At 52.8% G+C, this 138,604-nt stretch overlaps 1 protein-coding gene across 2 annotated transcripts; it reads left to right on the forward strand.

Moving 5' to 3' along the window:
- The first annotated feature begins 22,264 nt into the window (after nucleotides 1-22,264).
- Nucleotides 22,265-117,510, forward strand: CLMN (calmin). 2 transcript variants are annotated; one of them, XM_054567067.1, is made up of 14 exons: nucleotides 22,265-22,377; nucleotides 84,921-84,982; nucleotides 90,247-90,342; nucleotides 91,962-92,045; nucleotides 96,493-96,585; nucleotides 98,371-98,561; nucleotides 100,667-100,860; nucleotides 101,672-101,754; nucleotides 105,505-107,145; nucleotides 110,890-111,086; nucleotides 113,864-113,924; nucleotides 114,537-114,607; nucleotides 114,995-115,091; nucleotides 116,551-117,510. In XM_054567067.1, the coding sequence occupies exons 1-14, from the start codon at nucleotides 22,296-22,298 to the stop codon at nucleotides 116,713-116,715; spliced, it is 3,117 nt and encodes a 1,038-aa protein (XP_054423042.1). In that variant the 5' UTR covers nucleotides 22,265-22,295; the 3' UTR covers nucleotides 116,716-117,510. The 2 variants fall into 2 exon arrangements, with proteins under 2 accessions (XP_054423042.1, XP_054423043.1); XM_054567068.1 differs by lacking the exon at nucleotides 114,995-115,091 and having other exon boundaries at nucleotides 116,547-117,510.
- Nucleotides 117,511-138,604: the final 21,094 nt, after the last annotated feature.

The raw sequence follows: 138,604 nt of genomic DNA on the forward strand, positions 1-138,604 counted from the left end.
GCAAACACTCACAGAAGGAGAGGGAGGAATAGACAAATCCACAGTCATAGCTGGAGCTCTTTAGCAATCGCTCTATTGATCAGTGACAGAACCAGGCCCAGGAATGGGGTGAGGGAAGTGAGACACTGGGTGCGAAATGTAAGGGACACCAAGAAACTCCATCATCAAGATAAATAATATTTAAAGCGATGTTTTTAAAAATCAAAATTAATGCAAAAAAAAATCCATCTGGAACAAAACGTCAACATTTCCCACCAAGACAAGATCAGTATTCCTGATTTTTCCTTCTGCCTCAGGCTACAATAGGGATGGAGAGAACCCCATGACCCACCCTTTTTAACATTTTATATTTTCTTTAGCGCTTCTACCCATGAGTAATTACCAAAAAAGCACAAGGGGAATTAGAATATATTTTAAACTGAACGATAATGAATATATAACATAGTACCATATGTGGGATACAGCTAAAACAGTTATTTGAGAAAATGTATACCTTACAATATTATATTACTTTCAAAAATAACACTTTAAATCAATGATCTCAGCTTTCATGCTAAAAAGTGAAGAGAAAAAGACTTTCACTAACACAAAGTAAGTTGTAAAAATGAATAGAAATCAGTGAAATAGAAAGCAAACAAACAATAGCAAAAATTAGCAAGGTCAAGAGCTGTTTCTTTGAGAAGATTAATGAAATGTATAAATCCCCGTTAGGCTGAGGGAGAAAAGAGTGAGAGGAAAAAAAACGCAGGGAGCGTTGCTAGGGAGGCTGCCAGCACTAAACGGATAATAATGAAGAACTCCATGCCGACACGTGTGACAGTTTAGATGACTTGGACCAACGGCTTGAAACGCACAACCTGCTGAAACTGCCTCGAGAGGAAATAACACACCTGCAGTGGGCTAGTCCTGCTCTTGCACGCAGCTCCCTGCCCCCTGGCTCCAGCCCCGCACCGCTTGTATCTCAGGGTTCCCTGGCACCCCACCCCTCTCCAGGGAGATCTAGGAACAAATGCTTTCATTGATTGCTGTATTTTGTTGTATAGACTTATGTCACCTAGTACAGGTTTTTCCCCTCATTAATTCGGCAAAGGTTTATTGAGCATCTATCTACTAGGTATCAGACACTGTGTTAGATATGAGAGCTATAACAGCTCATTACATTAATTAATGTGTAATTAAATTCGATCACTTATGTTTATTCTTATTAATAATTGGGCCTTGGGTTCTTGATGAAGGACATAGTCTGTGATTATGACATTGCTTCTATGGAGAACTCAGATTTGGTTGCTGTTGTTTCTTATGCAGCACCTTTGCATTGGAAATCAAGTTTATTATGAACTGGAGTGTTGTCTGTATTCTATTTAGGCAGTAGAGAGATGTGTGATATAATTTAGAAAGTATTTTAACCAAAAAGACTTAAAAGGTGGTCAGGGTTTTAAAAGAACTGGCAGTTCCCTGACCGGTGCGGCTCAGTGGGCCAGGCGTCATCCTGCAAAGTGGAAGGGCGTGGGTGTGACCCCTGGTCAGGGCACACGCCTGGGTGTGGATTCAGTCCCCGGCTGGGGTACCTGTGAGAGGCAATCGGCTGATGTTTCTCGCATCAAGGTTTCTCTCCCCCTCTTTCTGCCTCCCTTCTCCTCTCTCTAAAAATAAATAAAAACCTTAAAATAAATAAAGAAGCTGATTCAGTTGTCCACTCTGGTCGGGGAGGCTGAGGTGCAAGATTGTAGCCACTGGAGGTTTAGGTGTGGCTCCCTTGCCATTTAATGGACATTTGTAAATAGACCTGGAGCCAGGCGGGGCCAATAAAATGTTAAACAAATAAGGACTACCTTTCTGATATGTCCTTTCGACAGGTCATTTCCTGGAGTCCAGGCCAAGCAGGGGAGACGTCGGGAAGGAGCCCATGGCAGTCCTGGGAGAGGCGAGTTTAGGGACCCGCCTCTGGCTTCCTCTCCAAACCCGTGTAAACATCTGGAGGGTGGCCAAAGGCTAAGGTGTGTTTCCCAGGGTGACACAGCGAGACAAAGGAGGAGCTGGGAGGCAAACGTGCACCACGAGAAGGGGATGCTGAGCAACCTTTGTGGGCCGGGGTGTTCCCACTGTGCGCTGTCTCCCTCGGCTCCTGCCCCTGCTCCCCAGGCTGGCCACGCAGATGACAAAGGCGCCCAGGCTGCACTTCCCAGATGCCTTATCCCCACTGTGTTTCTCTGGGGGTTCCTGACACACGGGTGTTTGGCTTGTGCTCCCCCATTTAGCTTTGCATGAAGTTAAAGCAAGCATGAGACTTGCTTCCTTTCTGAAGCCATAGCCGAAACCCGGGTTTCTTCTTACAATCTCCTTTCCCCAGCCCAGCTCTGGGGTGTATTTCTGACCTTTTGTTTCTCCTGAATTCCTGTTAGCACCTCCATCCCAAGCACAAGGTCTAAGTACTCAGACTGCCCCCCTGCCCAGGACTGCCGCACAGCCTCAGGTCTTACTGGAGGTTGCCCGCGGCCCCCTCACAACGAGGGTCAGATGAGAGAAAAGCACTTCCCACCGCCCTCTGATTGGAGGAGGGGCTGGGAACGGGGCGTGGGGAGGAGCTCAGCCCGCAGGGACTGCACCCTTCAGTCCCCCGGCCTCTTCTTGGTGTCCTGGCAGATGAGCAGACAGAGCTCACAACATCAGTTGTCAGCCACCTCCTTTGCAAGTTCCATCTGGCGGCCTGGTATCCTCTCCAGGATGTGGGAGCCTATTCTCGACTGTGAAACAGAGAGTAAAATAGTGCTGCATAAGTACTACAGGACGTAATGTTCTCTTCATTTGAAAGAGCCCAGCACACAGCAGCCGTGCAATCAATGTCGGTATTCATGGACGAACCTTAGCCAGTGCTGATGTCATTACTACTAAGTACTGTCGATTCTGTCCAGGCTCAGCTCTTGAAGGTCTGCTCTCCATTTATGGTTGAAACTCTCCAAATGCTGTTCCTGCCTTTGTCCGTGCTGTTTTGTCTGCCTGGACACTTTCCCTTCCCAGTCTAAAGAATTTCGCCAGTTCCTTCAAGCCCCACCAACCAAGCCACGGCCACAGCGGCAGGCTGCCCCAGATGAAGCTGACCCCTCTCTTACTGTGATGCCCGCGCAGCTTCCAATCCACTAACCCACCAACTGCACAGCCTCACCTGCTGTCACGATGCCAAGTTCAACCTTGAACTTGGTCTTATACTTTTACATAGCCCTAGCATGCCTGTATTCAGCAAAAAAGGTTGAATGAATAACTGACGAATGAACGTGTGAATGGATGCAACAGGAAATAAAAAAATTGATCAATTAATTAAACACTGTGCTAGAAAAAGAAGTGAAATCCTTCTCAGTGAATCTTGCCTCAAGTTACCACCACAGCTGAGCATTTCAATGAGGCTTCAATGGCTAAAATACAGCACAGGGAATATAGTCAAAAATACTATAGGGTATATGGTATCAGATGGGCACAAGACTTATTGGGGTGATCACTTCGTAAGTTATATAAATGTCTAATTATTGTGTTGTACACCTGAAACTAATATAATATTGTATGTCAATTATAATTGAAAAATTTTTTAAAAAACCCTCACCAACAAAAGTAAAGGGATAAAATAAAATTAATCTCAAGATCTTCTCTGCATAAAAAAATGTATCTGGATTTTTCTACCCATTCACCTGAAAATATAAACTGGTGAGTGCTAGTAAGAGTGTGGGTCACCTCAGGTCTTCACAGCAAAGCATCCAAGAGCCCTGTCTCTCCAGACCCCAAAGTCATGAGGTCACTATCACCCGGACTTTGAGTGACGATGGTTGTTTCTTCGCTTTTTACTAGATTCGCCATTCCCCTGAGCATTAGTACAAAGAACATAAACTATGAAGAAAAAGATTGATAAATTGAATTACATTAAAATCAAGAATGTCCGTTTACCCAAAGACACTCTTAAGAGAGTCAAAAGACAAGCCATGAAGTGGGAGAAGAAGATAGTTATTTATATGTATGTCCAACACTCACATTTTTTGGGCCATCTCTACTAAAGCTGACTCTACATATATCTTACGAACATGCGCGTACACGCTCCTAGGTATGCACCTAACAGAAACGCTCACATAGGTGTGAGGGAAAAACACGAACAAGACTATTACTTAGCACGGTTATTATTAATAACCCCAACCTGGAAATGACCCAAATGGCTATCAACAATAAAACAGATGAATAAATAAAAGTATAGTCATATAATGGTTATCGGAAGGAAAAAATCCGAAGCAAAGAAGCTGCAAGACCCTGTCACAGCAGCTCCTAGGAAAACAGTTGCGTCGTGACGGTGCTCGAGTGTGAGCCAGTGTGTGCCCATAAAAGCACACATTCCCAGCCTGTCCCCTCCCGAGTCCTTCCTGGGTCTCGCTGCAGAGAACATGCCCCAGGCAGCAACCCTGGGGCTGCTGAGCTGTGGATGTGCCAACCACCGCCCCCACACCTGAGCTCTCCAGAAACTCACCAGGGTGTACAATGGCTCTGGTTGGCCCTTTGTGGGCTTTATGACGTCAATCCTCCCCAGACCTTGCCAGGTAAACACCATCATCACCATCACCACTATTTACCGAGGAAACTGTAGCCTGGGTGGTTAAAGAGCCCTAAGAAACTTGCTGAAGGCAACTGGCAGAGCGGGATGTGAACCCCTGATGGGTCCTGCCCATGCAGAAGCCCACATGGTTTCTGCCTAGAGCAGGAGGCTGCTCATAGAGCTGGGGAGCCACACGGCCAGCTCCGAGCCCCCACGGCCTGAGAGTTGGCACTTCCGTTCTCATTGGACATTCCTGGGGCTGAAATGCGATTTGGGGAAAGCGTCACATTGAAGCTGACCTGCTCGCTGTGAATTATTTGCGAGGTCCTAGGTGGATAAACAGGCAATTCTCACTTGCAGCTTCAGATTCCAGCCTCTCCTGAAATGCTTAAATAAAGGCAGAGAATAGCACCCCACGTACAACTATAAATATAGGTGTAGACCTAGTTGTAAAGCTATATAATTGTAAAAAAGGAAAGGAGGAAGTGGTCATAGACCTATTTGGAGGGAATTGACAGAAAAGGGAGGGAGACCATAAAAATCACCTTGGCCGCTAGCACAGCAGTGACAGAGTTACGTGTACAGAAGCCTCTGGCAAGAGGAAAAGAAAGATGCAAAAGTTTTTCGTTAAAGAGCTTTCTCAACTGCAGTGCAAAGGTTTCTTCTGGGTGTGTGCCCAGTGCCCCTCGGCCGGGAGGGAGGGGAGCAGCCAGCAGGGAGGGGTGGGTGGCAGGTCACACGGTCAGGAACAGGCAGTTCAGGTCGGTGCTCACCGGCCTGGAAGAAGAGAGGCGGTGGATCCTCACTCAACCCTGAAACTGGAAATCCACACCTGGTCTCTTTGTAGCTCTGCAAGCCTTCCAGGTGCTGGCTAAGAGCAGGCTCTTTGATGGCAGGCTTGGTTCAAATCCTGGCTTTGCCCTTAACTGGCTGTGACCCTGAGTAAGTGGCTTTGCCTCCCTGGGTCTGGAAGACACAGAGGATAGTATCTACTATGCAGGAGGAAGAAGTGGGATAATCCATGGGACCTAGGGCTTAAAAAGCGGGGGGATGGGTGGACCTGAATGGATGCCTGGCAATTTGGACTGTTGTGGTTGAATGTGGACCTTCCTCAGCCCAAGCTAATATTAAAATCATTTGCATGTTGAGGTGGCACCCGTGGGCGAGGAAGAAGCTGGCATAGGTGTTTCCTACTGCAGACTAAATGGTGACAGTCCCCTGGCGCTCCCGGAGGGCCTTCTCTTCGACACAGCTGTTCATTGTCTGCCCCGCTGCAATATACGCTTCAGAACGGAGCGAGTGAGGAGGCGGGGTCCTGGGCTGTGTCCCAAGAACCTGCCTTGAGTGCGCTCACAGGAGGAGCACAGGAAAGGTCAGGCGGCGTGAACAGGTGCCCACCCAGAAGCCGGTCCGCGGCGGGATCGGCCCCCCCTGGGTGGACACGCTTGCCGGCCTGCAGCCCCTCAGGCCCTGCCGTTCACAAGCCTCAAGCCCCTGACAGCACAGGAGATAAAGTCGGGGTTCAAAGCTTAGCACCAACAACACCTCCTCCTGGAAGCCTTCCCATCCCCCTGCCCTGTGCTTCACGGCCCATGATACCAGCCTGGATCATCCCTTCCCTGACGGTGGCAGTCCCCTTTTGCAGATGCCAGGCGCGGCGTCAGTGACCTCAGCGGCTCTCCCCGTGGGGGAGCGAGGAGCCACAGGACGGTTGCAGCAGAAAGACAATGACATCTGAATTAAGTATTAACAGAGTCCGTCCAGCCGCGGTTCTGGGCCTAGGCTGCAGCCGGGAACGAGGACAGACGCAGGGAGGCCGGTCAGGAAGCAACGGCAATAATCTCGGCCAGAGACGAGAGTGGCGGTGAAGGTGGGAGAAATAGGTGGATAACAGAATTTCTTTATTTTTAGGTAAAATGGACAGGATGTCCTGGGCAAGGACAGAGTGCCCACATACTCAGATCTGGAAGGCTGGCGGCGGGGGAGGGGAGTGTGACAGAGGAAGGAAGACCAAGGAGCTAGTGCCTGGGGCTGGGCGACACAGGGGCTGAGTGCACGCACTGCGCCCAGCTCTGTGCCCGGAGCGGGGGGGGAGGGTGCGTCCTCAGGCGGCTCAGAGCCTGAGCTCACCCCCGGATCCTAGGAGCTGGGCAATGACGGGGGACTCTGATCTCGAGCCAGGCAAAGCTGGGCCGGACCCTCTTCCCCAACCACCGTCCATCGGCCATGCCTTACCCATTGTACAACTCTCTCTGAGCCCCAGTTTCCTCTTCCGTGACAGGCGGATGATTGAACCTCCTGGTAGAGGAGGTGCTGAGAGATTTAGAGAAAAGGTGTGATTGGCACGCAGCAGTGTTCGGCCAGCTGTACTTTGTATATTTGCTGGTACGATCCCCCCAGCCCACAGCGCCGGAGCCCCATTTTCGTACATGCTATCAGTTGGGTTTCCAGGATTGGGCCTGGGGACTCCCCTTGCCCACCGCCCAGCCTTCCTCCGAGGCTGATGCTGCCTCCGGCGGGCTTGGGACGGCTGGTGGCAAGGTCAAGGCCGTGCTGCCCTCTGGAGTAATTGAAGATGACAACGGTATTTTGTGTCTAGGGAAGACTGGTGGAGATCAAAGGCGGCACGAAGGAGCTGCTGCGACAGGCAGGAATTCCCTGGCAAATGCCACCAATTACCGAAAATTGGCTGCAGTTGTGGCCATTACTATGAAGGGCAGCCTGGCTTCTTCCAAACGGCTGCAAGGCGCATTTCTGACAGCGGTTCCCTGCAGGACGGGCGCGAGGGCAGGGAGCTCCAAGGGGTTCCGCCTACCGCAACTCCGGCTTCAACACAGACGGCTGGCCCACAGGCCAGCCAAGGGGAGTCTGGGGATGTTCTCTGGGCAAACAGGAAGCGGGGTCCTGGAAATATATGTGGGGAGAGGAACTGAACACTAGTGACCAGCAAGGGAAATATGGGGGGCTCGGGGCTCTGTCTGGCATCGGGTGCGGCTGGGCCTCGGCAGAGAGGCGGCATCAGTCCCCTGCCCTCTGGTCCTGACCAGAGGGGACAGCTGTGGATGGTGTGCCAGAGGAAGGCCTCGTATCAGGCCTGAGAACAAGGCACAGGGAACCCCCACGGGATGCAGGACTCTGAGCCGAGCTCTGGGGCCCTGCCGGTGTCTGATGCCCACTCGCTTTTTGTCCTGGCAATAACATTGGGGAGAAGGTTCTGAAGATGGGCAGCCAGGGAGGGACCCCCAGAGCAACAAATCAGAATTCCAGCAGGTACCAGGGATGGGGCGCAGTGAGGGGGGAGGGGGAAAGAGCAGCCTGTTCCTTCCAGAGAGACTGGATGTCACGGGAAGGCCATCGTTGCTCTAGCCATGGAACACCACACATCTGACCCTCGCCTCCAACGCTTACGAACTGTGTGACCTTAAGCAAGCGACTTAACCTCTCTGAGCCTCAGATTCCACATCTGAAAAGTGAGGAAAATAACACTGACATCAGAATCGCACACTGAGTCATGCAACTAGTATTGCTGTTAACGGAAGGCACAAGGCTAACAGTTGCTGGGTGACCTGAGAGGGGTCCCCACTCTTCAGTGCTCTCAAGGAACATGCATACTGCTGCTGTCTCTTGGGCTGTCAATCAGCTGTTAACGGGTCTGAAACATCATCCTAAGAGGAAACAATAGAATAGCCTGGCGTTAAGACGCTTTCTGCTGCAAGTAACAAGATGCCTAATTGACAGTGGCTGAAACAATGAAGATGAAAATTGTCCCAGCAAACAGCCAAGGGGGACTCCAGGGGGCCTCTTCCCGGGTCAGTTAAACAGCTCAACAGACCAAGAATTCAGTTTCCCTTTTCATCCTTAGCCCCTGCCCTCTCCAACCAGCTGTCTCAGCGGGGGGCGCAGTGCAAGGAAAACGCAAAGCCCTCTTCTAAAGAGCAGGAATAAAGTGCTATAAAAAGTACTGAAATGTGAAATGGTTTGATTTGCTATTTAGAGTCGTGCTTCCTCTGAAGGGCCCGCAGGTGGCCAGGGGTCCCCACCCTGCAGGTGGGTGTGCTGGCTGCGGGCTCCTCTCCCCGCGACGACCGCAGGACTGACATTCAGTGACAAGACTGGGGAGCAGGCAGCCGAGACCCTTCCTAGGCAGGGGAGGCAGTGGAAGGCAGGACCGCGTGTGAACTGAGGCTCCCAGGTTTCAAGTCTCCTGCACATACTCCACTCTCCCATCAGACTTCACTTACAATACACAAATTCAAAGAAAACATTAGTTGGGATTTTAAGACAGCGACCGCAGAACATTAAACCTCAAGCAAGCATGGGGCCCTTCAGAGCAACTGCACTGGCTACACGCCCCTGAAGCAAGCCCACCCCCACCCCCAGCCTCCTCTCTGCGATCTGAGTATTTGGGCACTTCCAGATCTGAGTATTTGGGCACTCTGTCCTTGCCTAGGACATTCTGTCCGTTTTACCTAAAAAAATTTTCAGGGGATGACACCCCTAGGTAGGAAGAAGGAGGTTTTACCCACAGCCTCTCCCCCTGTTTCAGGGAACTAAGTATTTCCCTGAAGCCTCCAGGGGCCAATGAGATGAGAGAGACATTTTTATTCTCATCTCATTGGTCAAACGGGGTCATGTGGCTATTGATAGCTACAAGGAGTCAGGGACTGACTGAGTCCCTAGAATTCTGAGCTTCTGTAGGAAGAAAGTGGCTGCCAATAGCTACTGTGTAGATCAGCAATTTTCGACCTTTCTGTGGCACACCAAAAACTACATTTTTTTTTTGTCAGTCTGACAAATAAAATAGCTATTAATTTTGATCCATTCACACTGGATGGCTCTTGTGTCAGCTGTTGTCTTTTTTTTTTTTTTTTTTTTTAATTTGACAGTCTAAGGGAAAAGAGGTCAGTGCCCCTGACTAAATAGTCAGGTATTGCACGTTTTAAACATCCTTGCAGCACACCTGTTGGAAATAAATCACTGATCTAGCGGAAGGTGGTGCCAGTCAGTGCACCTGTGTGGGCCTGGCATAGGGCAAATAGCGGCTGTCGGTGTCATGCCCACGGGGCAGCGCAAGGTATGGGGCCCATTCCTCATGCCAGTGACAGTGACGCTACCTAGACGGCCAAGCCGTTGGGACTGGATAAGGGCTAGATGTTGACGGCGGCTTGGTCAAGTCCAGAAGGAGTTTCCTTCCACGAGGAAAGGGCGGGGTCCTACTGACACTCGTCTTCATTAACGCCTGCAGCGGCCCGTTTTCCAGATGGGAGCCCAGCCTCAGAGACGCTCGACAGCTCATGCATCGCGGGCGTTGCCAGACCCAACGGCGGTCTATGCAGGGCCACGCTGCAGCGGCTGTCCCAGTTCAGGGGCCGCGTCCCATGTCCAAAGGGAGCATCTTGATCCACTGGCGTCCACCGGGGACGCTGCCTGCCCCTAGGAGGGCCTCGTGTGGAATTCCTCCCCGCGTCTCATGCTCCCTGGGCCCTGCAGATGGTTCTGCTATTCCTCGGAAAGAGTGTTAACGTGGATTCGCTTCGAGTCATTTTTGGGGCGAACAGGCTACCAGATGCTGGCATGCGGCCTCCCCCTCACTCGTCCTGAAAGGTAAGAAGCTTTAATTTTTGCTTTTCTTAAATAATAATGGTTCTGGGGGCGGGAGGACACGTAAAATCAAAAGGAAATTACAGGCAGCGTGCAGACAATTCCTAGTTTCCAGATGCACGTCAGCCAGCCTCAGGAAGCGGCCCTCCTCACAGTAGGGGCTGCCAGAAACCCTTTTGGTTGCAGAACATCCGGCGGAGAATTAGCCAGAACTCTGCCTTCTCACCTGGGACCCGTCACCGGATTTAGCAGCTTTTAAGAAACAATCCCCCCCATCACTGCTGGTTAAAAGGAACATCAATTTTAAAGGAAAGGTGTTACTGAAGTTTGGCCACATGGCCTCGCTGGAAAAGGTCACCCTTTCCCAAAGCGCCTGCCTTTCTCTCCTTCCCAAATTAGGTACCAGTGTGCAGAGCCAGCCTTTCCTGTTGAGAGGCCACCCTCTGTCACTTCGCAAGACTGAAGGTCCTCCCAGCAAAGGCATCCAGTGGCAAGAAGAGTCATTTGTACAGGCTTGTGGGTCGGGGGTGGAGTAACAGATTTTTCTGGTCCTAAGGCCCCACCTAGAAACTCTGGGAAACATGGGAACCCCTCCCCCAATCTCAAGTCCCCCTCTTGTGAGGTTCTGTCACGGGCTGTTTCATTCCTGTGAGCATTTTCAACAGCCACACCAACTGGGGTGCGTGCAAGCCGCAACCTGTAAGAGCAAAGAGAAGTTGGACACTTGAGTTGGCCCAGTCCCCTTGGGCTGCAAGTTCTCTGCCGACCTCTTTACCGAAGACTCGCTGAGGCTGGAGGCAGACGGGGAGGGCTTCCTAGCTAGTGAGGAATGGCAGAGGCAAGTGGCCACAGTGCCCTTCCGTCCTGTTCAAGTCCTGTGGAAAGTCCGTTCATGTTGACCTAATGTGTTGGTTATAGTGTGGTATTTTATCAGTGCAAAACCAAAGTATTGATAGGAAGACTCATTCCATAGTCAGAACTGCACACACCCAAGCCAGTCACGGTGCTGAGGGCTGGGGACGGATGGAGAAATAAGGGTCATGCTGAAGCAAGGGTTCATTTGTTCGTTCATTCATTAGTCTTTCATTCATTTGCCCAACAAACTTTAATTGAGGGCCTACTAAGTACAGGCTGCATCCTATGCACTGGCATCCAGCAAAGAGCAAGACAGACAAGATCCCTGCCCCTGAGAAGCTATACCTTAGGGGGTGCAGCCCCAGGGGCGGCGGGGGGAGAGAAAATGAACAAAAACAAATAAACAATGAGAGCTTCTGAGAAGAGACCCAGGGTAGTGAGGCGGCAACGGGTTTCTTACTGCAGGTTAATGCGCGTGGGTGTTACAGGTACAGAGATGCACGTGTGTCGAGCCCAGTGCCACTGGGCAACTGGGACAGGAAATACTTCCTAAAAATAAGTACTTTTTTTGGACACTGGTCAAGTGGCAGAAGCTATGTGCTTGATGTGTGTTTTCTCTAGTCTAATTCATGCGACAACCATGAGGTAAATGCCATTGTCCTACTTTTAGATGAGGAAAACTGAACTGAGGTTGAGTGAACAGAGAAGTTGAGTCACTCGTCCAAAATCACACAGCAAAGTGAGGGTGGATTCCAGGCTGATTTGTCCCAAAGAGCACAGGCTACCCACTCTCTCTGCACAGGTGGTAAGGTCTGAGCAGAATCTTGAAGGGTAGGTAGCAAGTGGCTGAAGATGGAGAGGGCAGCAGAGGGCTGGCCAGGTGAGCAGAGGTGCCAAACGAGGTCCTGGAGAGCTGGGTGTGCCGGGAGCTGGGAGGTGGGGCTGGGCGGCCCTGTCAGAGCAGGAGCTGGTCTTCAGCGATGGGGCCGTCATGGGTAAAAAGCAGGCGGTCACGGGGAGAGTACGTGTGTAGATCCCTTCAATCTCAGCCACCTTAGCCTGTTTCCCACAGACTTCCGGTTCCTCCGCGGAAGGAAGGAGGCTACAGGGTATCACGGTGGGCTGCACAGACTGCGGTCAGCATGGCCTGGGTTCAAATCCCTGCTCCACCATGACCTCATCATGAGGCCTCAGGAAGGGGCTTACCCACTCATCTTCCTCCCTTGTGACATGGGGGTCTTGGGGGCCTGTGAGTTGTAGACTTTATTTTTTAGAGCAGTTTTAGGTTCACAGGGAAATTAAGTGGAAAGTACAGAGATTCCCCACATACCGCCTACCCCACATCCATATAACCACCCCCACTGTCAACTCCACCCACCCCCGAAGCGGTACATTTGTTACAATCAATGAACCGACGCTCACACACCTTTATCACCCAAAGTGCAGAGTTTACATTGGGGTTCATGCTTGGTGTTGTACCATCTGTGGGTTTGGACAAATGCATAATGACATGTGTCCATCATTAAGTATCATACAGAGCAGTTTCACTGCCCTTAAAACCCTCTGTGCTCCCCTATTCATCCCTCTCCCCAGCCCCTGGCAGCCACTGGTGTCTTCACCATCTCCGTTGCTTTGCCTCTTCCAAAACATCATCCAGCTGGAATCCTACAGCAGGTAGCCTTTTCAGACCAGCTTCTTTCACTTGGTAACATGCATTTATGTTTCCCTCAGGTCTTCTCATGGATTGCTAGCTCGTTTCCTTTTTCAGGGCTGAATACTATTCCATTGCCAGGATGTATTATAGTGTGTTTATCCACACACCACGGTGAGTTTTTAAGAAGGTAATGCATCAAAAGCACTGAGAATTGCTTCAGGCCCATAGTAGGGACACTGCGTGGACCACTTGTTGTCCTTTGGGGCATGTGACAAGCACCCAGCAAGACACTGTCACTTGGAAAAGTGCATCCCTCTTCTGGAGACAAGACCTCGTTTGAGGGCAGGACCCCAAAGGTAGTGGGTGACATGGGCCCGTTGGAAGCTGAGCTCTGAGCGCTCCTCAGAAGGCATGAGGCCCCTGGGTTCACAGGATGCTTGAGCTTGGTTCAGGGGGACGGGAAGGACCTGTGAGGTCTCAGTCGCAGAACACATTTCTTGCACGTGGCTCATTTTACTGATGAGAAGGCATTTGCAACACCGCCTGTGCTAGTTAGCCAAACCCTCGGATGCCGGTGTAGCAGAGCCATGTTTGAAGCTCACTCTGATTCCTGGTTGTGCGATTACCTCCAACACCACCCGACACACCTCCAGCAGTTTCCACTGAAGTGCAGCTTTTAAGTCGGGCACAGATGTGCAACAGATTTATTACGGGATGGATCTCATGCTGTGCTCCTTCCCTCCTGGGCTTGGGGAAGTCGCTGTCTCGGTAACTGGTCTCATCCCCTGAGCTGGTCGCCAGCCTCGGAAGGCTGGGCGTGGAGGAGGGAAGGAGAGACTGGGGTGCCTGTCAGAAAGGACAGGCAGCCTCGGGTGGTGGGGGTCGGGGAGGTCCCGAGCTGCCCTGAGTTGCTGTGTGACCTTGGAAACCCCTTTCCCTCTTGAGAATCGGGCTGGGTTCCCTCTGACAGTCCACGGGAGACGTGGCCCCTCACTGCCCACGGGAGCACCACCCAGGCCGCTGCAGCTCTGCCCCAGGGCCCGGTCACTCTAGGTGAGTCCCTTGGCCAGGAAAAGGCAGGCTCCGCCTCCATCCCGTTAGCGGCCCTCCATCCGCTATTGACCAGGGTCGGGACGCCAGACCCTCCAGCTCCAGCCTCCGTGAGGGCAGCTCCCCGCTCCAGGGCCTCGTCAGCTCCCGCTGCCCCCAAAGCATCCACGGCTACCAGACAGGGAGGGGGCGGCCCCTCCCTTTAGGGATGCACAGTTTCACTATGGGCATCGTGGTTTGGTGACCCTTGAGCCGGATGGACCCCAGTGCCACATCTTGCTGGTGGCAGATCATCTGCTTAATCAAAATATCAGTACATCCAACCTAGATTTCTCACGGGGTCGGTGGGGTGTTCGAGATTGTGAGGGGACATGCATTCATGACAATGGGGGTAGCGAATGCCGGGGGCTGCCAGAGCCACGCAGGTATTCAGGGGGAAGGAACGGAGGTGAGAGTTGACGGGTGGGGTGGGGAACCTCGAGCTACCCACCAAAGTTGCCAAGAGCAGAGCAAGCAGAAGAAAAAAGGTGGGAGGGCAGCCAGGTGGGAGGGACAGGGTGGCTGAGACGCAGACGTTACCATGAGAACAGTGAGTTTGGGGGAAAATCGGGGACGTCCAGACTCCCAGAGATGGCCCAGGTGGTCCCCTGCTAAAGACGTGCCTCCTTTTCTCCCAAGGTTTCTTTCCTGCCTCCCTTTCTCCCTCCTTTCGTTCCTCCTGCCTCTCTTCTTCTCTTTTTTTCTTTCGATTTCCTTCTCCAAATACTTACTAGTAATATTATTCCCAGCCACTGCGGTGGGCACGGTGAGCGCTCAGCAGCGCCTGCCTGTGCAGAGCTACAGGGAAGTGGGAGAGGAAGATAAGGGGCAACTCACTGGGCAAACAGTCCCTTGCCGTGGGGTGAATGCCATGAAGGGCAAGTTCAGGGAGTGGCAGGCCTGTGTAACAGGGTGGCAATTCTCCGCGTGGGGCGGGGGCAGGGCAGCGGGGGGATTGCTCAGAAGGCAAGGCTACCACCATTCCTCCCATCCAGAGGCAGAGCTTCTTTACTCACCTCTCGAATCGGACCTTGGCCAGGGGACTTGCTTTGACCGATGGACACCAGCAGAGGCTTAAGACACACATGAGCACTAAGGCTTGCCCTCTTCTGTGGCCCTTGGAATCCTGAGTCCATGAAGTGACGAGCCCAAGCTGGCCTGCTGGAGGAGGTCACACGGAAGAGGACTGAGGTGACCCACCAACAGTGTGCCACCTGGAACACACAGGAGGCCATCCTCAAGTGTCTGGCAGCCAAGGTGCCGGCAGAAACGTGAGTCCAGGTAGGACCAGCGCAAGGCCCACCGCAATCAGCAGCAGTAGAGCCATGAGCTAACTAGTAATCACTGCTGTAAGTCACTACATTATTGGGTGGGGACAAAGTGATGCGGCACAGCTGAGACAAACTGATGCAACAAAGGGCTCCCAATGAGGGGAGGTCTGAGCTAGGTCTGAACAGCTGGTGGGGACGAACTGGGGAGACCGAGGAAGGACGATGAGTTCCAGGCGGAGCAAACCACGTGCGGAAAAGCCGTTTGGCCAGAGGCAGGGCAGTGCTTTGATGTGTTAACACTTCATTGAACATACACCCAGAAAAATGCACAGATCGGTGAACTCTAACATGGTGAATAAACATTTGTGCAGCCAGACCAATATAAGAGACGAGGCCAGCACCCAGCACCCCCTTCGGTCTCTCCCCATGCACACCTCCCTCCAAGGTGCACTGCTATCCTGCCTTCTCTCACTACAGGGAGAAGGGTCTTGGAACTCCTTAGTTTGGGACTTCATAGCTTTTAAATGTTTTACCAGCGGAATTCTGCCGTCTGCTTTCTTCTGTGTCTGGCTTCTTTTATTCTACATTATGGTTTCAAGATGCATCTGTGTTGTCCTGCCATTCTCATGGACAGATTCCGTTATCTGTCTGTTCTCCGCCTGACGGCCATTCGGGCCGTTGTGGCCATTAAGAATAGCGCTGCTCTGAATACTCAAACCCACCTGTGCATTGCTGTTCAGTGCAGACAAGCAACGGCATTGCTGGATTGTGGGGTTTGCATGTAAAACAACTCTTGAGAAACTGAAGGGAACAGGTGCCTTGAACGGGGGCGAGCGCATTAGGGTGGAAGCGAAGCCTGTAGAGGGCATAGTAAGGGGCCCGGGACTTGTGAAAAGTGCCCTGGGAGGCCAGGCGGTGACAGGCTCCGAAGACGTGGAAGCTCACCCTGTGGGCTGTGTGGGGAACGGGACGGGGCGCGAGGGGACGGGTGGGCCGGGTGGAGACGCGGGCCTGGACCAGGGTGCCGTGGGCACGGACCCATGGGAGACAAAGAATTTAATTTGAAATTCCTAATTTAATTTTGAAACTCGTTCTGGTTACCTGGTACTGCCAAACACACCTGTGTGGCTTCACACAGCAGTGCCTTTTCTCCCACAGTCTGGCATTGATGGGACTGGGCTGGGGGCTCTCACTTGGGGTCTCGCATGCAGTCACAGTCAGGTGGCAGCTGGGGCTGGGGCCGTTCACGTTCAGCTGGACTGAAGGTGAGCTCATGTCCAAGATGGCTCTTCCGGCTCGCATGCCTGGCGCCTGGGCTGGGCTGGCTGGAGGGGCTGGGCTCTCTCCCTCTCTGCTCTCCACCCCCGCCCCCACCCCACGCCCACCCCCACCCCATGACTAGCTTGGCTTCCTTCACAACATGGCAGTTCAGATTAAATGGCAGTTGACTCTCCCCAGAGCAAGCAAGAGGCCAGGACAGAAGCTGCAAGGCTTCTTAATGAGCCAGCCGCCAAGGTCTCAGAACATTGCTGCCACTGTATCCTCGTGGCCAAGCAGGTCGTGAAGCCCAGCCTCGGTTCAAGGGAAGGGGGATTAGACTCTCCCTCTTCATGCGAGGAGCAGCGTGCGTGTCCTGGGAGGGAAGAGTCGGTGATGATGGCTGTCTTTGGACACTGGCTCCCTAGGGTGGATTGGAGAGCAGATAACATCGACAGGACCTGTTGGATAAAGGTCACTGCCCTTCCTCCTTGGGGATTTCCAATTTAAAATCCCTTTGAACAGCACGGATCATACATATGTTTCCAGCAGCTCTGAGCTTTCTTCACAAAGGCATATGATGCCCTTTGAGATGCTCAGGGCTCAGAAGTGGAAACGCCTCCCAGCATTTCACCCAAACCTATGAAATGGCCTGCAGCAGGGTGCAGGGGCGGGGGCAGGGGGGCAGTGGGGAGGCTTTTGTTTCTGGCTTAGTCGGGAAAACTGGCCCCTGGTGGCTGATTGGCTGGACTTATTTCCCAGTGAATCTCCAACATGTCCTGTTCTACTTAGAACGTGAGCCAGTTCCAAAAGGTCAAAGGCTGCTGACATGGAGCCGAAAGATGAGACTTGATTTCTGCACTATGCCTGGGCTCAGTCCCTTCCCCACTAACCTATGACCTGTATGACCTTGGGGGTGCTACTGAACTTCTATTTTGTCCTTAGTTTCCTAATAACTAAGATCAGGACGATGATAGTACCTCCTTCAAAGTGTTGTTACTAGGATTAAATGAGATCATGCAAAGCGCTGAACACAATCCTCAGCAAACAGTGAGCTCTCAGCGAATGCTACCCGCACAGCTGACACAAGGCTCACACACAATACATCTGTTGCAATTGACTTGTGTGCGCAGGGAATGTCAGCTTGAGGCGCTGGCCCAGGGATTCTATTTGATCTCTTTTTCATCGAGCTGTGGATTTGAACTCACCCTACCTGGCATTAACATCAGCAAAGGCTGTTTTTGAGTCTGAAATGTTTCTCTCCCTCTGCAGCATCCTGACTCCCCCCAACATCTTCACGTGGCCAATCTCTCTCCCTTCACGGGGGAAAAAGTTTTTACGATTTGCTTTACTGCAAAATGGACAGTCCTTAGTGGTCTAATGCCAGCAGAATAATAATAATCAGCAGCAGCAGGGTGTCTCCACGGAAGCAGCCTTGACTCTTCGGAGCTGGAGGAAGTGAAGGGTTTTCTCTGTGGAGACTGGGACACCCGTGCTGTCTACTCTGGGAGGCAGGACATTTAAACCACCCCTCCACACCCCCACGCGCCAAACATGTGATGAACCCCCAGAGAACACGTTACTATTTTACATTACAGATAATCGCTCGAGATCAGGGGTAGTTTCTCTTCTGCGTGTGGTTCATTTTATGCCACAGAAATGATCTGAATCTTACTGAAGTAGCTCTTCTCTAGATGGGCCCCCCCTCGGAGGCTGGTTCTGGGTGTTGTCCACCGTGCGGCCCTAGCACAGGCCACGGGCGGGCATTCTACCCATGTTAAGGGAATGTATGAGGCTGGGGGTGGGCTGGGTCTTTAAGCTGCGGTGTAGCCTTGTGACATCATAATGCAGACCCTCGCCCAGGAGAGGATCATGGTCTGTTTGAAGGATAACTTCTTAACTGGATTTAATTTGAAATTCCTAGCAGTGTTTATGTGCTGATGAGAACTATGACTTTAACGGAGCTAAGACTTTTAGAAAATGATATAAACATGACAATGGGTAGCGATGGCTAGCATGAAACCAGCGCGTTAGTCTGGTCTACAGCGTGAGTCCAGCAATGCTGGGTATGGAAGTGCATGGATAGTTAGGACTACAAGACAAAGTCCGGACAGGCCTCACTGTGTGCCCTTGGGCAGTTCGCTGAGCAGCTTTTAGCCCCCTCTAAGATGGTCCCTGCCTGCTTGGCCCGGCGAGGTGGCTGCGAAGACCAGAGCAGCGCTGGCTGAAGAAGGGCTGTCCGGACCCTAAAGGGCTGAGCACGCAGAAGGGGCCACGGCGGCGTCCTGAGGAAGCAGCGACTGCCCGTGGGAGCCCCTGCCACACCCCTCTCCTGGAAGTGGCTGGGAGTATACACTTTGTTGCTCTTATTTTCCAAGGGGTCTGGGAGGTAATATGCAAACCTTCCGTCCAGCTTGTCTGCCCACAGCCTTCAGTCCCCATGAGCGGGGGCAGGAAGACTGCCAGGCCAGCCGTTCCAGAAGCCCCTCCGTGAGCAGGGGTGTTGGAGGCGATGACCGCTGAGGTTCAGACCAGGAATTCTCTGAGTCTCTTCCTTTCCTTTGGCTAAACTCAAATTTTAAACAAAGACAAGGATTCTAGCCGAACTGGGCAACTTCAAGAAAATCTGTTTCTGGAAACCCCCGGGAAAACAAGCCTTCAGACAGAGTACTTTTTCATCCCCAAAATAAAAGTGCAAAAAGAATATAGTACTGTCCATTTATGCAAGAGGGCAAATAACCTAACCCCCTTGGAAGTCACAGGCCCCCCTGTCCCAGGAGGCGGTGCTCGCCTGCGGAAGAGGCATCGCACAGTGTGGTACATGTGCTTTGCCCGGTGCCAATATGCAAACATTTTTTGATCGCCTTCTCAGGAGTTTACTTGGACCCACGACAGGGGGGTCAACTGTTTGTTATTTGGTCCCTGCTTTCTGAGGCCAGGCCTATGATGAGTCTCATGCATTCCTCCATTCACTCAATACTGAGGCCTCGCTCTACGCCAGGCTCTGTGCTAAGTGTGCAGATAGAGAAATTAATGACACACAGCCCTGTTCTCAAGTAGTTCACAGTTTATGGCGGGGGGGGGGGACCATCAAGTAAACACAATTACAATGCAACAGAGAGACGGGATAGCAGGTTCATGGCCATTACGAGATGGTACAGGATATTATGAGATTGTATAAGACAGGCATCAGCTGGGCCAAGGGCTGTTGGGGAAGGTTCTCTTGAGGTGGACACTGAGCAGGCGTAAGCCAGGTAGAGGCGAAGTAGAGGGAGCAAGGGAGGGGAAGGGCATCAGAATGAGCAGAGAGGCCTGGAGGTGAAGGGGTGTGGCCAGGCCTTGCAGGAGTTCACCATCACTGGATCAAAAAGTGCAAAGCCAGGATTGAGGGGCCAGGGGGTGGCGCAGAGACCAGCCAGGGAGGGCCAGAGCTTAGAGGCGCTGACAGGAAGAGGGGTGATATTGACACGTCGGAACAATGACTATCCAAGGACCCTAGAGAGGCCGGTCTCCTGTTCAGCACTGGCTCAGACCTCTATTCCATTTTAAAACAGCCCTAAAAGTGTCTTTGCATTTTGATACAAAGAAAAGCACTTCTTTAGGGTTCTTCAGGCTGGCAATCTAAGGTCTGGTACACAGTTGGTGCTCAATCAATGGTGATCACGGCTCCTCCCTGCCAGGGAGTTGTTACTGCCTAAGCAATGTTCCCCATAGATGCAGTGATCCAGTCACAGGAACAGTCACCAGACTCGTAGAAAAGAGACTGACAGCACCAGAGGGGAGCGGCGCTGGGGGGCTGGGTGATGCAGGTGAAGGGGTTAAGCAGAAAAAGAAAAAGAAATAAAGAAAAAGAAAAACCCTCCAAACTTACAGACACAGACAACAGTATGGTGATGACCAGAGGGAAAGGGGGGTGGGGGAGGCAGAAGCGGGTAAAGGGGGGATAAATGGTGACGGGAGGAGACTTGACTTTGGATGGTGAACACATGATATAATATAAAGATGATGTGTGATAGGATTGTACTCCTGAAACCTATATAATTTTATTAACTAATGTCACCCCAATAAAATCAATAAAAAATTTTAAAAAAGGAAAAGTCAAAATGGCTCCTGGAAAGAGCCTTGAGAGGTTAAAAAAGAACTTACTGGCTTTCTGTCTGATGGTAAAAATACGTGCTCATGGTGGGAAATGTGGCAAATGGAGAATAAAGAAGGAAAAAAAAGCAACCTAGAGCTTCGTACCTTGGCGTTGTATTCCTGTTCATCACTTGGATAAACTTCCCACCAGCGTGTCAGCTCACACGGCAGGGACGGCCGATCTGTGGCTGCGCCCGGTGGTACCTGGAAGAGGGCAGGGCACAGGGCGCCACCCAGGTCCTGATTCCACTGACCCCTGCCCAACAGGCTGTCTTGTGGTGGCTCTCTTCATCCCTCTGCTCAGCTCCAAGGCTCCAAGGCCAGTCCTCAGAGACCTCTCCTGGCCCCTAACCCCATCCCAGCTACTTATCCCAAGTTGATTTTCTCCTTTCTGGAACTTACTTGCATCTGTAATTATCTTGTTTCTTTGTGTGCTGGCCGCCCATCCCCTCCCTCCCCCAGTCATCTACCTGAGGGTAGATTTGCTCACCCCAAGCTCTGCTGCCAGGGCCCAGGTATGCTCACCAGTGGGGGCTCCCTAGCTATTTGTTAGGGAGGGAGGAGCCCATTCATCCGGGCTGCCGATATTTCAGTAGAATGAGTACAGCGATGATGAACACAGCCCACGTTTGAATGCTCAGTGAACTCTGGCCATTTTTTTTTTTTCCTGGACTATCCCATACATAGGCCATTGTGTGCTCGTGCTAGCGTGTGTGCGCATGCGCCTGCTCCCGAAAGGGTCACAGCCCTGAGGTGGCTGGACCCGCATGCCCCCAACTCATTCCTCAGCCTTGGGCAAATTCCACAACTCCACAGAGTCACTTTTCTCCTGTTTGTAAAACCAATACAGAACTTGCCTGAGGTTTGTTGTGAGCCCCAAACAAGGTAAAATCTTGGAAGTCTCAAGAGTGAAAAGAAACACAAACACCCTGCCGGAAAGGCCCACACTCATTTTCAGTAAATCTCCAGACAGGAGCGCTTGGAGATTCCGTGGCGCAGGACTCCACGGGGTACCTCAGCTCCCCAGAAGTCCGCTGCCGCTCCCCACTCCCTAGGACCTGAGGCCATGCCTGGATTGGATCCCTGCAATTTCCAAATTCAGGAAAGAGGTCCTTTTTGCCACCTCCACCCTCCAATTTGGAGATAGAGGGGAGCCTCCCCCTAACTGCATTTGCACACTCGTTTGTCTCCTACCCAGGCCCGGGGCTCTCCCGGAGGTGCCCGAGCGGCGGCTGGGCACCGCTCAGCTCCTCCCCTCCGCAGGGGGCTGCCTCTCCGAATTGCGCGGGGGCAGGGGACCTGCCTTGAAGGGTGTGCGTGTGTGTAGGAGCGGGTCATCCTCGGGACAGGGCCCGAGGGACGGCGCTAGAGGTGGGGGTGGAGGGGGCGGGCCTTTCTGGACCAGGTCCTAGGACCCGCGGGCTCACCCCGCGGTTGCGTCATCCGGCCCACCGCCCCCTGAGACATCACAATCTGGGGGTTGGGACCCCGCGCCTCATCACTGCCTGTCTGCAACCAAACAATCCTCCTAACAAACACCCGGGGGGAAAAAGGGAAATCGGCCTGAGCCCAGCCTCCTTTCCCAGCCCTCCCCTCGCCCCCCGGGGCCTCCGCCCCCAGATGGGGGAGTGAGCGCGAGCCTGGGCGCCCCGCACCCGCCGCCCCGCGCCAGCCAGCTGCCTGCCCGCGGCGGGGGCGGCCCGAACACGCCCGCCCCGCCCGCGCCCCGCCCGCGCCCGCCGCTCCTCCCGCTCCGCGGCGCCCTCGCCGGGTGCGTGCCGCTCGCGCGCCCGCCCGCCCGCCAGGCTCCCCGCGCCCGCCGCCCGCGCCCGGCCCGGCGCCCCGGCCCTCCCGCCCGCGCTTCATGGCTGCTCAGGAATGGGACTGGTTCCAACGCGAGGAGCTCATCGGACAGATCAGCGACATCCGAGTCCAGAACCTACAAGGTAACGCGCCCCAGCCTCCCAGGACAGGAACGCCGGTTTGGGGTCCCTCCGCAGCCGCTCCCACACCGGGCACCTCCGACCCGCGCCGCTCTCTCCCCGGGCTCGACCCCGTTTCTGTCACTGGGAAGAGGGGGGTTGAGGAACCCGCCCCCAAACCCCAGCATCGCCGGCCCCGGGGGTGGGGCGGCACACGTGTGTGTGTGTTGGGGGGAACGGGGTCCCATTGTTTTTCCCTGCGGGACGTCGCGGCTCCCCTCCCGCCACGGCTGCGAGTTTGGAGAAGTTTGTGCGTGGGCTCTTGGGGTGGCCCGGGTCACGGAGGGGAGGAGAAAGTGCGACTACGTGTGCCTATGTGTGGATTCGCACACTTCCTAAGTACCTCCGAGGCTAGGGGAATTGAATGGGGCGGCGCCTCGGCAGGCAGGCTGGGAGAGGGGGCCGGGGGCTCCGTCTGTGAGTTTAGAAGGGCACCCAGCCCGGCCGGCCACTTTCTTCAAGGAGCTGCCCCTCCCTTGGCCCGGAGCTCGACTGCGGGGGGGAGGGCGAGAGGCTCCGCCCACCGGGTCGCGGGGCGCCGGGACCAGCGTCTACCTTGAGACCAGGTGAAAGGGAAACTTAGGTGGCCAGCGCCTCGGACAAGGGCGAGGGGTGGCTCCCGCCACAGATGACGTGCATTCGTCTTTCATTGTGAATGTATTCTTTGTGGAAACTTAGCACAAACATGTTTCAAGGGAAAAAGTCGCCCACCCGCCCACCCAGACAGAGCTGCTTTCCCTGGAGGTGTGTTTCCGACCTCTTTCTGTTTCCCCTGTGAAGTTCGCAGAACTGAACAGAATTCCACTTCCGGCCTCTCTCCTTGCACATGGACTGGACAGGGGAAGTTTCTGTAGCAGTTTCCCCTGCAGACTTGCGTTTCTAGAGACTCCGAGGCTGGGGGTGGCTCAGAGTTTAGAGGCCTGGACGGAGAGGTGATGGGCTGTTGTGGCCCCGCCCCCACCCCAGCAGCTGGCATGACCTTACTGCTGGCGGGGCAGGCAGCCTCCGCCGGCGGGGAGCAAGCTAGGGGGTGACCGGGCCATCAGTTTAAACATTACACCCGGTGGAATGTTTCCTGGGAGCCCACGTGGACTTGCTCCACCCCTAGGTTGGGCAAGGACAGTGCCGGCAGAGGTGACTTGAAGAGGAGAGGGAGCCTACTGCACTGGCCAGTGGAAACTGAGTTTGCTCCCCAATCTCTTTGGGCTGCGGTTTGTGTAAAAGGAGGAGGATCCCGCTGGAGATGTTGAAAATGATTCCTTCTGATAACGTCTCATGCCTGAGAACTGACATCCTATTTGGGGGTTGATACTAGTATCTTTTGCTGAGGTGGTATCTGGTTTGGGCTGTCAGGGGTGTGTATGTGTGTGTGTTGACAATTAGTGGGTGTTTAATAAACACATTCTAACCAATTAATGGTGCAACTTCCTGCATTCCTCCCTGGTCAGCTCCCAGTGTAAAGAAGATCAGTTTTTGTGAAGGGATGTTCAGCAATGTGAGCAGTTAGTTACATCTAGAACTGCGAGAGAAGGCTCCGCCAGTGGGGATAATCTGAGATGGGTCCTGAAGGTTGGATAGGAGTTCGCTAAGTAGGCTCCTGTTTCTCAATCCCAATGTCTTCACTTTTAGGCAATGCCAGTTACAACTTGAGCATCAAAAGCTTTGCTGTTAAAAAAATAAACTTATGTATATACATTATACTGGGTTGGCCAAAACATCCATTTAGTTTTTTCTGTAAGATGGCTCTAATAGTGCCTAGTTGTCTTTAACTTCATTTGATACAATTTTTTTAGATCATATTGTGACAAAATTGGTGAATTTTTGTGTAGCTAATTTAATATTGAAGATGGAAGAAAATGCACAACATTTTTGGTATATTATGCTTTATTGTTTCAAAAAAGGTAAAAACACAACTGAAATGGAAAAACAGGTTTGTGCAGTGTATGGAGAAGGTGCTAGAACAGATCAAATGTGTCAGAAGTGGTTTGCAAAGTTTTCTGCTGAAGATTTCTCGCTGAACAATGCTCCACAGTTGGGTAGACCAGTTGAAGTTGATAGTGATCGGATCGAGACATTAATTACGAACGATAAACATCATACCACACAGGAGACAGCTGGCCTACTCAAAATAGCCAAATCAATACAGTTATTGGTGAAAATGAAAAAAAGAAGTGTCTTTTATTTTACGGGGGGAAAAAATGGACTTTTTGGCCAACCCAATATATATTATATATGGTTACATATGTGGGCATAAAATGCATTAACCTTAAGGATGAGCCTAACAAATTTTTACATATGGATACACCATCACTTAGCTCAAGATGCAAAAGATTTCCAGAACCCAGGATAGGTGCCTCATCTCCCTCCCCAGTCAGTAACACCCCCCAGCTCACACACACAAGGCAGCTACTGTTCTGATCTTTATTACTATTGTTTTGCCTCTAGGACTTCATATAACATTGACTTGAACAGCATGTAGTCTTTTAGCTGGCCGTTTTTATTCTGCATTATATTGAAACGATTGATCCATGTCCTTGCTTGTATCAGTACTTTTGGGGGGGGATTATAAAACCACTTTACTGAGGTATAACTTACCTATCATAAAATTCACCTGTTTTAAGTGTACAAGTCAATACTTGTTAGTAAATCTACAGAGTTGTGCAAACATGGCAACAATCCAGTTTGGGGACATTTCCATTACCTGCAGAAGACGCCTCCCTAGTGCCCGGCTTCTGCATCCGTCTCAGCTCCCAGCCCTGGCCCAGGCTGCGCACGGTTCCTCGTTGTTGCTGAGGACCGCTCCGTCATGTGCAGGCATCACCGTTGACTGTTTCATCGGTGAGGGACATTTGGGTTGCTCGCAGTCAGGGCGGCTGTGAGTGGAGAGAAGCTATTGGTCCTGCTGGCCTGGCTTTGCTGCTCTGCCCAGCATCGCTGAGAAGGGGCCGAGCGAGGAGGCGGGGGCAGGAACCTGTCTTCTCTCTATCTCCGCTTTCCCCTTGGCTTCCCTTTCTCGTGACTGGATGCCTGACAGACGTTTTCTCCTTGGTCTATGTGGTACTCAGGAAGTCCAACCAAAGGGCCAAGTCCAAAAGGCACCCACGCCGTGCTTAGAGCATCTGCCCCAACCGGCTGGTGGGTATCCGCAGGCCCTGGACCATCCGGAAGATCCGCTCAGCAGGCCATGGGCGGGGCCCTGTTCCACCCAACCCGGTGTGGGTGGTAGCCGGGGAGGCAGGAGGAGCCCAGGCAGGAGGCTTGTTTTTCAAACTGTGTGCTTACTTTGAGCACAGGTAGTCGCCGTTGTCGTGGTGATGGGCAGCTGGGTACAGAGGGATTTTGTGGCCCCGTAATCATGGAGACCAAGGAGTCCCCGCCTTCATGTGCAGGCAGTGGCTGCTGTCATGGTCGGATGGTCCTGATTCTTTCCAGAGAGCTCGACTCTCATGGGCCTTGGACCAGGGACCTGATTCCTTACAGCCTTCTCTCTATCTGTGTGTTTACATTAACGGGACGGTATGTTGCCCACTGCTCAGCCGCTCGCCTGAAGTTTTTTCTACGGCCCTGAACCGTGGAATTCTGGAATCCCTGAGGATACAATTGTGACATTGCCAGGCCGTCCCCAGGGAGGGTTGGAAGGAAGACCTCCTGGCCTGTCTCCGAGGTCGAGTGAGCCGGGCAGAAAACACGGCCTCTCCCAGGAGGCTCGTCACACCCCTGGCTGTACTGACACTCGGGCCGATGAAGTCCTTCGTGATATGTTCGCTTGGGTGGCTCACAAAACTGTGTGTAAATGAATGACCCTGGCAGAGAGCGTTGGATGTCCCTCTGGGCAAAGACTGCCTGTGCCACCCTCACAGTGTCCCTTGCAAGGAAACGGGGGTGGCCCAAGCTCTTGACCTTCTGAGAGAGGTGAAAACAGAATCACCGGATGTGGGCGGCCTTCCCCTGGGGGCCCCCACTTCCGTGGGGCCACTTGGGACAGAATTGAGGACAGAGGCAGTCGGTTGGCCGGCCTCTGCTGTGGGCGACGAGGGCTCCGGCGCCTTCCTGATGACAGGGCCACTTTGGCTGTCTCCTCTCTCTCTTAGACTTGGCCTTAGTGTCCAGCTGAATGCTCCACTAGCTCTGGGGCCACTGGACTGTTGGTCAGGGGTCGTGTCAGGCCAGGGTTTGAAAGATGCCCTGTGCCTGTAAAAGCCCCCGCCACCCCTACACATTCTCAGCCCTTCTCTGTTCACTTTAGCAAACGTGTGCTAAGCCGTAGCATCCTGCACACACCTGGGGATGCAAAGCTGGTTCTTCTTCCTGCCTTGAAGGAGCACGAAGCTGTCACGGGCGCCCAGCCAGACTGGGGCTCGAAATCCTGCTTCGGCGGCGCAGACAGCAGTTCAGCCTGGGCCGCCTTCTGTTGCCCTGGTGCCTGTTGTCTGCGATGCTGTGAACCTTGACCTCGTTGTGCGGTGTGCCCAGAGCTGGAGGTGGATGGAGTTCGGTGGGGCCCGGCAGATGCACGGGGGCTCCCGCCGCTGCTCTGGGGGAGCCGCCGGGTGGGTCAACCCCTGCCCGCTGAGCCCTGCTGGCTGGTGCGACCCGCTCGCCCACCCACCAAGCAACCTCCCCACCTCTGCCTCAGTGTCTCCTTGAGAATCTGTTAGAAAGCGGTGCTGCCCAGGGTTAGCAAATAGGAACTGTGTTTTGGGGCACTTGGAATGGACGGCCAAGCAGAGATGGTAACAGTTAACCTGTCTGAGGGCGGCCCGGGTGACCGGGGCTAACCGCTTCTCTTTGAACGCTGTCCACAAGGCTTCGGTGCAGAAGCGGGGAGGGGAAATGACCTGCCCAAGGTCATGGACTTATAAGAGGAGCCAGGATTTGAACTCAGGTCAGACTGAGCCCATGCATCCTAGCACACTCGCTTTATGAACCCTGTACAGGAGCCCTCATGGCTGGGAGCTGGGAAGGCCCCTCAGAGGAGGGGCTGTTAGAAGTGAACCCTGACGGCTGAACAGACACTGCAGGAGTCTGGCATCGCATGTAGATGAAGGAACGTGGCTGAGAGAGCCAGAAGGCAGGCTCAGGCACAACGGTGCCTGTGGGGTTCAAGATCAGCCCTTGCCGTGTGGACCGCCGGCTCAGAGCCCGGTGCAGGCCTTCTTCAAGCTTAAAGCCCGCACTCCCTACTGACCTCTTGATGGCTCTGGGCCTTGCCTCACCTTCTCCATGCTACCCACCACCCAGCCACCTGACACGCGTCCCTGCTCATCCCTTCACTAGGTCTCTGTGGCCAACCCATGCGCTTAGGGCAGCTCCTCGGGCCACCCCCGGACTCATAACAGCATCATCGCCCACGAATGCCAAGATGGGGAAAAGGCTGAGCTGCACTGGCTGGCAGGATCAAGTCCCAAGTCCCTTTGCCTGGCGAGCTGGCCCCAGTGGTCTGGTTGCGGATGCCACACCCCAGCTTCCTGTCCCACAGCTATCCTCCCTCCCTGCACCCAGCACCCTGCCCTCCCGGCCCCATCCTCATCCCTCCAGGGCACAAGTAGTGAGATCAGAGTCATTGCTGTGGCCAAAGTCATCAGCACCTGGAGCAGAGAAGGAGTGCGGACCACTGGTTCCTGCTTCCGCCTCCCCTGGCTCCTGGAGGACACAGTAAGAACACTGGAGGTTTCTGGATAAAAACCAAAGAAAATCAAATGCAGAGGTTTCGTGTCCTCCAGGAACTTGCTGCCTAATAGGGCCCAGCCCGGGGCTGTGTGCTTGGCTCCCCTCCAGAGGGTGAATCACCGGGGAGAACGCTGCTTCCAGGCCCCAGCGGGAGGGCGGCCGTGGCCTTGCGTTAGCTCTGGATTCAGCCCACAAAAGCCATGTTCCCATCCCTCTCCATCCCTAACCCGGGATGTGGATTCCTTTCCAGGGGCCTTGCCAAGTGGAGCAGGTTGTGCAGGTCAAGCATGTGGGGAAGCCACAGCCAGGACACCGCTCAAGTCCTGGGTCTGGGTTCCGGCTTTGTGGCTAACTTGCTTGGGATCCTGGGAATCATGCTGTGCTTCAGTTTCCTTACCTACAAAAGGAGCGGGTGGGACTCTTGGGCTCCAATGGGTCCCCTGGAAGGTGGTGTAAGGACAGAGCATGCCCACAGAAAGCCATTGCGTTCCAGTTACTGGCGCACACGGGTGGGCGGCCGGGGTGGGACGCCGGGTGCCTCTGAGCACCGCTGGCTGCGTTCCTGGATTCTTTTCACTGTCGAATGCTGGAGACTCACTCCCTTTTCCTGCATAGAAAAGGTGGCCGTTCCGAAACTTTGCTATAAAACTACACCTCGGTGAATGGTGTGCATTCTTTTATTCTGGGCTGATCAAGTACAGTCTGTACAAAAAGCGCCGGGAGGGTGCGGGGCGCCTCCTCTGACCTAGCTGGGCACAGCTGGAGGTGCCCAGGGAGGCGGGTTCCCTGCCTTCGCCTGTGCACATTTGTAGGGCGCAACGGGAATGTTTGGGCTCAGGGGAAACAGAAGCCCGTCACCCGAACAGTCTGTCAGTGGAGGCAGAGGCCCCCGGTCCGCGGGCGGCAGGCCTCAGAAGCGGTTCCGCTGCAGAACACTTGTCGGGACCAGGGCTCGCATTGACCTTGGCTCCATTGGAGCAGGGCTGTGCCATCTCAGGGGCAGGCGGACCGTCTGACCCGATCAGTGCTCTGGGGAAGCGGCCCTTTGCTGGAGAGGCCGCAGTGTGTGCATGGCCCTCCCTGACCCCTGGAACACTCTGGCATTTATTTTTTGGCCAAACAGCTGAGGCACTGGGCAGAGTCCTGCCCGACGAGCCATAGGTCACGCCTGCGCTGTCTCAGAGGGAAAGAGAGAAAAATGAAGGAATTGTCTGTTTAATGATGGAACCATTAAAAGTGAACTCCCTGTTCCCATAGCAACCTTTCCTTATTTCTCCTGCCCCTCCCTGCACCTCTTTTTAAAAATTGTGTCCATTGCAGAAGGAATTAGGGGCAGCATCCAAAATCGCAACTGTGGCTTTAAAGAATTTTTGCTGGTTTTCCCCCTTCACTGGTCTGTCTCCTGTTCTTAATTTTTTTTTTTTTTAATCACAGTAGGGACTAGCAAACTATGGTTTGTGGGCCAAATCCGGCCTGCTGCCTGTTTTTGTGAATAAAGTTTTATTGGGACACAGCTGTGTCCTTTTGCTGGCACATTGTCCGTGGCTGCATTGGTATTACCGCGGCAATTTAGTTGTGAGAGAGAAGTATCCACAAACCCAGAAACATTTACTAACTGGCTCTTTTGGAATGTGGGAATCAATCCACAGCACTTCCTTATTTACTGAACCCCGACTCGGGACACAAGACATGGAGATCCTCGTGATAGCCACAGCAGGGAGGGCTTGCTGCGCGTGGGGTGGGCCAGCCTTATTTCCAGGGGCTGACGTGCGCTTGGGGGGGTTCCTGATTTAGAAGTGGACTCACGCACTTGGAGCCTGGCCATCCGGTCACTCAGCAGTTACTGAGTCTTCCCGAAATGCTGGGCGCTGGGAGGGAGGAATGAATGGGCCACTCCATGAGACCTCAGCGCCCAGAGGTTGAGGCATCGTGAGGCTGTGATGAGGGTGTTAGGACTGAGGGTGCACCAGGTGGGTGGGTGCTGCAGGGAGAAGGGGAAGGGAGGTGGAATCCGGTTCTAAGAGTGGGGGTGGGAGGCATAGAGACAAACCTGTAACCACAAGGGCAGGCGTGGGGACCCAGGGAGCAGGCAATATGTGGTGGCTGGTAGAGGAAGGGGGGTTCTTCAGCAGCACTGTGGCCAGGACAGGGGGTGCAGTGCCTGGAGGTGGGTCCCAGAGGTGGCCTGTGCAGTTGACACTCCTCTTTCTTTCTAGTCCTTCTTGAGTGCGGTGATCCCCTGCTTCTTGCAGGTGATAGTTCAAAGCCCCTGAGGATGAGGAAAGGCCAGGCGGGATTTGGGGAATTTGCAGAAGCCCGGGGGTCATTTTGATGCCAACCAGCAGGACCTTTAGCTCCTGGTGAACGGGGGCCTAACCGGAAGGCTCTCTAGTGTTCCGATGACATCACGCCCCGCTCCTGCTTGCCCCTCCTGGGGCTCTCCATGCGGGCAGGAGCCTTTGCGATATTTATATCCCTCCCCTCTTTTAAACTATTTTCATCCTCTCTGGCATGACATACTTAAACAGCAGCGTTCTGGGGCCTTCTAGCTGAGAACTGGGGCGGGAGGTGGGGAGGGGGCGCGGACATGACCTGCCAGCTTGGTGGCGCAATGACTTAACCCTCGGATGGCATCCTCCTCCGCCTCTCCCCTCCCTCGCCGCCCGTGTCCCACCAGTCCTGGCTCTCAGTGTGTCTCCTGCGCACGCCTTTCCATCCTTGCCTGCTGCTGAGAATGTCCTTATGGTCAGCAGCAGGGACCACGGTTTTCCTGCCTCAGTGCCTCCCATCCTGCCTCAGCTCTGCCACCCAGACATCTTTCTCTCTCCACACCCGTCTTCTACCGGGAAGCCCTACTGTGTGCCCTGGCCCTGCCTCCTCCTGGCCTTCTTGCAATGAGCCCAGCTGCACCCAGACATCTTCCTGTTTCCCCCCGCAGGCCACGCCCTTTCTCCTCCCTGGAGCTTTGTCTGCAAGGCTCCTCCTGCAGAGGATGACCAGGGCCTCGCACCTAGGACAGCCTCCCAGGACCCCGCCTACACCTGCCTGGGTGAATTTCACAGCCGCTTCCTCTGGATTCTGTGGGGTCCGCCCCTGCGTAGGTCCCCGAGAGAAGTAGGTCTTCACAACCTTTCGCCAGGTTGTTGTAGGCTGAACAGCAGCCCCCCCCAGCGAGGCCCACATCCTCCTCCCCAGAACCTGGATATATGACTTGGTGAAAGGGCCTTTGCAGATGCAATTGAAGTGAGAGATCCTGACATGGGGGTTGAGCCTGGATCACCCAGGTGTCCAGGTGGTTTATCACAAGCATCCTTATAAGAACGAGGCAGGGGTGGGGTGGCAGCGTGATGAGGGGAACAGGTCGGGGGGACGCCACTGCAGGAAGGGGCCACGAGCGGAGGAACGCAGGCCGCTTCTGGAAGCTGGAAAGAGACGGAAGTGGATGTTCCTCTGGAGTCTCCAGAGGGAGCACAGTGCTGCCAGTAACTGATTTCAGCCTGGCAAATGCAGTTTGGACTCCTGAACTATAAGATAATCAATTTTTGTTGTTTTAAGCCCCTGATTATGCAGCCCTGCATCACAGTGGCAACAGGAAACAAGAAACTAATACACATGTGAATTACACGTGGCTCTTGTCTCCTTCCTGTGGGAGGCACATCTGGAGATATTTGCACACCTGGATTGCCCTTTAGGTTCCATGGGTGTTTGATGGACACCCAGGTGATGGCATTGAGCCTGAGCTGGGAACACAGCCTGAGCCGTGGAACCTGGGGAGGCTGCCTGACAAAGGGCAGGAGAGGGGGCCGGCTGGGCCCACAGAGACGCTTTGTCCGGGAGTTGAACGCAGTGGTGGTGTGATCTCAGACACAGCACGGCTTTGAATAACCAGGATCCAGTGTCACAGGACCCGGTCTCTGCTCCGTGGTCCTGGCACGAAGACGGTGACACCACAGTGGCCTCTAGAGACACATCCTGTCACGCGGACCCTGGGACTCCATGTGCCCTGGCGACATTAACAGCTTCATCCTGGTCCTTGTCCTTCTTCAGAGTTGAGGCCCGTGAGCTCTGGGGGTAAACCCGAGGCCGTCCAGTCCTGGATGTTTTGGACAAACAGTCCCCCACAGGATGGGACATATCAAAGCCTGTTTAGCAAACAAGAAAACGTCACTGGAGTATTGGCTTATAGGCTGTTTCCGACGTTTGGCTACATGGCACCACAAGCGAAAAGGCGAGGCGTGCAAGTTATGAGAAACTTAAATCCCCAGAGAAAGGAAGCAGAATCCGAATCGCGCCTTGCTGTGCAGGCACGCTTGCTTGAACGACACCATGCTGTACGTGTGTCATGTCACGTAGTTTATGAACTTTCCCTCCCTTTTCAGCTGAAGGTCAACCCTTAATCTTCACTGCTCTGGTTCCATTATTGTCTCCGTGGTGTTGAGTTTATGGATACAATAGGGATCGCTGATAATGATACTTTCATTTCTTTCTGTTTCTACTTATTTTTATAAAAAAAAAAAAAAAAAAGATGAAGTGCAGTCAGATGGTCCCATCATTTCCCCAGCACGCAGCACAGTGCAGACGGCAGTGTAGCCGAAGGCCCCCTGTGCTGTGGCTTGGCCCCTGCACGGTCGAGCTGACTCAGCAAAGTTCCGCCGTGAATGACAGGAGAGAACCTGGGGTCCGGGTTTGGAAATGAATAATAACGAGTACGGGTTGTATAAAACTCACTCAAGACAGGGATTGTCTCAATTGGTTAGAGGACGCTGATGTCCTGCTTATGGGGGTGCATGGGATGGGGAGAGGACCCCCTGCTGGACATTGTACCACGTCTCCCAAATAACCACTGTGTTGGGCATTATCTATCCCCCCAAAACCAAGTCTGAGCGAGTGCATCACAGGTGCCACGCTGCTGAGTTAATACGTGGTGGGACCGGGAATCAAAATGCAGTCGGGGAAGGTGGAGTAAGTTGGGGGCGGGGATTAAGCGCGGGGCTGATGGGACTAAGATTTGGGGGAGGGGAGAGACTTGGTAAGGACGGGGCCGAAGCCTGGCTGGCTGTGGGGCGGACGGTTGTGAGGAAGGCTGGCCCAGGCTAAGGGATGCTGGGCAAGAAGTCAACCCACCTCGGGCATTGAGCCTTGTTGGAGCGCGCCTGTGACTCAGGTTTGTATAGTTGCTTACATACCACGTTTCTCACACTGAGACAAAATAAAGCCTATGTGCCCAACCGACGATTCCTGACTAGTGATTCCCAGGGGCAGATCTGAGAAGAGCGGTGACAAGGATTGCCTTTTAAGAGGCTGACGAGGTGGAATCCTCATAACCTTGAACTGTGACAGAAGTGACGGGAGGCAGCCATGGGAGACCATCCTGTCATCCTCAGCCTGCGTCGTATCCTGGCGGTGGCCGATTACAAAGCACCGCCATGTGCACTGTGTTATTTGACTCTGCCGTGGCCCTCTGTGGCGGGCGTCACAGCCGCGGATGGACACGCATGGGCCCAGAGGAGCCCGGCAAGCGGCCCTGTCCCACGGCTGCCAGGCAGACACCGGAGGTTCCGCCCGCACTCCAGCATCTGAGACCCCCCCGCCCCTCCGTGCCCACCAGCACATGCTGGAGGTCCGTCCACACAAGGTGTTCGCTTGCTTTCACGTACACAAGGGACTGTGTGGAGCTCTCCCCTGGAGAGCCGGTCTGGCCTTTGAGCTTGACTCTGATCTAAAACAAAACAAAACGTGATACCTTCCAAATCAGAGCTGGGGGCCTCGGGCCTCGGAGGCGGGGTGTTGGCAGGCCTAGAGTGCTGGCCTGCCGAGTTCCCAGAAGTGCCACAAAATGGCATGCGACGGCTTCCCCGAGAGAAAAGGAAGGGACAAGGCTTCATGAAGCAACAGGACCCATGTCGGGCTAGCAGAGGAGGCCAGGAACCAGACAAGTGCCACCCTTGCTGGACTGTGACTGACCTGGATGGGCACTGCTGCGCTTGGACTTGCTATCGGGGTGGCTTGCTTACTGTTGGTTTTGCCCTAGTTGACCAGAAGCCTCACTGGGCTGGGTACCGGGGGCCTGTCCTGTCTGCCACTGTGTCCCGGGGCCTAGTGTCCTGCCTCAGGCTCTGTTGAATATATTGAATGTACACACAAAGGGAAAGGGTAAGATTCTGAGGTCTGGCAGAACTGGATTTTTAGTTTTAGCCTTTTTTTTGGCATTGACTAGCTGGAGATGCCTGAGCCTGACAATATCTTTTAACTGAAAAGGGACCACCCAACTGCTCTTGGCTGTTAGCATGTTCATTGATGTCTCACGTGTTCACCAGGGCCCGCCCCCCTCCCTCGCCTTTCCCAGGTCTCACATAACCATTGTTCTCAGGGTTTGTAGGGAAAACAGTGCTTCCCTCACACTGCCCCTCTTCTCAGAGGCATCAGTCGCTTGCAAATCTTTTGAGCTGATGGCTTTGGTATTTTCCTCTGTGTCTCTAAATCACATGCATGTGTTACTTTATCTTTCTTGGTTCTAGGCTCCAGTTTCTTAACTGTGGAAGGTAAGGATGTAGGTCTCCTCTTTTCCTCTTTAGCCTCAGATCTTTGCTGTCCTCCCCAATTCCCAGTATTTTTATATCATGGTTTGCTAACAGCAATGATTGGGGGTTTACACGGTCACTACCAGGTCAGTGCTCTTGAGCTCAGTCGTGCAGTAAACTAATCACTTCTCCTTCCCTGCTCTACTTTTTGCTTTCTGTGGCGTTAAAGGCATCTGTCGTTGATGGTGTAGGTGCTTATTAGTCACCCCAGACTCTCTGTTGGTATTGTAGGTAGCCCCTCAAGCTGTCTGGGTGCATCAGGTAAATTCAGTTTCCTCTTGAGCATGTCAGCATCTGGGCTTCTTCAGCCACAGCAGGGGTGACGGCCACCCAGGGGCGACAGCCACCCAGGGGCTGGTGGGTGCCCTGCCGGCTCGGCAGGGGACCCCACGTCAATATCGTTAGGTCTTCCCACAAGGTGGGTCCGACACCCTGTGGGAGAGCCTTACAGTCTCCTGCGAGGAAGGTCAAAGCCAGGCTTGGGCAGGGAGGTCCTCTGCATCAGGGACGCACAACGTCAGTCAGCCTGCGCATTTCAGCACACTGAGCGCGAGACCTTCTGTTTTATCCTCTTTACAGAATAAACTTCCCACCTTGTGCCTGATGGTGGGGGACAGTCACCCAGCTAAGAGACGTGGAGAGAGGATGCGGGGACCCAGCTGGTCATTTCCTTTAATCCTCTCGTTGCACTCCCCCATCCCAGCCCGGTCCCAGAGGTACCGGCCACCGCGCCCTCCTGACCCTTTGGGACCCCTGGACTGTAAATGGGTTGGTTTCTGTCCTTCCTTGTTGCCACGTAGGATGCAGATTTCATGAGTGTTCTCAGTTGCTGCAAGCCTGTCTTCTTCCCACCCTGCAGAATTTGGTTCCTGCCCTCTCTTTTCTTCTCTCCATCCTTGAGGGTTTATTTTCTAAGTACGCAGCCCGCATGGCAAGCTCGGTCCCTGTACTCGAGGTTTTGGTCGAAGTTCCAGATGGATTGAACCGAGAAGCCCCTGTTGAGCCGCTGGGAGTCGCTCCCTTGCATCGTGAAGTGTCTGGGGACCGTGGGGGAGGAAGCCGGCCAGTGGGTGCTGCGTCCACCCTGGCCCATGAGATTCAAGTGTTGTGTGAAGGTGCTTGGCTATGTCCCCTTCCATTTGGACCATTTTCCAGAGACTGCCACTGAATACTGGTTACCAGGAGAAATCGGGGGCATTGAAGAAAGGGTTTGGTCACACCAAATGGCCCTTTTTCCAGCCACTCACTCTGGTTACCTTGGGCTGGGGGCCCAAGACCTGGGAGCGACTCCAGCGGGGATGCAGCTAGAGAGGCCAACGGCCTCTTCCTCCAACGGCCTTGCCCCCCAGGTCCTCCCAGGCCTCAAATCCCCATCGGGGCCCAAAGCTCCTCTCCGCTTGGCAGGCGGGCTTTTAATTGGACCCCCCGCCCTGCCCTAAGCATCGCTCTCTTCTCATTGCCGCTGCCCTTGTTTGAAAGCTGCAGCCTGTGCTGTCTGCAGCGTGCCTTGGCTCCTCGGGAGAGAAAAGCCAAACCGCCGAAGGAACAGGTTGTTGGGTTTCTCCCCTGTTTGATGTCGGAGCCCTGCCCCAGCCCAAAGCCACTGCTACCTGGGGGAGCATTGGCTGGCGCCAGGCTTTGAAAATTAAGCTGTGCTTCATGGCCAGATTAAAGATTATCCTGCCTGAGCCTCCAACGGACCAGCCAGGCTGACTTTTCTCGATCTTCTGGATTTTTGAGAGGGTTGGATCACCCCGGGGCAGGGAGGTGGGGGCGGGCGGGGGAGTGCTGTGGATGCACCCTTTGGATATTCCAGTAAAGATCAAAGCAGTCTGTGACCCTCCAGGTTCCCTGAAATGATGCCTTTTTATCCCAAAGCCCATACCGAGTGAACTTGGTTGATCAATAAGAACAGAACCAGACACAGGAGAGCCTGCCTGGCTGTAGAGGGGAGAGAAGGGGCTCGAAGCCACGTGTGGGTTTGAATTTTAGCTCCTCCGCTTCATAGCTGTGGAGCTTTCGCCAAATTACATGTCCCTGTGCAGTTTGGATCTCTTCTGCCTTTAATGGAACTTTAATAATAGCAACGCCTTCCCAGGATTGTTTGGAAGATTTGGTGAAGTCATGAATGCTGAGCGCCCAATACTAATTGGGACCTTTGGAATAAGTGTTTCTTTAAAGGAGAAGGGGATTTTTTTTGGTATGGGGGTCAGTAATTTGGTAGCAGTTCAACTGAACGATGTGAACGAATCCATTATTTAGCGTTCTGAGGGCAGGTTGGGTGTCTCCACTCAGGATCGCATTGTGGAGACCACAGGGTGGCCGCTGACAAGCCCTCGGTGAGCTGTCTAATGGGAGGCGTGGAACCCTTTGGAGACAGGAGAGAGGCCTGGGGCTGAGCCCTGCAGCAAGGTGCCCTGTGGCAGGACGGGGTTGGGTGGGGACTGGGGTCAGTGGGGGTTGGGGCGAGGGGACCTCCAGGTGAGCAAGGAAGTTTCCGTGAGCCAAGGCGCAGAGACAGGAATATGCTGGAGTTTTCACACGGTGGATAAAGGCCCGGAGCGGGGCGGTGTTAGTGTGTCCTTATTAGTAATGACGTGACCTTTTTGGCTCATTTAACCCCCTGCTCCCACTTTACCCTGGGGACATGGCCTGGGCTGGCTGGTGGCCAGGATTCCTCAATGTGCGAGCAGCAGGGGGACACTCTTGGTTTGGGGAGCAGGTGGTCTTCCTTCAGGGGAATGTTCCGCATGTCACAGGAGGTTTAGCGTCCTGGGCTGAGCCCACAGAAGGCTAATCCTGTGACGGCCTCAATCTCCCCAACATTGAGGGTCAGTAGGGTAGCGTGTATGTGAACAAAAGGGGGAAACAGCTCCTCCGAAGGGCCCTCCGCTCTCCTGCCCGGGACAGCGGTGGTGACGTGTGTCTCTCTGAAAAGACTCTTTGATACGAAGCCCCAGCTTTGAGCCTGTTGGTGATCAATAGTTGATGTAATAGCTGTTCCGTGAATTGTGTCCATTATAACCGAGTTCTCTCCAGCCGTTGGAAGGACCCAGCAAAGTGACACAACAATGCATGACCCTTTCGGATTATTCCACAGAGAATTACTTCATGTATCAGGTGCAGAGGCTGCCACTTTTATCTCTGTTTTCCAAAATATTGCCTGTTTTCTCTCCAAGTCAAACCGGCCAGTGCCTTTGTGGTTCTTGAGTTAACTTCATGCGGCAGCCACTTCCAACAGGTATTTACCGAGGGTCTGCTGGGTGTGCGGCACTCTCTCCCAGTCCCCCGGGGGACACAGACCTAGTCTCTGCTCCAGGGCAGGGAGCCAGTCCCATGGCCCCGGCTGCGATGGCGGACTATTGTGAGAGCATCTAATAAGGGAACCCCGCAGCAGGTCCCATGAAGGACTGTTGAAATGAGAAGAATAAATGGAAAGGGGAGAAGAAACTTATATGCAGAGGGAGCTACTCACCTAGACACTGAGGCGGGCAGAGCTTGGCTCGTGGACACAGCCCATCGACTCGAGACAACAAAGGTCGTGTTTGGGGCTGTGTTAGACCCAGAGCCCCCGTGCGTGAGCCTTTGACCTGCCCAGGATGACGATGGCCATGTTTTTGAAGTTGGAGGTTGAGTGCTGGATTTTTTCCCCATTCAGCTAAGCCAGAGACTGGGGTTCTGGGCTGTCATCAGAGGGACCAAATGGTCTATGATTTGCTTCCTTTAAAATAGGTTTGCTCAGCCGTGGCCCGTGCAGCTCAGTTGGTTGGAGCATGGTCCCGTAGGCTGAAAGCTCGCAGGTTCGATTCCCAGTTCCCGGTCAGGGCACAGACGTGGGTTGTGGGTTTGATCCCTGGTTGGGTGCATGCACAAGGCAACCAATCGATGCTTCTCTCTCTTTCTCTATTTCTCTCCCTCCCCCTCTCTCTAAAAAGCAATGAAAAAGTGTCCTCAGGTGAGGATTAAAAAATAAAATAAAATAGGTGTGCTCTGAAGAGGTGCCCCCTCCCACCCCCGATAGCGCACAGCTTGGCTCTGACTCTGGCCCAGGGAGTTGGGGGCCCCTGTTTCCTCCCCTGTGGGCATTAGGACGCAGCGGTCAGTGGGCCTCTGGTGCCCTGTGGGCGTGCCCTCTCCTCCCCTCAGGCCCGCTCTCATTTCCTGCTCCGTTCTCAGTCCAGGCAGACCTGCCCCCGGTGCGGAGGGGCCCCTTCCTTCCAGCCTGATTTTTCTGGTGGGGGGGTGATTAAAATGTGGGTGATGAAGCGGATGATGATGGTGATACATTCCCCACCTATATCACCAGTATGTCCCCATATTGAATACCTACTATGTGCCAAGAACTCTGCTGGGTATTTTGTGTTTAATTCTTTCAACTGCATGAGTAGGGAAATTACCTCCAGTTTTCATATAAAGAGTTCAAGCTCAGAGAGGTCAAGTACATGACCCACAGTTACACAGCTAGTGGCAGGGTCAGAATCGGCTTTGCCTCTTTTTTTCTGGAAAACCTGGGCCGTGTCCACTAAGCCACTGCAGTCCCTCCTCAAAACTGAGTCTGGCACTGTGATTGACAAGCATGTGACTCCGGCCTCATTCCATCCCCTAATTGACCTCAATATCTGATGCGCAAACCCAAGGGTTAGACCTGAGCTGCCCATTACAGTATCCACCAGGTACCCGTGGCTGTTGAGGGCTTGTGTCTGGCTCACATTGCGAAGTGCTGGGAGTGGAAAATATACACAGCAACTGAAGACTCACTGTGAAAACGAGAAGGTAGAACATCTCATTGATTGTTTTTAAATATTGCTTACCTGTTGAAATGAAAATACTTTGACGGTGGTAGATTAAATAAAACATATTATTAGAAAGAATTTCTGCTGTTTTGAGTGACTTTCTATAATATGGCTGCTAGGAAATGTCACACTACGTGTGGGCTTGCCTCTTTTTTGGGTTCAGCAGGCCTTGGGGGGCCTGCGATTCCTGAAGACCTCCCAAGGCTCGCTTTGCAGACCCCGGCTCTCGTGTTTCCGTCTTCCCGTGCAGTGGTTCTGAGCCCGAGCCCCCTTCTGAATTACCTGCCTGAGCTTGTCCCAGACACTCTCCAGGGTTCTCCTGCCTGACCCCTGACCCCTGACCCCGGCACAGGGCAGGCACTCCCCTGATCTAGCATCCCCCGCCACCCTGACAAGCCACTTCACCTTGTGGAGGCTCAGATGCCTCGTGTATGAGGTGGAGGGGAGCCTCTTCCCCGCCTCATGGGGTGCTTCATGTACAAGGACGTCCCTAAAGCCTCCACGCCTGGGAGGAGTCAACACACATTCACCCCCGCTTCGGCGTGGTTGGCTGACGTTGTCTCCCTCGTGTTGGCATCCTCCCTGCCATTGGCGACGCGCATTTCTTAGCAAAGTTTGTTGCTGACGTCATTCAGTCCAGTGAATCGGTGAACCGCCCCTGCTGAGCCGCCGGCCCCACGCCACACGGGAGCGAGGTGGTGCTGTCCTGGCCCGCGCCCTGGGCGGCGGCAACCTGGGCCAGAGGCCTTGATCTGACTTTGTGCACCTGGTGCAGGGAAACCAGCGGCCTCTGAGTGAATGGGCTGAGCATGCGCCTGGAATCCTCTCTCCAGGGGCCATCGGTCCCCCGTGGGTCCATGCGTTTGGGCCTCAAGCTGGCTCAGGGCTAGGTCTGAGGTTAAAGGGTTAAAATGGGGATGGGAGAGCAGGTGGGGCACCCATTCTGGCCGGTGCCAGGGATGAGGGGGCAGGTGTGAAACAGGCGTGAGGGGGAACAAGGAAGGAGGGAGGGAGGGGAGGAGGGGGGAGGGTCAGACCTGCCCTTAAAGAGCGTCCTGTGACAGAAGCCATGGAGTCGAGGTCGAGTCCCCTGACCTCCTGGGCCGTTTTCCCACCTGTCTGCGGGGGGGGGGGGGTCGCGGGGGGCCAGCACTCGCCTTATTCATGCCGCGCGTCTGTGCGGCACTGGGCTCAGTATGTGCGTGACGCCCCGGGTGGCCGCGGGGCTCATCATCTGGGGCAATAACTGTTTTTTTATTTTATTATTTTTTTATGATTATGAAAGTCATAACAACTGCATTTTGGGGCTACCACCCTAACTCCGTTGCCACTGTCACTTTCGTTGTCCCCTCTGGTCTTCTTTCATGAATTCGTAGTTTTCACACTGGAAGTCATTCCCCGTTTCTCTGCAGCCATCTCTACGCTGCGTTTGCTTCTGCCAACTCCTCTGCCCTCCTTTGCAGGTGGGGATGTACCTTTTTAAGAAAATTGTGCATGGTCACTGTCACAGGTCCTCCTGGTTACAGTGGGGCCACGTGTGAGACCCAAGCTTCCCTTAGCCCGGTGGGCTGCTTCTTTGTTCCTTCTGTAGACGGGGTGTTTGCAGGGAGGTGGCGCTGGCAGGTAAGGGTGACATTCCTGTCTCTGAGGTCACTATTTATTTGCATAACTGACCCCGTCCTCTCAGGGGTCCTTGGGCTGCCAGCTGCGCGGCCTCTGGAACAATCTCTGTTCCCTCTGTTCCCCATGGGTGGCGGACAAAGTGCAAGAAGGTTGTGGTGGCTACAGAGGAGCCCTCTGGTGCTGCAGGGGGTGACCTGGGACAGGCTCAGGGCAATCCATCGGCTTGCCATCGGGCAAATATTTTGTCTGTAATGAAGAGAGAGAAACAAGCTTCTCTTGGCGCTTTGTGGTTAGTGGGGCGGGGTGGGGGGGAGGGTGTGGAGCTGTTGGGGGAAGGTGGGAGCAGAGGGAGCGCTCTGGGGGAGGAAGCAGAACGGGGCTGGGTGCGAGGCTGGTGGCCGGGCGCTGGGCGGGAGGGTGACTGGCATCATGGAAGGTCTGGAGCGCTATGCCTTGACCATAGTCCTGTGCAAGCGCGGGCAAGGCCATGGAGCAAGGGGACTGCACACAACTGCATGGGCATATGTATCAGCTTTATTCGCAAGAGCCCCAAACTGGACACAGTCCCAGTGTCCCCAGCTGGTGAGCAGATGCACAGATGGTGGTGTCACAGAGCAAGAGGCTGCTGGTTCGATCCTCAGTCAGGGCACAAGCCTGACTGGCTGGCCAGTCCCTGGTTGGGGTGCGTGCAAGAAGCAACTGGTTGATGTTTCTCTCACGTGTCGATGTTTCTCTCCCTCTCTTTCTCCCTCCCTCCCCTTCTCTCTAAAAATAAATAAATAAAATCTTAAGAAAAAAAGAAAGGACCACTCACACCCACAACACAGAGGGATCTTACACCCGTGCCAAGTGAAGGAAGCTGGATTCTGAAAGCTCTACATGCAATTCCGTTTACGTGACAGCCTGGGCATTTGGGAAAACGCAAAATGATCAAACAAAAAATGGATCTGTGGTCGTCTTGAGCCGAGGAGGGCAGAGGATGGGCTGCCATGGGGCAGAGGAACCTTTTGGGGTGATAGAATGTTCTGTAGCTTGAATGTGGTGGTTACATTATTTTATTCACCAAAACTCACAGAACTATAGCAAAAAAGGTGAATTTTACTGTATGTTAGTTATACCTCAATAAATCTAATGAGAGAGAGGCTGCTAGTGAGCTGAGACTCTCCTTATCCGAGTTGCTTTCTTGACATTGGCGGGTCCGTTGAAACAGGCCTGCACAAAGTGGGGTTTTCTGTTTTTGTTTTTTTTTTTTTTTTGGTTCTGTGACCACTGATGCAAGTAAGTACTTTCTAAACTGATCTTTGAAATCTCTTCCTCATAAAAGCCACAGGAATCCCACTGAGCCCTGGGCATAGATTTACCTTGTAAATGAGACTTTACAGACTTCTTTCAAGCCTAGTAAAGTGAGACCGGCAGGGAGAGCCCCAGGTAGGAGTCTGACAGCCACCCTTCCCCTCTGGCCCCCAGCAGGCACCAAGCCCAGAGCCCTCCCTGGGAGCAGCTAGCTGGCCTTCCTTTCCTTTCTCTGCCTCTGAGAGACAGGCCTGGGGGTAACTCGGAATCAGTCTTGATTAAGGTGGGCTGTGAGTTACAGAAAGCCCCAGAAAACTGTCTTGTAAACAGATATGAATTTCTGCACAGGCAATCCAAAGCCGGTATGGCAACTGTGTCCCACAAAATCTGAGGGACCCTGGCTCTCTAGCCCATAGTACTGCCATCCCCCTGTGTAGCTTGTGACCTCATGGCCGAGGACGGCTGCTAGAGCTCCAGCCATTGCATTAAGTTTCAGGCAGCAGGAATGAGGAAGGGACGGTAAAGAATGGTCAAGGGGTGAATGCCAGCTCTGTTAATGGACAAGTGAAGAAACTGCCTAGGACATTTCTGCTTACATCTTATTGGCTAGCACTTGGTCACCTACTTGCAGTTAACTGTGAAGGGGGCTAAGAAAGAGTCTCTGGTGCCCACCTAGGCACAGGTGGTTCTCTTTCAATGAAGGAAAGAGAGAACAGATATTTGGGGTGGGGAAGACAGCCAATAGTCTCTACATAACACCCAGTTTTGCCATGTTTTTGTTCTGGTGCCTTGGACCAGTCTCTAAGCTCTTTAGGTCTTAGTTTTCCTCTCTGTAAAATGGGTACAGAAACTCCTTCCTCTCTTGCTTATTATGGAAATTAAACGAGATAATGTATACACAGTCCTTGGGGCACTCGTTTCCCCATGGTAACCATTTTTATTCCTCCCTCTGCATTTTCTGTGAATGGCCTCTGGTTGTTAGTGTCTGGGCTGAGCAGGCACTGTGGAGAGCACCGTAAAGGGAGGGCACACTTTGGGGATACCCAAGACGCAGCGGTCCAACCATATTCACTCAACACTTAGCTCTGATAGGCCGGTGGGACCAAGCCACTAATATGCTAGTATCACCACTGACTTACTCTGCAGCAGGCCCTGAGCTCAGCGCCCTTCTGTGCATGATGCTGGGAATGATGCTGTTATCAGCCCCATTTGGCAGAGGGGGTGCCTGAGCGCTGAGAAGATTAGGCACTTGTCCCGGGTCACATGGCCCGCAGGAGGCAGACTGGGGTCTGAGACCAGGCGGTGTAGGGAAGGGTCGGGGCTCCCTACGTGTCCACAGCGTGGGGCAGGGACAGACTGTGCACATCAGGGCAGGACAGTGGGACAGGCGGACAGTGCATTCCAGGGGGCCATGGCATCCCCAAACTGATGCCCCTTTAAAAGAAAAGCAGCCCAGTAGAGAGACGGGCTGGGGGTAGATTGGGGGCATCCAGGCAGAAGGAAGAGGTGGCGGTGTTGGAGAGAGCAAGGTGTGCCCACTGGGAAGGGTCTAGAGAGGCCATGGCGATTTATTCCGTTTTCCATTGTACTGTTGACTTCAGAGCAAGGATGCCCGTGGGGCATGTCGTTGACAATGAGTTTACAGAGCGGAGTGAGTCCCAGCCCTGCCACCTGCCAGCTGCATGACCTCTCTGAGCTTCTGTTTTGTTCCTCCCCCACATCATGGGCCTGGTGCCAGGCCTGGTCGGGAGGACTGGGCAGGCGCGCTCGGGAAGTGCCCGGCCCGTGCTCCGGCCCATCCTGGCTGGGGCCCTCCCAGGCTCTGTGGCCTCCTCTGCACCCAGCGTGGGGGTCTGCGCTGCCCTCAGTACCCGGAGTGCCCGTTCCCTGGAGTCCAGAGCAAGACCCTGGCCTGAACAGGGCTCCCGGGCCCTGGTGGTTAGTACCTGAGGGTCAGCCAGGCCCTCAGGTAGGAGGAGGGGGCCCAAACCCCGCCATTGTCACATCTGGTTGCAGACAGTGCCTTTGCTCTGCCATTCCCACACTCAGGAGGAGCACCTGTCGTGTGGAACAGCCCCTGGGTCGACCCCAGGCTGCAACAGTGGCTCTGTCCGGGTGGTAGACCAGCGGGCGTCTGGTATTTCCCACTTTTCACTTGTGTGTATGTACTAATTTTCTACCCGCAGTATGTTGCGTTTTTAACTAATAAGAAGCACACAGTTTTGAAAGAATGAGCTTCCGGCGTTCTGGTCTGCCTGGTGCGTGGGCGGTACCACTTGTTGGAACCCTCCCCCCACCCCCGCACGCTGCCTCCCCACAGACGCAGCCACCAGCCAGAGTTTTCGGTGTCTCCATTTTAACCTACGAGGTGGGACTGGAACTCAGTAAAACCCATGAATGAGTCACGTTAGCCAAGCAGCACAGGCTTTGCAGCAGTCTCCTTCTGGAGTTCATCCTTTGGAAAGGCTCCCTGGGAACCCTCCCAGCAGCCAGCCTGAGGGCGGAGCTCCAGGCACTGCTGGGTGCCCACCCAGCTTCCTCGCCCATTGAACAAGGGGTGGGCTTCGCTGCCCCTTCTGCTCCCTCGGTTGTGTCTTCCTAGGCCGGGGTGTGGCCATGTCGGTGCTTATTCGCCCAGCTGCCCCTGTTCTTCCCTCCCCCCCGAGTGCTTCCTCTGTCAGTGAACCCCTACCCACCCAGAGGCCCAGCCCAGTGTTACCTCTGAGAAGCCTCTCTGGACAGCACCCCCTGCAGACTGGCATCTGCCCCACCCACCGCTTTCAGGGCTTGGCTCTCCTCGCACTTACCGCGTTGTGCTCCAGGTACTTGTCTATACACCCGTCCCCTCTGCTGGACTGTTCCGGGAGTGGAGGCTGTCTCCTGGTGACCCCTCTCTACCTTCGGCGCCTGGCGCAGTGCCTGGCATGCGGGAGGGGAACGGCTGTGATGGACAGCTCTGACCTGCCGCTGATTGTTCCGAAGCCTCCTGCGCCCTCTGCGCCCTTCCAGCCACTGACCTCTTAGGGGGGACTCACTAACCAGCCTGAACACATGTCCCAAGGGCACGCCCTCCACCCTGCAGTCAGGGCCAGAATGGGTCGCCGTTAACACGGGGCCTCATCGGCCAGGAACCCAGCAGAAAACTCGGGCGTGGGTGCAGGGTTTGGTGGAGGGCTGTTTGCAGAGGTGGAGCGGGGGCGAAGGACCCCGACAAGGGAGGACAGCCTCCCCCTAGTCGGGGCAGCAGGGCTGCTACAGGCAGGCAGAGGGGGTGGGGCCGTGGGAACCCCCCACGAAAGCCTGGGAGAGTAAGGGGTCCGCTGCTGCAGCAGCTGTGGGCTGAGGTGGGTGGAACCTGTCTGGAACCACAGCTGGGGAGGCGAGGGTGGCCCAGTCATCTGACCCCTCTCTGCCCCGCTGTCGTGCCAACATCTCCCATTGGCTGCACCCAGCAGGTGGCGAGAGGACCAGGTGCCCAGTGATGCCACCCGTAGGGGGATCGGCTTCCCAGGTGGAGGATGAATTGGTGGGAAGGATGTGACTAAATGGAGACTAAACAGCACAGGGACTTACACCCTAATCCTCACCCAGCATTTAAAAGAAGTCGCCTACTCTGCCTGGTGTTAAGAGGCCAGAAGGTAACGTGCCCAAGATCGAGCTGCTGCGAGGGACGGGAGAGGGAGGGGGAGCTGGAATGCGGGGCAGGCCTGTCTCCAAGGTCCCTGTGCTCCTTCCATCCGATGCCGCTGAGCTTGGGTCGGCCTGCACAGGCCCGAGCACCAGCTGCGTGCGGGGCCTGCCTCGTGCATGCCTCTCCCTCCAAGGCGCCCTGGCGTGCACCTCCCAGAGCCCGGTGCTCTCTGCTTCTTTGCGGCAACAGTCGCAGTGTGCTGTTCCGTGGCTGCGCTTTGATGAACGCCTGCGTCCCCAGGGCGAGCAGGGGCGCGCACTCTGCTCACCACTGTAGCCTCGTCCAGTACCCGGCACACAGTAGGCGCTCAGCAAACACCACTAGAAATGTGGGTGAATCCTACCCGTTCACCTTAGGTTCTTCGGCAGGCAGGAGGACCGTACTGCCCTGGCTGTTCAGGGTAAGGTGGCTGGGGATGGGGTTGCCTGGAGAGGTGGCACAGGCCCTCAGGGCCGGACTTCTTGCCTCCCCCTCCTTCGCCACTTCCTTCCCCTCCTCTGCGCCCCACTGGTCTGTTCTCAGAGAGGGTTTGGACAGCACCTGCTTCCTCCGTCTGCAGCCCACGCCCATCCTGAGCCAGGCATGGGGCTGGCACCTTCCCTGCTGGCATTCAGCAGGCATTCGCCGGGGTGTTATTTGAGAGACTGAGAGACGGAGGAGGGAGTAGGAAGGGATTTTTTTCCTTTTTTCTTTCCGCTGTCTCCTTTCTTATCATTTCAAACACTGGGCCTGGTTTCTACAGACAACAGGTTTGTCTGATGGCCCCGGGGGCGGGGGCTGGGGCCTGGACCCCATTCTCGGCCTCACAGGGACAGCGAAACCCGGGGATTTGTCCTTGCCATGGATTTATTCATCTCTTCATTTCACACGCCAGACAGGGCCACGTGGGTGGTGACTGTCCAGCGTGGCCCTTCCGTCCCGAGCTGGTGCTGGGGCTCGCGTGGCTCGCTCCTGCCTTCGGGGCCAGGCGCTCAACTGGAAACTGCTCCTGGCCTTGGGTCCAGAGAGAACAGTGACAGACGGAGCCTGGGGGACTCCCTGGAAGGCTTCAAAAGATATTTGATTTGATTTAAAAGCAAATTGGAGAGAACTTGGGAAAAGGGGAGGAGGGAGAAAGAAAACTACCATGAAGCCCACTGCTAGGTTTCTTTCATGTCCAGGCGTCTGTCTCCCAAGTTCACTTACATTTGATCTCACTGTCGCGACAGGCCACGTGCACAACTGCACTCTGCTCTGCCACGCACTTCTTTTTCCCCGCCACGCGGTTGCCCCCGTCTGATGACGTGCGGTGGCCAGCTGGTGTGCCGGGATCAAACCAGCCGTGTCCTCGGAGAAGCACCGTCGCGGCGCCCCCTGTCCCCAGGCCCCACGGGCGCCCTGTGCTCTCATGGGCCTCTCCCGTCCAAGCTTGTTTGTGTTAATCCTGACGACTCCTCTCCAGCTCCCGGCAAATCCGGCTGCTGTTTTCAGTCAGAGGCACAAGCAGAGCGACCCCCTCCCTGGGAGTCCAGAGAGCAGGTGTAACCAGAGGGTCCCCCCCACGCCCTGAGAGTGCAGAGGGGAGAGCTGTTCTCAGGCTTGTGGCCTGAAGCTATTGGAAGTCAAGGGCACGGTCTCCGAGGAAGGAAATCGATGTGTAAGACAGTAAGGCTCTGCTCACGCCGCCCAGGAACGGGGGTGGGGTGGGAGGGGAGTCCTGAGAGTCCAGATCTGCTCTCATTACTGCTCTTTGTTTGTGTTGTTATTTTAAACCGTTCTAGGCGAGGTTATGAACTCTCGGGAGGCTTTTTAAAAATAGCGTCGGTTCTGGTTTTAAAAGTAGTCCATGTCCACTGCATAAAATTTGGAAAATACCCAGCATATAAAGAAGAAACTAAAAGTCATCCCAAACGGTCCCTCCCAGAAATGACTACCGTTAATGTTGTCACACATTTGCTTTTTAGGCTTTTTCCCTGTAAATGTGTTGATGGTTTTTACCATAACATAGTGTAACCTACAGTCATTTGGACTTGCATTCTTGTCCCAATGTCACTGCTTACAGGCCAAGTGACCTTGAGCTAATGACTTCCCCTCCCCACGCCTCAGTCCCTTCCTCTGTGCAATGAGGATAAAGTTGGACCTTCTGCACAGCCTGGGTGTGAAGCTAAAAGACGTCACATGAGTGAGTGCATATTAAGCCCTGGCACTGTGCCAGGCACCCAGGACGTGCCCAGTAAACACTTGTCCTCACCACTAGCAATTGCAGTTCATCGCGTATATCTAACTTTGGACCCTGCCTTGTTCCCTCTTGTGTTATGGCCTCAGGGTTTTCCCACGCCTCACACCCCATCTTTGTTTGCATAAGAATTCTCCCTATGATTTGTTCAGCCGCATTGGCTGCTCAGGTCTCCTCCAGTGTTTCCCTGTTCTCGCTACATCCTGCTGGGATGAACTCCTTGCACGTTCACTCTCGTCCCTGCCTCCACTGCTCTTATAGGACAAATACCGAGATGTAAACACTTCGGGCCCGGGCTTTGGGAATTTAGTTCCGGGGCTCTGGGGAACGTGGAGTCAGACTGGTTTCCAGGAGGGCGGTACTCCTTCGCCCGCCCCAGACAGAACTGCTAGGGCTAGGACCATCTCTCCGTCCCCCCACCCCCATCATCGACATTCTGGTGGGGTGGATGCCGCTTTTCAAAAGGGATTAGCGCTGGCCGTGCCTATAACTATGAGCCTATGGGGACGAGAGGCAGGCCGTCAGGCCAGTGACGTCTCCAGGGAAGATGCGGGTGTCTGGGCGTTTTGCGTTCTATGCCAGGCGCAGGCAGCATGCAGTCCCAGTTGTCAGCGCGGGGAAGGGCAGCAGCCCTAGCAGCTGGAGATGCTGATTTGCATGGGCAGGAGGAGGGATCTGTTTACACAGCCAGCGCCAGGCTGCTTGGCTCCCCTGGAACAGGTGGTTTCCGGGAAGGCCAGCCGAGCTGGGGCAGACAGGAAGCGCCACGCCTCCTGCTCAGCCAGTGCATGTTGTCAGTCACCAAGGACACTCTTGCAGCCGGAGTTCCGCTCCCGCCCCCTAAAGCCTTTTCCACGGTGCTTTCTTTTTGAGCTTGTTCTTTTGGGAGTGAAGAGTGCAACACGAGAGCTGGGTCGGGTCAGGGCTGGGCAGGTGGCTGGGAGGACAGCGGTGACAACGATAACCACAGCATCGCTGGCCAGTAGCTCAGGGACCCACGCGCTTTGCCAGCGTGTCTTCCTGGGACCTCCCCTGCAAGCATGAGCGCGGCATCTCCCCAGCGGCCCCTGTCCCCCTGTTCCCTTAGTCCTGGGCTGCTAACACGTACCGGCCCCGTGCTGAACCGCCCCCTCCCTGAGCGAAAAAACAAATCAAAACAAAACAAAAAACCCCAAACCAACGCAGATGAAGCAATGCCTGTCTGGCAGACGAGGACACCGAGGCTCAGAGCGGTCAGCCGAGAAGGGGCAGGGCCAGGATTTTGCCCAGGCCCGTCTGTCTGTCTGTCCATCTCCAAGGCCTGCGCCTCTGACCTCCCCCGTGGGCTTCCCTCACACTTGCCGTGTGCCAGACCGCTGAGTGGGCGTGGGAAGTTCTGCGAACGGCGAGGCTGTTTGGGCCATCCGCACCTCACCGCATCGTGAGGAGGGTGTTCGTTTCCTGCGGCCGCTGGGATGAATTAGCACAAACCGGGTGGCTTCCAACCACACACGATTATTACCTCGCCGTCCAGGTGGTCAGAAGTCTGATGCGGCCTCACTGCCCAGGGCCCAGCAGGGCTGTTTCCATCCTGGAGGCTTCAGGAAAAGACCCATTGCCGGGCCTTTTCTAGCTTAGCTGCCAGAGGCCACCTGTGTCCCTTGGCTTGTGGCCTCAATGCTAGCAGCGGCTCTCCTTCTGTCTGACTCTGCTTTCATCTATGGCTTCTTCTCCTCTGCCCCCTGGTCTAACTTCCTTCTGCGCCCCTTTACAGACGCTGTGGTTGCACCCAGCCCATCCAGAGAACCCAGGGAAGTCTCCCCATCTTGGGACTCTTATTTAACCACACCTGCAAAGTCCCTTTGCCACACAGAAGTAACATCCACAGATTCTGTCCATCCACTGGATATCTTTGGTGGGGCTACAAAATGTGACTGGGCCTCCCAGCATGACCGGCCAGAAGAACGTGGTCAACCGGGCTGACCCACGGTCATTGCCAAGGCTCAGCGCTGTCGTCTATGATACGTGCGATGCTCTGCCAACTTAGAGGGCTCGACAGGCGTCAAGGGGAAGCTCCCTGCATGAACGCTGGTTCTTTGCCCACAGAGTCCTGTCCTGCGCCAGGATGCTGAGAGGTGGGGTGGGCACCTTGGGGACACCCTCTGGGGCAGTGCCAGCCTGTGTGCCGGGAGCCCCTGGCCCTCCAGCAGAGCCCGCTCCGTGGAGATTTTACAACCACCAGAGCCAAGAACAGCCTTGGATTTGAGGCAACTTCTCTTTAATGAGAGGATTACCCAGCTTTTCCTTGCTGAGGGCTACATTGTTTTGAAGCTGTAATCCCTCAAAGACTTTCCCCAGGGAGGGGGTGCTTTGCCTGAAGAGTCTTCAGGCCCAGCTCTTGGGTCCCATGGTTTCTGTACCTCTAAGCCTGTATTCGGTGACAACGCTTACCCTGCACAGGCCCGGACACTGCATGATGTTGTCCCTCTCGATTTAGCTCTGTTACTTCCTGTGTAGTTTCACCCACTGGACAAGCAAATAGGTGGATTTATGCACATTTTCTTCTGGGTTATACTCAGAGATGGACTTACTAAATCAAAGGGTTGACGCACGTTTCAGTTTTTGTAAATGCGTCCGAACAGTTTTCCAAAGCCGCGCCGATTTCCACTCCTGCCAGCAACGTGGGAGATGAGCTCAGGCTTCTCCATGTGCCTTGAGACCCTGATGCACGGACTCTTCCAGGGTCCTCGGCATCGGTCACCTAGCAGAACCCTATGCCCCAGCTGCTTTCCTTTCAGTGTTCTTTCCTGCTCTTCCTTGCCTCTGGGCCTTTGCATCAGCTCTTCCCTCCGCCTAGAACACTCTCCCCTCTCCAGACCAGCCATCTCACTCTGGCCGACTCCTTCTCTTTGAAGAAGCTTTCTATGATCCCCAGACTTCATCGGGTGCCCCCCTTGGGCTCCTTTGTTCCCTGGACCAGCAGGTTTGTAGCTGTTGCCGCTCTGGGTTACAGTTGCCCATGCCAGCGCTCTGAGCCTGGGGGCCTTGGGTGAGTAACGCGCCTGCCTTTGGCAACTGGGTTTCTATGGGGGATGCTGCTGCGGTGGTGTTGAACCTGCTCAGGGTTTAGAGGCAGCGGCCCGGGTCCCCTTCCAGGCCCCACCGTTCTTCAGTTGTGCGCTCTCAGACAGGTCACTGCCTTTCGGAGTTTGTTTTGTCTGCTGCAAATTGGCATCAAGCCTGCCTGAGTCACAGCATCATTGAAAGGCCCCTTGAGCTAACGGACAGGAAACACTTCTGTAAACTGGTAGGTGACCCTTAAGTGTGTACCGAGTATCTTGATGGTCAGTAGTTGTCTGTGGGTTGATTGAGAAGGGACAATGCAGAGAGCTGGCGAGGAGCTGCTCTGTCCTCCAGAAGCACAGGAGCATGTAGAGAGGCTGGTGACTTAGGCTGTGAGTTGTGGGGCTGTAAGGTCCCATGAAAGACCCACAATGCCAGGGTTTCCCTGGGTGTTGTTGCACTGTTGTCTGAGCTTCCTGGAAATCTTACGATGCTAAGCTATTGAACTGGTGATTCTCAACCTGTGGTTCTTGGACCAGCAGCCTCAGCATCACGTGGGGACTTGTTGGCCTTGCAGGTTCTCGGGCCCTACCCCAGCCTCTGTATCGGACACTCTGGGTGCAGAGCCCAACCATCTGCGTGCGCGCCGGCCTCCTGCGGATCCATGTTAACAGCCCCTGCTCTCTGGGAAAGGGAGCACGCACACCTCTCCTCTCTCCCTTTCTGAGTTAGTGCCACATGTGGACCCAGCTGCTGCCTGGTGATGATCCGGCCTCCCAGGGACTCCCGGGCCTCACACCGGGTGGAGGAGGGCAGGCAGGCCGAGGCAGGCCCGGCACACCGGCCCTCTGGTTGGCTCAGTGCACTCAGCTTCGATGGAGACTGACCGCAGGGCTGGGCTGGGGACTCCGCCTACCTGACGGAGGGTTTGTGGGTCGGGAGGCTTTGGTTTATTTGTATAGATGGAGACTTAGCTGCTCAAGTCCACAGGCTTATTCCGGTCTGCAGAGTCAGCGATCAGAACCACCACTCCTGTTTCCGCAGGTTCGCGGAGAGCCTTGCAGGAGGGAAGGGCTGGGGTCCTGGATGGGTAGTGGAGTGAAGCCCAGCAGTCCCGGGGCTACGGCCTGGGAGGCAGATTAGGGAAGGGTGCCGGCCTTTTTTCTTGTTAGCCGCTCACTCTTCCTCTCAAGTCATACATGCGCCTTTCACGGTGGGCGGCTGGCTCTCTGCAAAATTGCCTGCGCGCGTTCCATGGGGCCGCCTGGCCAGCAGCGGCTGACGCGAGCCCGGGGATGAGTGAGACCCTAAAGATCCCTGAATGCTCTGCGTGACCTCGGGGACTTTGAACTTGCTGTTCCCCTCTCCCTAGAAGGCGGTGTCTTCCCTCTCCAGACATGCCGTCTTTGCCTGTTTAACTCCTGTGCATTTTATTTTGCTATATTTTTTATTTGCAAGGACAGCATTATTATTTGGGGGGACTTTTTTTTTAACTGAAGTGCATAAAATTAACCATTTTAATGGGCACAGTTCAGTGTTATTAAGTACGTTCACAGTGTTGAACGCCTCTGTTTCGCTCTCCCATGTTTTCCTCGGCCCCGAAAGGAGACACCACGCCCAGCAGCATTTACTCCCCAGCACCGCCCACTCCTGGCAACCACGAGCCCACTTTCTGTCTCTACGGACTTCCCTATTCTGGGCAGTTCATATAAATGGAATCGTACAATATATGTCACCTTTTGTGTCTAGCTTTTTTCACTTCACATAATATTGTCTAGGTTCTTCCATGTTGTAACCGGTATCAGTACTTCATTCATTTTTATGGCTGTGATATTCTGTGGTGTGGATATTACATCTCTCTCCTCCATTCTTCCACCTCGTTACCTGGGACTTAACTATTTTAAAGTAGATTTCAGACATTGTGCCATTTCATCCATAAATATTTTAATATGTTTCTTTAAAAGACAAGGACTCTTCGCAAAGCATGGCCGCAATACTGTGATCACACCAAAAACAATTAATGATAGTTCTTTAATATCGAATAGCCAGAGCGAGAAGCTTTTCAGTCTTGCATCTGACACCTAAGGCCTGCCTCCCTCTTCTCCTCCTCCTTCTCCCCCTCCTCCTTCCCCCACAGATCAGAGGTCTCGTATAGACTTTATCATGTGGTCTCGCATGATCAATTGTTGTGACTACCTGCAGTGCTCAGAGCAGAAGAATGTTAAGGTCAAGTCTGGGATCAAGTCTGGGAAAGAATGTGGTGGTTGATTAGTGATGCCTGCCATGGGCATAGGTGGAGGATGTGGCAGCACCATGGAGCCTATACCTTAGCCACATGTCCCAGAGGTTGCCTTTCTTCCAGAGATCCAGTCCCCTGTCCACTCTCCCCAACATTCTCCCCACCCATCCAAGATCTCACCCTTTTTGATACCCAGCTCAAATATCCACTGTTCTAAAAGACCTTCTTGGAGCCTCCAAGCCATAATTAAACTCTTCCTCTGTTGGACTTGGTGGTCCTGTCTGGTGTCTCCAGAGAAGGAAGACACCTTCTACAGTTCGCTCAATGTATACCAAGTGCTGTGTCAGCAGCACAAAGAAGTTACACTGTTTCCCCAGAAGCCCAGCTTTCAGATGTGTGCCTCACACTCAGATTCTCATTCATATTCTCTCTCTCTCTCTCTCTCTCTCTCTCTCTCACACACACACACACACACACACACACATACACACTTCAATTTCATACTCTCATTTCCTAGAGAGAATTTGGTGACCTAAAGAAGTGGTTCTAATGGGTATAATTTCAGGCACCAGTTAAGGATGGATGGATTAGGGTTTAATTTTTCATCCCATTCAGAATCAAAGTCTGAAAGCTGTGGCATCGTGCAAGAGCAAACAGCCCTAGAGCTGAAGCCCCAAGAGTCGCCCCAGCCCACTCTGCTCCGTGACTGTGTCACCCCTCACCCCCCCCCCCGCCAGGGCCTTTGTGTCCTGTGTATGAAAATGGCGTGGCCTCCACCCTCTGCCAGCCCCGCCCCTGCCGTCTCTCCACTTGTACTCCAACAATGAGCGGGCTAGTCCTGCTGGAGTGAGGGCTTTAAGCAACGAAGAATCATGAGGTTGGAGAAGTCACCGCTGTTTTGCCCTTCAGGACCTGTCCTAGCGTTTTACATGGCTGACTGCCCCTGATCAGGAGGAATGTAAAACATTCCAGGGCCAAGGCAGGAAATGCCTTGGAGTTCAGGTCTCCTGACCCTGCTGCTGTGGGATCTGCCCATCCCAGATCCCCCGGGGGCCACCGAAGCGCCTGCCTGGCCTCCCCCACTGGACTCAGCCGCCCATTTAAGACTGCCGCACCTCCCGCCCCACTCCCCACGGCCTCATGGCCACCTCTGGTCAACAGATCAGTGGGTCTTTCCTCAGATGTGACCCTCGCACCCCACCCCCAGCTCCTGCTCCTGTCCAGGCCCCGTCATGACACCAGGACTGATACAGCTTCCTGACGGGCTTCTCACCCTGCACCTGCGACCCTCTCCAGTCTTCTCTCTTTGTGCCTCCAGAGTTATGTTCGTAAAAATTAAGTCCGCTTTGGCTGCTGTCCACAGTTCTCTGGAAGTCCAAGTCTTGGCGCAAGAGAAACCATTTAAGACCTGGTATGTGCCTCCTGCGTGTCCTCTGCTCCCACCACACCAACTGCTCGTGCTTTTTGCACAGCTATGTCTGGGACATCCTCTTCTGTAGCCACTGTGCCTGGTGAACTCCTATTCACCCTTCAAAACCCAGTTTATGTATTCTCACCTTCTCCTGCAGCCTGTGCTCTGAGTAAAATTGCTAACTATGACCTGGAACACCCAGCCAAGTCCAGAAGTCATGGCTCACAGCAGATGAAGGTGGAGCAGTTCTCTGGCAGATTGAGGATAGTGGAACACACATCTCTCTCTCTCTCTCTCTCTTTCTCATCTGCTGGTGTTAGAGTAGCCCATCTCTGTGCAAGAAAACAAGATGTTGTCATGAAGGATTATCAGAGGTTTTCTAAAGCTTGCTTCCAAATTTCCATATGTGGAGAGAAAGATTTCAGCTAAAAATGGAATTGAATGGGATCGTGTTAATTTTAAGTCAAGAAATGCTGTCATAGCAGATTACAAGGGATTTCAGAAATGCGTCCCATGATGGACTTGATTCTGGCCCTGTGTGCTGACAGGCTACACATTTGTGAGCTTGAACTACCTGCCACCTCTTGTTCCTGGGTCCTGATGGAGCCTCTCTGAGCAGGGAGACCATTTCGCCTTCGCAGGGCTGAGGGTTTCCTGCCTCCAGTGGGCTCTTACAGACGCTGGCGGCCTCAGACTGAGCCGGAGCACTGCCCGGGAGAGCACCTATGTGTCCTTCAAAGCTTAGCGCCACCAGGCATCGCCGCCTCAGGGAGCCTTCCTCAGTCCCTCCCGGTCAGGGGCTTAGCAGTTTGCTGCCACCAGAGATTGTAACATGGGCTCATTTCTCTTTCAGTCCCTGAGTCCCCAGAAGGCAGGGGTGAAGCACTTGCATCCCGTTGTTTTCTGTGTCTAACACAGTGCTGGGCACAGTGGTCGTGCCCCCAGTTTGGTTGAATGAATGAATTATCACTCGTTGATGGATCATTCTGGATTTGGGGGAGACCTGCTAGTCTGTCCCCTGACTCAATTCTCTGTGATTTGTCCTCGTCTCCCCCTTTCATTTTTTCCCTTTCTGTTTCTCTTCTGTCGTTTCGCCTACTTTCTCCAAACTCTGCCCTGACCTGCCAAACCCAAGTGCCTGCGGCTTTCTGCTTGCAACATCAGAAGGGAGTGAGATTACACAGATTTCCATCAAAAGGGGTTTGGATCCTCAAAAGATGCGCTTTGGTTCTCTAAATCCAGCTGCGCGACTTGGAACAGCTGCTCTGATGAGCTCTGTTCCCCTATGGGGAGCCCTGTCCCTTGACATGACTCAAAGGGGTCAAGGGCGGATGTGAACTCCCCCTGCTCAGCTCCCGACACACTCGCAAAGCCAGAATGTAAGTTAATCAGAAGCCTGACATCCAAGCTTAAGTCTTTTCCCTTGGCCTGACCTAGGTCTGTGTCTGTAAGATGCTCTGATGGCATGGAACGGGGAACAGTTTCTGGGCATGTGGTGAAGGCTTCTTGGCACAAACTTCATTTTATTCTGAGAGCGCCTGCAGGCAGCCTGTCTGAGAGGCCAGCCTCCGGTTCAGGCCTAGCTCAGCGAGGAAGACAACCAAGGGTCGCAGCGGCTGGGACCTCAGCACTGTGACAGACCCCTCCCTTCTTGTGTCCCCATGTTCCTGGCCCTTGGAAGTACCCATTCAGGACAGATTCCCTCAGTCACTTATGTCTGCCAGGAGGGGGTGACAAAAATGGTCCCCTGATGCCTTTTCTTAGAGTAACTGTATATGTTCATCTCTATTAATTAAAAACAAATGTGGAATATTTCAGGCATTCACCAAAGTAGAGCGGATTAGGACAGCGATGGCCCTGTACCCTCCGCAGCCACAGCAGTGATGGAGCTGTGGCCAGCTGGACGTCACCAGCACCCCCAGCCTGCTCCCCACCTGACCTGATTGTTTTGAAGCAAACCCTGGACTGATACTCTTTCATCCACAGCTATATGGGTCCAGAACTCTAAAAGAGAAACACTTTTCTAAACACCACCACCGCAACAGTGTCACACCTGAAAAACAGAACCAGAATCCTTTAACGTCACCAAATATCACTGGTGTTCGTATGTCCCCAATTGGCTCACGAACAGTTTTTGGTTTGGTGTTTTGCCCCTCGTTGTTCAAGCTGAGGTCCAAACGAGGCCGCACATTGCACCTGCTTACTCTGTCTGTCCCCCAGGTCTCTTAGAGGGACTCAAAGGGGAGGCTCAGACATTTCTGGAGAGGCGAGATGGATTGGGTGCGCACCTGCCCAGCCGGCCAGGGACCGGCATGAGCCCCTGGAACTCTGTAGGGCCACGTCACTGTGTCTGCCTGTCCTGCCCCATCCTGCGACAGTGCCTTCTCGTTCCTGGGGTTATTCTGTTGTGTCCCAATGTCACTGGTGTTTGTGGCACTTAGACACAGGGATATGCAGCGGAGTCTCACCGAAAAGACACCCAGGAAGTGCTACCTGTCATTGTCCGTGGGTGCGCTCATGTGATTGTGGGTGCGATCGTGTAAATCTGCCACCCCCTTGTCTCCCTCAGGTCTTAACTCACAGGTCGCTTTTCAGTCAGGCCTTCCCTCGCCACTGCGTTTCAGGCAGGGTCCTGGCCCGCAGCGCTGCGGTCGCGCTGAGCCGGACGGTTCTCTGTCGTGGGGCTGTCCTGTGCGGAGTAGGGTGCCTAGCAGCGTCCCTGGCCTCTGCCACTGGGTGCCGGAGCGCCCTCCCCTCCATCGCGATTTCATAACCCAGCCTAGGAATCACCGGTGGTCCCCTGGGGGCAAATTCGGCCCAGGCTGAGAACTCCTGAATTAAATTTAAATGGGGGGAAATAAAAATCACAACAGCCTCCATTCCTCTTCTTCTTTTTTTTCTTTGTTCTTTTTCACTTTAGCCCTTCTCCCCAGCTAACAGACCAGATAGTTCACACGTTTATCCAATTGTTGGCCTCTCTGTACCAGGCGCAGGTGCCGTGCGCCTGGGTCTTTTGTCGGCATCATCTGTAAAATGCTCATCTTTGTGGCCTCCCCAGGGCCTGGACCCCTCTGCAGCCCATGGGAAGCGTCAGTGGATGTTTGTTGCATGAACAAGTGACTGTCTTACAATACTACTGAAGACCCTCCCACCCCGGAGGAAGAAGGCAGTTGGGGTCTGCCTGCCAGGAGCCCCACACGGTTTGCAGACACCCTTCTGAGGCAGCAGGCTGGGTGTGACCAGGTCCCTGGGCCTCTGGACATGCTTCCCTCCCAATCAGTGCCAGGGCCAGGTGCCCAGGTGCCCAGGAACCTGACAGGACATGACACCCGGGCAGAGAGGCAGGCAGCTCCCCAGGGGCGTGTTTGCTGCTGACCACTGAGGACATGTTGACAGCTAATCATGGTTCCCTGGCTGCCAAGCTTGGACATGGGTGGCAATCAAAGTACCCGTTGATTTCATGGTCCTGGATGCCACGTGGCCCTCGGAATTTTATAAGCACGGTTTGCGCCGTGTGGTGTCTGATGGGGGATAAAGAAAGAAAGCAGGCGTTCTTCCAAGCGGAGCGACAGAAGGGAAGGCCAGAGGAGGGAGGGCGGGCTGTGGGTGTGCAGTGATCCGGTGGCCGAGCTTTGCAGGACGATGGCAGTTGGAGCAAAGAAAAAGCAACGGGCACGGACTAGACAACAAATGCAGGAAGGAAAGATGCTAATGGTCAGGAAATACAGGCATTGCAAAGAAGGACGGCGCGAAGCCGATTGGTAAGCCAGAGCCCGGGTCCTGAAACTGAGAAGGTAAAAGGGTGAGGCTCTTCCTTGCCTTTCTCTGCCACAAACAGGCCCAGAGAACAGGAAGAAGAACAACTCCCAAACCCCACGGGGTGAGGATTTGTTCCCTGTTTAACTACTGAAGGGGGTGAGGGCTCAGAATTGGACAGCGGAGCGCAGTGACCCAGCGGGTGTAAGGCGCTGAGTGCAGCCTTGACTGGGTGGCCGGCGGGTCTGCGCGAGGTCCTGCGGGGGCTCGTGAGGGTACAGACAGTCTTTCTGTTGTCGGACCAGCTCGGGCAGGCGGTGAGGACTCGGAAGATTGTAGGTGGTGGTGGTGGTGGTGTTGTTGCCCTGAGGTGTGTAGTCAGAATGGAGACCAGGTGGGTGAGGGCAGAGGCAGCGTTTCTAGAACCTTGGATAAAATCTCCGTTCACATTTACCTGCTCGCCCTACACCTCCCCTGGTGGAAGGCTAAACGATTCAAGGTTATTAAATTCCCAAGATGTGTCCAGGAGCCTCGGGAGGGCAGAATAAGCGTGAGTCTTATGGCTCCATCACAAATGGGAGAGAGAAAGGGCAAGAGCACCTGGGAGGGTGCATGGTCAGAAGTGACACACATCTTTCCGCCCCATTCCATCGGACAGAACCCTGTCATGTGACCCCACCTAGATGCAGGCACCGGACGAGCAGTCGCCTCTCAGGAATGTCTGACCCTTAGGAGAGAAGCGTGAGTCTTTAGCAGGCAGGCAGCCAGGCTTGGGGATCCAGGAGGGGAGCCTGGCAGGGGCTCAGGGTAGCAGAGCCTGTTGACCACAGTCAGGAGGCCTCATGATTGTCCATTGGGACCGTGGATATCAAGTCCTATGATGGGTTGAAAGGCAAAACATGAACGCAAAGCTCTGTAATGTTTATCACTTCCAACTAGGCTCAGGCTATCTGGCCACCTTCCAGTAGATCTATCAATTGGAGAGGAAGCGTATTTTTACACAAACACCTATAAACTACTGGATGGAAGGACTGTAGCGCTTCTTGCTCATCCCCACTTTGTTCTGGTCTACAGCTGAGGCCTAAATGTGGCTGCCCCATGCAAGGCTCTGGTGTCTCGTGTCCACAGCAGCCTCTTCCACGCCTGCGTGTGAGATGGCTTTCACCAGGAGGCGGCTGTGTGTTGCTTGCAGCTGCCAAGAGGATTGTGTTGTGGGGGCTGTTGCTATAGAGAAAATCTGATTATAGTCAGACTCAAATTCATTAAATCAGAATGTTCTTTTTCCTGAGGACTGGGGAATGTCACGGGAAGGCCCTTCCTCCTTCTGCCTCCTTCAGGCTGCTGTAAGGTAAACCTTCCGCAGGGCTAGGTCTGAGCATGAAGAGAATGCCTTGTTCCTTTGGCTCCTAGCCAGCTGCTCGAAATGTGAGTCACTGGGCAGTGAAAATGAGACATTTATTTGGTTAGAGCAACGGCAAATTACTGCGGATAGGAGGTCCGGTTCACAGGTGGTGTCTTCCTCCTCCCCTTTCCTGCACTCACCCTTGTCACAGTTCTTCCAACAGATATGTATTTAGAGAGATTTATTTTGAGGAATTGTCTCAATTATGGAGGCTGGTGGGTCCAGAATCTGAAGAATAGGGCATCAGGCTGGAGTTGTAGTTCAAGTGCAAAGGCTGTCTGCTGGCAGAACCCCTTTATGCTCAAGGGAGCTCAGGTTTTATTCAGACCCTCAACTGATTGGGTGAGGCCCACCTACATTTTGGAGGGCAATCTGCTTTATTCAGAATCCACTGATTTAAATGTTAATCTCATCCAAACTCCCCTCCCTCCCCACTCCCGCCATCTTCTTAGAAACATCCAGAATAATGTCTGACTAAGGATCTGGGTGCATGGCCTAATCAAGTCACCACAGAGGACTAAATATCCAACTGTATTTATTCCAGATGTGCTCACAGGAGCAGCAGGCTGCCGTGCGAAGTGCTGCATGGATACTGGGAAGCCTGGATGCAAATCTTTCCTCCCAAATTTTCCAGGAATGTAATTCCAACCTCTCTGAGCCTCTGCGGCCCTGTTTAAATACCGGCCGTTTATTGAGACCCTTCTCTGACCGAGCATGGTAGATTCATGATTCTCTCCAAGGTAGAGACAGGACATTTTAAGGGACTGCCCCAGGGTTGCACAGCCGCTGAGTGGAAGAGGGGGGCCCGGAATCCAGGTCTGGCCTGGAGGTCGCAGACTTCCCTCTGCTGCACACCAGGCCGGGGCAAAGATTCCGTAAAATAAGGTGCAGGCGCATTGAATACTAAGTGCAAGGCTGGCACCGACCTGGCTGGGGCCTCGCTGGGAATGGAGGTGTGTAATCTGGACTTGCCGAATCTAAGGCCATAATGATGTGGTGACACTAACAGTGACAGCCAGCACTCTCTGGGCCTTGGCTGTACTGGCCATTAGTTTAACCTCTTCACAGGCACTAACTTGTCCAGCTTGGCACGATTGGATAAGATAAGTCTCTCCAGCACAAGCCGGTAGCCCAGGGCCTGCGGGGCCCACAGCAAGCACTCAGGAAGCTGTCCTCCCCAGGGGCAGGGGTGAGCGGGGAGGGCTGGAGCAGAAAGAAAAAGACCCATGTACACAGACAGCAGCGTGGCGACTGCTGGGGCGAGGGGGGTGGGTAGAGGTAGAAGAGGGGATGGGGGTATAAGTGGTGATGGAAAAAGTAAAATAAAATAATTGAAAAATAAAATTCAATATTCAATAAAAAAGGAAACAGTCTCTCTTTTTGTCGGGCATTTAATAAATGCCACGCCATACCTCCTGGCTGACTCTCCCGTTGCTCTAGATTATTTTTCAGGTCATAGCTCGCTGAGCTGTCCCCTGGCCCCTGGAGTGTATTTGTTTGTCTTTTCTGGGGGGAGGTGAGGCTGGTCTTCCGGTGAGCAGAACAGCTGGGGAAAAGCGAGTGTTTAGTAGCCAGGCCAAAATCTGGGTTACCCCAGGGCGGGGACGGGGCTCCGAGACAATAACCGACTCCGAGCGCGTCCCCGGAGCCGGGCTCGGAGGACGGCTTTCACGCTTTTCAACAAGTGACGACGCTTGAGGCCGACACTCCACACAGCGTGGAGAGACACGTGCAGAGCTCAGATCGATGTCCCGGGATGCGTGGGAACGCAGGGCTGGCCCCGCTCCAGCCCGTGCCTGTCGTCTGGGCGTCCGAGGCTGGCTGTCCTGAGCCGACCGGAGCCCAGCTGCCGGGAGGAGCAGAGATTCCCAGGACGGCGCCCGGGAGAGGGAGCTGCTTGCAGGTTCTCAGGGTTCGTTCCTCCTCTGAGCAAGGTTGGGGGGCGCACTCTGAGGCCCGAGGCTGGGGCCGCAAGAGGTCGGGGTGACTTCCAGGTTCTTGCAGCTGCTGGAAGATGGACTGTCAGGACCCCGTATCATCTGGGGCACATGGGGCGAGGGGCGAGGAGCCCACACACCTCAGGCTGCTCAGGCCAGGGTTGGGAGAGCCACTCAGCCTAATGGCAGTTGTGTGCTCTGCTGGGTCCCCATTGCAAAGGCTCGGGTCCCCAAGACCTGGGTGGCTCTCAGACTTTTGGAAGTGAAATCGAGGGGCTGTCAATGGCAGCCAGTGCTCGTTATTTTCGGATTCCATATTTGCAGTTCATGTACTCACTGAAATTAGGTGTAGCCCCCACCCCCCAAATACTCGGGGTGCTTTCACGGTCCTTCACAGACATGCACAGAGTGGCAATAATTTGAGTCATCAGTGCCTCTGGTCCCAGCTGAGCTGGAACAAAGCGACAATCTGGCTTTTTGTAGCAGCTCCCATGCTGGAAACAAATGTCCTCTCTGGAGTTTGTTGGAGCCACACTGGCAGCATTTTGTGCTTTGCAGCGGTGAGTTCATAGTTCAGGTGGCCTCCGCACAGAGCACTGAAGCGCCGGACGCGGTGGGGTCCCTTTTGCAGAAAATACGTGCGTTAGATGAGCTTCGTGGAGGCATGAGTTAGGGTGCTGTAGCCACGAGTTCAGTGCCAGTGAGTCAACAGTATGTATCCAATAAGCTGTCTTTAGATGGAAACACACATAAAGCAAGGTATGTGTTGATCAGTTCCCAATAAGCTGTCTTTAGATGGAAACACACATAAAGCAAGGTATGTGTTGATCAGTTCCCAAAAACCTTGTGTCCAGAAGTTCACAGGAACCTAACCCGACTTCGTCTGGGAGCAGTAGTTTCATATTTGCTAATTCAGGATTCATGGGGACCTTCTGGAACATAACTATTGTGAATAACAAGAATCAACTCTGTTGCCTTTGGTCAATAGGGATAAATTTGGTCATGCAGTCATTCAAGACCTGACTCAAAGCCACCTCCTCTGGGAAGCCTCCCCTGGTCTCTCCGGCCTCCAACAGCCTTGCCCCTACCCCGTCTCACCCCACAATATGTATTATGTTTACCATTGATTTGACACATGGTGTGGACTACAAGATATTAGTCATTTTTTCCCATATGCTTATCTTATTGAGCGACAATATGATGAGCCGCTTGAAGGCTGGCAAGGTGGCTAATTCTCTGGTCTTTACTTATAGTAGGCAACATAGTAAGTGTATGATTCTTCCCACAAACACCTGATTCATTAATTTGCCTTGTGTGTTGGATTCGTTCTTTTAATGAACAAATAGATACAAGACTGGATGAATGAAAGAATGATGTACCCACGGAATGCCAGGCGCCCACAGGACGCAGTGAAGTGGGGACAATGAGGGGGTCATTATACACAGAACCTTGGGTGCTGCAAACTAGGGGGCAGGCAGGAGACACCCCTCCCCCAATCTTAGGACATTCAGAGCGAGCATCCAGGAGAATTTGACCGTAGCTGAAGAGGCGCAGGAACCGTGTTCCAGGCAGCAGGAACAGCATGTGCAAAGGCCCGGAGGCACGGCAAGTGGAGAGCGGGCCTCTTAGGGAGCTACAAAGATGGGTAGCTGCAAAAGTCGCTGTGGTCTGGGGTGAGAGTAGGGACAGGGGGGAAGGTGCAGCAGGACAGTGGGTGGGAGCAGGCCCCAGGGGCCACGCGTCTGTCTGCTGAGGAGTCCTGGGCCATGAAGAGGGGACCCCTCACGGTCTGGGGTTGGACGGTGCGTTTGTCCTTGATTGGCTCAACAATTCTCACACAGCGGGCAGTGCCCTCACCCAGTGCTGGCCACTGCACAGGCTCGAAGGGGTAAGGCAGCCTGAGGTCCCCGGGAGGTCACGCCCAGGAGAGGGTGGCGGGTGAGACCCACGACCTCGTAAGTAACTGCTTTCCCAGCCCCGGCAGCCAGGCATAAAAACAGGGTCCCCAAACAGATCAAGGTCGGTGTTGCTGGCCTGCTCCCAGCAGCTCCGTGGGAACTGCAGCCCTTCGTTTCCTCCCAAGTGTTTCTTGAAACCCCAGGAGGGCCGGGCAGGGGTGGGGGTGGGGTGTCCTCCCGTGTCCTTGTTGAGTGCGTGTTCTGGCTCCGCCAGGCTTGTCCATGAGGCACTTCCTCCCTGCCCTTGTACCTGAGGTCAAGCCTGGTGCTGGGGGAGCTGGAGGACGGCCAGGGCTCTCCAGGGTTGCCCTGTGTCACACAGACACACCCGTGCCACCTCGCTCCGCCCCTGCCCACAGAAGGCGCCGTCGGGCTGGCCCCTCGCCTCTCCCAGCCCCGGGGAGCGGACCTGCCCACTGCTGCTGCAGGCTCCACGGCAGCGGCAATCCCGACTGCACATACGCCAATACACACCACACGCAAACACACACTGCACACACAAACATTCCCACACACCACACATGCATCACACACAAATACACACGCTACATGCATATACACACCGCACACACCTACACACCACACCCAAATTCATGCTGCACATGCATCACTGCTTGCGCCCTGCATACAAATACATATTGCACGTACAAATACATGCCCCCATGACCTACGTGCCCCCCACACACCCACCAATACCCACACGCCACAGACATATATACACTACACACGCAAAAACACACGCTCCCACACACAATACACCAAAACACCACCCACACAAGTACACACACCCCACACATACACACAAACACTACCCACAGAAACACACACACCCCCACATGCAAAAACACCACACACAAGAACACCCCCCAAATATCGCACAAACACTTACATGCATACACACCAATATACACCACACACAAACACCCACATACCACACAGCACTACACACATCACAGAGACTGCTTTTCTTTTGCGCGTACCCAAAGGCGTGTTGAAAATAGAGATTTGGGGGTCGATTTCTGGCAGCGAGGCTGTGGGCAGGCACCCCCAGACTCATGTCTTCATTGGTAAGTTGGTGATAACATCGCTGCCTGTTCAGACTCTTGGTGGACAATGACAGAAACTGAACCGGAGCTCACCTAGGCGCCCATGGGGATACGTCCGCTCCGGATCTCAAGGGAGAGATACTGAACAGGCCACTGGTAGGGCAGGGACGCCACTGGGCCCAAGGCGCAAAGCAAGGAAACCAGGACTCAAGTGTCACCACCTGTGTCCTTCCTCTCTGCATTTTGTCTAATTCTCCCTTATCCTCTAGACTAACTTTCTTCACCAAGTGGGAAATGTAGCTGCCATTAGCGCTCAAGTTCAAATCACAGCCCCAGCCACGGGAGAGAGACGTCCCTGATGGTCTCTGTCGTCCCGAGTCCAAAGCTCCTGGGGAAGAAGCTGATTGGTTCAGCCGGGGCCCCCTATCCTCCCACCAGTCTAACTGTGACCGGGATGGGCAAGGTTCGGAGATGTGGCAGGGCCGTGGCCTAGGAGGTGGGGCCTTGTTGGAGCATGGCAGCTCCATACCCCTCGCAGCCATGTGGCCGGGGCAGGAGAGCAAGGAGGCCGGTTCCCAAAGAGGGAGTTGGCCCCGTCATTGCAAGAATTAAACTAGATGGTATGCTGAGCACTCAGCCAACTGCCTGCCTCCAGAAACTTTAGCCCCCCCCTCCCCTCCCCACTCCCTACGTAATGCAAGTTAATTGAAAGAGATTAATATGAATTAATGAGGTGCAGTTAAAGTATTTTAAACACTAAGCACATAGATATTCCATTAACAAAATATTTTGCATGGCTGCTGCTGGGTCTTTGGCAAGGAAGAGACACTTTTATTTACAGTTGGCACCCTTCACATCCGAGAGAATGACTTCAAATCCATTATTCGTAGAGGATAAGGCGGGAACATGAATGAAAACAGTAACAAGTCATTCCTCGTCTAGACGCAAGTGGCAGCAGGGACTCGACGATAGTTCCATCATGGGATGAAGAAAGTGCAATATAAGTCATCTGTTTCACTCTTGCCTTTGCCCTTGGTTTACTTCTCAAACTCTAACTTGTTTAAACTGCAGCCCAGGGTGAGAGAGCACGCGTTTTAATGTAAGGAATCTGTGTGAATAATGGCCTCATTGTGTATTGGGTCCAAAGGAACCCCTTGGGTGGCGTTCAAGGCTCTGTCACCTACCGTGCCCAGCGCCCCTCCGTGCCAAGGAGCGTGGGCTTAGCAAGTCTCAGGACATGCTGTTTATTATTAGTTGCCCTCCAGCCTTCGCTCTCGCCACCCCGTTGTGTGGAACGCCCTGTCCCGCTTCGCCGTCTGCGGCCATCCCACAGATCTGCAAGTGCCTGCTCCAACCCCACCCCTACCCAGGACGTTCCTGAGGCTGGTGGCCCAGAACTGCAATAGAGCCTTGTCCTGCTGCCCATTTTCCTGTGTCTGTTTGTCCCGCAGGTACGGCTTGTAACCCTGTATTTGGCAGTTTCTCCCCCCATACCAGCTTACACGTACCTTGTTTGTCCAGCGCATTGCTCAGTTTCATGTTTAAATGAATAAATTAAGGAACTTTGAGCCAGGAGCCACCGGGTCTTCTCCGTGGTCTCTTAAGGGTGTTAAGTGAGCATTTAAGAGGTGGTTGAGAAGGGAAGTATGGGACCCCCCGGGAATAGGCAGCAGGCACAGAGGCACTGCAGGTGGGGTTCACGAGGACCCTGCATGCTCACTGGGAGGGAACCCCGTTCATAAAGAAAGCGTTTTCTAAGACTTAGGCTCTGTAATTATCTGTCGCATCACAAAGCCGCGGTTGCAGTTTCCTCTGGCGAGATTCATTGTCACTGACAAAACAGCAGAGTCCCTTCCCATGAAACATTCATGAGCCTGATCGGATTGTGCTGTTTTGTGAATAGAACTGGGTTTAACATGAGAGCCGCGGAACCCTTCCCAACCCATTGCAAAGGAGTGAGTGGTGGGGACTCTGTGGACGGTGGTGGCCACGGGGAAGAAAGCGTGGGCCTTGTTCCCCACGTGTCCCCCCTTCATTTAACCCCAGTCCGCCCCGAAGGCCCCGGTGAGCAAGAACCTGGGCCCTGGAGCCTGACCAGCAGGGCTCAAATTGCAGTTCTGCCCACTCCTAGCTGTGTGACTGTAGGCAAGTTAATTAACCTCTCTGTGCCGCGGCCCTCATTTGTAAAATGGGGGAATAATAGTGTCTGCCTCGTGGGGTTAAGAGAATTAAAAAATTTTATTCAAGTGAAGTGCTTAGAATATCAGAGTCATTTCTGCTGTAACCTCACATAGGTGCTCCTGAAAATCGCCACACTAATACAAAAATGCGAAGAAGGGAAAACAGTGAGCCCAGGCTGCTAGAACGAACGGCCGCAGGCGCGGGGCCCGAAGCGGCGGAGATGTGTTTCTCACAGCTCTGGAGGCAGGAAGCCCGAGATTAAAGTGTGGCAGGCTCGGCTTCTCCCGAGGCCTCTGTCCTTGGCTCGCAGGTGGCCGCCGTCTCGCTGTGTCCTCATGTGGTCTTCCTCTGGGGGCACACTCCTCTGGTGTCTTTCTGTGTCCAAATTTCCTCTTCTAAGGACACCAGTTAGACTGGGTCAGGGCCCACCATCCCAGCCTCCTTTTAACGTAATCTCTTTAAAGGGCCCTATTTCCAAACAGTCACATTCTGACATACATCAGGGCTTCAACACAGGAACATGGTGGGGGACACAGTCAGCCGAAGCAAGGTGTAGCCTTAGATGCGCATGGCGTGGCTCCGGCACACGTGGTAGCCCCGGGGGAGCTGGTAAGTGTTTGAGGTGCCCACGCATGAATACGTGTGCGCGCGCTCTGTGGCTCTGTTCAGCTCCGGTCCGCTGAGTGTGCACATCTAGAGTTTCTCAAAGCAGAAATTGTGCATCAGCAAATTCAAACTTCGTGTCATGATGAAATTGTGCCCCAGAATATCAACCATGTTGGCACCAACGCGTGTGTCCTGAGAAACCTGTGGCAGAACTGGCCACACTACCGCCAGTAAGCGACTGGCTCTGGGGTCATGGTGCTGGGCCTGTCCCAAACGTGTCACCCTCAGAGCCGTACCACAGGTGAGAAAGGCCAGCTGTGGTCATCGCCCCCTGTGCACAGATGGGGAAACCAGACCCCGAGACTCGCTTGCAGTGGTGCCGCCGGCATGGGGTTGGGGGACATGTCAAGGCCCTTTCAGTCTCAACGTGTCCTCCAGTTTTGCCCTGAGAGACCCACCCGCTCTGGATTGCCAACCACGCAGCCGCCCAGGCTCCCCTCTGGCCCCTGGATTCTGCCAGCCAGGCCCGGGCCTCGGAAGCCGCGTAAATGAGCATCCACGTGATTCTTCACATGACTAGGGAAGTTAGGTGACACTGTCCTATATGTGTCCAGCACGGAGGCGAGACTTGACCCATATTTGTAACTGTGATGATTAAAATGTAACTGTGATGATGGAGTGGGTCCGCCTTCCGAAGGCGAGCCTGCCTCTGCCCACCGCGGCGCTCTGCCCCGGGACATAGCGTGGCTGTGCGCCGAGGGCTCGGGCCAAGGAGTCGAATCCTGACCCCTTGTTGCTTCACTCTGAGCCCTTGGGCAGCTCACAGCCATGAGAGGTGAGTACCGTGCGTCCCATTCCATAGACGTGTAAACTGAGGCCCCATGAAATCACCCCTGGAAAGCTCTCCACCTGGTGGGGGCACAGGCTCCCTTTCCAGTGTGGGTGGTCGAGGCTGACAGAGCAGCATGCCTGGGGGGTGTGGGGGTTGCGTCTGGGAAGTTGCCTACAGCTCCCCAAACCGCAAAGGTTGAGGGCACAGTCTCACACAAGACCGCCCTCACTGCTGACACCAACCCCAAGTTCAAGGCACTTTTCAGACCTCCTCAGGTGGGGTAATTCATTAGAAAGACACAGGTCTCACTTACACGCACGCGACCCTCTGGCTCCAATGTGTGACCGTGTACAGAGAGCTTCAGCAGCCAGTCTCCGCGGGGGCTTCATGGCTTCCCTGGGGCACGATCGATGGATTGACCACGTGGTTGAACTCCAGGCCGGCAGATACCGCGTGACCCACAGCCTCCGCCCTGCTCATGTTAGCCTAACACTAAAATGCCCTGTGAAAGTGAGTGGTAACAAGCATTTATGAAGATTAACAAGAATAGCTATTCGGGACACCCTGATTCAGGCAGAAGCCCAAATGGCGTTGCAACGAGGAGACGGGCGGTGGGCACTTGTGAGCCGGGGAAGGAAATGGTTACGTCAGGAGGAGGAAGGCGTTCCTACTGGTGCAGATGACATAACGTAGTGATGCTAATTCTAAACAGTGTTTTTAATTTCCTGTCCAGTAGTCATCAGTCCAAGAGTCATAATAACTGCTTTCTTGTTATCTTTGCAAACAGTCCTTTTACGAGGTACGAGGTTGCTTATGCCCCGTCTAAAGCTTATTTTGCCCTGTTTTAACATCTAAAGGTTTGAGCCATGACACATGCAAGCCATTTCCTCTGGGAGGGCCGCTCTGGCTCCAGGTTCAGGGGCCCCGTTGATATTGTCATTTACAGTCACGTGGCTGGTCTCTGGCGCGGTCAGCCCCCGCCCTACACAAAGACACTGTTATCGGGCATGAGGTAGATGACTCCAGAAGCCGAGGGCAAAGGCCAGACCTCCCTTGGGACAAGGCCAAATTCTCTACCACCCAGAATTGGTGGCGGAAGCGGCTTTGGCGGGTCTGAGGAATGTACGTGTGCCCGAGACACAGGGCTGGGCTGGCCGGTCTGCTGTCACCGCTGTGCGCCAGGTTCTAAGTACTTTGGAATCCCGTCAATTACTTCATCCTCACGCCAACCCTGTGGTCGGGTAGACTGTTCCCTCCCCCAACCTTACCGGTGGGGACAGTGAGGGGAGGCACCTTGCCCACCATCTCAGAGCTAGCACATGGTGGAGCTGGAACACCTTGACCCCTTACCATTCGGCTGCGTTTGTTTTTAGACTTTTTCATTAACAGGTTGCTGCCGTGCCTCACGCGGCCTGCTCAGCACCCCCTGGTGCTCCTTTGGTAATTTCCGGCCCCTTGGAGGAAACGACCAGCCTGAGCCCACCGCTCTTGGGGCCAGACTCAGCACGAGCTGGAAGGAAGAGGCACAAGGCCATAAAGCAGCCTGGAGGGACGTTATTTTTCAATCAAGTTGGGCTTTGCCTGCTAATCCTTCTCCCCTGCAGGGGCCGAGGGCAGAAAACTCGTCTGCGTGAAGAGACCCGGCTCCGGCCCTCGGACCCGCGTTTAGAACCTGAGCCTGAAGCTTCTAGAAGAAGCAAAAGTAAAGGGATTTGTGTCTCAGAAAAACACCAGGCCCGGGGGGATTCCCACTTTGGGAAAAAGCAGCCAAGTGGGTGGAAGGAGGGGCGATTCTCCCACAAAGGCCCGGCAATTCTCTCCACAACACCCTCGCTCCAGGAATTAGAGCAAATCAACCGAAGACATTTGGGACTCCTTTTTTCTTTCTGCTGTGCGATCCTGAGCACTAAATCCACCCCCCCCACCCCAAGCCTGTTTCCTCCTGTGTCAAACGGGGCTACTGTTCTAGCACCCGCCTCGCAGTGCCCAGCCCGGAATAAAGATAGGCTCCTAGTTTTCACCATCAAGGGGAGCCGGCCACCTTCGTGATTCTGACCCCAGGCCCTCCGGGGTCCTCTCATGAACGGATTCTCTGTGCAGAACAGAAGACATTCAGAATTGGACAAATAAGGAACAAAGGTATGTGAACGTGTGCAAAGGCTACTTGACCGGCAGATGAGCCTCATTTACTGTGTCTGTGGTTTTCTAGGGTCGTTCAGTGAGAATACGGGGCTTGCTCTGTGGCCAGGATGCTTGGGCCCCATCGCAGAGCTGACGGAAGAGAAGGGCCCCAGCTTTTTCTGACCGCACAGAGGTGCCTGATCATCACCATCTAAGAACTGAGAAGGCGAACCCTATTTTTGGCCCTTCGGAGTCGCCCCCGCCCCCGCCCCCTCCCCCATGGGGGTCGCTGTGCGCAGACACCGAGTGCAGGCACCAGCACCACGTGGGAAATACAAATGTGCTCAGGAAACCTAGAGGTCAGCGAGGGTGACGCTGGTTCCAGGTGGTCCCTGCAGCAGATTTCCTGCGTTGTCGTTAAGAACAGCCCTCTCCTAATGCCTTTTCAAGACCTCGCAGTCCTGCCGCCTTTCCTAACGCAGGTCCTTCCCATCCGCCCGCCTGCCACACCAGCCTGCCGCTGACACATGCACATATTTGTCTCATTATCTCCGAGGGGTCTGTGCAACCCCCCTTGTTCAGCAGAGGCCCCGAGCAACACGCAGTATTGACGAGCTCTTGCGGGCGCCTCCGCCTCCTACGTGTGTTCCCGTACCCTGGAGTCAGCGACAGGCTTCCCGGCCTCCCGGGGTGGCCTCCAGTGGGGACCAATCTGCAAGGTTCGAGACCTGGATGACAAACCAAGCTCTTCACGATTTGTCACCGTCTCTCATTTCTCGCTTCGTTAGACTCGGCAGCCGCTATTTGCCGAAGTCGGTTGGTTTTCTGAGCGGAACCCAGATGCTGGGGGAACATGAAGGAGAGAGAGGCCTTCAAGAAGTCAGTACCCCACAGTGAGGCTGCCGAGCCCTCTTACCCTGAACCTTCTCCTCTGGCTTCCTGAGAGAATGGAGGTGGAAGGGTTTTGCAGATTATAAAGTGCTATAGAAATGTTAGGACCCACAGGACTATGCATAAAAGTGCTGATTACTGAAGTATTTATAGCAGGCAAACAAACAAACAAACTTGGAACTAACCTATCCAGCAATAGGCACATGTTCTGTTTATAAAGACAAATGATGGGCTTATAATAGCAAGAAGACGGGTGTTGTGTCAGTTAGGATTGCGCTCAGCTGCAAGGAACAAAAACCCAGCTTACAGTGACTTCACCCAAGAGCATTTATTGATCTCTCGCAATGAAGCCCGGGGGTGAGCAGCCTGGGGCCAGCTCTGGGGGCCAGCAGGGCCATTGAGGTCCCGGCAGCATCTGTACACCGCTCACCCATTCTTAGCAGTGGCTGCTGGGTTTCCCAGCGCCGCAGTTCCATCACAGGAGCCCGGGGTTAAAAGAAAAGAGGCGCACACCAGCATTCTCTGCCCCCCGCCCCCCCATTCACAGAGCACTCCTGAAACCCCACCCCCTAACTTCCACTTCGCCTTCATTGGTTGGACTTTGTCATGTGATTACCCCTAACGGCAGAGCAGGCTGGGGGATGATCGTTTGTAAACAAGACAGATTTCTGACTTGAAATTAATATTCTGTCAGTTGAGAAGAAGGGAAGGGTGGGCACTGGGGAGACAACCAGCAGCGTCTGCCCCGATCTGTCCCATTAGCTACCCAGCCTCCACACACACCTCCCCGAGGGCAGGTCGCGAAGGCCACTGTGGCGCTGCAGCCAGGCTCAGAATCCAGGCTCGTGGAGGGCTGTGCAGACTGCGCCGTCAGCTGTGAGGAGGCCTGGCTCCTTGTGTCTGCGAACTAACAGACACGCTGCCTGCTCTCCTCCCGCAACATGGCGATGGGGAAGGAACAAGGTAAACGTAACAATATCAGCAACAAACTGCTACCAGTCAGGAGAGGCGAGGAAAGGGAGGGCGGGCAACCGGCAGGGCCCACCACATAACGCCCACCGCATATACAAAATGGTCAGAATTATGTTGCAGCAAACAGACATTTTTTTTAAAAACGATGTAAAAGAAAGGATGGAAGGAAATACGCGGCCTTGGATCATTTAATCCATGTGACGTTTTCTTTCTAGTGTGTGCTTCATTCTGTTTTCTGTTATAGGTGTCTGTTAATTTCATAAACAGGCAATTCCTTTGTCAACTATCATATGTATAAATATGTCCCTCAATGGTGTTGGGAATAATAGATCAGAAATATGGCACCGTGGCCAGGGTTGAATACTTAGTAATTTCTTAAGGTAAAGCTTGAAATTTCTATGACTGGTATGCACATAGTTTAAACAAAATAAAATGTCCAGACCAGCTGACACTGAAAGTAGAAGCCGTCAGCCCAGCTCCCCCCCACCTTCAGGGAAGGGCCGGTGCAGCTTTAGCCCCTGGAGAGAGGGTTCTTCCCTCGCAGACGCTGCAGTTTAGAGACGGAGGACTGACCGAAACATGTGAAATTGCTAACAACACTGCTGCCCAAAGTACACATCTGCCTGCGGAGGGGCCCGCCCAGGAGGCAGCAGCGGTGCACGTGGCTCTGACCTAAATTGGAAGGAGTGAGAAGTAGTCCTGCTGACGGTCTTTGTCCTGGTTTCCTGGAAGTCGGTCGGTCGGCCGTGGCCTGTGGCGCCCGTCAGAGGCGAGGGCAGGAGGCAGTGCGGTGCCACGGGGAGGACTCAGGCTTTGGGGCCCGGCCTGGGTGTGAAACCCGGCTCTGCCACCTACTGGATCGGGCACCTAACTCGTCCCTGCCTTGGTCAGTGCCTCTGTAAAATGGGAAACAGGGCTGCTCCAGTTAAGGGCTCTGTATTGTTGGTTTTTTAAATGTTTATTGGTGTATTTAAATTCTGTATTTCTTCTTGCCCAATTTTGATATTTTATATTTTCTTAAAAACTTACATAGTTATGTTTTCAAACTTTTAGAATACAATTTTTTAAAAAAAATTGTTTGTTTGAGTCAGGATCTAAGTAAGGACCATACATTGCAATGGGGTGGTGTCCCTAAGCCTTTCCTAAAATACAGGTTTCCCTTAATTTCTTCTTTTTCACTTGCGGTTTGCTTGTTGAAGAAATTGGTGAGGATGTTTTTAATTGTAGCCAACAGAAACCCACAGCAGCACAGTTAAGCTACAAAGTTGCAATTACTTTTGGAAAAGTAGAGAGGTCCCTGAGCCCAAAGGCCAGGGTGTGGCAGGGCCAAAAACTTGTCCTCTCCTCCCTCCTAATTGTTGGGCCTAGTCGTACCTACTGAACTCTCCCCTTTTCCACAAGGCAAGCTTTGAGATGTTGCAGGCCTGAGTTTGGATAGGTACTGAGTTCCTTGTCCTGGGAGGCATGCAAGCAGACTCCGGATGACTGCCTTGATGGCAGAGTTGGCTGGGAGCTACCCTCGGTGTTCAAGGGTCTCTCCAATCAGAAAACTGGATTGCCAAGTGCTCTGATGTGCAGAATAATTCTGGATTCCTTGTAGCACTAAGAAAATGGGGGAGATGACTCTCCTTGAACAAAATTTGATCTACTGGGAAATTTTACCTACAAGTACCTGCGCTGGACTTTTTTTTTTTTTTTATCTGTTCCCATTTAAACTTCACAAAAGGGGAAGAAAAAAAGATCGTGTGATTGTTTGGGGTTATTTTCCCTCTCCACATCCCCTTGGATTCTCCAGACAAAGGAGGCATTTAGTCAGGGATGTGAAGGGAGAGGGGTAGTTGATATGACTTGACTTGATTTGAAAAAGTTTCAGTTGCCGAAGAAGGAAATCAAAGGCAAGAATTACTTAAAAGGCTGGTTACCCAAATGTGACTTTTTTTAACTGGCTTTGGTGGTGGGCGGGTGGAGAAAACCCAGGCCGGTTCCTCTGACTTGCTGACCGAGCGCTCGGATTTCTGTTTCCTATTTCCCACACGCCCGGATGCCCCACCCACCCCACCGCCGCTCTTTGATTTTCTTGTGACAGTGAGCAGAATGCAAACAAACCCTCGCTGCTGAAGCCTGAAACTGAACGTTAAAAGTTGGGTCGTGAGGAGGACAACCACCAGGAAGATCTAGAAAGGAAGACTGCTTAAATCCGGCAGTGGGGCTGGGCCCGCTGCGGCCCACTGCCCGTTCGTATAAATAAAGTTTTATTGGAACACAGTCAAGCCCATTTATATATTGTCTTGGCTGCTCTCCACCATGCTGCGGAGCTGACTAGTCGTTGGAGACCAGATGGCCCATGAGTCTAAACATTCACTGCCTGACCCGTGACAGGAAACTTTTGCCAGTGCCTGGCCTAGAAAAGTGGCTCCCAGAGCTCGCTCAGTGTTGGGATCACCCGCGGGGCGCTCCCGTGAGGCAGCGGTCTGGGCCCCTGGCCCCGGGATTCGGATTCAGTTAGTCTGGAGTGGAGCCCAGGCGTATTTTTTAAAGTTTCCCCAGGGGACCATCATGTGCAGCCAGGGTTGTGAGTCACAGGTCTAGTCTCAGTGGGGTGTTTTGTTTTGTTGTTGGTTTTTTTTTGAGATTACAGAACTGGAATTTGACATTCTAAGAGTTTCCACCCAGTGATAATGACCTGACCTTGACCTCAATGTCAGGGTGCAGCCCTCGAGGGCTGAACCACTGTACCGGGGCATCAGGGAGACCTTGTATTGAGGAGTCTCTCCAGTGACCCTAAGGTCCTGTCCCTGAAGAGGGTTGAAAGTGAGCCACATTACAGTGACAGATGTGTGTGTCTGTGTGTGTGTGTGTTGTGTGTGTACACAGGTACACACACATGGGCATGCATGAGTGTGTCCATTTGGATGGTTGACGTAAGTAATAACTTTTGTCTTTTCAAACAAACGTGTGTCACAAAGCAAACAGTGGTGTGTAGCTCATTCATACTTGTTGTCTTGGTGCAGCTCAGTCCCTGGGCCCCGGCTTAGGCAACCCCTGGTCTCTCGTGTTAATTAACATGAAATGTTGGTGACACTTCAAGCTCTGGGAGAACCTGACACCTCTCGCCTTTCCCCATCACAGTTTCCAGTCATTACCTCTCCTGCTCAGGATAGGAATTTAAATTCACGCCGATGTCACTTTTTGTTGGCAGGTAGAAGCTGTAAATGGGAATTTCACAGTTTGTTTTATCCCTTGCAAATATTAACCACCTTGCAGATATTAACCACCTTGCAGATATTAACCACCTTGCCTTTCATGTCTCTTCTCCCAGAAGAACCCCAGGGCCTTCTGCCCTCTTGGCTGCTGTCCCTTGAGGGCCTGTTGTCCCGGACACGCTCTGGGGTCTGCTAGCTAGAACGACCAGCTCATCCTGGTTTGCGTGGGACTTCCCCAGTTTTAACGCTGTGCCCCAGGACCCCCCTCAGTCCTGGGCAAACTGGGACAGTTGGTCCCCGAATAACAGAGGTTCAAGCAGCTGATTAGCCTTTGCCTGTACATAAAAATAATGGTATTCAAAGTGAGAGTGTGGGTTGTTTTTCTTTCTTTTTTTTTTTTAAGACAGATGTCCTTAAAATGCAATCAAGGTCATTGTATGAACTGAGTGTTTTTAATGTCTTTTTAAAAAAAATAGCTAAACCCAAGAGGTTGGACTAATTCTTACTAGGCGGGTTAAGCTCTGTCCGTAAGGGGCAAGCCAGCAGGTCACCGTGCATCCTGCAGTTGAGCCATCCTGGGAGGGAAGCAGATTCTTCACGAAGGTCCTTCAATAAGGTTTGCCCTGCAGGGGTTCGGCCAGCCCAGCCTGGTGCTGGGGAGAGGGTCTCTGCTGGATTCTCCTCTGGGCCGTGCCACCGAAAGCTGGGGCAAGTCACTTCCTATCTGAGACAGTTCTCTCATCGCCTCTTGCCTGCTGAGGTTGCTGTGAGGATTAAATGGCAGACATCAAGTGATCCTCACTGCCTGGGAGAGGCTTCATAAAATGTTGGCTTTCTCCCTTCCTTCCTCACAGTGAGGACCTGGTTCTCACCTAAGACAGGTATTAGCCAGGGTGGGCAGCTCTTATAGCAACAACCCCTGTGTGACTGTGAAGGTATATTTCTCACTTGCCCGGTGGTCCAGCAATGCCATTCCTCCTGGGGGCGTCTCCCCTGGAGGATCCTTTGCCAAGGGCAGATTCGGGAGTCTGGACCCCTTCCCTCTTGTGGCTCTGTCTTCCTCTCCGTCCTCTGCATGGCCTCTGTGTGGTGGTCACCAGGCATGGAGGATGGTGCTGGCCGGGTCTAAAAGTGGCATACCTTGCACCCAGCCACATGCTAATTGACCCGACTACCGCAAGGGAGGCTGGGAGATGTAGTATGGCCGAGTGCCCAAGGGGAAGAGGAAGTAGGGTGTGGGGAACACGTGACATAGGAAGTGTGGCTGCCTGATTCTCTGGCCATGTGGACCCCATGGAGAAATCTCCCCCAATGAATGAACATCTTACAAGGAAGTTGTGATTAGTTTTACGCAGAAGAGGAGTCTGGCTCCCAATGACAAATTAAACCAAAGTTTCTACTACAGGACTTCTCGGAGCCTTTAATGTGCCAATCGTAAATATCTATGTGAGGGAAAACACGCAATATTTTCCAGACACCTTGGGCTCCTCTTCTGAGAGGTTGTTTAGAGCCAGCGCTCTGCAGAATAGGGTTTGGAAACCCCTGCTTTAGATGTTATTCAAGTTTATATTCAGAAACCAGGATTCTTTCAAGAAAACACTCGTATAAAAAAATCACCACCGTTTGTGGCCCCCAACAGACAGTTCAGTACCCCAGGGATCGCGGTGTCAGGAGCACGTGAGGTGAGACACCCCAGTTTGTGAAGAGAGTACTTTCTTTCGTCCTCCCTTCCTTGCTCCTTTCCTTCCCTCCCTCCTTCTCCCCCTCTCTCCACCCTGCCTTCTGGAAGCTGGCAAAGGAAGCCCACGCGGACAGGGTGTCCACCTCCTCTTATCTGTGGCGGAGCGTGCTCGCCATCTGGACGCGGGCGTGCGGCATGCGGGCGTGAGCGCATAGCACCGCATAGCACCGTCTCGGGTTCAGCTGCTCACGTCCGGGCAGTCTGCCTGGACGGCTCATGTCGCCCTGGTGTGCCCAGCTGGGTGGATGTTAAAATCCCTTCTCCAAGGCTTAGGTTTTTATGGCCGGCTGGCGTCATCGGTCGTAAATCAAGGTGGGCTGAGGTTTAGCACTGAGGTTAGAATCACTCTCAGGAAAAAAAAACTAGAACGGGTTTATTTTTTCTTTTAGTTACAGGCACCAGCCCTATATATATAGCTTAAAACTTAATTTGGTGTGTAATTGGGACTAGCCCTTTGGAGCCCTGGGTTATGTGTTTTGGAGCAGCTGAGAAGCAGGGGCAGAGCGGCGGAGAACCTGGTATGTTAATTGGTGGCCTCTGGGACCCGTGAGAGAATTGGATTTAAGTCCCCAGTTAGAGTGAGTTTGGCAGTTTTATTTGTCTCCGTGGGCGCGGGTTGGGAGACCACCGGTTTGTGCCGACTTGAGCAGGTCGCCCCTCCTCTGTCCTGATGCCCGAGGGCTGCGCATCCCCAGCGCGCAAAGGACCAAGGGGGAGGAGACTGCGGGGGAGGTGGAGAGGCCCCGCCGGTCCTGCCCGCCACTCTCTGCACATTTATTTGGAGGAGCTGCACACTGCTCAGCTGTGGTCCCAAGGAGGGTTTTGCATTTTATTACCAAAGTCTCGATAAAAGGGACTTGAGTCAGAGCAAACGTTCAGGGAGGAAAAACAAAGGAAATTAAACGCAAAAATCACCGCTGGTGCAGACCACATGGAGGCCTTGGCTTTAATACTGCCAGAGCCGATGGGGGGAAGTGGTCCCCAGGAGTCGGAACCAAAGGACGTCGGCCTGGTATTCCTGAAGCCTGGCCCCTCTCCTGTTTGAAAAGAAATTGCCGTTTAATTTGTTTCTGAGTTTTATTTCTCAAGTGAACCAGCATGGGGCCATGTAATGAGGTTGTGTTTCTGGGAGGTGTTGAAAGATGGGAAAGGAGCGAAACCACCGGGCAGGGCCTGGCCGCGTCCAGACAGGGCGGGCCTCTCCCCGGAGCGGCCCTGGCTCCGGGGAGTCCAGCCACCCCGCGGGGCGCACGAGGGGCCGCCCGAGTGCTGGCTGCGCAGGGCACGGTCCGTGGGGCGGCCGGCGTCCGTGTATGGGCCGGGGACAGTGCAGCTGGTGGCTGTGTGTCACCCACCTGCATGTGGTGTGGCAAGGACAGGTTGAATGCATCTGACCCTCAAAGCCACTGAAGTCAGTACAATGACTCCCACTGTACAGATGTGGGAACCTAGGCCCTGAGAGCGGAACCTCCTTGCTCAAGGTCACTCAGAGCAGAGCCCTCCTGTTTGCTGAAACTTTTCTGTGTGCCGTGGGGGAGGGCCGAGATAGAAGCAACCTGGGACAGTCACACGGGCTCCTGAACAGATTCTCATCCCTGGCACTACTGACATTTGGTCCGGATCATTCTCTGTGTGGGAGGGGGAAGGGGGCGTGTCCTGGGCACTGTAGGGTGTCGAGCAGCATCCCTGGCCTCCAAGGACTGGATGCCAGTAGAATGTCCCCTAAGTCATGACCATCAAAAATGTCTCCAGCCCCTGCCAAATGTCCCCCAGGAGCAGAGTCACCCTGGTTGGGCACCCCTGGCTGAGAGCTAGGTCTTGAGGACTCCGGTCTGTACAGGGTGTTCCTAGTGTGGGGACATTGGGAGCAGCTGCCTGGCGGAGAGGCAGAGTCCCAGGGGGTTCATGAAAGAGGCCCACAGAGGGTACCAGGAGGAGCCTGCAAACATCAGGCGGCATCACCTGGAGCCCGGGTTCAAATCCCAAGCTTCCAGTGAGTGGCCAAGTAACTAAATCTCTCTGTGCCTCAGGCTCCTCACCTGTGAAATGGAGACCGCTGTAGACCAGCTTTGCAGGGATGTCAGGGCAACTCCTTCAGTGCTTGGGCACAGGAAGTGGCAGCCTCTACTCTCAGACCCCTAGCTGCTACTTTTGAGACCTTCACAGTGGCTCCGTGGGGCGGGCTCCCCAGTTGGCATCTCTCCTGCTGTACCTCGGCTTCCGTGGTAGAAGGAAGTGAGCTTTCTGTAGCTCTCCCCGAGCCTTTGTCCCAGGGTGAGGTTCAGGTGGGCTGCCAGGGCTCTGCCCAGCTGACGCCCTCAGCTGCTGTCCTGTGGCCTGGAGGAACGAGCCCGAAGCGGTGGGGCCACAGCTCCGCCACCTGCCTCCCTCCTCCCACCCAGACAGCATCCCTGGAGCTGGGAGCAAAGGCTCCCCACAGACCCACCTGGACGGACGTCACAGGATGTCTCCCATGCGAAAGTCAGCCCTTCTAGCTGAATTCTGATTTCCCTCTCAGGAGAGTCAGACATCTCCCCATTACATGAATTCAATCGCTATCAGGAAGAGCTCTTTGGACAAAGAGGGAGAGGAAGTGACTTTTTCCTGCTTGGTGCCAGTAAGCAATATTGAACGTGGTCCTAGCAAGCCTGGGAGGCGGGTGCCGCTCCCCATCCTCTGGGCTGTGGCAGAGCTGTGGGCTGTTCTGGGCCAGGTGACATGCCTGTGGCGTGCTCTACTCTGCCCAAGGCTGACCCAGGGACTGTGCCACTTGTCTCTTACCAGGTACGACCCGGGTTCTCAGTGCACCACCGTCACCTGCTGTGCCTGTTAAAATGCCTCGGCCCCAGGGAGAGTGAGTTGGTGGGGACCTCTGATGGGGTCCTGGAGTAGCTTCTTAACTATCACCCCAGACACTCTTGATGTACTTAGATCCAGGGGCCTGCTTTGAGAAACGCTGAGTCGTTGGCTGATCACGTTGCAATTGTGTACAGTAGTATCTGTCTATGTGTATTAGTTCCGTGTGGTCCTGGAGGGATGGTCGATATAATGTCCCTAGTGCTGGTCTCAGGGGATAAGGAGATGTCAAGATATTTTAGATAAATTTCTCTATGCTTTTCTGTCTGGTTTTAATTGTGTGTAATGCGTGGACAATTTTTATAAACAGATAAAGCCATCGAGCTTTCCTCATGGGCAGGAAGCGCAGAAACGTTATGGCGGTACTATGACCTAGGATGTAGGTGTGTGGGGAATGTGGACAGACGGAACGAAGGCCGCACGTGAATCTGTCTGACCTCAGAGCTGTGTCCCTCTCTCTGTGGCCCCCAACTTTTGCAGAAGAGGGGAAGATCGTACTTCTCATTGTCGCACGGTCTGTTTTGGGCAAAGCCAGGACCAGACTCACACCTGGGGATTTGAGACGGTGGCATGGAGCCTGAAGGCAGGGCCTCCCTTTCCATCTCTGTCGCCAGAGTCCCCAGGCCTGGTGAGCGCCTCCTCCAGCCTGGCCGGCACTCGGGCACCCTGGCCGGCCAGGCAGAGCTGGGGACGGTGATTTTACTGCGCTGTTATTACTCTGTTCTTGCCCAGTAAACCCACACCGGGCCCCACAAACACCGCGTGAGAGGGCCAGACCCTTCCTGAGAAATGGTTTCCTACACCTTTACAATGTGATAGGTGCGGTGGAAAAAAGGGGCCGTTGGATTTATGGAAACTATATAAAGTTTATGGAGTCTTGGCAGGCCAGAGGTAGGAAAGGCCTGGGGGTGGGGGGTGGGTGTTCTGCAACGGGGAAATCCATGGAAGGGCGTCCGACCGCTATGTCGGACAGCAGGCAGCACAGCCCAAGGCCAGGGCATGCTGGAGCCGGGGCGATGGGGGAGAGTGGCCTTATAGGCCCGCTGTCCGGGACGCTTTTGGGGTGACCCCATTGAATCCCACAGCCTGCCTGTGAGGGAGGCTCAGTCACCCTGCTTCTGTAGAGGGGACACCGAGGCCAAGTATTTTGAAAATTGTGAACTTGACCAAGGTCGCCCGGCAAATGGTGCGTGGCTCTCACGTGGATGTTCTGGGCCAGCCTAAATTCATGCACTCTCTCTCCTGTGTATTGAGCGACGTGTCCCAGTTTCAGGTCCAGAAAATGTGGTCTCTGCCTGATTTCAGTTCGGGACTCGTCTGTCATTTATGATTTAGTCTCATGGTCCCCCCGTATCTTCAGTCACCACCTTGCCCTCCCATGGGTCACCTTTGCTGGCGAAGCCGATCTGTGCTCAGTTTCGCCCACTGGCCATGGCTGGAATGGAAGTGAAGCCTCCCTGAGACTGGCTCTGGGTCAGGGCCGAGCTGGGAACGTGGTCCTTGCCTTCGGGAGCCCCGCCGTGCCCCATGTGTACCGTGGCATCCCCTTAGAGTTCCTGGAGGGGTGCCCCACGGGGGTCTAAAATCATCCTTTCCCGTCCCTTCAGTCCTGGAAACTTCTGATTCATTTCTTGGTACATGTAGAGCTTCGCGGTACCCGTGTTTTCTCTCCTACTTGGCTGTGAATTCTTGCAGTGCCGATTCTGTGAATGCTTAATTCCTTATCTCTGATTTTGCCTGCAGGGTCTGGCATACTTTCTGGCATGTAATGATCGCTGAATAAGTATCAGATGGGTGGGTGGATGGATGGACAGAAGAATGGATGGGTGGATGGATACATGGTTGTGTAGAAGGATGGATGGATGGGTGGATGGATACATGGTTGGGTGGAACAATGGGTGAATGGATGGGTGGGTGGATGGGTGGGTGGATGGATAAGGCATATATATAGACTCATAGACACCCACTTCCTCATTTACACCTTTCTGCACAGTTTAAGCAGCAGGCTAACCCAGATTCTCTCAGGCTTCCCCTGAATGCACTTCTGTTTCATACTTTGCTCTCTCTGAAGCCATATGGAGAAACCAGCCTGAGTGTTTGAATGTGTGTGTAAATACTTTACAATCCCCATAAACTTGTTTAAAGACAGTTGGGGGTGAAAGTATAAACCGGGGCAGCCTTTTGGGAGGGCAATTTGGAAGTAGCTATTAAAAGTTTAAATGTGCCCACCACCAAGACCCGGCAGTTGCACTTTTGGTTGTCAGGCCCGAGGAATTACGTCCGTAGGCTTGTGCACAAAGAACCACATACCCCGGAGGCTGGAACAAGGATGCTCATAACAGTGAAAATCAGGAAATACCTGAGGGGCCTTCAACAGAGGGATGGTCACTCAACTATGGGACACCCTTCCTATGGAAAAGCTGCAAAGGCTAAAAGGACTCACATGGGGCTTGGGGCAGGGTGTCTCCAATCTTCTAGAAAGCTCTGCGACTCTGTCAGCCCAGCTCTCGGCAGCCCTCCCTATCTCGTTTCTCTCAGCCTCTTTTCCTTTCTCCTTCCTCTTCCTCCCCACGAAGCAGTTTACCGGAATTAGACATTTAATCCTCGTGCCTGCCTGCCAGTGGCCGTCCCTTATAGAAAAGGAGGAAAATGAGAGAAAATCGGTCATATAAAGCATAATGACTGTCGGCTGGCTCTTCAATTAAAAAGATTGAAAGGCACAATATTAAAATTTGATTTATGGGCACCACTATCTACCCAATAATGAGGCTGAGCGGAAAAAGGAACCACAGTCGTTAGAGAAAACTGTAGCCTTTTTTTCCCCCCGCAGGAGATAAATGGCCTCTCATTTTCTTATTGCTAAAGAAATGTGAAATGGCTTTAGGCATGTGTGATGTGTTCTTCCAACGTGCTGAAACCCAGAACCTGGCAATTTGGGAGCCGGCTGACGCCGACATTTCCAGTTTCCTGAGAGGTGTGGCTGCGTGAGCCACAGGGCCCGCTGCCGGTCCACCGAGCGCCCGACTCTGGGATGGCACGGCACCATCTCAAGGTTCCCTTCGGGTCCTAGGGCGCCAAGCCGGCTCAGGACACAGAGCTGTCCGGGAGGAGGATAAGGCCAGAGTTCAGCCCCAAGTCCCAGCTCTGCTGCCTATTCGTTATTCGGTGCCCACCTTTTTCAAATGCACACTAGGAGCCTTAGCCTTAGCCATTGTGTGGCTTCCAGCAAGAGGGCGCCCCAGGAGTGCCCCGCCCGCCTGCAGGGGTGGCAGGAAGGATTACATTAGCAAATGCGGGTCAAGTGCCTAGATGGGCACCTGCTGCGTAGCGAATGCTCAGTAAATATTTTTAAGTCGTTATCATTACCATTGCGGATGGTTTTGCCATACTTGGAAGACCTAGGATTCAAACCCAGGCCTCCCATTTCCAGGTGCCGACTGAGGGGCAGACAGACCTGGGGGTGTTGCCCAGCTCTGCCTCGCCAGCAGGTGCCCTGGGCGAGTCATGGCACCTCTCTGAGCCCCATTTTGTTCATCTGTGAAGCAAATTTCTACTCTGCAGGCGGTGTCAGTCAGGTTTAAAGGTTAATGGAAACAAAGTGTCCAGGACACAATTAGTGCTGGCTAGATGGCAGCAACCCTTGAAAAGGAAAGATCTTTCCTGAGAAGACTGTTTGGGAAAGGCTGTCCCCTGGGAGGAGCGACCTGCATCTGGTTTCTGTCCTCCTGGCTCATGGAGGCTCTGCCGCAGACTCCTGCCGAGCTCTCCCTTCCAGGACGGGGTCCAGTGCTCCCTGGCTCTAGAAATAGCAATGACCAAAAAAAAAAAAAAAAAAGGAGCGGGCGTTGTGCCAGGAACCACGTTGCGCTGACGTGCAGGATCGCAGGTATCTTCCAGCAGCTGGAGGTGAGCAGGTCAGACATGGGGACGGGTGACTGGCCTGAAGACTCCAAGCGGGGAGACGGCAGGGCCGAGGGTCCAGCCCAGGGCTGCTGCTCTGTCCGCCACACTCTGGCATGTGCCAGAGCCTGCGCCCCAACCCCTCGCCGGCCTCCACTCTCTCGCCCGTCTCTCCCGTGCCTCAGCTCCTCAGCCCCATCTCTCCTCCCAGGCCGGGGTGCAGCCCCGTCACCTTGCGGGTCAATTTGTATCTTAACCACCAGCACTTCTTCAGCTGGAGGCTCAGGTGCCCAAATGTGCACTGTTAGGTTGTGTAGGATGTGTCGTTCTCTGTGGGTATTTCATCTATTTAAGATGCTGGGGTGCGGGGCTGGGGAAAATGAATTCTAGGTGCCACCAGACCCCTGGCCACTGCCTTGCATAAGTACACGGGGCCCTCTGGGGCTCTGTCTGCCATGCGCCTAGGATCCCGGATCCTTGCGAAGAAGAGGGTGCGGTTTTGCACATATTTCTTTCTGCCCAGCTGATGGTGTTTCTTTGTTTTCAGTTGAGAGGGAAAATGTGCAGAAGAGGACCTTTACTCGATGGATAAATCTACACCTAGAGAAGGTAAGTGGGGTGCCTGGGCTTTGGTAGCTGATGGGTTCATCCATAACTGAGCGTACGGTTCAGGAGTCCGGCGAGGGGGCACGGTGGCTCTGTTTTCCATTGTTGCTGTTGTTATTGCTGTTCATTCATTGGAACATCTATCATTCTCACTGCCTGGTGTCGAGCTCCGTGCTGGGAACACGGAGGTCCGTAAGGCACAGTTCTGTCCCCCACCGCCCCAGGGCTGTCCGTCTAGTTGGGGAGAGAAAGGTCTGTCTTTTTTTTTTTCCCCCATGGTAAAGGCTACTTTATTTGTGGCTGTTAGTACTAGTCCAGGAGTATTGATCCGCAAAGAACTCAGTCGTTTCTCGGCTTACTGGGCCATAGAGAGCTGAATGCAATGGGACCAGCTGATTGCTGGGAGGGTGACCTGAAGCTGGTCCTGCTCCTCGGGACGTGAAGCACAGCCAGCTGATACCAGGCACGCGCTGGCCCGCCAGGTGTGAGAATCAGGCAGCCCCATACAGGAGGCATCGGTCACCCCGCCCTTTACGTGCACTGGAATTCCATTACCCTCCTGAAATAGCTTTGGTTTTTCTGGAACTTTTTTCCAAACTCTCTGTGTGAAGCATCGTTTATGGTCCCTGGGTGAAGAGCCAGCAGATTCTGCAGCTTGTCAGCTCAGTGACTGCCCACCAGCCGGGACCACTGAACCCCAGGAATGACTATCGCCACACCCCGAAAAGTCTATCTTTCAACAGAAACGACGAGCAAAAGTTAGAAGGCGTTCATTGTTGCACAACCCAAACGCTCCCATGGACAGGAGGCAAGAGGGTTCTTGACTTCCGGTGGGGGAGGCTCTCAGAGAGAGCCTTCTATAGGAATTTGGATTGATTTAACGCAAGAACCCTTGACACCTTTTCACAAAGCCAGAATCCCTTGTTAATCACGTAATGTTGCTATGGATCAGTCATATTACCTGACCCTTCAGGGCGTGTACCAGGAGCCCTACTTAGTGCACCACACATTCTCTTTTCATTCCCATAACAACTCTCATTACCTCCCCACCCGTACCCCGTTATGAATAAGGAAACAGGCTCAATGACTTCCTGCCGTCCCACCACCGAGAAGGAAGCGCTTCCTCTGGCTGCTGCGGATCCAGCTTGGTGACTCTTCTTGCCCCTTTTCTTTTCTGTCTGATGTCCTCTGGCCCGGCAGTCTTGAGCTGCATTTTGTCTGCAAGTTTCTCAGGCTGCGAAGCAGAGGAAAAAGGATGAGGGGCGAGCGGACCAACAGCTCAAGTGAGAACTCCCAGCCCGCCTTACATGCTAGGGCAGCCCCTGACCCTGACCAGAATTCTCTGTGTTGCCCGGGGCTGGGGCTGGGGCAGGAGAGATCCCTTTTCTCTTTGTAAGAAAGCTGACCTACCAGGATTCATTCCACTCACTTCATTTCATTCTTCTGAAATTCCTCCATCTGCTTCTCCAAGTAGACCCAGCCAGCAGTCTCCTTTCAAACGTGGCGGTATTCAAGCGCCCCACATGAGTGAGTTCAGGCCGGTAGATTTCCTCCTCTCCTGTCTTCTTAAAAGGTACAAGCGGAACTATTGACTGTCCTGAGAGTTAACCCAAATGGAGGTTCTCAGAGGGAGCCATTGAAATGATTAGAGAGCAGAGAAAATAAATGCGGCTTTTAGGAAGTGGAGCTCTTGACCGAAATCCTCATTCATGGAGTTGACTTTTTGGGGCCTGCGATATTTCCTGAGCAGCCCTTGGCCACCCACACCTCTGCGCCCCGCCTGTAGAACGGAACACAGGAGGCTCCCGCGCTCTTCAGGTGAAAGACTACCTGTCATGGGTGAAGTGTTGTAAATCACCTGCCCGTTATTTTGACTATAGGCAGGGCTCATAAATGTGAAGTGTTATTTCTGGAAAAAAGGAAAACCGTTTCCCAAACGCAAGCTCACCGAGCTGCTAAATGAAAGCCCGATGTGTGTTGGGGTAGCTGGGAATTCCTCCTGGTGGATGGAATATGTCTTTCTTTCGTCCTTTTTTTTTTTTTAAATTAAAAAATAAATACAGGGCAGTGCAGAGGGTAATAGAGCAAATGCCCACGCACCCACTCACCACCCCAAATGAGCCTCCGCCAGCATTTATCATATCAGGGCTTTGCCCCTTGGCCACGCTCCGGCTCCTTCCGTGGGGCAGGTGGGTAGCGCCCACTCTGCAGATAAATCAGATAGCACCTGAGCCTGATGCCTAATAAACAGGGCAAAATTAACAGCCACGTTTCCAACCTCGAGACTTTCAAGAACAACCTTTCATGTAAAGGAAACCCAGGAACTCCTTGGGGAATTGGGCTTAACTGCAATTTGAAGGCTGTCAGAAATATTTACCGAGTCTCTGGCTTCTGGCGAAATTCCTTAATTTACCCAAGGAGTTAGATCATGAAGAAAAGCCCTCGGGGTGCTGTTTACTTGGCCAGACCGATCTCGTGAAGCCCGCGGAGCCGCGTTTGGGGCCCCAGGGGTGTTTTCTCTGGAGCCGGTTCAATCTCTCCTCCCGCCATCTCGCAAGACGGCCTGCAGCCAAGGCCCTGTGGGCGGCGGCTGCCACAGAGGTTCCTCCAGACACTGTCCACGGGAGTGATGCTCCGGGTTCCCCTCGAGCACAGGGCTTGTCCACAGTGCGGGCTGGGAACTGGAAATTGTGTCAGTCCGTCGATGGTGGGGGGGGGTTTCGTTCGGGTCCCGTGATATCTGCCTCACATTAACAGGAATAATATTTCCGCAAGAGTCTCCGTAACCTGACGCCCTCATGCTCAGCCTGGAATGTGCCCAGAGAGCTGCGGGAGCTTGCAAAGCAGGGGAAAGAAAACAGAAGAAGAAAAGAAACTAATCTGCCTTTTGGTTCAAAGTCACTGTAGCCCTTGAAGCCAAGTCCTTTTCTGTGCACCTGTGGGTGGAATCGCCTTGTATTTTGACTCACTGGGGGTCAGGGGCTCATATAAAGCCTCAGGAAAAGCCACCTTCCGTAATAAAGAAAGAAAACGTGGGCCTTCTAAGGCTCTCCGGGAAGAAGGCCTTTCCAGAGGGACAGGGCGCCTGGGCCACAGCTCCCTGTTTATACTGACTCCTCATCTCCCCTGTGAGCACCTCCTTTCATTGCACCCAGGAGTGAGAGCACCCAGTCTCACTATCCCAATGCTGCCAAAGGCACCAACTGAGAAGTAAACAGACTCCGTGCTTGGGGTGGGGACTTATTAACATTGCAGGTTTATGGACCCTATTCCTGGAGATTCTGTTTCAGTTAAGTCTTAGCCATGCGCACCAGAGCACTTACTACCAAGCATTAGTCAACAGGAATCTTTCTTCAAGCCAAGCCTTGCCTAGGACCCTAAACAAAGGCCCATAAGAGCTGAGTGTCCCTAATGAAAGGGGTGCAATGGATCAGCCTCCTTCTTGATGCACCTCGGCCCCCCTGAAGCTGTTCCGCTGAAGCCTAGTGTTCCAGGAAGCCCAGTTTGCCGATCCCTGGGCTGAAACCTGTGGCCAACAAGTTCCAGCCTGCCCCGTGGACTCCGAGCCTCATTGAGCCAGACTCTTAGTGGACATGGAGCAGTGTTAGCTCACCTAGACAGCAGACCTCTCTCCAGGTCTAGGCTCAGAGAAGAAAGCTGGGTGGGGGAGGGGGGAGTGGCTTTCAGCCTTCTCGCACAGGCCCTTTCACACTCGGATCCTGTGTGAACAGTTGTCTGTTCCCCCAGGGACAGGGAAGAGCCTGGTGACCTGGGGCTGAGGGTGCCTTCTTCTGACCCAGGGAACCCAGAAAGAGAAGCAAGTGGGGCAGAGAGATGATGCTTCAAGGGTCTTTCCCTGCAGAAGGGCACCCGCTAAGGACATCTCCATCTCAGGACTTGCAGCTGTGAGGCATGCACCCCCCAGTGAAGGGCCTTACAAAAGAGAACCCCCCTACCCCAAGACTCTGCAGGAAGCTGCTTAATAATAAAAGTAGTAAACTGGTCTGACTGATGGTATTGTATTAGTCTGGGAAAGCAGGTGCTGTGCCAGGCGCTTTGCCTGCATGATCTCATTCCATTTTAGCTCCTGTCCTCTGCACTGGGTCAGATGCCTGAACCTGACCTTGTAGACAAGGACACTCAGGCCCAGACAGGTTAAAGAAAATGTCCAAGGCTAAGTCCTGTTGAGGGTAGAACCTGGATTTGGACTGAGGTCTGTCTAATCCCCTTGCTATTTAGTGGAATAGGTGAAAGGTACATCATGAGATAACGGTTTATCTCAGGAAGCCTGGATTTTGTGGAGGAAAAAGGCAGTAATACTCCACTAATTAACATTTTAATACACTTTTAATTAGTTTGATTTGTTATCATGAGCATGTATTACTTTGTATGCCCAACCATATAAATATACATCAACATATACCTATAACTCATCCTCTCAAACTTTTGAGATCCTGACAGACTTACAGACTTGAGGGTGGAAGGAACCAGGCCAGCCGTGTGTCCATCTGTCCCCTGCTCCCTCCCAAGTTGCCCACACGAGCTTCCTTCCTGGCTTCCTCTGCCATGGGTGCCCCACCTGCAGGCTTGGGCTAAATATTGATGGCGTGCCAACTGGCCCCCCAGGAAGGTGCATGTGCTTTGACTAAACCATACTGGAGATGGGGGAGCCCTGCCACAAGCTGGACCCTGGCCCAGAGGGTAACTGCCCCAGGATCGTGCCATCGTGGTGCTGGTCTGAGCTGCACTGCGGTCAGCCAGGGCACCCTGATGAGGCGCAGGGCTGTACCGGATGGCTGACCTCTCCAAACACTGGGCACGCCGCCCAGCCTCTTGGGGCCTCAGGGTCCCCAAATCTGAGGTGAAGGGCTTACACCAGGTACTTGGACATGAGCCCTACTTCTAGAATTCTCTCATTTGGTGGAAGGCTATAACTAAGACATGCCCTTTCTTTCTACCCTTAAGTAGAAACGTGGATATGATGGGATTCTGGGGTCTGAGATCTCCTATAAGGAGTGCCCCCAAGGGTCACATGTTTGATGGGGCCCCCGATGCTGTCTTCTCCACGGCTCCCCAGTGCACCCGCTGCCCAGGTGTCACCTACCGTGGTGGGGGACGGGCTTACGGTCTCCATGGGAGGGGCCTTGCTGCCTGTGGACAGTGGTGGGTGTCTGGAAGTTTCCTCTCCGTGAAACCTGCAGCTGTCATCTAGTTCTGTGGGTCGCACAGGTCGCTCATTGGCTGCTTTCCCCCCTTTTCTCCCACAGTGCAGCCCGCCTCTAGAAGTTAAAGATTTATTCGTTGACATACAAGATGGCAAAATCCTTATGGCTCTGTTAGAAGTCCTGTCTGGGCGAAATCTGGTACGTATGGCACAGGGGTCAGGAAGAAATAAAACACAGGAAAACAGAGATAAAGGTTTCTGTTTAATACAGATCCATATGTATGTGCACATACCTGGCCATAAGTAAATCCTGTGACAAACTGTGAAGGGTGACATTCCTTCCTCAGTGACTAAGATGGATATAATTATGTGCAACTCAGCAGTATCTTTTTATTAGGCAAATATACTTTAGTAAGCAGATGAATAAATGCCTGGTATTTTCTGTGAGTCGGTTGAAGCTAAGAGTGGAACTAGGACATCATAGTTTAACTGGTCAGCCATTGCATTAACCAGAATGACAGCTAGGAAGACGGAGAAGGCATCTTACAATCACATTCTATCATCCATCCCAAAGTCAAAACTAGAACTGCTGGCTTCTAGAACCTTCTTGTACATATGACCAAAATTGAATTGAACTCGCCCATCTTGAGGTTTATTTCACTTTGATCTTAGCCAAACCTGTTCCCATGGTGTGTGTCCGCTGTGCACAGCTGAGTCCTGTCTCTCCTCTCACCAAGCAGGGTTCTCAACATCAGCGCTGTTGGCATTTTGGGTGTGATGGGTCCTTGTGGCGGGGCCATCCTGTGTACTGCAGGGTGTTCAATGGCATCACAGCATCCTTGGTCACTACTCACTGGTAGCCACTAGGATCCCCAGTGTGACAACCCAACATGTCCCTAGAACATTGCCAGAGATGTCCCCGGGGCCGGGGCTGGGGCGGTGGGGGTGGGGGATGCAATGATGTGGCCAAAACGCCCATAGTGTTAATGTTGAGAAACCCTGCTCTAGAATCCAGGGTTTGATTTGCCCTAAGTGACTCCTGGTGGCAGACACAGAGGGGCAGCGATGACCCGTGAGCTTGGCCTGGCAGTTCGTGCCAGGTGTGACTGACACCACTGGTTTGCCTGGGAATGTAAACCACCCACCCAGGGGCATCGTGGGCTTCCCAGTGTGGACAGCTGATGTCGTCCGAGTTTTAGCTGCCTCTCTCCCTCCCCCTTTTTCTTTTTCTCTCCCTCTGCCTCCCCTGCCCCTTGCACTCTCTCTCCTCTCTCTCTGTCATTCTCTGTCTCTCTCTTTCTCTCTCACTCTGTCTCTCCCCGACTCTCTCTGTCTCTGTCTCTGTCTCTGTCTTTCTTCCCCTTCCCTGTCTCCCTGTCTCTCTCTGACTGGGGATAGCTGCTCACAAAGCTCTTGGCCAGAAAACAGGAACATCTGCCCCCCCAGGGAGGAACTTGCCAGATGATTTAGCAGCTGTGCAGTGATGCTCCTGGCGGAAGCTCCGACTCTGACAGAAACCATCAGCCGGCGAGGACAGCACGTCACCGCCGGGCTCTGGAGGAGGGGGGACTATCAAAAGCCAGGAGCTGGGTCAGAGAAAAACCTGACAAATCTGCCCCTCGTTTCACCCCTGGGTCCCTGTTCGCCAGCTTAAGTCTGGGAACCATAAATAAGGGGTGGGTTTCAGCTGGGAGCCCAGACTCTCTTTCTTGAGATTGATGTGAAGGCAGGGGAGAAGACGAGAGGCGTGCGCTGGCAGGCACGCGGGGCCTCGAGGCCCGGGCGGGTCTAACCGCTCTGTTCCGTTCTGTGTCGCAGCTCCACGAGTACAAGTCCTCATCCCACCGCATCTTTCAGTTGAACAACATAGCGAAAGCACTTAAGTTTTTGGAGGACAGCAATGTAAGTATTGGAAACACACCTGGTTAACACAGGCCTTCCCTGCAGCAAAGAGAATGTCATTGGATGTTTAGTGCTGGTCACAAGAGAAGCGCATAGAGGGACGCTGCTCAAACGGCCAAATTGGACCAAGTTTAAATTGAAGGGAACTCGGCTAACCTGTCCGTTGGCGATTTGGCCCCGGCCCCCCTGCCCCGCCTCGGTCTCCATTGGGACAGAAGCTCCCCAGGACCCCAGTCCTGGGAAGGCAGGGCAGCTGACTGGGGCTTGGCTCTTTAGGATTAGTTGACATCCCCCCCGCCTTTTCTTAAAATAAGAGTGCAAGTGAAGGTGTCCAAATGTACAACTGTCTTTTAGAACGCAGAATACGGGGGAAGCACAGGGGGTAGGAGAGGCTAAATAAGCCAGTTTTACAGAATTCCAAAATTCTCCCCTCTTGGACAGAACTTTGTAGACTTTCACAAGCTTTTTCTGTGTTTTGAACTCTGATCCACATCCTTCAGAAATGGGAACGGAGGGCCCTAGAGGGACGAGGTTTCCAGGGCTCCCCGTTCATTAAGCTTCGGCGATTACTCTGGATAGAAACGCCGCAGCTTGCCCGACGGTGAAACTTGGTCATTAAGTGCAGTTCTCTTGGAGTTCTGGGTGCTAAGCAACAGAAGCTGAGATCGGCTGATTTAAGCAAGAAGGGGATTTGTTGCGAGGGTGCTGAGTAGCGAACAGGGGGACTGGGCGAACCAGGGATGGGAACCAAGAGTTCCAGGCACCAGGCCCACCACCGAGGTCCCCATGCCCCCAGTTCAAGGACCCACAATCCCTGGAATGAACGCAGTGTCACACATTCCGATTCAAAGGCCTGGGTCACCAAGCCTGGGGCCCTGCCCACATCCCAGCTATGAAGGGTAGCGGGGATGAGCAAAGCGCTTTGGGTTTTGCAGGCAGAGGTGGGCTCTGCCTCCCCTACCGCGGGGAAAGCCCCAGACACAGGAGGGCGTTCAGACGGTGGCGGCCTAAAAGCACAGCATAGTTCCTAGCAGCATCACTCTTGATGGCCAAAGGGTGGGCGCAACCCACGTGACCATCCGTGGCTGAATGGATAAACCAACGCAGTAAATTCATACAGCGGACTACTCAGCCAAGAGAAAGAACGACGCACCAATATAGGCTACCACATGGATGAACACCGAAAACATCATAAAAATGCCAGACACAAAGGACTTACTTATTCTGTGATTCCATTCCTATGAAACGTCCAGGACAGGAAGGTTCCCTAGAGCAGAAGATAGACTAGCGGTTGGTTAGGCCAAGGGGTAGGGGGTCAGGAGAGAGAGCTAGCGAGGATGGGGCTTCTCTCTGATGTGACAAGACGTTCCAGAAAAGACTCTGGTGATGCTGTGCCTGTTTGAGAATACACCAAACACCATCGAGTCGTAGCCTTTGAATGGGTGAATGGAATGGAATATAAATCCCATCTCAGTAAAGCCGCTTTGTGAAGAAGCACATTCATGAAAACGCCGGTGTCCCCTTGGAGCTAGTTTCGCCATCAGCCTCGGCCTTCACATGGCCGTTGAGGGCACAGGTTCTGGGGTGCAGCTGCCACAGCTCCCGGTCCTAGAAAGCGACATGGATGCTCTGGGCCTCAGCCTCCACATCTGTGAGGTGGAGGCGACAGAAAGGGAGCCTGCCTCCGGGAGTCACCGAGGACTGGGTGCGCCTGTCCGGGCAGCGTCTGCTGAGGCCCCTCCTCCCTTCCCTGCTCCTGGAGGGGCCGCCAGGCGGGGCTCCCCTGAGCAGCATCTACACCTGAACTCCAGGGGGCGCCGTGTTTGGGATAACAGGACAACAGGCGGGCGGCCATTCCGGGCAGGGCCGGCCCCTACCCAGGTGTGGCAGCCCACCACTGCAGTGCCGCACGCCGAAGGCCTGGATATAGGCCTTGTCCGCCCTTAAATGCTTCCCCCGCTGTCTGCCTGTGGCACAACAGAACATTAAAGCCCCCTCTCCCTTCATTTTTCACTTAAAAATCCGGAAATATTCCAAATGTGGGTGTGATTTGTCGGCCTTGTGCCCTGTTGGCCAGGCAGGAAGGACAGGTGAATGACCCCGTGGTGGTAGGGAGGGGTGAGCACAGGTGAGTGACACAGGCGGAAACAGTCATTTCAGGTGCAGTCTCTGCCCCACTCCCAGCAGCCACAAACCACTCCTGGGCCCTTCCTGGGCCCTTTGTGTCCTAATGTCCCAGCTTGAGGGAGGACGGGCCGCAGTGGCTCTGCTGAACCAAAGCAGTGCCCAGAACTGGGTGACCGATGCCGAGCAGGCCCCACGGGCTCCAGGACTCCGACGCTGCCAGGTGCGGCCGGCCCCTGTCCTCCCCGCTCTCCCCCACGCCGACGCGCCACAGAGCGTAGCCCTGACTCGGCTGTCAGAGACGGGCTGCCCTGGGGGGCCAGCTCTGCGACTTCCAGCCTCCGAGCCTCAGCCTCCTTGTCTGCGAAACATTAAGAGCATGAAATGAATTAACCCGTGAAAACCACTCGGCAAGAAATTGGCTCCACCACGATGACCATTGTCGCTGCCTTGTGCTTTTGTGGGAAGGAATATTCCCCACAGCCCCTTGGTCCACTTGTCAGTGTAGCAAAAACAACTGAGTTACAGGGAAAAGGAGGGGGCAGCCTTTGTCCCCAAAGCTTCTGCCTGCTGCCTGGCTCTTACACTGTTCACAACAGAGCACCCAACAGTGGTGCGGCGCCCAAGGTATTTGGGAATGTTTGCTCCTTGAGGTCTTGGGCCACCTGCAGTCACGGCCTCCCTTTGGCCAGGTGCCCTGTCCCTCAGCTCCCCTGGTGGGGCACCGTCCTGTTTACTGCATCCCTACGAGGCGGCTCTGTCCTCGCTTCCCTTTGGAATGCTTTCCACGGACCTCAGCTCGGAAGCCATCCTGGGCTCCCTCCTGGAGGGGTGATCAACTTGACGAACTGCTCTGACACTCCCTGCACTGGGACGTGCGCAGTGAGCCACAGGAGCAGAGGGGACTCTCAGAGAGAGGGACAGGAGACCAGAGGGCCACACATCGCAGGTGATTCATCGTGCGGGATGTGTGGCCATGATGGATGGAGACGGCCTGTCAGGCCCGAACGTGATCGGCCGTGTTACACACAGGACGACCGCCTCCTTCCTGGATCCGGCCTGCCCGTGAGGAGCCTGTGCTAGCTGAATTACATTCTTGGCATCAGCCTGCAAGACGCCCTGAGCCGGGGAACTCTCTTCCTGGGTCAGGAAATCCCAGGTGCTGCTGAGCGGTGTTTCCAGAAACTGGAGACAGTTGATGGGATCAGAGACCCTTGTCAAACATTTTTAAAAGCCCTCAGGGAAAGGGAGAAAAGAATATCTGGTGAAGCCTCCTGTTTTCTTCCCCGGGTCTCCCTGCCGAATTTTGCAGGGTACATTTGAAAGTTTACCTTGACTTTCTTTCTCCTCTCTTCCTCCTGGAGAACGGGTGACCGAGACAGCCGTGGCCTGCGAAGTCTTAAACGCTACTCTCTGTGTCCCTTTGTAGAAGTTTGCAGACCCCTGATCTATGCACTTGGGGTTTCGCTTCAGGATAAAATGACTAGTGCAGTGGTCCTCTCCCACCGAGTGGCTGAAATGCCACTGGAACGCGGCTCCCAGAGCTGCAGATCCCGTAGATCTGGGGCAGCATTTGCCCTTCAGGCGTTCCCAGGAGACCAGTCCAGGAACCACACTTCAAGAGCCATTGCCTTAGGGATTTGCTAAGCGCGTCATCCTGTGATCAGATCCTAGGTAAATCCGTAGCAAACGTCCTAAGGTTTTCTCTGATAGACGTGGTGTGAGCAGTCAGTGGGATGTTTTGTTCCAATGCAGATACTCTGGACATCAGCCTTATCCCAACACACTGTTTCCAGTTAGCAACAGATAATTATCATTCCCATCGTGGTCCATGGTTGCTGATGTCGGTGCTCTGGGTTTATCCAGAGACGTGTTCAGTCTGCAGGTTTGGGGGTAGTAAGTAGTGTCGCACACAGATGGACCCAGTGGACACTCGCCATCTCTCCTTGGAAAAGGTGACTGAGATATTCGTGTATGACCTGGGGCACATTACATTTGACGTCTCTGGAATTTCCTCACCTGAAATGTAGGGAAGGTAGAAGTACCTACCTGGCGGGGCTGTTGTGAGGGTGAACTGAGTTAATACTCGCAATGAGCTTAGAATAGTGACTGCGCATGGTAAGCACTGTGTGCGTGATTATTAAACACACATACACACACACACACACACACTTTCACATGCGAGGGTCCCTGAGAGGTGGCCTTGGGCAATCCCCAACTGCACAGGTGGGAAAGAGAAACACGTCCGTGAGGGTGTCAGAAAATAACCTGCTTTCAAGGTGCCTGGCCACCCCCGTGAAGCTCAGCAATGTCTTCTCTGCAGGTAAAGCTAGTTAGCATTGACGCGGCAGAAATAGCAGATGGCAACCCCTCTTTGGTCCTTGGGCTGATATGGAACATAATTCTCTTCTTCCAGGTAAGACTCTTTCCTTCCAGGAACACGCAGCCGGGACCTCCTGGCGTCTGCCTTGGGCCAGCAGAACGGGGCGGGGAGGGGCGGGGTGGGGCAGGGCAGGCCAAGGGTGGCAGAGAGAGTCCGTTTCTGGCAGATTTTGACTTTTCTGTGTCCTGAAAAAGAACTGAAGGGCTCTGGTTGCTAGGGACTTGCATCCCTGTGATTCTGAAGTGGCAGGGGCTCTGTCCAGAAGAGTCTGTTTATTCTTTTAAGAATTTAAGAATTAAATAATGACTTCGAAAAACAATTTCATTCTAACATGTCACAAGTGCTGGGGAACCACTGTCAAAAACTGAACTTGGTGGTGTTGCTTTCCTAAAATGACTCCTGTTTGTCAGAGGTGATTCAAGGGCCTGTCTGAAAGGAGCTCTAGGAAGAGGCATGTGTGGCGGACGGGGAGCCCTTTCTCCATCCTTGGCCACGGCAGCTTGTCCTGGGAAACGCAGGTTATGGAGACGGGACAGGGTATGAAGGTGGCATTTGAAACCGCGCTCCAGTTCTTGTCCCTGAGTAGAAGGGAATGAGCTGACATTTTTATCTTCTCAAACCCCCTTCTTTTGAAATAGAACTTCACGGCTCATTATTTAACTGCTTCTCCCCCCAAGAGTAAAAATCATCTGCACGGAGGTGATTTGCTGGGAGTTTTGGCTCCATGTTTGAGTTTCGGGGAAGGGAGAGCACAAGCAAGATTTGGAGACAACAGGGGAAGTTCTAGGCGAGCCTTCGACCTCAAAACCAAAGGCTCTCTCACCGAGCCTCGGTTCCCACATGAGCCCGTGGGGCGAGCACGAAGAGATGCTATGTGGGACAGCCCGTGGTCAGCTGTAGTGTCCTGTGCAGGCTTCTGTCGCTGGCGGTCATGATGAAATCCCCTGACAGATGCTGGAAACATCCTGATCCTGGCAATGTGTAGAAAGTCAAGGCCTTAAATCCACCCCAGACCTTCATTCATTCATTGAGTAAAATGTCTGTTGAGTTTCTCCTATGTGTCCTGCATTTGTGACTCTCTGGGATTACAGATTAATCAGTCCCATACTACAGAGCTCTGTGGTGCAGGCCACAGTCAAGGTATGAGCAGAGTGTTGTCAGAGTGCTGAGCAGGGGCAATGACCTCAGGGGACAAGGGGAGTGAGGGAACCTTTCTACAGGAAGTGACACCAGAGCTAGCTTTTGAAGGGTGGGTAGGAGTGCGTTAGACCAGAGCTGCTCAGACTTGACTGTGCATATGAACCCCCGGGGGCGGTGCTGAAGTCCAGGTTCTGATTCTGTAGGGTCTGGGGCAGGGCCTGGGACAGAAGCATTTTTCACAAGTGCCCCATGGTAGGAACCACCTTTTGAGCAGCCAGAGATTTAGTGATGGAGGGAAGCGACGTCCGGGCAGCAGGACCAGGATGAGCCTAGGCAGTGGGGCTTGAAACAGCGAGATGCATTCTGGGAGGGACAGCCTGTGAAGGGACGGGTAGGTGGAGTCAGGTCAGGAAAAGTTACGCGCAGAGGCTGGCCAGAGCCAGAGAGACACTGGGAAGAGAGGCCCTGCCCTGCGAAGTGTCGTTGCATGCACTCCAACCCCCATGAAACAGGCCATCGTGGGTCCTGCCCTGTCCCCTGACACGTGGCCACCGGGAAGGCGTTTCACCCTATCCAGAGACCCATTTCTGCAGGAGCTGGTCCCTCCAGTCAGGACCCACATGGCCCCTGTGCGCAGAGGAGGTTTGCTCTGCATCTGAAATGCCTTTTCCCTTGCAGATTAAGGAGCTCACGGGCAACCTCAGCAGGAATTCCCCATCTTCCAGCCTGTCGCCTGGCTCGGGGGGCACGGACTCAGACTCTTCCTTCCCACCCACGCCCACCGCAGAGAGGAGCGTGGCGCTATCGGTGAAAGACCAGAGGAAGGCCATCAGGACCCTGCTGGCGTGGGTGCAGAGGAAAACGAGGAAGTAAGCCGTGTGCCCTGCCCCACCCCCATGCCGTTACCAGGCAGCAGGAGGAGGGCCCTCCCTGGAGTACACAAAGGAAAGGGGCATTAACATTTATTAAGTTATAGGCCAGGTACATGCCTTCTGTTTCATGCAGAGGGCGGTCCGACCTTTTGGCGTCCCTGGGCCACGCTGGAAGAAGAGTTGTCTTGGGCCACACATTAAATACATTGCAACATGTAATCATACACACAAAAAGCAACTCGTCACGTTTTAAGTAAATTTACAATTTTGTGTTGGGCCTCACTGATAGCCATCCTGGGCTGCGTGTGGCCCGCGGGCCGTAGGTTGGACACCCCCGACAGGGAATGCTATATGTCTTTCAGGTTTGGTGCCCAGAAAACTTGCAGAATCTTTGCTTTTCAGGAAGCTGTTGAGAGGATCTGCATACAAATCAAAGGAGCTTCCAGTGGGTTAAACCCCATAGTGGGAATGCCTCTTGAATCCTAATAACATGTCCCTATTTATTGTTAAGTGCCCAGGTGTCTTTCAGTCTGTACCTACTTAAAAGCTAATAGCAGTAAAAGCTATAACTTATCAGAGTTAGGATTGGCCTCCCCAAAACTTAGGCCGTGACCTGGAGCAAAGTGTCCGGTCTCCTGTTCAACCCTGCGCGGTGGGCAAGGCCTTTCAGCAGTTTGGTGTTAGGTCTCCCACTGGCAGCAGCCAACAGCCCCTTGGCCTCTGGGCGTGGGCAAGGCCGGGTAGGAAGCCAGGCCACATGGAGCAAAAGCCACACCAACTTAGGGCCACCTCAGCTCTGCCATATACACACGGGGTGAAATCCTGGTGAATCACTTTCCCTACCGGCCACATCAGCAAGATGGTGACTTGTCATTTGCTGCCTTACAGCGTAGTTAGGGTGAAGTGATACAGACCCTCAAACATGCCTGGCATAGGACCAGCCCGTAAAAAGCACTTCACAAATATCAGATCCCTCCTCCCCAGTGTATGGGAGCGAATAAAAGAGGAAAGAAGAAGGAGGATGAAAGAGAGGCTGGATCTTTGCAGTTTTGATTGAGGGGCGGAACATGGTAGAGTTGATTAATGCGAACAGTCGTTACATGTCCTTTGAAAAGAAATCAACCGAAAGGGAGCCAGGGGGACTAAGGAAGAGGCGGTGTTCCTGGGGTGATGGAACAGGTCCATTGCTCCATTATGGCCGTAGCCCCAGGACTCCGTACGTGCGCTAAAATGTTGTGCTCTATGCTCCACCCCTGGAAAAAAGAAACTGGCAGCACCAAATGAGGTCTGAGGCTTAATTAACAGCCTTGTCCCGACATCCTTGCTGCAATAACACACTCTGGGAATGTATGATGTTCTCTGCTTTTGCAACTGCTTATGAATCTTAAGTGATTTCTAAATTTAAAAAAAAGTTTTTCATTTATTTGTTTAAAGAGAATTCAGTGATCCCAGTGACAAGACTGGCAGGTCTCAGGGGATGGTTTCTAAGGGAAATTGTCACCTGGCGGGATTAGCCATCTTTGTTCCTCCTGTGGTATTAGCTGCCACTGAGTGAGTGGCTTCTGTGTGTCGCCTGCAGGGCACATTCGGGTGTCCACCTGCCATGGCCATTCTTGTGGGTTCAAGCTCGTACTTCTCCACAGCCACCACTGAGAGGTCACAGCGAGGTGATCTTGTTTTATCATTGAGGAGTTTGAGGCCAAGGCGGGTACAGGACTTGCCCAAGCTCACAGCACAGGAAGTACAGGGTGGGCAGCCGGGTGTGCACAGGGGACTTTCTGGCTCCTTTTTATTGCACAACACATCCTGTTTGCTGTTTTGAGCATCACTGATAAATCTGCTCATTTACCTGTCTGGAAATCGGGGAACACGAGGTCCTGTTCTGCCCTCTTGTTCGACACATGCCTCCTTCTTCTGTTCATCCAGAGATGGAAATGGGGTGATTTGGTGCAGCTCTCCCGGGACTTGGGCCCAGGTGTCCGGCCATGTGAGGGCAGCAGCTCCCGGCCCCACTTAGAGGCCCGCAAGGCTGCCTCGTGCTGCCCCAGATCACTGATTCTCTTTACTAAGCTGCCTGCGGCCGCCCTGCGGCCTTTCCCCAGGTATGGCGTGGCAGTGCAGGACTTTGCGGGCAGCTGGAAGAGTGGGCTGGCTTTCCTGGCTGTGATCAAGGCCATCGACCCCAGCCTGGTGGACATGAAGCAGGCCCTGGAGGACTCGATGCGGGAGAATCTAGAGAAGGCTTTCAGCATCGCGCATGACGCCCTTCACATCCCCAGGCTCCTGGAGCCAGAAGGTAGCAGCGGTCCCTTCTCTCTCTTCCTTCTCAATGATTTTTACCACCTGTGTAACACATGCTGCCCAGGTGGAAAATCCAGAAAAATCCAATGAAGACTTATTATATCTTCTACATTCCTACTACTGAGATCATTTTTCCAGTATTTTTCTATGCATTTAATTACAATTTTTTTTACATAATTGGGATTATTCAGTGTATGTATAGTTTTAGCCTCTTCTTTTTTTTACTTAACAGTCTTAATTTTGCTATAAGTATTTGCTTAACTTATGTAGTTACAGTGTTTTCATTACATATTTCTATGGGCCACACAATGGTTCATGTCATGGCATACCAGAATCTACTAGGCTCTTCTACCACTGGTGGGCATTGAGGTTGTTTCAGGAATAGTCGTGTTGATATATAACACTGCAATGAACATCTTACTGAGTGAAGTTTATTCTTCTAAGATTATTTCCTTGGGACCAGGTCCCCTGAGTGTAGTGACAGAGTTGGAAAGGACACACCTTTTAAAGACACTTGACTACCTTGGTTTCCACGCGGGTCAGGAGAGTGTGAGACTCTCTCCAGCAGTGAGCAAGGACAGACAGACAATCTCGGGAGTAAGGAATCCTGGATTCTACATCCCAGACCCTCTGTTCATCCGCCTCCGGTCAAATGATTCGCCCTCTGGGCCTAAATTCCCTCACATGTAAAAGGAAGAGGAAGAACCTCAGTGGTGTACGGGATCCTTCACCATCCAGTGTCCCGTGGTCCTCCTTAAAGATCGTGTGTCCATGTGTCCTTCTAACGCCTGTGTCTCTCTCAACAGACATCATGGTTGACACTCCAGATGAGCAGTCTATCGTGACGTACGTGGCACAGTTTCTAGAACATTTTCCGGAGCTGGAAGCCGTATGTTGGTTTTCCTTACCTTTAATTCTGATACTATATTTCCATCAGATAAAGCTAGGCTTGGACTATGGTGTTCCAGGGGCAGTAATAATCCAGCCTGGATCTCGAGCCCTGTGAGCACTGCCTTGCCACAGTTTAACTTCAAAATCGTACATAACGTGTATCACGTTTAACTGTGGGACGGGAAGGTAGGCAGCCACCCCTCTTGCAACCCTCTTCCCGTACCAAACTTGATTAAGATTGTAAAAGATTATAAAAGTGTAATATGGATCACTTACCTGATTTCTTAGATGTCAGATGGCACATTTTAGCAGTCTACCAGATTTTACCAGAGTGTGAAAAATTATAGAAGACGATGTTCAAAACTTGTGTTTTTATGTTTGGAGTCTCAGATTATACTTGATCACAGAATTTTATTTATTTATTTATTTATTGCACAGAATGAGACCTTTTAGAGGCTGTCATGGCTCAGTTGAACCTCCACCTAACCCGGGAATGATAATAATGACAACAGGTTACAACAGTAACAACAGCCCTTTACTGAATTCATTGATAATTTACTGAACACCCACTGCTGGCTTGGGGGGTCTCAGCAATAAACTAGGGGGACGAGGCCCCTGACCTTTGTATAGTTTTGCTCTAATAAACAGTGAACAAGTCAGCAAACACATTACAATATGAAGGAGTTATAAGTAATAGACTGGAAAAAAAATGAGCATAGAGAGCATGTCATGTGCCCCGGGGGACCGGGCTGCTCTCTGAGCTGGAGGCTGGGGACATAACTGGCGGCCGTTCCTGCAGTCCCACCTGGCTCAGCCTCTCCATCCTCACTTTATAGACGAGAACACTGGCGGTCAGAGGCTTTAAGTGCCCGCCAGGGTCACACAGCCGCCAGCTGCAGAGCTTTGTGACCCTGGTGTCTATGGTGCCAAAGTTCAGGTTCCCTCACAACGTATGGCCGAACCCGAGCCCACACTTGGTAGAGCTCAGAACAGCCAGGTTGGGTTCCCCCTGTGCTGTGGCTTTCATTCCAGCCTCTGGCCCTGTGTGTGTGTGTGTGTGTGTGTGTGTGAGTGTGTGTTTCCCATCCGTCCCTGCACCACAGATCACTACCCCGCGTAAGTTAGAAGCAGAAATTCCATGGGCTGTGGTGGCAGTCTGCCACTTGATGCTGTGTGACCTCGAGGTGCTTACGTCACCTCTCTGATGTACGTCTGTGTACATGCTAGTCCTGGGGCTGGCACAATAGTCAATGCACAGCAAATGGTGGAGATGGTTATTGTTTTTGTAATAATTGAATATGCTGTATAATTTGTATAATTATATACATTGTACAATGTAATATGTGCTATAATAATATTTCGTAATAGTCCTAGCCCATTACTGACTTCTGAGATACTAGGCATCAAGCCTTTTTGTTATAGCCTTTAGCCCTTAATATGCAGGCAGAGTGTGAAATCAACTAAAACGTATGGTATTTTTAGGAGTTGCAGCCAGGATTCAGCAAATCCTGGGGAGGGGAGAAAAGGGGAGGGGAGGGGAGGGGAGGGGAGGGGAGGGGAACGAGAGGTTGAACAGGAGGTAAGACCTGAGAAAGTCATCCTGAGCCACGGAACACAGTGTGTCACTGCAGAACAGTCAGTCCCTACATACCCCCAGAGCACTACAAAGGACAAGCCTCAGCCAACGCAGGCACTCACTGAACTGTTCCGGAACGGTTCAGCTGAGTTTAGCTCATTTCAATAAACATTCCTTAAGCCTTGGCCATCCGGGTACCACCAGACACTGCGCCTGGCTTTATAGCCCACCATGTGGTTTATTTTGGTTAAATGTACCATATGCACTTGAAAAGAATATTCCTTATGCACTGAAAGATTTGACATTCTTTAAATATCAATTAGGTTCAGTTCGTTAATATGCTGTTCTCATGTTTTGTAGGCATACTGATATTTTTTCCTCTGCTTTTTCTATCAACTCATGTGAGAGAGAAATGTAAAAATCTCCACCTTATGATTGTGGATTTATTTTTCTTCTTTGCTCTGTTGGTTTTTGCTTTGTGTATGTTGAAGCTATGCTATAAGCGCATACACATTTAGGATTATTGTTTCTTTCTGATGACTTGGTTGTTTTATTTTTATGCAATTTCTTTGTCTTGTTGTGTACTTTGCCTGATAGGAATATAGCCATACCAGCTTTCACATGCTGTTTGCATGACATACCTTGTTTCATCTTTTTCTTTTCAGTGTGTGTGCTAATATTTAAACACATATCTTATAAACAGTATATAGTCAGGTCTTATTTTTTATCCATTCGGACAAGAATTACTGTGTCATTTAATTAGTGTGTTTTTCATTTATTTACAGAGATTTAAATACCGTTTTGATTATTGTTTTCCATTGGTCCTGTCTATGCTATGCTTTTTGTCTTTCCTTCCTGAATTTTTTGGATGATTCGATTTTTTTTTTGGTTTTCATTTTACCTCCACTGTTAGCTTTTTAGCCACATATCCTTGTTTTATCTTTTTAGTAGTTCTGGGCATTATAATGCTCATCTCTAACATACCTCAGTTAACCTTGAATTCCTATTATAACACTTCAAGTAAAATGCATATTTTATATGATTTATATATGCAAAAATTTATTTCCCCTTGCTTCCTCTCCATTCCTCTGTGCTATTATTGACATTTACTTCACTTCTACATATGTTTTAATCCCAATACATTGTTATATTTGTGCTTTAAACAGTCAGGAGGCTTTTTAAAAAAACTTTTCATTCTTTTATATTGACTGTATATTTACTATTTCAAGTAGTTTTCATTCCCTCCTTCAGATCTGGCTTCCACTTATGACCATTTCTCTGCAGCGCAAAGAACTACCTTTGTGTTTCTTGTAGCGCAGGTTAAATAGTTATTTTAGAGTATCTGCTGGTTCTAACCCTGGGTTGTATTCGGGTCTGCTTCCAATGACTGTTGCTCTCTTCATTATGGGTCTCAGTCCCCTGATTCTTGGCATCTTGAAATTTTTTTATTTTTATGCCAGACCTGGTATATAAATAAACATTCCCCCTCCATCTCCCGAGAATGTATTCCTTTCCCAAACAAGGATTTACATTGAGGAACTAATCATTTTGGCCTTCTCCGGAGTCGGTGAGGGATATGTTGCAGTACTATTTAATTTCAGCTTTCTGGTTTCAAATAATTTGAGGACGAGGCCACCACACTGACTCCCCTAGGGCTTTGGGAGCCAACACAACAGCACCCCAAGATCACTCGGTGCGTGTCAGCCCGCCCACAGCTGCTGCTTACTCAGCAGAAGCCCTTGTGCGGGAGAATCAGCATAGACAGAGGTTTAGCTTTGCATTTGGGGCCCCTTAGATTCACTGTCTCATACCAGCCCACACAGTCGATGACGAGGTGGCTGATCTTTCATTATCTCCGGTGGGTCAGCTCTCCTGTCTGTCCCCAGACTAGACAGCGACCCACAGGGATGAAGTAGCAGACAATCTCTGCTTGCTTAGCAGGGCTCATGCTACAGTGTAGTTCACTGAGAGTTCTTTGTCTCCATAGCTTGAAAGAGTAGTATTTTTAAAAATACTTTGGCAGAAACAACAGCCTTTCCAACCATCTACAACTTAATTGGAACACTTAGCATTAGCTCTGAAGTGGCTCTTTCTGCTTTCGCATTGTTCTTGGAGAGGGGAAGAAACATTGTGCTTACATCTGATGTCACGTTGCCCTGTGTTTCTCTGCAGGAAGATTTTGTGGATTTGGAGAGAGAAGCCCCCATTGAATCCACCTTTGTCCGCATTAAAGAAACACCTTCTGAGAGGGAGAGCACAGTGTTGTTTCTGACCGAAGACGGGGAGCGCGCCTACTCTGTTAACCATGAAACCAGCCACCCACCGCCCTCCAAAGTCTTTGTCTGCGACCAGCCCGAGAGTGTGAAGGAATCCCACCCGGGTGGCGTTTCCAGCCAGGCGCTGTCGGACACTGCCACCGAGGTCATACACCAGGTCATAGACCAGGTCCTCCAAGACATCCCAAGTAAGGCCAGCAGCAATGGCGAGCCGTCTGCAGAATCTTCCATCTTATCCAGAAAGGACAACCGGGATCCCAGCTCTCTGCCAATCAAGAAAACTGTGCACTTTGAGGCCGACACCTACCACGATGCTTCCTGCAGTAAGGACACTTTCCACAGTCAAGACTTTGTCTTTGAAGGGAGCCCAAGAGGGACAAAGGCGTTGTCGAAGCAGGATGGATATGTCTTGGAGGTTGCCGAGGACAAGCTGAAACCGGACGTTCCCAAGATCCTGGAAGTAGCTTCTGACGAGGCCCTAGGTGAAGTTTCCTTGGTGGACAGTAAGATCAGTGATTCTCAGACTTCCCAGAGCTCTCCCTCCTGGAACGGGGCATCGGAGAGGGCAGCCAGCCCTGGGGAAGGAAGTCGTCCCCATTCGCCCTGTGGGGAGGATACTGTTGTGGCCGAATCCTTGGAGATCAAGGTTGAGCTGCAGACTGCAGAAGCTATGGATAAAGATGACTATTTTGAAGGCATACCATTAAAAGCCTCTAAATTTAATAGCGACCTAGCTGATTTTGCCTCGACCAGCCAGGCTTTCGATGAGGAGCCCTCGCGCCCTGAGAAAACGCCTGGCGAGGGTGAGGCAGCGGAGGAGCTCGCTGAGACACTGGGTAGGAGGAGGAGCAAACCTGCCCAAGAACAGGAGGGTTCAGATGGGCCCCCAGGGAAGCCTGGCAAGCAGGACCCTCACAAGGGCCCTGGGCAAGAAGACCAAGACTATTTTGTGGCCCCCGAAGTGGCACCAGTGGATAAAAAGCCAGAGGTGCACGAAAAGGCGAAATTCAAGTCCTCGCATCGCCGCCGTGGGGAGGAAGAAGGGGAGGCGGAAGGCCCCCTGGAGCTCGGCAGAGAACTGCCTACCAACCCGCCCAGCAGCCGCATCAGCCTGGACACCCTCGGGAGTCACAGCGACGAAGGCCTGGATTTCAAACCCTCCCCGCCCCTCTCCAAGATTTCCGTCATCCCCCATGACCTGTTCTACTACCCGCATTACGAGGTTCCGCTGGCTGCAGTTTTGGAGGCTTATGCGGAAGGCATAGAGGATTTGAAGAGCGAAGAGATGGACCTCGAAGAGCCAGAGGACTATCTGTATGACTTGGGGCCCCGGGAGGAGGAGGAGCCTGAGGCCTTGGAGAGCAGCTGCAGCTTCTCGGGGCAGGGCAAGGACCACCCCCCATCCGCCCTCCAGGAGCCCGATCTGGACAGGGGCGCGCAGGGTGCCAAACCCGCCTCAGAGCCCACGCCCCCACCTGCCCATCAGGCCCACCAGCAAAGGGAGGCCGAGGACAGTGCCCCTGTGGAGAGTCAGCAGGTAATTGATTGCCCGACCTGGGGAATTCTGCCCTCCCTGAGCTCAGTGTCTTTCATAAAATAGGCTCCCTCCCAGACGTCCCGGGGTGCACATTTAAGGAGGTGCTCACTGAGGCTTGGGCAGGGGGCGGCGCTGGCTCTTGAGAGGGATGGCTCCTTCAGTTTTGCACCCTGGGTGCCTTGCTGGCCTCCCCCAGCCCTGGCCGTGCCCACAGGGCCGCTGAGAGGATCAGTGAGGTCACATCTGAGAGTCCAGCGCAGCAGATCCAGTAATCACTTTAAACAGTAATCAGAGCTCCACGTGGGTGCCCTTAGCGAATCGAAGCCCCGCCTCCTGCTGCAGCCTGGGAGATCCAAAGGGAGGCCTCGCATTTGACGCCAGCCGTGATTTTTAATGGCCGTTTGCCTGTTCAGCCCTGTTATTATTTGGCCCCTGTGGTTTGAAAGGGAGTGTGGAGACAGGGCAAGGAGGGGACACGCACTGATCTGCCACCTGAGGCTCTCATTTCATTGGGCCCCGCAGCTCAAGAGGGCCCTCGGAGCGGAGTGCGCAGTGAGAGGGTGGGGGCCCTGGTGGGCCAACACGGGGGGCGCAGAGGGCGGGGCTTCCCGCAGGTGCCCCGCTAGGAAGCGCTCCCCCAGCGGCGCTGGGAGCGCGGGGGCCCAGTCCATGTGACAGCCCTTGGAGGCGCAGGGCAGGCAGGGCGCCCAGGCTGAGCTGGCCTGGGAGGAGAAGGGAGAAGCAAATAGGAGAACCTGCCTTGGGTGTTTCATGCTGGGAGACCAAGTCCCCAGTAACTGTGCCAAGAGGGACGTTGGCATCCGATGTAGGAGATGGGGCCCAGCAGAGGGGGGCCCTACCCAGATCCAGAGAGGCTGCACATGGGGCGCGGGGGCTGTGGAGCTGGGGAGGGAGGTCTGGGTGGAGCGCACAGCCTGAGCGTGGGAACCAAGGTGGGAACATGCGGCACATCCATCAGCTGTCCCAGCTCACCTGGGCCACCTCTGCAGTGGCCCCCCGTGCCATCCCATTGGCTCTTCCCAGGCTTTCCTGCCTCTCCTCCCCAGTGCAGCCCCGCCCCCATCGAGCAGTGAAAACCTCAAGCACAAATCTCAGCCTATCACTCCCCTCCTCCAATCCCCAGAATAAAGTCCTCATTCCTTAGCATGGCCTTTAAGACCCTTCCTTCTGCCACCTGGCCCCCACCCTCCGGTTCCCCCTCCCTCCCTCCCCTGCAGCCACGCCAGCTTCCTCCCTGGCTCCCAGTTACCCCATCTCTCCTCTGCCTCCAGGCTCTGCCTGATCAGGTCCCGACGCCTTCCCCCCTCCCCTTGGCAAGCACTTGTCCGCCTTCCACGTCCCACTCACACGGCCCCTCCTCCCAGGAGCCTTCCCAGCTCCTCCCCAGGCACAGCAGCTGCCCTCTCATCTGTAGCCAATAAGTCTTCATCCCTCCCTACCCTAGTGCTTAACCAGGTGTCCTGGGTTGTGGTTTTCTCTCCCAAGCAGAGTGTGAATATTGGTGTATTAAGGTTCAGACTCTAGAGACCAGCCTGGCAGGGCCTGCGATGCAGGAAACAAAGGGGCACTGCATGATGATTTGGGGGTGTAAGGAGAAGGTAGGGTACAGTGAACACCAAGGTAGATGGCCATGCTCTGGCTCATGGCCCTGGAGAGACAGGGCTGAGAGAGAGGCCCTGCGGATGCAGCCCGGAGGTCTACAGGAGAAATGGGAGTCGGAGTAGCCTTGTGAGACATGTAGGATTTAGACAGGCAGCCGTGGTAGGCTGCTGTTACTGGTTTACCAACTCCAGGGTCGCTGCGGGGAGCAGAAGTCTCAGGCGGGAACAATCTAGGAGGCAAATGCGGCAGGATCACTCGGCTCTTTGGGGTGGAGACAGTCACTCTATGTTCATCTTTGGATAGAGGGCTGGTGGTTCCGCAGGGGCCAGGGGCCCACCCGCCATCTTTCCCTTTCGCCCCCACATAGAGGAACCCAGTCCTGGTGCCCCCTCCCCGCCTCCCCCCTCCACCACTGTCTGCAGGCTTGTTGAAGCCAACCCCACCCAAGATCCAGGAGTCAGAAGTGTCCCTCGGGGAGATCAGGTTGTGGGGCTGGGGGACCATGACAGGCACAGGGCAGTTCTCTGGGTTATTATGGGCCCGAAAGCTCTTTTAGGACCAAAGAAAGGGGACTGAGGGGTTGTTGGAAGAAAGCCTGAGTTGCACTCTTGCTCCGTGGTGTCACTTGAACTGGCTAATTCGGGGCTTGGTCCCTCTCCCCGGCTGACTGAGTGTGGCCTACAGAATCGCAGACGTGGCACTTCGCTCTCTTCCACTTTGCAAAAGTAGGTTGTGCACCAGCCATGTGGATAGGAGATGCGAGACGGGGCCGCGAAGCCCTGGGCTGGTTGTGGAACAGGAGCCCTAGGTCTGACTCCTCTTACACTGAGTGGCAGGGAGGGGGGCGGGGGGGCGGGGGGGGGCTGGCAGCCCCGGGACGGCATGGAAACAGCACCATGTGCCCTGCACCTCTCGGCTCCGATCTGCGTCCCCGGCTCTCACCTGCCCACCCGCTGCTCCCACGCCCACCTTGCAGCCAGCTCTGGCTCCTGAGGGTGGCCCCGGCTCTGGCTCCCGAGGGTGGCCCCGGCCTTGCTCCCAGCGGGGACGCAGAGGGAGGGATGCAGCTTGGCATGACAGGCGACGTAGGTGCGTCTGGCCTCCAGGCAGACAAGGCAGCACCGGAGGGAGCATTTCTCTGATACCTGGCCCTCCTGTAAAAAAGAAAATTACATCCTCGAAAGAGCCTAGAAAATGGCAAGTTCTTCTAGTCTTTACAAAAATGTCCTCTCCTCATTTCACCTCTCAGAAAGGTACCATTGATGACGGAGGAGGGACCGGAGGTTCAAATTGCCGAGAGCGCTTTTAATTTCTGCACAGAGCTTTGTTCTGTGGGCACCCGGGGACTGACCCCTGGAATCCTCTTAGTCCAACACCTGTTGAGCAGGTTCTTCTAGGCTCCGCAGGAATTGCTGAGAGGTGGCTCCAGCAGTTCCCACGCTTCTCGGTTTCACTCCAGAGCATTACTGGTGGGTTTCGGAGTGTCTGGTGTAGACAGTGGTCCGACGGACACTAGAGATGCACCACATTCCCCCTTCAGCCAAAGGCGCAGGGAAGCATCATCCCACCAGGTATACGTTTGCCTGCGCGTGTACCTCTCCAGACTCTGGGGCCCCCTTTGCGCCCTGTGGCTCTCCTGGCTTCCAGGATTCATTTCTCTGTTTAAGCAGATGATGATTGTGTGAAGGGTCCAACCATTGCCCACTATGAGGGACATCTTCTACACTGTACTACAGAGGGAACACTGTAGTACTGTGGGAAGAGGCTGGTAATTATTATACCCTGTTGAGAGACAAGGAAACAGAACCAGAGAGATAAAGTCAGTTGCTCAAGGTCGGAGAGTCGGCCAGGATTTTAAACTAGACTCTGCTGACCCTGGACCGTATGCCATTTTCACTCCACCCGTCTGGAGCATTTGAACTCTACCCAGGGGGCAGGAGTTTGGGTGGGCTTCCCTTCCCAGGCAGGCTGCGCTGGAAGGAGTTCCCGGGAGAGGCCGTTAGAAGGGCCGCCTGCGCTGGGCCTTGGAATCGAGGTGGAGGAGAGCACTGCTGGGTGGTGTCGCTCACCTGGCGTCTCAGCGGGAAATGCTGACTTGTATTTGGTTGTCTCGTCCTTCAGTCCCAGAAATCCCCGGACTTGGAAACCTCAGCAAACCCTTTAGAAGAAAAGGTCACGGGAGAAGCCATCAGCAGTAAAAAAAAGGAAAAAAAGAAACATGTGGACCATGTAGAAAGTTCAATATTTATAGCACCTGGAACTGTTCGGTCCTCAGATGACCTAGAAGAGGACATTGGTGACTACAGAATCCTTTCCAGGTATTTTATTTCTGTCTCCTGCCCCTAGGACCCAGCTGGGGAGTGACCCCGCGACCTCATTGTGTTGTCTGTTTCTGAGGGGTGGCAGGGGTGGGGCTGACGGCGAAGGAAACTTGGTGAGAACGTCCATACAGATTCACACAGAATTCATCTGGCAACTTGGTTATTGGCCAGAATCAGACACACAGATTCACCCCCAGCTCTGTACCTGGGTTCCCCCAGCTGGCCGCACCTTCACCAGCCTGCTGATAAGCAGCAGAACAGGAAGTTGGGAAGTGTGCCTTCTCTCCTCACTCCAAGTCGCTTGGGTGGGAACTAGCAGCGAGCGGAGACAAGGCTGGGCCGTAGGCGGGTGTGCGCTGTGAAAAGCAACAGACCCAGAGACCCTGCCAGCCCCAGGGACCACTGTTGGAGAGCAAACTTAGCTGGGTATAAGCATCTTCCGGAATTGGGAGGGGTGAGCTGCCTGTGTGCTGAGGGGACCTTTCACTGCTGTCACATGGAATTTAGACTTTAATATTATGACTTCACCCATGAGCTTGGTTGTAAAGAACTAAGGATGGTTCGTTTATCTCGGGGAGGGTAATGACCCCGACCTGGTCTTCAGGGCGCTGGTAGCACCCATCTGCGCTGTCACTCCAAGGCCACTGGATGGGATGGATTCGTCCCAGGGGAAACGGTTCACTGCTGACTCTCAGAAGACCCTGGCCCCTCCCCATTATCACTCCTCCTCACGGCGGCCACAGTTTACGTGCCCTGTGTGTCTAGGCACCTCCCGTGCATTTCCTCACTGATGCTCACAGGCACCCCCGGGGCAGACAAGGAGGCTGGGGCACCTCCCAGCTTTGGAGGCGGCAGACTGGGGTCTTGGATGCAGACCTGTCCGACTCTACCTCCCACGTTCCTTTCCTGACCCTTCACTGCCTGGGGAGGCTGAGCCTCGCTGGCTGCAGAGGGATGTAGTAGAGGTGTACATGTGGGCAGTGAGTGGGGAGAAGCCCGGACAGGGAGAGCCGAGAAGGGGCTGGCAGGTGCCCCACTTCCCGTCTGTCCTCTGCCTTGCTTCCGAGCCCGGAGCTGTGGGGCACTGAGGAAGATTAGTCAGGAGCCCCGATGGGGAGCAGCGAGGCACAGTGGAAGACGTCTGCCCACCTTGTCCGTGACTCCCAGAGCCCCTCTCCCCTCCCCTTTTCCTGAATGTCCAGCGGACATCCCCACTCTAAGTGCTCGCGAACACTTACGGGCAAACAGCTCGAGCTGTGTCCTCCTCAATCACAGTTTGGGGAGGAGCCGTTGGTCACTTGCCAGACCGCTCAGCTTCTCCCTGAGCAAGTCACTTCTCAGTAATCTGTGAGCAGCCGTTCCATGATGGAGTCTGCTAGACTCGGGGACTTGAGACGAGGCCAGCCACAGCGGAACTCCGGCCCAGCCCCACCCTCCCGGGGCTCCCCAGGGAGACAAGGTGGTGGCCCAGCCTGCTAGGACCGGAGGGGGTCAGGACAGCCCAGGGGCTGACCTGTCATTGATGTTGAGCATCGAGGGAACATGGGATGTGGATCTGGGAGAGAGAGAAGGCATTGCAGGTGAAAGAAATGGGGGGAGCAAGCAGCTGGTACCCTGCGGGCGCTCTGTAAATATTTGTGGGATGCGAGGGTGTCTGAAGAAACAGAGTGTGGGGGGACAGGGGACATCTGGGCTGCCTGCTGTATGAGGAAGTACCAGCAAAACCCGTCCCCATGAAGGTGAGACAGGGACAGAGATGGAAAAGCACACCCGTATTTCGGTGTGTGCGGGAAGAGGCCTGGCGGGCCATCCCCTGATGCCCCGAATGGAGCAGGCAGCAGCTACCTTCCGCTCCGCCCCGATCTCGCCTGGAGTGACGGGGAAGCGGTGCAGCCAGGTGGAAGCTGCGCGCCAAATGGAGGCAGGTGCGCAGAGGTGTGCGCAGGGGTGTGACTGCGTGAGGACCCCTGGGGGAGCCCCTCCCGTGGGCCAGGCCTTCTCCCTGTGGGGCCATGCTCTGTTCAAAGTCAGCACCTGGCCCCAGGGTCCTGAGTGGGACCGAGCTCTGTGAAGCGGGGGGATGGGAATGATGAGCCACTCTAGAGACGGGGAAACTGATCAGAGACGAAATACTTGGCTAAGGATGCCAGTTAACCAAGAAGCCGGGATGGCAGCCCAGGCCTCCGGCTGGGTCTTGTTTGCCTCAGGCTTAGGCAAGCTGGTTCTATTAGAAGGTCAGAGAACTTATTGCACATCATCAGCCTCAAAGACAGGGTCAGAATATTAGCCGCCTGGTGCGAGAAAAGGGGCGGTACAGCTGAGAGTTAGACACGCGGAGAGCAGCGTTGTGCACAGAACGGAGCAGTGGAAAGGGAGTTGGATATTGGATACCAGGTCCTGGTCCAGGTCTGGCCTCGGCTAGCTAGCTGTGGACATCTGGCAGTCCCCAGACTTAGGGGTGCTTGGGGAAAGAGATTCCTCCCTGCTGTGAAATCCTATGATTTGCAAGAATATGTGGTTTGCTTTCTATATCAAATTTTTCTCTCTGTGTTGTGTTGTTGACGGGGCCCCCTGTGTCTCTCTAATATCCCTCCTCATATTTGTAAGCACACTGCAGCCCAGATGGACGTCATGGATAAAATGTCTCATTTCTGTCACTGAAGCCCTAGTTTGCCTAAGCCTACCTGTGGAAGCTTCGGGAGCGGGAGCCGGGTGGGCCCAGCTGAGCCAGGAGCTCCAGGTGACACCAATTCAAATTTGTGTTTATTTTTCAGGACTAGCCACAGTGACTCCAGTATTTACATTCGACGACATAACAATAGGTCTTTGGAATCGGTTAGTATGCGAATTTCTTCTTCTTCCATGCACCTCTGCTAATCAGTTCCTTTCCATCCTCCGTCCTCCCCAGCCCAGAGCTTTGAAATTACTAACGTGCAACAACTATACTTTTGGATAGAAGACAAGCAAATTGAAATCTTGTTGTTAAGCACAGTCCAATCGGATGTCCAGTTTGGGCAATAGGGGATGTAAATAAAGTGATGATTTTAAAGCCTAAAGGCCTCTTTGTCATATAAAAAAGATGCATCCAAGACACCGACCCCGGCACTCAGAAAGATCACGTTCAAAGACAGGTGCAACAGAAGCGGAGGGTGCACTTTACGTCCGCAGCAGTTTAGCTCTGGTTGTGCTGGGACCCAGAGCACCGTGGTCCACAGCCCTGATTCAGGTGGCAGGAGGTGGGTGGGGCCTCCAGTGTGGGGCCGGGGGAGAGGGTAGAATAATGTGGAATATTGTTGAGCACTTTGACTTGGGCACTAGGTTTTTACAGAATTGAGAAAACACGGCATGCTCAGCTTTGTATGTTTAAAATCATTTTATTTTCTGTTTCAGAGATTTCATCTTTACTAATTGGGTTTGCGGGGGTTTTGTTTATAAATTTCACTGTAGGATCATGTTAGCTATGTTCAGTTGAGGAATGCCGCCGATCAGGATGACAGAAGAAATCGAATGTCAACCAGGTTGGTGGCTTTACTCCGAGGTTTATGGGCTTTTAAAAAAAAAAAAATGTTTTCTTTTTTAATTATGCAGCCTACCTTCTGGCGGTGGCTCTTCTCCAGCTATGCTTTGTTGATAACAAGATAAAAAGTCTGCGATAATGCAAAGAATGAACTGTTCCGGGGAGAATGGCTGTAAATTAAATATGCGTGGGAGGGCAAAGTGGATGCGAATTAAGAAAGCGGGCTCCATTTAGAGACGGGGTCTGGGTCACGCAGGCGCATTGACGTTAGACGGTGGCACTAGCTGTCTGTCAGAGGAAGAGCCAGGCAGGACAGGTGGGGATGTGATACCCGTGTTCTAAGCCCACCGTGCCTCACAACCCTGTTCCTTCTATGTCGCCACTGCAGGTACAATACTCAGAAGCTCACTGAGCTGATCTTACAGTTTTATGGCATCAGAGCAAACAAGAAGAGGGAAGGCAGACTTGCCAGGATGTCTATGAAAGTATCTCTTACTGTTGGCGAACTAGATGTTCTAGGCTAGGCCTGCTGTGCAGCTGGCTGACCTGGGACACAGGAAACCAGAGAAATCTCTAAACCTGACGCGTCTGACGCACCCTTATCCCTGTTGGAGTTACTGAATCACTTAATTTTATTGATCTTAAAAAAAAAATGCCTCAGGTTTTAATTGGCTTGGAAGGACTTAAATTATTGGAATGGAAAACCTCCTCCAGAATATTGCCCAACACCCGGGAGTGCGATCCCTCAAATTCCACCTCTCCGGCTCCTAAAAAGAGGCGAGATCTGCTTCCCTCCCCTGCCGTAAAATGGAAATATTAATGCACATTTTCCATTAGGCTTGACATACTCAGGAAAATAGCACTTTCAGCTTTTATGAGATAGAAACTTTGAAAATTGAGCCTGCAAGGGTGAGAAATGCAGGCGTGTTTTCCGTGTTTTTGAGCATTTATTACCTTCGCAATAAAAAATACAGTTTAAATTTTCTCTCAGACAGAGTTTTAAGAAAGAGAAAGCAATTCTGTCCAGTGTCCATCGTCTGCACTTGAATCCGCAGTTTCTAGACCAGGACGAAGGCGAAGGTTCTGGTCTGTCTCTCGGTCAGGAGACAGTTGGGGACAAAGTGGCTTTTGACTCATACCCTCCATCACAAGCCCCAGGTGGCCCCAAAGAGCGTACACTCAGCCTCTAGAAATTCAGCTTCAAGCGGAGGCTCCCAGGGCCCCTCCCAGTCGGATTGTGCCCCCAGGCCTTGCCTTTGGGGACTTTTGGCACTGCAGTTGGTCCCCACCACACGGCACCCTTCTGGGCTCTATCCACCAGGCCAAAGCTGAATGTCACTTGAACACAACCTTCTGTAAAATAAAAGAAGGAAGAGAAATCTGACCGAAACCAAATCTAGTCACTATTTTAACAACTAAAAACCAAACATGGTGGTGGGGTGGGTTTTTTTTTCGGTTTTGGTTTCTAATGGCTGTTTTCAAATGGCCTGAAACGGGGGAACTCTCTCTTCCTATAGGTGACACATGAAGTCCCCTCTGTTACTCAGTAGGGACACAACTGTCAATATCTAACCATGTGAAGGGTACTGGGGTGGAAAGGACGGAGTCCTGGCCTGGGAGTCACAGTCATCAGGTGGCTGAGGGCGGCCGCTCCACCGCCCCGTGGGTCTCGGTGTGCCCGTCTGTGGAGTGGGCTGGCAGCCCCTGCCTCTTCGTGGTGCGGAGAGGAACTGCCTATTATTGCGAGCGCTCCCAGGGCCTCCAGGCGCCCAGCCCCCCAACTTGGAGGGCTGCACATGCAAGGTGGGGTCTCTCGGGCGCCTCCCTGGGCCGCCCTCGGCTCTCCGGTTGGGCAGTGAGGTTCGAGCGTGGGGAGCAAGGGGGGGCTGCCCCACTCGGGTCCGGCTGGTAACAGCCCTGCCTGTGCCTTGCCTCTGCAGGAAGGCTAACCACTCCGGAGAAGCCACGCTGCGGGAGAGCGCCAGCCCGCAGAGCGACGCGCTGACCCAGCTGGTCCAGCAGCCGGACATGATGTACTTCATCCTCTTCCTCTGGCTCCTGGTCTACTGCCTGCTGCTCTTCCCACAGCTGGACGTCACCAGGCTCTGACGCGTGTGTCAGCGTAATAAAGAGACAGGACCTTGCCGGGGTGCGAGATCTTTCTACTTCATTTTCTTTCGCGTTCTGGACAGGGCGCCTCTACAGACAGTTGAGGATCTGCCCAGAAACGTGGACTCCTTGATTTTCTTTGGTTTTTTTTTCCCTGTTTTTTTCCCCCTCGTGCGTCCTAAGCATGCTTTCTCTCTGGCTGCGTACTCAACACTCAGGGGTGTGCCAGATCCTTGGGTGGGCTTTGTTCCTGTGTGCCTTGCTTTGTCAGTTACTAGTGTGTAGCCATAACCCGGCCTGAGCCCCTCCCACACCAGGTTCTTAAGGTCCTGGATGGATGTGAGTTACTTACCTCTCCGATGAGGGTCCTCCCGATGGAAAGAGGGTGGACATCCCAGGGAGAGCCTCTGCTGGGAAGAAAACGGCCACGTTTTCCTCCAGGAGGGGGTGTGTGTGAGTGAAGGTGCCTGGCGTCCCTGCACCTGTGTACTCTGGTGATGGGGGGACATCCAAGAGACACAGCTGCCAGCTCCGGGAGAGCACCTGGGAAGGGCGGAGTCCAGGCAGGGAAGTGAGCGCTGTGTCATGAGCTGCAGGGCACTCTTTATCTCCCTAGGTTTTGGGGTTGTGAGCGGGGAAAGTGGGATGCACTTTACATTTACTTTTGCCGTGATGGAATTAAGGGAAACCTGGATTTTCCAATCTTTTCCACCAATGCAATCCTTCCAAATGAAGCCTTGGGCGGGGTGTGGACAGCCCAGAGGACAGATAAAAGTGGGGCTCTGGCTGACTCAGGGCGGGCCTGCGGTCCCTCCCACTTTGCCTGGCCGCCCCCCGGCTTCCTTCAGTGGCGCCTGAGGTATCTGTGCTGATCCTTGAGGCCCCTCCAGGCGCTGCAAAGCCCTAAAAAGAGCCTGAGGAGGAGAGCTGAGGACAAGCCCCAGCTAATGGGAGGGCTGGACACGGCTCAGCAGGTTCCTGCCCTGAGAGAGGCTTTGCGCTCACCTGCCGCGGGGTGCACTCTCGGCCCTGGCATCCTTTGCGGTCCTTCACAGTGGGTTTCTTGGAAAGGCTTTCTTTCTGGACGACACCCCGAGAAGTAGACCAGAACAGGCAGTGGTTTGTGAGGGGACGGGGGGCGCCCCTCCGTCCTTCCCTCGTCCAGCCGGGACTCCCTCCGTGCCTGGGCGCCTGCGGAGAGGCAGGTCATGGTGATGGTCCGTTGCTTTCCCCTCCCATTGTCCTCCCTGCAGAGAGCATGAATTAGGTGACACGTGTGGCATCGCAAACTCTTAGATCTGAAGGGACCGTCCAGCCGAACCCAGAGAGGCAGAGTGGGGCGTCCAAGGTCGTCCCCCCGACAGGGAGCCGACTCCGCACACCACCAGGCCCCTGAGCGCCCAGTCCAGAGCTCTCGCCACGTTAGGGGTCTTCCATGGTGCCCATGAATGCCCGGGGTGGGGGGGAGGGAGAAGGGTAAAATGATTGGATGAAAATGGCCTCATTTCAACACCAGAATTTTTATGCCAATCTTCAACCTTCGCTTTGTTCTCATATTTTTTCCCACGAAGTTGTATTCACTTTCAGGCTCGTCCCCTGTCACGTCTGGGGGACCCTTGACAGCTCTAACAGCCTGTCGGCTGACGCACCAGCGTTGCTCTCACTCCAGGGCTCACAGTCCTCTCAGCGAGCCAAGGACTCCCTTATTTCCAGCAGCAAGGTTCAAGTTTACAGCATTCCAACATGGCCAAGAGCATTTGCACAGCACATTGGCGTCGACGACGGCACCAGTTCGGCCTCTGACCCACTCCGGTTACAGCCGGCCTTCCCTCCACGAACGGGGGCTGAGCCTTCCCAGCCGAACGCTGCTGGGAGCTTGGAGGGGTTCCATCTTGAAGGCCAAGTGTCCCGTGGAAAATGAGCTAATTAATGAGCGCCCTGGCATCATGGAATGCTCAAAGGTACAGACAATAAAGATTACATGTGTGCTATTTTATAACCCTGAACTCCATGCAGTGCGCGCCTCAATTAGATGCCTGAAGAGCCAGGGAAGAGCTGACCCACACGTTAATCATTTCATTTACAGGTCTAGACTCTGTTGAGAAAAATCTCTGCAGGCTTCTTTTCTCACCCAGTACAACTTGTAATATTGTTTAAAACCATCGACTGGCAAGATGCCGAAAAGTCATTTGGTTCAGGCTGGCAGCAAACTGGTTGGTTTTTTTTTTAAGGGAAAAAAAATTTCTCATTTGAGTATAGGCTCATATGGAAGAAGGTGGATATTAACAGTGGATAACAGTGGATAGAGAAGTCTGCAGGACAAAACATCCCACGGTTTATAATTTTTCAAAAAAAATTCATTTTAGACTCTCATCCAAGTAATACATGTTCATAGTTTAAAAGAAACAAACACTATAAGGCTTTTAATGAAAAGCAGCCCCCTGAGTCTTGCTCCCTAGAAGTAACACTTGTAACTCTATCTAATATTTACCTTTGCATCTCTACATGACAGGCTCATACTTTTATTTTTTTTTAAATTAATTTAGAAGCATCTACTGACTTGCTATTATGACAAATGAGGCTCTCACTCCTCCCCATCCCCACTTTGTTTTGCCTGTGTGGTTAGATCATACTGTTTGGTGCATCACTGTGTTCAGCGTGGCTACGTAGGGACTGTGTTTACTCCTGAACCACGTAGCGTACTGTGCTTAATAGTCTTTCTTGTCGAATTTTTCCCCCTTGGTTTTTTTTTTTTTTCGGTGTAGCAGAGTCTTTAATAACTTCTTAAGAAAAGGAACATGGGAAGTAAACATTGTAAATATTTTGAGATTTTTGCATAACTTAAAATGCCTTTATTCTGCTCTTACCCAGGTGTGGTTTGGGATAGAAGTGGAGATGGAAAATAATGCCTTCTTCCCACCTCTGCCCACCCTCAACGTGGTTGCTGAGATTCTGACGCCATCCTGTGTCCCTAGTCCAGGGAACATTTACAATCCCTTCATTGTTAGTGTCCTGACCTGTCCCTATGGTGTTGTCCCCTTGATGGTGTACCTCGTGCTGATCTCCTGGGAGATGTCTTAAATTTTCTTGTGATTGTTCACCTTTCCCTCTGTACCGCCTATTGTTCCAATGTTGGACCTCTCCAGTTAACCCTTTAATATTTTTCGTCTTTCTATTTTTCGTCTCTTTATTTTTTTTATCTGCTTTCAGGAAGAGTTTTTCCGTTTTTCCTTCTCAACACACCTGATGAACATTTTATTTAATTTTTTATTTCCATGTCATTTTGTTTTGTCTCTTGTTTCTGTTTTCTAGTGTCTTGTTCTCGTTTCATGGGTGCAGGTGTTACGTGTCTCTGGATGTTTGTGATAGTGGTGGTTCTTGGAAGTTCTTTTCTGCTCTCTTTATCATTTTTGTTTCCTCCCAGTTTCATTTTTCTCAGTCTCAATCTCTGACTTTCATGTTACAAGATTTTTTGGGTTTTTTCCCCAAACATCTGGTGATCCTCTGGACCTGGTCATCTTTAAGAGTCACGCGTCAGGGAACGGATTGGGAGCTTGTTGTGGCAGCCGGTGGGCTTTTCTGCAGGGTCACCAGGCACACACCTAGACTCTTCACGGGAGGACCCCACATGGCAATATTTTCAGGTCTTTTTCTCTGGGGCTTACTGGGTATCTTTAGAGAGATTCCCGCTTCTCTCGTGCCTGGGAAAGAGGAGCACGCACAGGGCCGCCACTGGCCCACGCAGTGTCCCCATGCAATGCCATGTGTCCCCTCGGGCGGATGACTTAGGAAGAGATGCCCCCTTTGGGCAGAAGCCACCTTGGGCCCTTAGCTTGATTGGCAGAGTACCTACTGTCCCTTCCCCCAGGAAGATGGAGCCCTGCGCTAGGGCAAGAGCTGCCGAGCAGAGCAAAGGGTGAGATTTTAACTCCTCATTGTGCCTCCGCCAAGCACCCTTGTGCGGGGCCCTAGGAACCCAGAGATCCTAGCACACAGCCGCGTGCCAGCTCCTGACCTCTGAGCCGGCAGCCTCCTCCGAGTCGGCCTGTGGACTCACTGAGCTCCTCCTGCCTGGCTGGGCCTGCTGTCCCCGGGCTGGAGCTCCTCCGGTTCCTCCACGCGCGGGACGGCTGCCCGGGCTGTCCCTGGCGTGCCTCCGCGGCGCCCTCTGCCCTGAGCACTTCGGCAGCTCTGCCCCGGCACCTCCTGCCGCCACCTCCTTTCGACCCCTTGGTCTTCATGACTGTGTAACCTCCATTCCTTTGCTCTTCTTTTCACGGGACTTCACAGGGGAAGAAATGATCCCGTGTCTTCAATACGCCATCTTGAACCGCAGGTCCCATTTGGTTTTCTCCCCCTTGGTCAGGGCAGTTCAGTGCTCCGTGACTTGCCTGTGAACTTACCCTGAGTCCAGCTGGCGCTGTGGGGATGTCCATCCTGCCGAGCTGTGGTCTCTGGTGCCTTCCTATAATGCTGTGCAGGAGGGTGAAATAGCCTATGCAGGCTCTCTTGAGTGCCACGCTTAAAATAGTTATTCTCCTCTATCCCCCTTTTTTCACTCCTCCCCCCATGAGACATAGACCTCCCACCTCCCCACAAGCTCATAGTTTTCAGGTTTTCTCTGCTACCCTCGCTTCATTCAGCAACCAGTGGTCTACACTGGCGTTTGCCAGCAAACAAACAGCAGAGCCCCTCTGTTGATTGGCTATTTGGAGCTGGGTGAGCATTCCCTCCTGGCCAGACCCACCAGGACCAGGCACCAGCAAAGACGTGCTCACTGCCCTCTAGATACCCACCCAGGACACGAGCTGCGTCTCCCTTCCTGAGGTTCAGCGTCGCTCCCCCGCTCTCTCCTCCGTGCAGCACTTGCCTGCTCTTAGTAAGAGTAGACGGTGGGAGGCAGAAGCATTTGGGGGCTGTCTGTGGAGTCCATCCTCATAAAGCATAGACTATTCATTAGCTTCGGGGATCACATAAGGGACCGGCACCTCGATGAAGAAATAGAAAACAAGATCAGGAAGGAGCAATGAGGTCACACTGCTAGTTGGTGCCCTCCGGAGGGACAGCTAGATTCCCAGTAAGGTTTCCTACAAAACTGAAGCCCCCAGCCCCTGAAGCTCGCCTGTCCTCCCCTCCCCCTCGCCCCCACCCAGCCAAGGACTCAGAACAGCCTGGGGTGAACGTCTCAAACTCAAGCCCGAGTGAACAAGGAAAAGAGCAGATCTTACTTGTAGCAATTCATCATGGCTTCCGGGTAACAGCTAGTCTGTGGTTCTCTCATTGAAGTGTGGTCCTATGCACTCTTTCATACCAGCTTGGTTTTTCTCAAATGCCCAGAAGGACTCCAGAAATCCCACCAGAGTTCTGAGACACGGCCTCTCTCCTCTCTGCTTGGAGATCACCCTTGAGGGACCTCCATCGAGGGACGTGCCTATGGTCAGCTTTACCACCCAAAGTCCCCGAAGTGGGCTGTGTTGGAGCTTTGAGCCAGTGTGGCTTCTCAGAACCTCCTTGGTGATCCTCTTGCCAGGAAGCTGGTGCAAAGAGCTCTCCGGTCCCGACATTGCATAATCTCCACCGAAACCACCTTCAGGGAAGATTTAAAGTCCTGGGCCCGCTCCGCGTCGGGAGCCCCCACAGAGAGCAGGTGACTGTTCTGGCCGATCCAGCTCGTGAGCGGGGCTGCTCTGATGACGAGGTCCAGGTGCTGGGGTGCGTGGGCAGCCGCTGCGAGCTGGTGTGGGTGATATCATGCTTATTTGCTAGAAATTGCTGTGGAGTTTGCCTTAAGAGTTAGCCAGTGTGAGGGAGCCAAGAAATGACAACTTTGCTGGACGCTGAGCTCCACAGATCTGCTCAGCTCTGCCTCTTGTAGGGGGTGTTTTGTTTTGTTTTTAATTTTTTTTCCTAGAGAAAGGGGAAGGGAGAAAGAGAGAAATATCAATGTGTGGTTGCCTCTTGCACGCCCCCTATGTGGGGCCCTGGCCTGCAACCCAGGCATGTACCCTGACTGGGACTCGAACTGGCAGCCCTTTGGTTCATGGGCCCGCACTCAGTCCACTGAGCCACATCAGCCAGAGCTCGTCAGGCCTGTCTTCTAACAACAGTCAGCAGCCCAGGGAGGTGCACCCAATGCAAGAGAAGCATGGGCTTTGTGTGTGTGGCACCTGGAATCTCTCATTCACATCAGGTGTGACCACATCTTCAGGCTCCACGGGAGCCCTCGGCCCTCCTTGCTCTGATTTTTCAAAGTGACACAGTGACCTTCAGGCCTTGTCACTTCTCCACCGATGTGTGTGGGACCAGGCTTGGAGTGAGCTTGATCAGGTAAAGGGGCAAGGGCCTGGACACTCGGAGCTCCGGCGTCTCGGGGAGGCGGCCTAGGCCAATGGTCCTGGTGTCCCTCCCACCCCTGGAACTGCCAGATGCCGCAGTGCCAGGGAGGCCGGCTTGTGTTTACAGTTTGTTCTGAGAATCTTGAGAAAACACCTCAGGTTAGCAGTTCTTCCCAGCCAGGACTGTGATTTCAAGCCAGAAAACATTCTTGTTTATGGGGAAACAACAACCAGTATTTTGTGCTGTTCGACAATGTTGTCTTGAAATGCACACACAACGCAGCAGTCTCTGGCCCTGATCCCGCCGCTAACTTCTAAAAATCCCTGCCACTTGGATACCAAGTCTAGCTTTCATCTAGCAGGGCTCTCTTTAACTGAACCCGTTTTTTTTAAAAAGTCACTCCCTTCTTCCCCAGGAGGTTCTGTGAGAGCAGGGACGAGGGCAGGCTCGGGAGTCCGCCAGAGCTCAGTTCACGTCTTGGCGCTGTCGCTCAGTAGCTGGGTGGCTGTGAGCCAGTTCAGCTCTCTGAGCATCTTCCGTGTGGAGTAGATGCTCAGGACACATTGTTGTGTGCATCATAGCTTCCTTGCGAGTCTGAGAGGATGTGAAATGCTCCGTGGCTCCTCGTTCTCCATTTCCCCCCTCTCCAGGATTTGAGTATCCCTCCTTTCTTGATACTCGGTTTCCCATGGCCCCTTCTGACCTCTCTCCAATCCGCCCTCATCTGGCCAGCTGCTCAGTCTTGATCTAACTCATGCCTTTTACAAGAGGAAGCGGAAGCCATTGTGTGCCTGTTAACGAGTCGGACCCTCACAACAATCATGGGTGGTGGTTAGTCCAGAGCGGAAACTAAAGTGCAGGAAGGAAAAAGAACAAGGTCAGGGGGCGAGTACACGGCAGACCGGGGGACATACAGCTCGTTTTCAGATGCCGACTTTCACCCTAGATTTCACTGCTTAGCAGATAAAGTTATGCACTAATGAGATTCTGATCCTTGGTGACTTTGGCCTACTTGGCAAGCTGCGGGGTGGACATCCTCAGCGGGGAGAAGGTAGCAGACCTCCTTAGCCACTCCGCAGTTCCCCGCCTTGCATCCTTTGTCCCCTCCCCACGGTTCTGCACACCCTGATCCCCAACCGCATATCAAAGCTGCTTAACTATCTCCTTAAAACTTGCACAGCAATGACCGAGGAGGCGGTGGATTCCTGTTTTAGCCTTTGGTTGAGAATTTGTGACCACGTACCCAAAAAGGACCTTTCATAGTAAAATCTCAGTGTTTAACATTGAAGATTTCAGTGACTTTAGTGGCTCTGCACCCTGTCGCCTGCCACCCTCCCCCCGCCCCACGCTACTCACCCCTCCACCATCAACACATGCTTTTCAGAGCTGGGTGTTACGCTTTCTCTTTCAGAAAACATTCATTCCGTTGGCCCGGGCCTCCCACCAATAAAGCGGGATGGAGACCATGGATTGCTTGGATGAAGTCATAATTGGTTGGTCTGAGATGGGGATCGTAATTCCTCTTTTAAGTTTAAAAGTCGTGATTTCTGCATTGTTGCAAAAAACAAATAGAAGAGGCTTTTGATAGGTTTATTCCTTTTACAACAGCTACCGCTTCTACATTAATCCCACCAGAATTCGATACGGGCATACTCTCTGCAAATGATGCTGAGAAAGGGCAGCCACAGAGGCCTCTGGGAGTGTCTGTACGCTGGAGAGCTGGCTTTGTCCCAGCACAGGACGAGCAGGCCCCAGCGTCGTCGGGAGCCCAGGCCCTGGGTGCAGCTCACCTGCGGCAGCGCCTTGAATAATTCCTTCATCGCTCTAGGTTGGAAGTGGGAAGACCTGTTTGGAAAAGCCCTAGATTTAAAAATCCAAAGGTTAGCAAGCTAGATTATTTTTATAAAATCTCAGTAAGTGTCCTCTTTGCTAAAATAGAATGTACCTCTGTATTTGTGAGTAAATCCCAAAGCTTAATGCCTTGCTTCTGGATTTTGTATCTGAGAAAGGTGCCTAGAAAGGTTTGGCAAAACAGGTAGCATGTTAAAGGCGTGGGGATGAAATTGGGGAGTAGAACACAGGAGATCTGCCTCCTTGGGCCCCTAGAACTAGACTGGCCTCCTTCAGTCAGCATCGGGGGCAGCTTCCCAGGGGGACTGCTTTCAAATGGAGAAGTTCAGCTGTAGGAATAAAGAGCTGTAATCGACTGGACCTACCTACTTCCCCCATTTTCTGAAATGCTGGTGGAACCAGGCCCACCCCCCCACCCCACCGCTGGCAGACTCAAAATACATAGGCACAGAAAGTTCTCTCAGAATCCAAGGCCTTTTGCAGTCTAACATTGGATCCCTTAAGCCAAAGGCTGGCGCATTGGTATGGAATGTCCCTGGGGTGGGCCTGGCACCTGGTCAGGGGGGTTGCTGTGAAGAAGGGACCAGCCCTTTGCCCTTGAAATTGCGCCATAAAATAGCTGCTGCATCGTGTGCATCGGTGCTGGGAATATCAGCCAAAGACGCCATGAAAGTGGAAAGTGGTCTTCCCCTACTGTACATAGTCGGGACAAATGACTAAACCTGGAAAGAGCAGTTTGTTCGGAACGTACTGTATTGGATGGTAATATGTGTTTATTTTTTCAAGGTCAGGAATATGTTTATCAGATTTAATGCTACAGTTTATTTTCGTGCCATGGCAGGACTTAACGGACAATGTGTGAAAATTTTTACTGAGAGCTCTAAGAGAACTATTGAAAAAAGTGAAATGTTATTTTGTAGTACAAGGGTTATTTTGTCTACTTAGTATATACATAGCTGTAGCTTTGTAAAAAGGGATCTTTGTAAAAAAAAAAAGGTATGAATGTGCACTCTTATTTATTGATGATTGTAAATGAAGATATAAATGACTATTTGCATAATTTATACTTGTGGGAAATTAACTGGAGTATTTGTTGACTGTTTTCTATTAAGGAATTTTAGGTTTGGTGCTACGCTGAATGGTCTTGTAAAATGACATGTATTCTTAAGAAAATTTTTGAGTATAAATTTCATGAACCAACCGTCTCACTGACAATTTTTATTTCCATATGCATTTTTGTCTCCGCCAACCAGAAAGGACACTGTCTTTCCTTTGTCCTGACAAAGAGTACTGTTGCCAGGGTACAAGTGAAGCCAACTGTTGGTAGGGATTGTAAGGAATGTTCCCTTTTTAACTTTTAACTTGCCTTGAGCCTTTGCATGTAAAGCTCTAAGAAGAAATAATAGTAGTATTACTAGTAGTAGTAGTGGTGGTAGTGGTAATAATGTAGTAGTAACAGTAATAGTAGTGATAGTAGTAGTAATACTAGTAAGAGTAGCAGCAGTAGTACTAATAGTGCAGTAGTAACAGTAACAGTAGTGGTAGTACCAATAGTAGTGGTGGTAATGATAGCAGTAGTAGTAGAGCAACGGCAGTGGTAGTGGTAGTAGTAGTACTAGTAATAGCAGCAGCAGCAGTGGTAATAATAGTAGTAGTGATAATATGGCTCAGGAGTTAGACTGCCTGCCTGGGTGGCTGGGTTTGAATCCTGGATCTGTCTCTTACTGGCTATGTGACCTATGGCAAGTCACTGTGGTCACGTGGGTTCCCCAGAAAACAGCCTGAGTGAAGCTTGTATGCTAAGGCATTGTTGGGGGGTGAGTGCCATCCCAGGGCAGCAAGAGTGAGGCAAGAAAGGACAGAAAGCAAATAGGAGGTGGTGCGACAAAGATTTATTACACATGTGCTAGGTATCAGGCACTGTCTGGTTGCTATGAATAGAGTATACGTGAAACCAAAGCCCTGGTACTCATAGAGCTTACATTCCAGTGGGGGGAAGTAGGCATAAACAAAATAAGTGAAATATATAGTATGTCAGATATGTATCAGGAAGTGCTGTGAGAAAGAAGGGAAGAAGAAAGAAGGGATGGGGAGGGGATGTAATGTTAATAGAGTTCTCTGGGAAGGCCTCTGAGATATTTGACTGAAGCCTTGAAAGATGCAGGGACAAGTCACTCCACTATCTGGGGGAAGAGCCTCCCAAACAACGGGAGCAACAGAGGCAAAGGCACCAAGGTCATGGCTCCTGTTTTTAATGATGACAAAGCGCCCACTGGCTGAGGCAGTGACAGAGGGAGGGGGAGGTGGGAGAGGGATTGAAAGGGACACGGGTCAGGTAGGGCCTTGCAGGGCGTTGCGAGGCCTTTGGCCTCTGCGCCGAGTGAGAGGGGCCCCCTGGAGGGATGTGAGCATGTGCTGACTGACGTCTTAGCCGGCTAATCCTGGTTGCCGTGGCCTAAGTCTTATTCTGGGCAGGGTGGTTAGGCCATAGAAACCCCAGCTGTGAAGATGGGGTGACATTCCGCTTTCCATCAATTGCCATAACATTTAGGATTGCTTTCAGCTGCCTCTGACAAAACACACACACACACAGAAAGAGAGAGAGAGAGAGAGAGAGAGAGAGAGAGAGAGCGAGAACAAAAGACCACAAAAGCAATGGCTTAAACACAACCAAGGTTTTGGTTTTGTCTCTTAAGAGAGAGGCCATGAAACCCAGGGCTGGTCCAGCAGCTTGGTGTCTGTCCCTCCGAACTGCACATCCAGGTGGCGGGCGGCAGAACAGAGAAGAGGTGGGAATGGGCCCCCCCTGCCTCCAAGGCTTCTAGAAGAACCACATGACACTTCGGCTTCCAGCTCGTTGTCAAGCCATGGCACTGACCCCAGCTGCCAGGGAATCAGAAAGGTGTCCTTTGACCCGACCCTGTGCAAAGTGAACTACCCATAAGGGGAGGGATGTGGGTGGGGCAGGCAACTAGTAAGCTTGGTGGCACTTGCCTAAGTCTAGGCTATCAGGTTGGGCCAGAGGTAGACAGCTGTGCATTCAACACTCGTACGGAAGACCTCCTGGGTGCGTGGGCTACGTGTTGGGGACAGAGAGAGGACTAAGATAAATGGTGTCCTCTGGAGGAGCTGGAGAGCACTGTGTATGGAGCACAGCTGCCATTTCTGGGCTCTGCCAGCGCTCAGCTGGAGACCCAGTTCAGGATCGTGAAACTCTCACAACACCCCGGGAGGTGGGCGGCCCCCTCGCACCCACGAGAAGGCTAAGCGTGGAAAAAATTAATTCACTTGCGTGGTGCCCAGCAGAGGAGACGAAGGACCTGCGGCTACCAGACTTTTACTATCACATCAGCCTGCCTTCTGTGCCCCCAGAAGAGGCTCCCTGCCACTCCCCTCCCCCGGAAAACGTGAGCAGACAAGGCTCTTGGAGAACACGGGACAGGAGAGCTCCCATCACTGCCTGCCTCCGGGGTTCAGGTAAGTCTCAACTTGCCCAGGGGCCTCTCTCTCTTCCCATGTGAAATGGAAATGCCAACAGCCCTACTCTGGGGTTTGAAATGGGCTTCTGTTTGTGAAAATACCCAAGAAATAACCCAAGGACAAGTGTTCCTGGTGATCGGCTGGTCATTGCATTTTTATGTCTTGGCCTCTTAAACAACAGAGTCTTAAAGCCCCAATTATTGTATTTTTAGAGCTCAGCCCCTCCTACCCAATATTCTTCATTGGCAGACTGTTTTGTGCTACTGCCATGACCCTTGAAATGTCCTGACAGCTTTTGAATGTTCTAGATGGACAGCCATGTTTCAACACTACCGTTCTCTCTGGCCCTGGGCAGCTGTGTGCCAACTACTAAGACTCGACACGAAGGGATAGAATTAATTCATGTATTGGAGTCTTGAAGGAAGTGTATCTCTGGCTCTTTCTTTTAAGACTGTATTTTTTTAGAGCAATTTTAGGTTCATGGCAAAATGAAGAGGAAAATACAGAGATTGCCCACAGACGCTATGCCCACCCCCCACAAAAACCCCCCCCACTATCAATATCTCCTGCCAGAGTGGGACATTTGTTACAACTGATACATGTACACTGACACGTCATTGTCACCCAAAGTCCATAATTTACCTCAGGGTTTACCTCTGGCTTTTAATGTCTTTGTCTATTATTTGTACCAGTTGATTTTAACCTCAGCACAACTTTTAAGGAAACTTTTAAATAACACTTTCTAACAATTTAGAGCTGATGAGGATGAAAAGGTCCAGTGAGTCCCATGACTTTTAATCTATTTCAGCAAAAAGTATGATGAATAACTGCTAAAACGTTAATAATTTCACATGATATATGAAATTCAGAGCAGATCACAGTGAAATATATAGCTCCATCTACTGTAAATACGTTGAATTGGCTATCCTTGGGTTTTGTACTTTATGGATATCAGTTTACTTTCCTCATGAATTTGATTCAGGAATTTTGTAAGTGGGGCCGCGCGTGGAGCATTTTGCCAGACTTTGAGGGATCTGAACACGACTAACGGGGATGTGCCCTGGGGAAACCCCTAACGGCAGTTTCAAGGCAGCCCCCGGCCGGGGCTGATGCTCCCTGGCGGGCTGACCCCGTGCTGACTCAGGGGGCAGAGGTTTCAGGTGTGGCAGGCGTTACTCTGCTTGACCTACAGCCACAGTCACTGGAGTGGGGTGAAATTAATCACAAGGGGGAAAGGACTTTTGGGAAGTGTTGGAGAGGTGCGTAGAGAAGCTGAAATCCAGAGGTCAGATAAGGATGGCCCTGGTGGTCTCATGTATCAAGACAGGGAAAGGACACTGTCCAAGGGGACAGCTCTGTGACTCAAGGTCGTTCATGTACAGCAGTTACGCCCAGCACAGGCCAGATGGCACGCTGAGCTGGGAGAACCTGGAAGCAGCCACTGCCCAGTGATAAAAGGATGCGCAAGTAAAAACCATGCCTTGTGATCAATGCCAGGATAAAAGCATTTGCAAAGCGCCTCCAATGTGGAGAGAAGGCATTCCACCTGCTGCAAGTGTAGGGGAAGCAGTGGGGAACCAGGTCTTAGAGTGGGATGAACACAAAGAGGGGGGAGGTCAACGCTGGAGAATGGGAGGGTTTCTACGGCACAGAAAAAGAGGAAGGGCATTTCAGGCGAGAGGAACAGCATGAACAACTGCACAGAGGTGTGAAATTTCATCACAGGATTACGAAACAGGGCCGCTTAGTGCAGCTAACACTCCGTGAGACGGTGGTGCAAGAAGTTATATAAGCAGGGACCAGCGTCTGCGGGACCTTGACTGCCAGGGTGAAAAGTCTGCAGATGCTGGGGAGCCACGGCGAGCTCGGAAGCAGCGCAGAAACGAGAATAATCATCGGGATGCAGAGCGGAGGGCGGAGGGCGGATGGCTGCAGGCTGAGACGCAGTCGGAGCTCTTGCTCAGGCAGCTATTGTGATGAGGGCAGAAGAGGAACTGGCTCAGAACTGGGGCAGCGAAGAGGCAGGAACAGAGGAACAACAGGGAGTTCAAATTCACCAGAAAAATGGCCACGATTGGGCCACTAACTGGGCTGGGTGACATCTTTAACCGAGACAGGACATTCAGAGAAGGAGTAACTAGACATTTGATTGTGATCCACCTTTTGGTGCAGTATGTAACACAGTAGATGTGTTCTATCCATGTTATTTATCGTTGTTACTACTAGCGTTACTACTCTTACATATCTCAAAAACTGTTGTCCTTGGTGATTTTTTTGCAGGTACTCATTGTCATAGATAATTTTTAGGGAAATTCTGTAATTAGATTTCTTCCTATGAAGCAAATTAGCAGAGATCATTAGAAAACCGTTGTATTGCATTTAAGATCATTAACCCTCAAATCAGAGCCTTTGTCACTTGGTGTATTCCATGTTGCCCCATCAAGCCGCTGCGAAGCCTGAGGATACCACTGCCCCTTGTTCACCTCTGTGTCCTGCCCTCTCACTGGCCTGACAGCTTCCCGGTCACTCCGTGACTCATGTGCCATCAGGCGCCCAGCCTCTAGGGGGCCTTAGACCATGGCCAGGGCTCCAAAGCCCTTTGGTGAAGAATGAATGAATAAACGAGTGAACGGAACAACAAAAATCACTAAATCCTTTTTTTTAAAAAAATTCCTTCTATTAGATTAAGTATTATGTGTATCATACCTGGAAATTGCTCAATTGATCCATCCAAAGGATGAGTAGAATGAACACTTGTGGGCATGTCGACACACGGAATCCACAATAAACCAGGGCCAGCCCCCTATGCGGGGGAACTGAAGTCAGCCCCCTGAGTTCTCGTGCTCCAGAGCAGTTTTCCCAGCTAAATAAGTTCACCAAAGAGGGCAAGTTTCTGCCGCCAAAGAATTTGGATTCAGTTTCTAATAATGTTTAGAATTTCTTCAGACTCTGCAGGCTTTTTGTATTAGGATACTGATTTGGCTACCAGAACAATATCTAAAATGCCAGTGATTTAAACAAGATATAAGGTCACGTTTCTCCTCTAAGGGCTGAGACTCCGAGGTATTGGGGATCCAAGTCCTTTGCACCGGGCAGGTCCATCATGTTCAGCACGCAGCTTCCACCATCTGGTCTAAGGCGACTCCAGCTCCCCACCCCGAGCCCCTGTTCCAGCTCCAGGAAATGGAGGGAAGAGGAGGGGAGGAATCTTCCTTTAATTTTAAGAATCTCACCCAGAAGTTGCACACACTACTTTGCACATCTCATTGGCCAAAACCTGCTCACGTGGCCACATTACCTACAAAGGAAGCTGAGAAATTAAGCTTTTAGCTGGCTCCCCACGGGCCTGGCTGAAACTCCCACTATAGAGCAGGGGGCCTTTAACCTTCTTCCGCCATGGACCCCTTTTTCTGAATTCTCAAATGCATTCTCAACAATATTTACATTTAAAAATAATTGTAAAATCATTGCCACTGTGCTTCTTATTGTCATATTAATAATGAACGTGGCAGCAAGCACGGTAACTAAACTTCAAAGTCGTGATGATCATAAACCAAGCTTCAAGCTATCTGCCACAGTAACGTGACATGAAAATATCTGTGCTTCCTTCTGGTGGCAAAGTCACAGGCTCTATTCACCCTTCCATGGTTGTCCCCTACATTCATAAGGGAAGAAAATGCTGAACGTCAGTTAGAGCTTAGGCAAAAAAAAGATGTGATTTTTTTTCTCATCCAGGTGCATGAACACCATGAATTCTATTAGGTTTCTCGGGGTCTGTGTACTTATTTTAAGGACCCTCATAGAATGAGATGAATGGGGACAGGGCCGCACTAACACTGCGTGGCCACACTCCCCATTTTGGTGTATGCCCAGGCCCTGCAGTCGACACAAACCAGAGGTCACGGAGAACCATGGAGAAGTCTGAAAGGGGAAGCTTTACTATGAAGCATGATTAATGGTACCAGGGACTGATGTCCCCAGGGATTGACTGGTAAGAGGTAAAGAGAACTCTAAAGAATATAGAAATTGTAGATATAAAGAGGACTGAGAGCTGAGGTCCAGAAGTGATCTGAGGGCAGGGCATGGCTTCCTGGACGGCAGAGTAGCGCTGTGGTGCACACTAGGGAATTTGCCAGAAACCCATCCTCTGGTGCGGGGAAGGCCATTCACAGAGCGGCATCTCACTGCGGGCGTTACAAAACCCCCAGAGGAAGGCGCCGGCTGCGGGGTGCCAGGCACTCCTGGCTACTGAATTGCACAAGCCAGGCTCTGGGGAAGCCACCTACCCTGTGTTACCCCCAAAGATGCCTCTTTGGCCTAATAATTGTTTTGAATTCTAGGTGCTTAAGAAACAGCAAGCACAATAAAAACATTCTGATCATTTTTATTTCTTTTTCAAAATTATTTTTTAATTTAAATTTTTTCCATCACTATTTATCCCCCCCCATACCCTCTGCTGCCTCCTCCCACCCCCGTCCTACCTGTATCCACCGCGCTGTTGTTCGCGTCCAAGAGTTCTTTCTCCTTTTTTTCCTGTTGTGCTCAATGCCTCCCCTCCAGCCCCCTCCACCCCCAGCTCTGCTCTCTGTCTATAACTCCGCCTTCATTGTGCTCGTCAGCTCCGTTTGCTCGTTCTGTAAGAGGTCCCCTCTCTGTACCAGGAGGGAAGAAGATCTCGTCAGCCCCGAGAGTGTGCCAAAGGAATCGGCCAGCAAACCTCATCCCATGAGTTTCCTTCCATATGTGCACACCTCCCGCCTCCAAGTGTGCCTGCCTTGGAAGCCTAAAAGTGCTTCCCTTTGTCCAGTCATTTCCCTACACATTCATTGTTCTTTGTTGAAGACGCTGCGTGGCTGGAATTCTAAGCCACCATTTGGCGTTGCTTGGGGTTTAGGTCTCTTCCATGTGACGGGTGCTGTGTGTGTTAATGAAATATTTGTTTTCTTCTGGTTAATCTGTCTTTTATTATAGGAGCCTTGGCCGAAAACTCAGAAGGTAAAAAGAAAATTATTTTCCTCCCCTACAAGTGCAAGACTGGTACCGGGGGAAGCCACCGCACCGTGGAGTGGGGCGCGGGACGGGGTGGGGGCCTGCCTGTGTGGCTGTAACTGGCCATGTTCGAAGCCTGATGGCTGGTCAAATAGCCCTTGTTTGACTGCCAATCGGCAACTTTCCTCCATGCCCCAGCCTTGTGTGCCCAAACTATTGTTCTGGGCTTCTACCCAAGTTCTCAGTCGTCCCTTAGCTCCCTAGGCAAAGATTCAAGAACAGCCCTGAATCCTGCTGATTAGGCTGAAACTTGGATACTTTGCTCAACCTTTTCTAGCTCATTTCTGGGAACCCAAAGCTACTATCCAAATAGTTTCATTTATTAACTGAAATCTAGATTGGATTTCAACTGGAAAGTTTTGTGAAGTCATGATGCTCTCTGAGAATGTCATCTGCTACTGGGTCCTACCCAACAGACTGAGTGTCGTTGGACCAAGACCTCACCTGTCCATCTCTTTTGCTCTCTGTCTATAGACAGAACCTTGTTGACTCCAGCTTAAGGGTGCCCTGACCCCCTCCTGTTCCTCCTCTCTTCCCTTTCCCTCAGTCCGCTGCTGAGATCCATGATGACCTGCAGTGAAGGCCATCGGTCAACCAACAGCAAAGGCGAGGAGACTTAAGACTAGTCTTAGAGGGGGGAAGGCAGAGACAAATGTATTTAAAAAGTAAATAAATTAATTAAAAAAAAATTAAAAAAAAAAAGAAAAAAAAAAAAGACTAGTCTTAGGGGCTTGCAGAAGTGGTTTCTATGGACGTGGTGTTTATTATGAGGTGGCATGGAGTCTAGAAAGCCCTCCCTCTAAAGTGTTTCCCTTTCCTTCTTAGACCCCTTGCTTCCCCATTCCTCCATCCCAGACACCTTGTCCCCATCCTCTCTCCACGCTGGAAATAATACCATCTGTGATGTCTCCTTTTGGAGATAAATTGTTGTGATTGCAGAAATCTCTTTCAGAATACTCCTACATACCCCTGAGAGGGATAACAAGTTCTTATCATCTGTTAACACCTTGCAGAGTCTTACTTACTTTTTGTTTTCAATAAGCTGTCTGCAAATGGAGCCCTGAGGAGAGAAGTCTCAGAACACGGTTGACTACAAGCCAGCTTGCCAGGGACAGTCTCAGCTTATGTGTGCTGTCTTGGTGTTCTCGTCAACAGTGGCCCAGGTCACCGTGGCCCAGGTTTGGCCATGAGGGAATGCGTGGTTAAGCCATAGGGAGCCCTCCGAAGACCTGGGCTTTGTCCTCTCCCCCTCCCTCCTTCCTTTCTCTCTTTCTTTTTTATTCTTGCCATGTGTCCTTTGGAGTAAGACTCGGACACCACTATTTGTGCCCTTGAAGAGCTCTGCTCAGTGGGGGCGTGGCTGGGAGGGAAGGTGGGAAAGCAAAGAGAAGAGCAAATGTAAGTGATCAGTGTTACAACTGGGTGAAGTTGCTATGGAAACAGCAAAAGGGGGAACATTAACTCTTTTTGGGAACAGGAGCCAGAGAAAGGCTGCATGATGAAGTGCTGCCCAAGGGGAGGCGTGAAGGGCAAGGAGCTCCGCAGACAGACAAGGGAAGAAAGCTTTCCAGCAAACACTGCTGGGATGGCCGCCTTAACAAGCCAACACTTGCTAAGGGACCAGACCATCCTGTCTCTGGAAAGGAGGGTGGTTTCATAGCAGCACGTGGAGGTCTGTGTTGCCAGAACAGGGAGTTGGGGTTCGGGGAAGCAGGACTTGAGGCCACAAACTGACGTAGAAACTGGGTTATGGGGGACCTTGAATGCCACAGTAAAAAGTTGGCTTGGGGGGCAATTGAAACTTTGGAGCCGTGGAATGATCCGATCAGATCTCTGTGCCAGAAAAATTGGCCTAGAAGCAGCGTGGTGCATGTCATGAAGGGGGAGGAGTCTTGAGGTTGAAGAGATTTCAGGGACTTCGCACCCAGTGGTCTCTCTTTTTCCTCTGAATTATTAGGTGAGAGGGAAGATCCTAATTGGACGATGAGCAAGCAAAAAGGGTGTTTCCCACCAGCGTTCACATTAGGATGACATTCCAAGGGTCAGTTACGTGCCCCCTGGTCCCCTGCTGATGGCAGAAGCGTTGGATGGTGTTATGGGTGGGATTGTGTCCTCACAAAATTCACATTTTGAAGCTTTAACCCCAGTGCATCAGAAGGCGACTGTGTTTGGAGATAGAGTCTTTAAAGACATGGTTAATGTAAAACGTGGGTGAGTCCTACACCAAGATGATTGGTGATATCATAAGAAAAGGAGAATTTGGACACAAGAAGAGTCAAGAGGGGAGTGGATGCACGAAGGAGAGACCTTGTGAAAACATAGGAGGAAGGTGACCACCTGTGAGCCGAGGAGAGAAGCACCAAAAGAAACCAAACCTCCAGACACCTTGGCTTTGGACTTCAGAATCACGATAAAAAAATCTCGGTTGCTTAAACCACCCAGTCTGTAGCGTTTTGTTATGGCAGCCCCAGCAACCTAATATATGCTGCATGTCAAGGGCATTCCGGGTACTAGTTGTGCGTAAGTGGCGGCGTCGTCTGTCTGGGCTGCTCTAACAAAGTACCGCAGGCTGGTGACGATAGCAGGAGGTTACTCCTCTCATACTTCTGGAGGTTGGAAGCCCAAACCCAGGCTGTCAGCACGGTCGGGTCTGGTGACGGCCCTCTTCTAGGAGGCAGGCTGCATCCCCACAAGGCAGAGCGGGGAGCAAACTCCCGGGCACCCCCTTCCTACGGGTGCTAATCCTGTTCATGAGGCCCCCAGCCTCACGGCCTAACCACCTCCCCAGAGCCCCACCTCCGGGTACCAGCGCCTTGGGACTTCAGCACACAGGCTTTGGGGAGGGGCGTAAACGCTCAGACCACAGCGGGGAGTCCCCTGGCAGTTGCCTGATCTCATTTGCTTGGCTCCTCTCACATGGGGAAGATGTCAGAGACCTGGTTGGAAGGAAACCTGGAGCATGAGAACTAAGGGGGAAACCATAGGGCTTTCCATTCTCCAGGCCGGTGAATGTAGTGAAGAGAGGGAATGGATGATGAGGCTGCTTAAAATTAATTTTAAAGTCTGTAGGAGTTCTGTTTAATGCTTTAAAAAAGTCTGGGCAAGCTGGATCTTGTAATTCCAAGCTTCTTTAGAAATTCGTTTAGCAGAAGTACTAATGCTGCCTCATTGTTGTTTACTGAGTAAAAAGTCAATATGAAATAAGATTACAGTATTTTTTTCAAATAAAAATAAAAGCTGATACTAAGAAATGGGAAAATCCCTAAGTGCCCATCAGTAGATGAGGTACATTTACCCAGTGGAGTGCTACGCAGCAGTGAAAAAGAAGGAACTCTTAACCTTTGTGACAGCATAGATAGATCTGGAGAATGTGATGCTAAGCGAAATAAGCCAGTGGGCAAAAGAAAAATACCGCATGATCTCACTTGTATGTGAAATCTAGTGAACAAAATAAACAAACAAAATAGAAACCTGGATACATGGAACAGACTGGCAGCTGTTGGAAGGCGAGAGGCAAGGGCACTGGATGAAAGATGGTGAAGGGATTAATTAGGCGAAGAACATCTATGCGTGACCCATGGCCACGGACAACAATATGGGGATCGACTGAGGGAGTCGAGGGGCTGGGGTGGGGGGCTGAGTAAAGGGGGAAGAAGCAGGGACAACTGTAATAGGATAAACAATAGAAAAAGGTACAGGAAAGTGGTTTTATTTCAATTCAGGGGGAAAAAATCAGTCACACGGTGTAACGCTGATAGGGTTACCCCATGACTGTAATCTTTCTGTTGTTTTAGTTTGCCCTGTAGAAGTGAAAAAAACACTGCAACTCGGCAGAAGGGCTACCCAGGGCCCCGGGAAGAGCAGAAAGTGGTTTGAGGTCTAACTGCCCCTGGTAACATGCCGCGTAGTCTGAAGGTCAGGGTTCTTAGTTCTAGGGGAAACAAGCCTCGGGTACAGACGTCAGGGAAAAGGACACGATGGAAGTAAAAGTCGCCCCCACAGACGAGATGCCAAGGACTATGAGTTAATTATACTCCTCAAGTCTAAAGAGGCCTGACCTCTTGCATGACAGTTAACCTTATTTATTTACTAATTTAGTTTTTAATTATATCTTATTGATTATGCTATTAGAGTTGTCCCAACTTTCCCCTTTTGCCCCCCTCCTCCCAGCACCCCCACTCCCTCAGGCAGTCCCCCCCCCCACTGTTCGTGTCCACGGGTCATGCGTATAAGTTCTTTGGCTGCTCCGTTTCCTATCTGTACTTTACATCCCCCTGGCTGTTCTGTAACTACCTACTTGTACGTCTTGATCCCCTCACCTCCTCACCCGTTCTCCCCCTCCTCCTGCCATCTGGCAACCATCGAAACGCTCTCTACATCCATGATTCTGTCTCAGTTCTTCCTGTTGGCTTAGTTTGTTTTTTAGATTCAATTGTTGATAGTTATGTATTTATTGCCATTTTATTGTTCATAGAAGTTTTGATCTTCTTCTTTTTCTTAAATAGATCTCTTTAACATTTCATATAATAATGGTTTGGTGATGATGAACTCCTTTGCTTTTTTCTTGTCTAGGAAGCTCTTTATTTGTCCTTAGATTCTAAATGATAGCTTTGCTGCGTAAAGCAATCTTGGCTATAGGTCCCTGCTTTTTATGACTTTGAATACTTCTTGCCAGTCCTTCCTAGCCTGCAAAGTTCCTTTTGAGAAATGAGCTGACAGTCTTATGGGAACTCCCCTGTAGGAAACTGCTTTTTCTCTTGCTACTTTTAAGATTCTCTCTTTATCTTTAACCTTTGGCATTTTAATTATGACGTGTCTTGGGGTGGGCCTCTTTGCATCCATCTTGTTTGGGACTCTCTGTGCTTCCTGGACTTGCATGTCTATTCCCTTCACCAAATTAGGAAAGTTTCCTTTCATTACTTTTTCAAAGAGATTCCCAATTTCTTGCTTTTTCTCTTCTCCTTCTGGCACCACTATGAGGCAAATGTTGGACCACTTACAATTGTCCCAGAGGCTGCTTGCACTATCCTCATCCTTTCTGGGTTCTTTTTTCTTCTTGTTCTGACTGGTGGTTTTTTGCTTCCTTATGTTCCAGGTCATTAATTTGATTCTTGGCTTCATCCACTCTACTGTTGTTTCCGTATACATTGTCCTTTATTTCAATTATTGTATT

The sequence above is a fragment of the Pteronotus mesoamericanus genome, unplaced genomic scaffold (genome assembly GCF_021234165.1).
Source record: "Pteronotus mesoamericanus isolate MK-2021 breed Mesoamerican mustached bat unplaced genomic scaffold, CSHL_Meso_final contig_182, whole genome shotgun sequence".
Lineage (NCBI taxonomy): Eukaryota > Metazoa > Chordata > Mammalia > Chiroptera > Mormoopidae > Pteronotus > Pteronotus mesoamericanus.

Coding starts and splice junctions, on each gene's coding strand:
- CLMN (XM_054567067.1), top strand. CDS start 22,296: ATGGCTGCTCAGGAATGGGACTGGTTCCAACGCGAGGAGCTCATCGGA. Junction 84,983..90,246: donor TAAATCTACACCTAGAGAAG/GTAAGTGGGGTG, acceptor TTTCTCCCACAG/TGCAGCCCGCCTCTAGAAGT. Junction 90,343..91,961: donor TCCTGTCTGGGCGAAATCTG/GTACGTATGGCA, acceptor TCTGTGTCGCAG/CTCCACGAGTACAAGTCCTC.